Raw genomic sequence first — 136,768 nt, 5'->3', positions numbered from 1 at the left:
CACGCACTAATACTTATCACACCCACACCAGTAACGTTCCCTTGCCAACTACCCAATTTACAGCAGATATACCAACCTATATACATGTAGTAATTGAAAAAAAAAGAGTGGGGGAAACGACGTCGTTTTGAAGAGGGGAAAACGACGTCATTTTGCGGAAGTTGGTGGGATATAAATAGGGGATGGGAAAGGAAAGAAAGAGGGAAGAGAAGAAAAAAAAAAGAAAAAAAAAGAGAAAAACATAGAAGAAAGAGGGCGGGAAGGAGAAAAGAAGGTTCCAGAAATAGAGAGATGAGAGTCGAAGCGGAGAGAAGCGAGAAGGGAGAGAGAAGAAGACAGAGGACGGTGACAGTACGATCGGTAGGAGGAAGGAAGATGGAAATGGGAGCTACAGTAAAGTTTAAGTTTCATGTGTAGATTTGAGATTTGAATGCTGATGAGAAATCTGATTTGATTAGAGACATAAAGTTTATTTGTGAGTGCAAATAGAGGTGGCGGTATATTGAGGAGGCCGTTGAGGAAGTGAGTGTGCAGTATGAGTGAGGTATGTGAGAGAAAGCAGGTCCGCGTGAGCACCGAGGGAGGAGATAGATGGAAGAAGGCGGTGTGAGTGAGGTCAGAGAGAGAGGGAGGGATGCAGAGTGAGTGTGCAGTGTGAGCGAGGCATGTGAGAAAGAGCAGGTCCGTGCGAGCACCGCAGGAGGAGAGAGAGAAGGAGGAAAGCGGTGTGAGTGAGGTCCGAGAGAGAGGTAGGGATGCAGAGTGAGTGAAGTCCGTGAGGGAGAAGAATTACAGTGTGAGTGAGGTCCGTAAGGGAGAGGAGTGTGATTATTGGGGCTTTGCGAGATAAAGTAGGTTCGGGTGAGCACCGAGGGAGGAGAGATAAGGAGTAGGTGGGGTGAGTGAAGTCGGTAATGGAGTGAGTGTACAATGTGAATGAGGTCCGTGAGGGAAAGGAGTGGGATTGCTGGGGCTTTGTGAGAGAGAGTAGATTCGGGTGAGTACCGGGGGGGGGGGGGAAGAGAAGGAGTAGGCAGTGTGAGTGAAGTCTATGATGGAGAGGGAATGCAGTGTGAATGAGGTCGTGAGGGAGAGGAGTGTGGTTGTTGAGATTTGTGAGAGAGCAGATTTGTGTGAGTATGCTTGGAGGAGACCGCAGGAGAAAAGAGAAGGAGGAACGCGGTGTGAGTAGGAACACTTAGAGTATGCCGCGGGAAGAGGGAGATCGAGGAGCGGTGGGAGGATGTAATTAGTGTAAGAAGAATAAAGGAAAACGTGGTTGGGAGTAGAGGTATGCTGGGAAATTATAGAGTAAGAAAGGGAGACCTATGGAGTGTGCATGGTGGGAATTACATATAGGTTGCCGTAAATTAGTGGTTGGCAAGGAAAATTTACTGTTGTGTGTTTGTAAAATGTTACTGAGTACCCTGTAGGGCAATGTCGACATTGGTGGTCACGAATAGAGAGTAGGTTGGCCACCGATAGGGTGTTAGTCGGGAGATCTCGACTAACAGGGGGCTCGGTCGCCGATATTGGTGACGGGAGAGAATGATTACTGTGTGTGTGTGTGTGGCCCGTTAGGGGTCAAGAGGTGGATAATAGTCGTCGATGTTAGTGACGGGAGAGAATGATAACTATATGTGTGTGTGGCCCGTTAGGGGTCGATAGGTGGATAATGGTCGCCGGTGTTGGTGACGGGAGAGAATGATAACTATGTGTGTGTGGCCCGTTAGGGGTCGAGAGGTGGATAATGGTCGCCGATGTTGGTGATGGGAGAGAATGATAACGGTGTGTGTGTGTGGCCCGTTAGGGGTCGATAGGTGGATAATGGTCGCCGATGTTGGTGACGGGAGAAAATGATAACTGTGGGTGTGTGTGGCCCGTTAGGGGTCGGGAGGTAGATGATGGTCGCGGATGTTGGTGATGAGAGTAAATGATAATGGTGTGCGTGCGTGGCCTGGTAGGGGTCGAGAGGCGGATGATGGTCGCCGATTTTGGTGATGGGTGACAATGTTGGTACGCTTGGGGTGGCGTGGGGGACGGTCACCCTTGATAGGTATGATCGTTGAGATACCGGGGTAAGCTTTAGTCATGAGTAGTCTTATGGTGATAGTAAGGTAGGGTTTGGGTTAAGTAATGAATTACCGGTAGAAATATGGGGTTTTATATTATTGCATCTCATACCTGTAACTTAATTTTTACTATACTGAGTTATATGAATTCACTATTTATTATTCACAGATGATGTAGGAACGGAGTCCGGATTGAAGTTACTGGTATCCGAACCTAGTGTATAGAGCGACATGATAAAGATTTTTTTTTTTTTTTGCAGAATTGAGTGTGTAAAAGTTGATAGTAGTGTAGATAGTGTGTACGGTTGTACTTTATGCAATGTCTCGTACATGATTGTAGGTTTATCTTGATTTTGAATAAGAGATCATGATAGTGTTGCTATGTGCATGACTGATTTGATTATGGAATTAGTTTTTCTTAACTACGCCATTAGAAGTGAAAAGAGAAAAAAAAATAGGGAGTTACAATACAACCCCTACCCTCACACCACACAGCTACACCACTCATCCCCTCGCCCTACACTGCTACACCCACACACCTCTAGTTCGACACTTCAAACCCACGCTCTATGGCCTCTCTTTCCTCCCAAATTTTCTGCATCCACACACTACTTCCTCTCTCACACAAATCCACCTCACTCACAAAATCCCTTCCTCTCTCTCCCTCCACGGCCTACTCTAGATACTCCACTCTCAAATCCCGAAATCACCTCTCTCTCACGGACCTCACTCACACACCACATTCCTCACTCTTGCTCCTCCCGCAGACTTCTCCTTTCATACCTCCCCTAATACTCACACAGAATCCTCTATCCCACACGGACCTCCCTCACACACCACGTTCCTTCCTCTCTCTCCTCCTGCGGTCCCCTCCATAAACCTCCATTCATGCTCACACAAATCTCTTCCCTCTTACAATCCTCACTCACACGCTGCACACCTTCATTTTGCTCCTCCCGCAGCCTCCTCTATAAGCCTCTATTCATGCTCACACACGATCTCCTTCCTCTCACGAACCTCATTCCCACACCGCACTCCTTTTTTCTTCTTTCGCGGCCTAGCCTCCTCCATATGCCCCGCTCATACTCTCCCTCACGGACCTCCCTCACGAGCCACATTCCTTCTTCTTTCTCATTCCACGGCCTCCTCCACACACCTCCACTCTTACTCACATAAAATCCTTCACCTACGGTCAAAATTTCAAACTACATCAACCAACGCATGAAACTTAGAGTTTACTGTACCTCCCGTCTCCATTTTCCTCTTTCCCTTGGCTTGCTCTGTCACCGTACTCTGTCTCCTCCTCTCTCTCTCTCTTCTCGCTCCTCTCCGCCTCCCGTCTCCATTTTACTCCTTTCCTTGGCTTGCTCTGTCACCGTCCTCTGTCTCCTGCTCTCTCTCTATCTCTTCTCGCTCCTCTCCGCTCTGGCTTTTCTCTCTCTCTCTCTCGAACCTTCTCTTTCCCCTATCTCTTTTCTCTCTTTTCTTTCCTTTCCTCCTTTTTCTTCTTTTCTTTTTCTATTTTCTTTTCTTTCCGCCCTTTTTTTCTTTTCCTCTTTTCTCTTTTCTTTTCTTTTCTTTCCTCTCTTCCTGCCCGTCCATCTCAAAACGACATCGTTTTTTTTTTCAATTACTACATAATTAGATATAAATGAATTATACTTGAAACTAATAAAATATACGAATATCTTAATACGGTGATAATTTGATAAAAAATATATCATTTTTGTATATTTTATTAATTATATGACATACATATTAATACTAACATAATGTTTTTTTAAAAAATAATTTTAATATAAATTTTTAATGATTACACACAAAACGCACAATTTATGATTTGAATGTATAATATTATAATAATCACATTCATAATGTGTAATGCCCCGTTTTTTTTTTTTTTTTTTCTGTTGGGCATAATTAACAAACAACCAACTTTCATAACCAAACGGGCATGCACAAGGAAACAATAGCATAATCCCTCATTCAATGATCAAGACAATCCTACAACCATGTACAAGACACCTTATACCATCCAACCATACTCAAAATCTATGCTATCATCAATTCTACATATTCCATTCAGACAAAATAAAACGAAACTCCTCATCGTGTACTCTACACACTAGGATCGGAATCCAACGGCCTCGATCCGGACTCCGTCCCTACATCATCCATAAAAAGGAAAGAGTGAGTTCCTTTAACTCAGTACAGTAAAATTCAAAATACATGCGTGAAATGCAACAGTATAAATCCTATGCCTCTACCAATCATTCACTACTGAACTCAACACTTTCCTTCCGGCACTTACTATTCTACCTACTGAACACGCACACAAATCTCACTCATTTCCATTACCAACAGCGACCACCATCCGTCACCTATCGACCCCATATCAGGCCACACATGCACACTCCAATAATTCTCTCCCGTCACCACCTTCGGCGACCGTTAGCCATCCCCCGACCTATACCAGGCCACTCACACACACACACACACTATTTTCATTCACTTGCGTCGCCATCATCAGCGACCGTTAGCCATCTCTCGACCTATACCAGGCCACTCACACACACTCTGATCTTTCTCTCCCGTCACCACCATCGGCAACCGTTAGCCATCTCACGACCTATACCAGGCCACTCACACACACTCCGATCATTCTCTCCCGTCACCACCATCGGCAACCGTTAGCCATCTCACGACCTATACCAGGCCACTCAAACACACTCTGATCATTTTCTCCCGTCACCACCATCGGCGATCGTTAGCCATCTCACGACCTATACCAGGCCACTCATACACACACTGGTCCTTCTCTCCCATCACCGATATCGGCGACCACTAACCACCTCTCGACTTATACCAGGCCATGCACGCACACCTGCGACATATCCTAATTGCCCCCACTCACTCCGTCTCTCTTCCCCCAAGGTTCCAACTAACCAACTCCACTTCCCAAAGCGTCTCACTCCCCCGGTGGATCTCCCTCATCCGGTGGATCTTTCCCTTCTCTAACCTTCACTCCTCGCCCCTCCCTAACTCTCTCTCTCTGCTACAATCTCCTGCCACAACGTCGCGTCACACCATCCTTCTCACCTTACTCACCCCGCGGGTTCTTCCTCCCACCAGCGTTCCTCTACTGCCTTCCCCTATCTCTCCCTCGGCTACAACCACCCGCCACACCATCACATCACACCGTCCTTCTCGCCTCACTCACTCCACGGACTCATCCCTTCCCCTGCTTTTCCCCCACTGCCTCCACCTATCTCTCCCTCCGACTACGTCCTCACACCACAACGTCTCCTTATCTCCCTCTGAGTCGCTCACACCCCTCACTCACCCCCACACCGTTTCCCGTCTGTACAGTCACCTTCTCACTCTCTCCTCCCGCGATCCTCACGCGATTACCTCTTTCGTTTGCACCTCTCCTTTCTCTCTCATGGCCTCCACTCATTCCGCGCTCCTATCTCTCTCCCTTACCAGCACCGCCACCTTCTCCCTCTCTCCTCCGCGATCCTCCCTCGGTCCACTTTCTTTCCCCTGCCTCACTACACATTCTCACCCGTCCCTTCCGTACGTCACTACCTCCGTAACCCGTGACTACGCACGCTACACATCCAACCATTTCACACTCAAATCAACACATAAATTTAGAGTTCATTACCGTACCTCCCGTTCCATTTTTTTTCCTTGCGGCCGAATCTACTCTCACCGTCCGCGATCTCCTCTTCTCCCCGCTCCACTTCCCTCCTCTCTCCTTCTGGAACCTTCCTTCCTCTCCTCTTTCTCTCTCCCGCTCCACTTTTTCCCTCGTTTTCCTTCCTTTCCTCTTTCCTGCCTTCCCCCGCCTCCTACTTGAATCACCCTAGTTTTTTTTTTTTCTCAAAACGACGTTGTTTTCCTCCTTGCAAAACGACGTCGTTTTTTCCTTTCCAAAACGATGTCGTTTTCCCTTTCCTCTCTCCTTTTTTTTTTCTTTTCCCCGGTCATTACATAATGCATATGCCATTACTCAGAACGCAAAATCTATCATTATTTGAAATTAATAGTTATGCATATATATTCAACTAATTCACTGTTTTTATTGAAATTTTAATGTAACATGTGTTTTACATTATGTGAAAGTAAATATTTTTTTACCAATTATAATAATTTGAAATAGATTATCCGTAGCTTCTTGGATTCTACCAAGCAATGTTAAACATTTGATTTTATGTGTTTATTTTATTTCACATATTTTATATAGTTGTATGATTAAAATATTTAAAATATAATTTTGGTAAATGGATCCTTAAGGTTTAAAATTAATTTACAGAAAATAACAAATATAATATTATAATAAATAAATATCCTCGATGAATACATGAAAAAAAAAAGTACAAAATTAAATAAATTGTTTTAAATTTGATTAAAAAAAATCATTTAAATAATTTTAAAATCTAATTTTTTTTAAATAATAATTAACGCACAATTTAAAATTTAAATAATATATATTTAAAATTATTTAAAAGATATTATTAAACTGTGTGCATGGCGTACAGAGAGAGAGAGAGAGAGAGAGAGGGGGGGAGGGGCATCCGCAGAATCTATGAGATTCTAGAATGACTTTATTGAGAAAAAAAGGAAAAGACAAGGGCAAAAAGGTAAATATGTATCGGCGTATTGCGCAAGCTCTGGCGTTATAGTTGTGCTTTTTACGACTGTCGATTTACCAAATCAGCCTGACTGGCTGGTCCAAATCTAACCTCCCATTGCTGAAATTTCAGTTATTTTATTCAATTATTTATTATTATTATTTGAAAAACAATTATTACTTTTGGCTTATAGCTCTTAACGCGTGCACTGCGCGTCCACCCAACGGTCCATTTCATGGTAATTTATTATAATAAATTATATTTTATAAAAAAAAATATTATCTGATCAAAAGTACTGGAAGCCGTAAAATTTATTTATAAATGTATAATTATTTTAGCTTTAATATATAATTTATTAGAATATGGTAAATAATAATAATAATAATAATAATAACCCATATAGATTTAAAGTAATATATTATAAATTTTACTCATTTTAATATAATTTTTGAATATCTTGTTTTATATTTGAATCTTATACAAATTTTAGCATAAACCTAATTGTTAAAGTAATAATTGGATTCAAGCATTAGAATGGCTGGAGACGATTAAAGATAAGAGAATAGAGAAGGGAATTTATATAGCAAATTTATTTTTTAATTCCATATATAAAAATAGCATAAAATTTTAAAATAATAAGTTGGAAAAAACAAGAGTAATAATTAAACAAAAAGTCAGGGGAAGTAAAATTGATTTAACATTTACATGTTTTCTCCTCTCAATCACGGTTTGATATATATATATATATATTTAGCTTTATCGGTTTTATACATTTTACATATTTTTTCGATTGCAAAATTACCCTTTATAATATTTATCTATCTAATTATAACTAATTATATATAATAATTAATTTAATTATAAATTGATAAATTTTTTTATAATACTTAAATATTATAAATTTAAATATTATTAAAAATGTTTAATTTATATTTTTATAAATAAATTATTATTGATTTAAAATATTTAATTTAATTAAATTAAACAGTTATTTAATTAATATGTTAGTATTATTACTGTGATTAAATTGAGTTAAATTTAGTATATTTTTATATTAAAATAATATTTATAATTATTAAATTTATTTAATTAAATTATTATAAAAAATTAAAATTAAAATTTTGATTATTTTTTAATAAAAACATATCGTATTTTTGAAGACAACATAATCAAAACAATTAACAAATGCTTAATCGTGTTTTTAATTTTTATACGTTTTTACTTTTAGTTAAAAATGATTACTATTTCTCTAACCTATAAAATTTAGTAATTTTAATAGTAATTATGATGTAATTAGATTTTAAATAGGAACAAACTTCGACTACATTATTATTATTATTATTTTTAATTACTGTGAGATATATTTTAAACCCTAAGAACGGTGTCGTTTTTTGGTCGGAAAGTTCTCTTACGGGGATGAGGTTACCTAAGGCAGGTCACCGCTTCAGCAACCAATTGCTGGATTTTCTCGCGATAATTTCATTACCAAATAATAATAAGTTTCCTAGTTTATTTACCAGCCAAAAATACTTGATATTACCGTCAAAAAAAGGTCAGCTGTTTAAAAAAATTAAATTATAAAAAATAAAATTTACTGCAATTATTTTCTATTGTTATTTAAAAAAATTAAAAATTCAATATCTGCAATAATCATAGTGCCAAATCTTCTACATAAAATAATAATAATAATATAATTTTTAAAATATATAATATAAACTAAATTTATTATATTTTTTTCATTTTTAAATTTTCTTATCCCAATCCATAATAATTTAAAAAACCATAAATAATCTTTTAATTTAAAAAAAAAATACTCCGAAAATCAAAATACATTTTTTCTTTAATTAAATATTTTGGTGTAAGAATTATTTTATATATAATGTGAATAACAATATTGTATTTAATATTTTTTCGACTGACGAACCATAATTGCTTGCATGAAGTTCTTTTATCCTGTCCACTAACTATGACATTTATTAGTTGGTGTTGGCATGATTACGTATCTACTATAAAAAAATGTATATAATCACCCATTACATACTTGTTACGGAAATTAAATAATTAAAAAAAAAATTGTAAATAATAAATAAATATATACAAATTAATCATAATGAAAGTGCATGCATATAGAGTGATTACGAACAAAAAAAAATAAAATTATTTTAGTCATAATAATTTTATTTATAATAAGTTCCAGAAATGTAATGTAATGTAATTTTTAGTTTTTTTTTAAGACACAATATTATGTTATATTTTTAACTCGTAAATAATGTAATTAAAAGAATTAATTAAGAAATATAATAATTTCACTCGAATTTAGCTTAATTTATCATCATAATTCTAGTAAAATATTAATAAATTAAATCATAATTTTATTTAATTCAAATATTATAAGTTGGTAATCGTAAACTTATAATATATTAATAAAATAATTAATTTTATATTCTTAATGTATTTATGGTTTATAAAAAATTACATATGTGTGTACATATATTTACATATTTTTTTATTTAAATATATGAGAATAATTTTTTATAATAATATATTTATATAATAGTGAGTTTTACATTATTAATATGTACATAATTTATAAGATATGTATATATGTCTATATATTTTTCCAATAAATTTTATGCAAATGAGTTTTTTTTTTATTGAATAGTAAAAAATTGAAAAATGTGAAGAATTTTTAGATCAAACAAGGACGATAAATAATTAATAAGTTAACGTATTAAATAAATTTTATGATATAAACTCCCCGATATTTAATGAGAAAATAGGTAAGCATAATTATTAATTTAATAATTTTTTATAGCATTCAGATAAAAAATTACTACAATATTTTATTTTCTTTTTAATTAATTAATTAATAGAAACATATACATTAAAATAAGGTAATTTTAAATTTATTATAATCTCAAAATAAGAATGGATTAAAAATATTATATCATTATTAGAAAGAAAATTCTATACCAACCCAAATACATGCATGTGTTGAATGGAATGATTGGATACGGATTTCATATCCATTTTTTTTTTAAATTTCAATCCATGCAAGAAAAAATAAGAAGATATCTCAATAAATTTAATTGAACACATTGAATCCATATTTATACGCCATATATATATATATATGGCCAAAATTTAAGTAGATAATTAAAACTCCATATAAATATAGTACCCATTTAGGGAAAATAATCCATGAAGCCAAAATGGGAGGTGTTCGTTAAAATTGCCTAATTATTATTTCTATGTTAAGTAATTAAATTGACGGATTATTTATTTAAACGTAACATTTAGTTTGATTTTTTTTGAAAATAAAATGTAAATATAATTAAAATTTAAATAAATTAATATTTTAATTTTAAATTAATTTGTGTGTATTAAATAATTAAATAAATAACATAGGTTAAAAAAAATCACAGCAAATAAAATTGTTTTTATAAGTTCCCTCTATAAAATTGAAAGACGTACTGGGACCAATGAGAATAGTGGCATAATGTGTAAGGAGATGTGCAATTTTGACCTTGTAAACCTGACCAAGGGGTTATCCCCACGTGATTTCCACGTGACCGTTTCATATATATCCTTTTTTTATAAATTTTTTTAAAAAGGTTTAAATAGGAAAAATAAACGAGATATACATGCCAGGCCCATGATGGGTAAATATACACCTGTAACGGAATCTGAGTGGGCAAAGGATAACTAACCATTACGTGGCAGAATCATAGCCGTTGATGGAGAATGGCTACATCACGGGAGAAGCTTCCTGCGACTTTCCTATCGGAAAATACCGGAAATAAAACTTCTCGCGAATAGGTAAAATCTCACAAGTCTTGAGTCAGCTGTTTACTGCCTTATTCCCAATTTATCGCCTATAAAAGGAGAGGGCCCCACGTCTGGTAGCCACGCGGCAACTCGACGCTGATTAATAGTTTATCAAGGGAACCTCAGACTCAGCTTCCCAATACCATATTTTTTGAAAAAATGTTAAATTGTAAATTCCTTGTCTTATTTTTAATTTTATTATTAAGAAGTTTATTCGTAACTGTTACATTAAAAAAAATAAAAACGGAAAAAAAAAATTATATATATATGTTTTATTTTTTATTTTTTTACCAAATGAGAAATTAAAAAAAGATATTTCTTATGGCCCAAAGAAACGGGGCCCACGGCCCAACAGTAACCCTCGGTTTTTTTTATATAAATCGACCTCCTCCTCCATGCAATTCTCGCTCAGGTCACATCCGTTCTGCGCCTTCTTTTCAAGAAGAAGAAGAAGAAGAAGAAGGAGGAGATAACCCCTAAACCTAGCCCTATATTTTCTCTCGTTTTCTCTCCCTGATTTTTATTTTTTTTTGGCTCTTTCAAGGAAAATCCCATTCCCATCCAAAAACAATATTTCCTAGTTTTGTGTTTTTTGTGAACCAGATCTGCATGGTGTGGGTTGTTTTTGGGGCCGAAGCGTTGCGTTCCTAGAAACGTAGATTTCGTTCTGGTTAAACTGGTTTTGACTAACTTCTCCTGAAGGGTCGGTGTGGGGATTTCGGGGTTGATTTGGGTAAAGAGAGGGTGTTGGTGTGGTTGTAATAGGGCCTTTTACTGCTTCTTTTGAGGGGGTAGCCGGGGCTCCGGCCTCGGCGGGTTCTAAAGCCCCCACCTTTACAAAATTGAGGGACTAAAGAGCTTACAGTTTTTTTTTTTCTTCTTCTTCTTCTTCTTCTTCTTTTTCTTTTTTTTTTCTCCATAACCAAATTTTAATCCGTCGCAGAGAAGAGGATGCCGGCCCTGGTGTGCGGCGTAGATTCTGCCGTTCCTCCTGGCTACGTCTTTGCCGGGGATAGCTCCCTTCCTGCAGTCGTTTCCCCTCCGGCGCCCACCACCACCAACCTTCCGACCGCCGCCGCCGCCGCCACTGCGGCCGCCGGTGACCATACCAGTCAGTCCCGTTGGTCCCCCGCGCTATCTGCGGCGCTCTACAAGATCGATGGTTGGGGCGCGCCGTATTTCTCTGTCAATACCTCCGGCAATATCTCCGTTCGCCCACATGGTGCGGAAACTCTGCCGCACCAGGAGATTGACCTGCTCAAGATTGTGAAGAAAGTTTCGGATCCGAAATCGGTGGGCGGGCTAGGGTTGCAGCTCCCGCTTATCGTGCGACTGCCCGACGTGCTCAAGAACCGGCTCGAGTCCCTGCAGTCGGCTTTCGACTACGCGATTCAATCTCAAGGGTACGAGGCTCATTATCAAGGTGTTTATCCTGTGAAATGCAATCAGGACCGGTTCGTTGTGGAGGATATCGTGAGGTTTGGGACCCCATTCCGGTTTGGGTTGGAGGCCGGGTCAAAGCCCGAGCTCCTCCTTGCTATGAGCTGCTTGTGCAAAGGTAGCCCAGATGCTCTTCTTGTGTGTAATGGGTTCAAAGATGCAGAGTATATTTCGCTGGCTCTATTTGCGAGGAAGCTGTCGTTGAACACAGTGATTGTGCTTGAGCAAGAGGAAGAGATCGATTTGGTGATTGATTTGAGCACTAAGCTGTCGGTGAAACCAGTTATCGGTGTCCGAGCCAAACTGAGGACCAAGCACTCGGGTCATTTCGGTTCTACTTCCGGCGAGAAAGGGAAGTTCGGGTTGACCACGACCCAGATTCTTCGGGTCGTGGGGAAGCTAAAGCAAGCAGGGATGCTTGATTGCTTGCAACTTCTGCATTTTCATATCGGATCTCAGATCCCATCCACAACCCTGCTTGCGGATGGTGTTGGTGAGGCCTCCCAGATATACTGCGAGTTAACCCGTCTCGGTGCTCGCATGCAAGTCGTTGACATTGGTGGAGGTCTGGGTATCGATTATGATGGATCGAAATCGGCTGAGTCTGATGTCTCTGTTGCTTATAGTCTTGAGGAGTACGCCGCGGCTGTTGTTCGCACGGTTGCAGGTGTTTGTGACCGGAAATCTGTGAAGCATCCAGTGATTTGCAGCGAAAGTGGACGAGCAATTGTTTCCCATCACTCAGTTTTAATATTTGAGGCCATGTCAGTGAGCGTGCCTAGCGCGCCCGCAATGAATACTTTTCTCATGCAGTGTTTCTTTGACCGTTTTAAAGATGATGCTCGTGCAGCCTACCTGAATCTGGCCACTGCAGACGCGCGCGGTGATTATGATACTTGCTGGTTCTATGCTGATAAACTAAAGGAGAGATGCCTTGAAGACTTCAAGGAAGGTACTATATGCATTGAGCAATTGGCTGCAGTTGATGGGTTTTGTGAGTTGGTTTCTGAGTTGATAGGTGCTCCTGATCCAGTTCGTACCTATCACGTTAATCTATCGGTTTTCACTTCGATTCCTGATTTCTGGGGCATTGGCCAGCTTTTCCCGATTGTCCCTATTCATCGGCTAGATCAAAGGCCGGGAGTGAGAGGGGTTTTATCTGATTTAACTTGTGATAGTGATGGTAAGATTGAGAAGTTCATTGGTGGTGAGTCCAGTTTGCCTTTACATGAGCTGGAGGGCTGTGGCGGCAGTGGTGGTGATGGTGGGCGGTACCTTTTGGGGATGTTCTTGGGTGGGGCTTATGAGGAGGCCCTCGGTGGAGTCCACAACCTGTTTGGAGGCCCGAGCGTTGTCCAGGTTTTGCAAAGTGATGGCCCACATAGCTTTGCTGTGACCCGTGCCATGCCGGGGCCGACCTGTGCGGACGTCCTCCGGGTGATGCAGCACGAGCCCGAGCTCATGTTCGAGACCCTCAAGCACCGTGCTCTGGAGTATACTGGACAGAACAATCATGACAATGGTGATGGCATTAACGAAGATGGTCATGGCATCGCTAGTACCATTGCTCGTTCCTTCCACAACATGCCCTATCTGTTTTCATTGTCTTGTTCATTGACTGCAATCAATAACAGTGGTTTTTACTACTGCAATGAGGATGACTATAATGCTGCTGTGATTGAGTCTGGAGCTGGGGAGGATGAGCAGTGGTCTTATTGCTGTGCTTGAGTAAATCTCAGGTCTTTGCAGCATATGCCATTTTCCATTGCATTGTTAAGAATGGTTTGTCTGTCCTTTGAGGTTGTCTTTGTTACTTACAATTTTAGTTTAATTTTAGTATATCATTGTCGGCTTCATTTTTTGTTTGAATGTTGGTGAAGCGAAAGATGTAAGCCGGGCAGGGTCTTCTGCATAAGCAAGGCAGGGTCTTTTGCATTTGTTGCAATTGAGGGGATGTTGTGAACCGAATCCACCCTTTTGTAAATTCGGGATCTTATTCCCTCTGTTTCTATGTTCTTATTTAGAAGACTTCCCAGAGTTTTTTGTGTTTTTACCATTCTCTTTTTTCTCGTTCTTTGGAGCTATATATATATTTTTGCATGATCAGAAGTCTTTTGCTGGTGCACAGGCAAAGTTCATTTTTTTTGTGGGTTGTTCTGAATCGTGTGATTGCTTTATGAATTTTTAAACTATATTTGGTTTGTTGCTTTCTCTTTATTCAATTGTGATCCTGGTAGGGCCTTTTTGGGTTTGATTTTGGAGGTTGTCTTGGATTTGACCATGAAAGAAATGTAAATGGGACCAGTCTTTTCTGTGGAAAAGGTTAGATAAAAGAGATTTTGGAATCGTAGTTTTGTGGGGTCTCTTGTCTATTTGTCAATGGCTTCGCAGCTAAGCCTTCTCATTTGACGAGACTGTAGCATTTACTATGGGTTTTAACTATTATGTGGACAGTACATAATTAATCTTGCCATGGAGACTGGAATAATGGGTTTGCTTCTAATAGAGAGATCTCTCATAAAAGCATGGTTAGATGCGAACAATGGAATTCTTTCAATTAGGGGTCTTTTGTTGACCACAATTTTGGGGTGTGTTGGAGTGGGAGGGGGGGGTTGGTTTGGCATAGCTTGGCTTCTAAGATATCTTGCGGTCAAGATTGGATGCATCCCTGAAAGGGATATGAAACTTGTGAAGACTGGTTGTGAGACACAAATATTTGACAAAGCAATACTAAAAGATTATTACTTTAGTGTGGTCAACATAAGGGATCAGGATAACATGGGAGGCTGGATTCAATCTCTGGGTATCTTGCGATAAAAAGACACTTCGTGTAGGGATTTGAGCTGGAATCTGACCCCGTTGGGAACCATTTTTTCCTGGAATTTCTTTATGATTGTTTCGGAAATTTAAAGATGCTACTAAAGCACATGATACTGTTAGTATGTATTATTGTGGATGAGTTCATTGGTTTGAATTTGGTTTGACACCCAAAGTTTTGTATATGGAATATGTGGATAAATTTTCATGGAATAAATCCAAGATCCTCACCATTTTTGTTTAGAGATTCTATTGTATCAATTCTAAAGTTAAAGTTTTAAGCTTTCATAGTGACCCGCTCGTTTTTGCTTGAGCCTTGGATGTCCCTTCTGTTGGATTGACCTTTGTGTTGTTCCCCTTCTTGCTGAACATGCGTTGTGCTTTAACTATAAAAGTAGGAAAGTAATCTAATTTTCTGGAAGAATTTCTTTATCTATAAGCTGGTAAAATAATCTAATTTATCACAAGAATTTCTTTTAGGAGAGTAAAGTAATCTAATCTGTGCTTTCTTCTTTTTTGGTTGGTCCCTTTTGTTTTTCAAAATACTGCTACCATGGAACCTGAACCCCTATTTGGATTCTTTCGATGTTTGCCAGATCGACAGCGATCCTAGAAATCATACACTTGGAACTTAGACAAACAAGGGAAAAAACATAAACTAAATTTGAACATGGAAATCATGTGTTCTGCTCTATGGTAAGGTCTAGTGTTAGTGTTACAATACATCTTAACTTTTATATTCCTTTCCTCAGATGAGAGGAAGTTAGACTGTCGGTGGATCCATCATATTTTACAATTAACAGTTATAGCAAATGTTGATTAACCTACAATCTTGAAGATTTGTTGAAGATATATCTCTAAGGATATTATTAGCTGGATTCGGGTATTGTGATGATATATTTTACTTTATCTTACCTTCAATTTCTTCATATTTTACCCGTAATGTAAGGCATAATTTATGCTGAATGCTTGAAAAATTTTCTCCCTGAAAAGATATCTGAACATATTCACCAGCTTATTTCTATAGTCTTAAGGTGCTTCTGAATAGCTCCTAATTCATTCTTTCTGAAGTGAAATCCCTTGGTGGATGAACCTGTTAGATTAGTCATCTGCAGGTGTATTAAGAGATCATTATTTACTTTCTGCTTGATTTTTTTCTTGTGAGGTCGTCACTTTACTAACAATAACGCTAGCTGGAACATGAGTTCTTCGACCCAGAACTGTTTTAGTTTTCGAGCTCAAATAATTACCGCATGCAAGCTGTTGATTCTAGCTTAATCTGTGTTCTTCATATAAATTGTTCATCTATTAGTATTGGATTTTTCTTGAGGTGTTTTAGCATTAACTCCTTCAATAGGTGATTTTATCTCTTGTAACAACTACATCTAGAACATATTAGTGGTTCCTGCAACTTGTTTTCTAACATAGATGAGTGGCTATGCAGAGCACCACGTAAAAGGAGGATCATTCAACTATTTTTTCAGAGCCTGACTTGATATTTCTAGTGGAAATTGTCTTAAAATGATTCTTTTTTTTTTTGTCTGAAATTAGTCATGTGTAGCTTTGATGGTGGTCATGTGATCTTTATCAGTATGACCCATGTACAGCACTGTCTTCAAGATGCCGTTTTGGGATAGTTGAATGGTATTTGGTTCCAGCACTCATCCCCCCATCCATTATCTACTTGTAAAACGAGTTGAAGTGGGGTTAAATGGTGTTAACTGATTAATTAATGTAATTGTGGGTAATGAGATAAGAATGGTTTAGATTTTGAATTTGGCATTGTTTGCGAAGAGATTTTGAGAAGATCTCCATGATTTTACCTTGATTTTTGGTAGCTTGTCATGTCCCAAAATTTAATCTTTTTGTAATGATAGGAAGATAATATTTGCTAAAAGATCTTCTGGGTTGATGTTGTCATTTCCAGGATGATTCATCAATGCAAACTTGACAGCTGCTGGAGTGGCCCTCTTTAAAAATGGCAGTGGGCTGTGCAGAGAGGGGGGGGTAGTTAAGATTAACTGACAGTATCAATGATTAGCACGAGGATGGATCATGGGGAAATAGAGGGAGGTATTATCTATCTGCTCAGTTTTTCATCGATGATATTTTGCCTAAAATTGTAGGAAGAATCAACAATATTGCCTTCTCTTTTTTCAAACTGTGGGGCACCATGTCCTTTTCTCTTTTCTTTTTTTCTTTTCTTTCTTTTAGGAGCCCTCGGGACATCATGTTAATGCTCATCTAATCACTGTTGATTTTACCTAATTGTGATTCATTAGGCCTGTAAATCACTATTGCTGATATGTGAAGAACATCCATAATAATGTTGATTTCTCTTTGCCTCCCACCTTTTATCTTCTTCCTAATCCTATTGATTGGCTCAAAAAAGGGAACCAAGTTTTTTTTTTTTCTTTTAAAAATGTTTCTAGAGAAGAAAATGAGGTAAGAGCACCAGCGGCCAAGCAAACTCTTGGGTTCGGCTAGTTTTTTCTAACGAACCCTTAAAGGACTATTGTAAAGACTCGAACACAAGCCATTGAAGAATCCACATAGAGGAAGTACCGACTAACTTCAACCCAGTTGATTTTGTTGCAGCTAGTTTTTTGCCCACTGTGCAGTATTTGATCTGATCTATAACTATTGCCATTAATGTGAGCATGCTATTGGAAACTTACCATGTTGAAAAAATGGAACCTTTACCATTTGGGTACCATTTTAATGATTGGGGCATACAAAATTCAAATTGCGTACGAAGAAGGGTCTGTCCTTCGTGCTTGATTTTCGGCTTATCTTGCGAGAAAATTTAATTATCATGTAATTTGGATTGGATTGGATTGGATCGGATCAACCGAGCTGATTTTGTAGATGTCTGTGTTTTAGCTCCCTTGACAAATGTTTCTTCTTCTTGGCACAAGTTTGGTTGCAATTGATGTGGTGGTGTAAATGGTGTAAATGAAAAATGTGCTTCTTAAGTCCTTTTCATCTTCCTCCACCACTTGTTAAAAAGCCCATCTTTATTTTATGGCGCATGCTGTTTTCTGCGGTTCAGTTGCTTTTACTCCTCTCACAGACTACTACTACCTCCAACTACAATTTGCTCCTCTAATTTAATTTAACGAGCTTATGGTCTTACACTTGACTTTTGGATCAGACGATATTATCTTTCTACTTCCACAGATTTTCACAAATTAAAATGTTAAGAGGAAGACTAATATATATATATATATGTATGTATGTATGTATGTATATAATACTGTACTAATAACATACATAATATACCCTAAAAGTTGATCAATCTACCTCCCACCTTCAAATTGATTTTCCTTTAATCTTGGTAATTTCTATTCATATATATATATATATATATGTATATATTTCAAATTCATCCTTTTTTTTAACATCTTACAATCCCCAAAACAATTTATTACATTTTAAAAAAGGCCTTGTTGAAAGTATGGGCCAGAAAACGCCCGACCCATAAGTTTCAAAGGGCCCATTTGCAGTAGATACGAAAGTAACTTAAAAAGTATCTCACATACACGTGGCGGATTGCGACTTGGCGTGTTTGATACGCACCGTTTTGGGATCAAAACCAGAGTCGATTTCCTTTTTACGCAAGACAATCGTTTATTCATTTAGCTTTTCCCTGTAGGATTCTCAGTTTCACACTCTCGTCAAAACTCCAGGAGACCTTACCTTCCATCTCCCTCTTTGCCACATCCAGAAACCCCCAATTTTCTTGTTTCTTTGACGCAGAGGATCTTTCCTTCTCTTCATCTTGCCGCCGAGTGACTGACGCACACTTGCTCGCTCTCGTCTGTTTCGATTAGCTCAGTCCAGGGTTCCGCTACAGCTTCGCTCTTCTCTTCTCGGATTCTTTGCGGATTATACAGGTAAAAAGTTTGTTCGCTCTATTGAATACATTTATATGATCTTCCTGATGAAATGATCTTATCTAATTTGACTATTAATTTGCATTTGGATTTTATGCAGTTTAGGCGTATGTAAATATAATTTTTTGTCGTTAGTTGATGTAAATCGGTAATTGAATTCCTTGGTGTGTATTCGAGTTAGTCTTATTCCAATTTGTTTTTTCTTTTTTGGTTATCTGTCGATTTTCAACGTCGTATACTTCCCAGCCTGATATCTCTGTTCATCTAATTTTAGTAATGGAACATTTACATGAGTAGACTAATCTTGGCTCTGTTTACTTTTAATAGTTAATGTCCATGAAAATTGATCAAAATAATACATACCTTTTATTCATATTTATATTTTTGTCAATATTGCTGGTATAGATTTGAAGCTTAAAAACCACAAAATTGTTGTTAACATTATATTCTATTTATCCGTTTTATGTATTGTTAAGCCTTTTTCTCTGTTAATGGGACTGCAACAGTGCTTAATTCATCTCTCTCTCTCTCTCTCTCTCTCTCTCTCTCTCTCTCTCTCTCTTATAACTGAGATATATTGCAAATATATGAAACTTTTGTCCATTGATTATATATAGAACTCGTCTGAAGTTTAGTGTTTTAAGAATTTGGTAAACTTTAGGTTTTTTTTCCAAGGCGCTTCTCATATTCTGTAGTCAATGTGATGTCTGGTGACTTAGTTTTTTTAACTAAAGGATGATTTAAAGTTCTATGTTACTTGAGTTGTCTTTTTGTTCTTCTACAGAGACTTTCAGGGTTGATTGTCTACATCGTCTATTACTCACATTAAAAATGGTATGTCCATTATGTCTTTCTGCTAGATCATTTCATTTAATCAATGTTTTGGGATAATCAAGAGTATGCTTGTTGTATGGCTTACTTCTGCATTAGCATGTCTAGTTTTGATGTGTCCCCGTATTCTGAAAATATCTACCCTGTGCACTGCCCACTGCTCCCTGAGGACCAGGATGCATCTGGAATCTGAAAGCTCTACTTGATGATGAAGTCTATCAATCATGGGTTGGCTGGACCTCGATGATCTTATATTGAGGATATAATATAATTGACAGTCTAAACTAATGATCATTCCAGTTGCATTGCCATGAATGGTGCTGCTAGCAATGATACTTCTCTATAAATTTTGGTTAAAAGTAACTTATAATAAAGCATTCTGAGACAACACAGATTATGATGCTCAGTCATTATACCTTAATAGGGAACTGAGTAGTTTGTCATCATATCTTAACTTTACAATTTATTATTTAAAATAGCTTTTTTCACCAATTGGTGATCCAACCAAACATCTTTTGCTATGTTGGTGAACATAGGAATAAATTTAAGAAATAATACATTTTGCACATTTTTTGTGTAATCTGTTGCCTGTTTTTGTCATCCTAAACAGTTGCTCTTCTTCTTGTTGTTCTCAGTATCTATCAGAAAACTACCATTATATGATGTAACTAGCTATTAAGTTATCTATTTGTTGTGACATTTTCAGTTTTTTGACGGATTTGGATATAGCGGAACATCATTTGAGCAAAGCTATCGATGTTACCCGGCATCTTTTATTGAAAAGGTTAGTGAGGGGTTTATTGTGTGGTTAAGAAATGGTTTGTCGGGAAAAGTGTCATCCAGATGCTCGGTTATAGGTGATTTGATCTTGTGGTCATGTTTAGCCAACTGATCATATCTTGCCTGTTTGATAATATAATTATTAGCATCATCATATTTGATCTTGCAAAAATAAATATTTAAGCATATCCTTTTGTTATTACCTTCGTTATCTGATTCTATTTTTTTCATCCTGCAGCCACAAATTGAAAGTGGTGATAAAAGTAAGTCTTCACTCAGCAAACTTGTACATTTAGTCTTCAGATATCTTCTTGAACATCCTTTTAATGTTGCTTTATTTTTGGTATCTTTTCCCAGTCATAATGCCACCGTCAGCCCTTGATCGTCTCGGTTAGTTTCTGTGATCTAGTATCTGTTTAACTACTGCTTGAAATATATATTTTTTTTGAAAGAAAAGCTACTGCTTGAATTATTGTTGATGGTGTTTGAGTCATCAAATCAGATACAGAATACTAATTTACAAAATAATGCAGCATCTCTGCACATCGATTATCCAATGTTGTTTGAACTTCGGAATGCTGCTACTGAGCGGGTTTCTCATTGTGGTGTTCTGGAGTTCATTGCAGAAGAAGGCATGATCTATATGCCGTATTGGGTAGGTGGTTTTCTGTGGTTCTCCATGTATATTGTATGCTGTTATGTTGGTAAAGAGGTTTTAACTGTGAAAAAAGATTGATTTGATCTATTGAATTCTCTTATGGAACTGGTGTCGCTCAGATGATGGAGAACCTGCTTTTACAAGAAGGAGATATTGTGAGAGTGAAAAATGTGACTCTTCCAAAGGGAACCTATGTTAAATTACAACCCCACACAAAGGACTTCTTGGATATCTCTAATCCAAAAGCTATGTAAGTTCTATTCTAATGTTTAGTTTGTTTGGAGGCATGGAGATCCTTCCCCATCTGTTGATATCTGATGCTTTGGTCGGGAAGGCTCTTATTTTGAAGTGAATATTGTTGTCCCTTTATTAACTTGACATGATGTGCCTTGTAATATTACTCGCTGAGTTATTCCGGTGGCATGTTAAGAAGTTAATTCCACACATGGGGCCAACAACCAAACTGTTTGACTCTTCTTTGTGTGTGTGGAGGGGTTTGTGAGTGAAGTGGACAAGTTTTTATGAAGCTAAATTAGTGATCTGCTTGAGTTTCTGTGTATAAACTCTGTCCTTGACGCTTTTCCAATTGAAACAATTGTGCAATATGCCAATTTACCTCATGAACTATGTCTCACCATGATCTTTGCTGGGTTGGAAACTGATATCAATTCAAAATAAATCTTGATCTTTGCACTTTTATGGAGAGTGTCTGATTCACATCTTCATGCATTTGCACTTTTCCTTTTCTTCTCTTTATATGATAAGAAATTATTCTGCGTAATTATGTAGATATCGCTGCATATATATGCTAGTCAATGGTCTTTGATTTCATTGTACTTGTAATTCAGCTTGGAGACAACTCTGAGGAATTATTCTTGCTTAACTACTGGAGACAGCATAATGGTGGCTTACAACAACAAAAAGTATTACATAGATATTGTAGAGACAAAGCCTTCCCATGCAATTAGTATCATTGAGACAGACTGTGAGGTGGATTTTGCACCTCCTCTGGATTACAAAGAACCTGAAAAGCCTGTTCCATCTGTTCCTTCCAGCAAGGCACCAGCCCAAGGTGTGTATCTCAGTTTCTGGTCACGAGTTGCTTTTTGGAGAAGCTTGTTGCAGTTGTTCCTCTAGAAAAAGCCTTCCTCATATCTGGTTGAATGTTCTTTGCTTCTCAATAAACTAAATTCACATTTATCCAAGGAAAAAATTGTGGTCTTGCATATTTTCTTTGAAGAAACCAGTTGTTCCATGCATTTTATATTTTGTATCTTAACATTTGATTTGCGGAGGAATCTTTCTTTATAGTGCGCATATTTCTTTTTCCCGCACAACACATCTCTTGTTTGGGATGTTGGGTGGACGAAGGGTATAAGTGAGTGCTACTTTCATGTCAAATAGGTTTTCCTTTATAATTCATTCTAGGCAGGAGTTGCTCGTAATTTCATGGTAGGTTTGGAATTGCTTTTTCTTTTTCCTATTCATTTCTTGCTTACGTCATGCTTCTTGTTCTAGTTGAAGAGGATCCAGCACCGGCTGAACCAAAATTCAACCCTTTTACTGGAGTTGGGAGACGGCTGGATGGGAAACCTCTAAGTTATCAGCCCCCATCAGTTTCTTCCTTCCTTGCCAAAGACAAGCAACCCGACGCTGTGGCTCGTGGGAATAAGCAGCTGTCTGCTGGATCTGGTTCACAAACCACTAGTCACCAAACTTCAGGAAAGCTTGTGTTTGGTTCAAATGTTAGCCATCCTCGAACAGATAAACAGAAGGTACTCTTTGAAAAATGCCTCTAAACTTAAATATAATAGTCAAAGCCATCTTATTTTGATTTAGTACAAAAATACTGCTTTATTAATCTTTTGTCTATGTGTTAAAAAAGTTGATAATCTGATACTGGAATAGTACATTTAGGTATTTTTGCAATCATGTTTAAGTTAGGATCATGTTTTATTCCTATAGAATTATTTGCAACGATGCCTAAATTGGCTACAAGTGAAATATGAACAAGTTGATTATACACTCCTAACCAGTTGCTTGTAATTTCAAAATGGTCAGCAAGCTGGAAAAGAGACCAAACAAGAGCAGCAGCCGGAAAAGAAAGAAGAGCCAAAGTTCCAGCCTTTTTCCGGCAAAAAATACTCATTGAAGGGTTGAGGTAGAAAAGCAATGGCTTTTAACTTTTCTACTTTTGCCAGTCATCCACGGAGCGAAGGAGACTGCAGACTTATTATCGTTTAATCCAGGATGTTATATCATCAGAAAATGGAACTGTAGATTCTTATTTCGTAATTAAGAGGGGAAGAAAAGGTTAACAACTTAAATTTCATGTTTGTCCAGATTTAAATTCAGAAGAAAAAAATGAAAACACGTTTTTTTTTTCCTATATGACAACTCATGTTCATTTATAAACACCATTGAAGCTTGTGATTCTTTATATATAATATATTTAAATAGGTGACATACTGAAAATGTAAAGAAAAAGCATTTTGAAGTTGAAGCCGAGTAATGTAATATTTTTTTCTTAATAGTGTCCGCTCGTGATATACAATTTTGTGGTAGTATAGGTGCCAGATTAAATCATTATAATGTCCTCCAAACCTAGTCTTGGTTTCTAGTTTAGTTAAAATTTCGAGACTGCCTGCTTTAACTCGGTAGTTGGCATTTACCTCATGAAGTCTGTTAAAATTTAATTATAAAAGTATATTCTAAGAAACTCATCCCACCAAATATTGCCGTGCGTTGGCATTTTGTACAGCATTGAAGTTCTACATATCCATGGTTGCGGTGCATTTCATGTGAGAAACATATCAACACACAGCCACATAATTTATAAAAGAATTATTCACTAGTAAATAAGAAAGAAAAAAAGAAAGATAAGTAAGAGAAATACTGATCCATAATCTCAATATTGCTAGGTATATGTATAATCTCTCAGACTCTAGTGTCAGAAAATTCCCCGATTGATTAAAGAATGGATATTCAGTGTTGTCATCCACATATTCCTTAAGAAAGAATGGCTCTTAGTGCATCTTTCACGTAAGGGTACTTGAAGGGGAAACCCAACTCCTTGGCTCTTGCAGGTACTACTCTTTGCCCATCCAGAACCTGATCATCAGCTCAGATATATTTACTTCACCAATATGTGTATATTTGTATTTATATTTCAAGAAAAAAAGAAACAAGGGATAATGAAAATCATACCACGGAAGCACCTTCCCCTAAGACTGCTTTGAGAGCAAAGTCTGGTACAGGCAGCCATGAGGGCCTGCCCAATACTTTACCCAATTGTTCACACATCTCTGCTAATCGAACTGGGTTTGGTGCAGTTCCATTGATAACTCCTGAAAACGATGGGTATAATGAGTTCAAATATTTGTGTAGAACAATTCTTAAAAGCAATATAATGCAGTTAATGACTAAGAGAGGTAGCAATATACTACATGATGTAAGTATTTTCTCACTATTATTGGCAGGTTCATAAATGAATTCATAAATTTTACCCATCAATTTTCATTCAATAACAATACAAAAAAATACCACTTTAATATAAAGTCATTGCACATTATAATTTCTCGGCATTATAATGATCACAAGATTCACATTAGGAAGGATCAAAACATGTGATAAGTTTATAAACAATTGCCACGAGAAGTGAAGAGTGCAATACAGGAACCATCATTCATTTTATTTGATAAATATAAGCTTACCTTTGTAAGAAGGATTTGACAGTGCTTCATATATTAGGTTCACTATGTCATCCAGATGAATCCAAGAAAACCTACAGCGACAAGAACATCAATCTTGATATTATGGAGGGGAAAGAAATGAAGAGCTTTTGACATTCTTCAATTATTTTAGGACTTCTGGAGCATTTTCTTCGACAAATAATTGTAAAAGGAAAAGTAGAATGTCAAATACCATTGCCGTCCAGAGCCCAAAGGTCCACCCGCAAACATCATAAAAAGAGGAATCATCTTAGCTGCAAAGGCTCAAAGAATTAAAATTTCGTTTCTAATATCTGGAGCAAGTTATATTGAAGAGTTTATCATCACAGAGCTAAAATTGTATTTTTACTAATTACTTACAAAAATTAAAAGGTCTGTCTAATACAGTTTTAGTATTGTAAGCTAAGCACGATATTATGTTTCAAAAAACGTGTATGGACGTACATCATAAAGCACATTTCAAATATTTTGATGGCAGGCAAAACTTAAAACACTATTAGATTTGTTGTAGGATCTCTTGACTCTAGTTAGAAGTTGAGCCTGAGAATTGGTTAACACGCATGGCCCACAGGAGCAAATCTATTTGAAAAAGCTGAAAGATAAAATGTTTACATTGATAACTTCAACATTTGTGAATGTATAAAGAGAGGGAGAGCACATTGAGAGCTTAGTTTTACCTAAGGCACCGCCATCTTTACCAAGAACCACACCAATGCGGATAAGTGCTAATCTAACATCCTTATTGACTTTGAGAGCGGTTGCCTCCCATTCTCTACAAACCTGAAGAGGCACATTTTACCATGAAAAGCAAAAATACATGATTTCTGCTAATTCTGAAAGCAACTAAATTACATTTCATGAAACACAGACCAGTTTAGATAATAGCATATATAGCTCAGATAAACGATTTATGGCATGCCAAAGAGAAAAGGACTGGGGTTGGAAGGTGGAGGAAAAGTTACACAAATTCAGAAGCACTTATGTGCATGATTGAACACCATCTTGACATGTAAAATGGCTTTTTAACATGGGAAAGAACAAGTAATCTCTAACCTTTGTTAGAAAATTTTATTAGTCGAGAAGAACATGTTGTTTGTATAATGTTACTTTTCCCTGTCGCATTCTTTGAGACTATTTCTCAATAAATGAGAGCTTATAACATAACACACACACACACATGCTGAAGCGTGAATAAGAAATGTTCTTTGATATAGAAATATAACTAAACCCAATCAAATCAATTGTTCAGGTATATGGAATGGAAAATCAAACTATAGTAACCGGTGAAATCAAAATTATTTTTTCCTACCTCAGCCAAGTAATCATTCCCTGATGGACTGTTCTCATCGAATACCGCTGTTTCGCTACAGCCTGAGCATTTATAGGCAGCCAATGGACCAAAATAATTAAATAAACAGAATTTCTGAGAGAAGGAACATTAAATCCAAAGTTATTTAACGTATTTCCCTCAAAATCTCATTCAGGTAATCCAAATGAACTCAATTGGAACAATGTTCAGATTTGTCTTGAGTACAATCTATAAGCGTTATTACTCAGCACATTGTATTTATTCAGATAACTACTTTCTGGCCTTCCTTAATTAGTAACTAATAGTGCACACCTCCTCCAAACATAACAAGACAGAGTCAATTATATTTCCGTTTGCTAAAAAATAGACATGATAGATTTAATATGCTGTTACAGGATCCGGAATTCGGTGACAAGTCTTAATGCTTTGACGAATAGAACATAGCTTTTAGAGGTAAATTGAAACAACTAACATATGGAAAAAATGATACTATATGATGCAATAACATTATCTTCAGAGACTGCTCAATTTCTTGTTTCTTCATAATGCACAATTCTTGCTAGAATGAAGAACAAAGATGTAGTCTTTTAGAAACAAACCATAGAAACCAACAGCTGTTGCACTGACTAGAACAGCAGGCCGAGCACCTTCTGGTGAACTATTTATTAAATCTACAACCTTCAAATTCAAAATTGTTGAAAACAATGAGCTGAAAAGAAAATAAAGAGAAAATTTAAGCTATCATCTTCATGCTGTTAGCAACACTGTTATTGAGAAATCCCAACAGTTTCAGTATGTAGATAGTGGCAAAGAGAAAACAAATCAATAGACCTTCACCTTTGAGGTGGTCTTTATCCTGCTTTGCTTGATCTCCTTTTTGATCTGCAGCACATTTGAGGGGTTAACATTGATACCTGCTTTCTGGGTAGAATACCAATTCTGTAGTCTAATGTGAAAAAATATTGGCATGTTCACCCCATTACGAAGTTTGAAATATTTCTTCTTTTACAATGTAAAAACCTTCAAATTAGATTTTGAACTAACCTCAGAAGACCACCTTGTACTAATGGGCATTCCAGCCAAATTTACAACAGCATTCGAGCCCTGAATGCAATTTTTCCATTCTGGTTCCTCTGCAATTACAATTCCTGGAAAGTACTTGACTGATATGCCAAAGAGTAGTAGAAAATTAGGAGGGAAAAATAGTAGAGAAAAAGTAGGTAACCACAAAGTTAGAACATAACCATGAAAAATTGAAAATATAGGAGCTAAATCTGGAAAATATAACAGAATGCAATTAATAAATCTGCAGTGCCCCTATAAAACTTGTGTATGAGCAAAATAAATGCAACTACATTTAATTCATTGCAACGACTGACTGCTTGTCATATTTATCAATGATTTCCATTAATTTTGACAAAATGAAAGCAATTACCAGAAAGACAAATTACACATTACCTTCTTACCCGGAAATATTAACTCAGCTTTTGATCTAGAACGAGTCAAGACACGAACATAATGCTTATCTGCATTCAATGAAGAAGAACAAGCTTAGCTGAATGTGGAATTCACTGAATTTCTTCTAGATTAAGGATAAGAAAATGGATGGGCATGTCCAGGTGTTACAAAAAGAAAAAATAAGAAACTAATCAAAATAAATCGAATGAAATCTCCATAGTGATGCATCTTTCGTTCCAAGCTTAAAGATAAGTCCTCAAACTCTCGAACTATTGAGTCTTTTCTTAGCACATTTACAAGTTGACTATTAGTTGAGACATATGGAGTACAAATTAAATCACTATCACTCTATTATCTTAAATGTTTTTCTTTCTGGCATGCTGTACAGGATTGTGAACAATGTTAACAGCAGACTTGTTTTTATAAAATAATTTCTCATCGCTCTTATCATCCAATCTCTAAATTTTTCCAATATTATCCAAAGCGATAATAATTCACACACTCCTCGTATCATCACCCAAAACTCTGCCTTCACCCTCGATCTAGTGACTACATTTTGATTTTTACTCCTTATGCCACAAGATTGTTTACAAAGGAACTACAATAATCCGTAATAGACAATCAATCAACTGGTAGACTTGTATAATTTACATCAGTTTATGCTTCAAAGACTAGTCTGGTGTTCTGTTTGAACAAAATTCCTTTACCATGATTAGCCTTTAGGAAATTAAATATCCTGTCAACTGCATGAAGTTGAACCTCTGTTAGGCTATGCATAAATTGATTAATTATTCTTGCAGCATATACAATGTCTTGGTCTTGTATAAAGAAGACATATAAGTTCTCTTACCAGTCTGTAGGACGTCTCTCTGTTTACAGTTCGATCTTTATCTGCCTTTCTTTTCCCAGTTCTTGATTTTGCTTAATTTGTGCAGACTCAAGTTTACATGCTATTTTTTGGGTCTCTTTTTTAGGAAATTGATTACCTACTTCTGCTATAAAATAAAGATGTCTTCTCTTGAATGAATTACTTCAATTCATATAATGAACTACTTCAATGACATACTTCAATTACAAGCTAATTTTTCCTACATATTTTAAGATGAAAGGAAAAATTCCAAAAATACCATATTACAATGCATAGTTATCCTCAGTGAACTAAGAATAACTACAACAACAAAGGAGATCACATAAGAAGTATGTCCTATAAACAGACATACAATGTATTGAAGTTGCAATGATGTGAAGAAAACCTAACCTGCATGCAGTCTTTGTACCAGTCTTTTTCCTATAAAGCCAGTAGCTCCAGTTATTGATACAGTCATAAGATTTGTCTGCAAAATCATATGACTAGTCAATGAAATCTATCTTGAACCGAATAACTTCTGCACATTGATATTAGATTTTTATAATAGCAACTCCTAAATATATTTGAAAACAATCAGTAATTTGAATAGTTTGAACGTCGAGAGCTCAGGAAAACCAGACACAAGAAAACATGTTGAAGACGGTACCTTCTGCATTTGATCAGAACTACACCACACTCGGAATCTTTTGGCCTCAGCAATCTAAACAGCCACAAGAAATTTACATTCCCGTAGTATATAACATAAACACAGCATTTCTCATAAAAAAAAAAAATGCACATAATTACAGCAAGACACCCAATGAAGAGTGAACACCATACTCACAGTGAAAGATTGAGGCATGTGAAGAGAGGAGGAGATTGAGTGACTCCACGTGAGAGCAGTAGCTTTGCAAAGGAGCTCCATTATTTGGGGTTTTAATGGCGAGCTCCGTACTGAGAACTTCATTGCTCAAAACTGTTTCAGGTAATTATGGAAGTAGTCGTGAGGAAGTTGAAACTAATGGCGTGTCCGATTTGGAGCCACAGCAACCCAAACGTCAATATCCTTCACAGGGGACAGATTTGTTTTTCGATTAATCTTCAGCCGTTGGATCTTGGAAACTTTGAGGTAATAATACATATTCATAACTGGACCAAAGCAGACCCATTTCTAAAATATCCACATATTAGCCCGACCCAGTCCATTGTAAGCCGTCTCTGTTTTGAAAACGGGCCAAAATGGAGGCCCGTGTCTAAAAATATCCACGTATTAACCCAACCCATTCCATTATAAGCATCTATGTTTTGAAAATGGGCCAAAATGGAGACCCATTTCCAAAAATATCTACGGATTAGTCCGACCCAGTTCATGTAAATCGTATCTGTTTTAAAAATGGGCGAAAACATAGGCCCATTTTCAAAAAAAATCCACGATTAGCCTAACCCAGTCCATTGTAAGCCTTTTTTAGAAGATGGGCCACTATGAGGCCCATTTCCAACAAGTTCCACATATTAGTCCAACCTAGTCCATTATAAGCTATTTGTTTTGAAAATGGGCCACAATAAAGGCTCATTTCAAAAAAAATCTACGGATCAGTATGTAGTATGTTTTAAAATGGATCACCACAGAGGCCCATTTCTAAAAATATTTACAGATTAGCCTGACCCAGTCCATTATAAGCTATTTGTTTTGAAGATAGATCACAACGGAAGTCCATTTTCAAAAAATTCCATGGATTAGCCCAATCCAGTCCATAGGAAGCCCTTTTAGAAATGGGTGATCCATTTCTAAAACTATCCACATATTAGCTCGACCTAGTCCATTGTAAGCCGTCTCTGTTTTGAAAATGGGTCACAATGAAGGCTCATTTCTAGAAAACCTATGGATTAGCCCAACCCAGTTCATTGTAAGCAGTATATGTTTTGAAAATGGGTCACAACAGAGGCCAATTTCTAAAAAAAAAGTCCACGCAATAAACCGACCTAGTTCATTATAAGCTGTCTCTGCTTTGAAAATGGGCCATAATGGAAGCCCATTTAAAAAAAAATCCATGGATTCGCCTAACCCGGTCAATTGTAAGTTGTATATGTCGAAAAGGGGCCACAACGAAGGCCTGTTTCCAAAAAATCACGGATTAACCGTCTCTGCTTTGAAAATGAGCCACAATGGAGGCCTATTTATAGAAAACCCATGGATTAGCTCGACCCAGTCCATCGTAAGCAATATATGTTTTGAAAATGGGCCACAACAGAGGCCCATTTCCAAAAAAAGTCTACGCAATAAATTGACCCAGTTCATTATAAGCTGTCTCTGCTTTGAAAATGGGCCATAATGGAGGCCCATTTAAAAAAAATCCATGGATGTGCCTAACCCGGTCAATTGTAAGCTATATATATCGAAAATGGGCCACAACGAAGGCCCGTTTCCAAAAATTCATGAATTAGCTCTCTGTTTTGAAAATGGGCCACAATGGAGGCCCATTTATAGAAAACCCATGGATTAGCCCGACCCAATCCATTGTAAGCAATATATGTTTTGAAAATGGGCCACACCAGAGGCCCATTTCCAAAAACGTCCACGCACTAAACCGACCCAGTCCATTATAAGCTGTCTTTGCTTTGAAAATGGGCCATAATGGAGGCTCATTTAAAAAAATCCATGGATTCGCCTAACCCGGTCAATTGTAAGCTGTATATGTCGAAAATGGGCCACAACGAAGACCTGTTTCCAAAAATTCACGAATTAGCCCGACCCAATCCATTTACAAATGGGCCACAATGGAGGCCCATTTCCAAAAAATCCACGGATTAGCCAACGCAATCCATTTTATCCCATCTCTGTTTTGAAAATGGGCAAAAATCAAGGCCCATTTCAAAAAATATGCACGTATTAGCCCGACCCAGTCAATTGTAAGTCATCTCTGTTTGTACAATACGCGCAGTCACGGGTGCAGGAGGAGCAGAGTAGGGGTGTGTAGCGTGTTATGGCGATGATACAGTGGTGCGGTGCCATAGCGAGGCGGGTGATGACGACGCCGCGGCCGGCGTTACCTTCTGCATCAGCATCATCGACGATGGTGCTGTGCGGGCGCGGGGACAAGAAGACGAAGAAAGGGAAGAGATTCAAAGGGTCATACGGCAACGCGAGGCCCAAGAAGGAGAAGAAGATAGAGCGAATCAAGGACAGGGTGGAAGTCCCCAGGTCCACCCCTTGGCCGCTCCCTTTCAAGTTGATCTGATTTAATCTTTCCTCCATTGAAATACCTTAGGAACTACCATGTCATGATAACCTCTAGTTCATTCAGAGTTTGTTTTTTTGAAAAATGTTTGGTGATGATGGTATGTGACTGGAAGCTGTAAATTTCCTATAAAATCAATGGATTTAACGTCAGCTTTTTGTTTATATTTGTTCAAGTAATGTTTTGATTCATTTCTTAAAATGGATTATCGGTTTTTTGTGGTCTTTCTTCAGTTTTAGATTTAGGGTTTTTGTTAAGTTATGAGATGCATGATTTATTTCAAGTTATTATCGGTTATTTATTGAAATATGTTAAAAGCACTAGCTTTTTTGCAGTAAGAGAAGAGAAGGGTGCCTTAATGTTGCCGTAATGAACATGTCAAACTTAAATAGGTCTCTGAACAGAATATAGGACCCCCAGCAATTTTCAGGTAAAATTTACAGCTTTTTCTATCCCAACTTGTGCTTAAGCAACTTAGACCATGAGAGAGTAAGCTGTTTCTAGGATGCGGATCTGAATTAAGGATCATTTCAGATGAGGATGTGAGGTTGTCAACTGGCAAGATTGGCTGAATGAATCTTGGAATGTAAAATTAATGGGTTAACTTCTTTTATGGTGAGTATACTAGATGGAGAATAGATGGGAAAACATGAAGACATTTTTGTCTTCCACTTGTTCATGCTATAAACATAGTGAAAACTGGTCTATCTTCCCAAGGGGATTGTACTCTTGGGCTTGAAATTGCTATGTAGTTAAAGATAGATGGAGACTTTATATCCTATGATTTAAACTTGAATTAAGTAGGAGAGAAATTGTAGTTCGTTATTAATAATACAGTCCAAAGTGTTTAGACTTGTATAGTACAGTTGCTGCCTTAGAGCATCTAGCAGATATACTTTTCCTTTGACTAGTAGTCGAGGAAATTTTGTGAATGGAGAAGAGGAGGATAGTTGGATATGTTAAAAATAGATATCAAATACAAGTCCTGCTGCAGTTTTTCGATAGTAATGACCAAGTGTTGTGGCCAATGAAGGTCTTCAGAACAGTTGAGACACAAAATACATGATGGGAGAAGCATTTACTGTTTAAGTTGTTTTCACTGCATGATAGCTCTCGAAATTCCAGATGAGTTTTCTTTGAAGTTAAGAGGGAGAAGATGAGAAACTGGAAGAGGCAAATTCTCCTATGATCTTTTTTTTTCCCGGAAGAAATTCTTCTATGATTGTAACATCCCCTGCCAACAATTTTTGACAGATGGCAGTAATACTAGTTGAAACTTTTGGAATCTGCACTGCGGCCTTGAATAGTGCCCTCTCCCTTTTTCTCTTTCTCCGACATGTCCCAGCAAATCCATTGCTAGCTCCTAGATGATGGCTAGTCCATTTAGAAAATAGATGAAACTGAAGATAACTGCAAAAACTCTAATGACATTGCTAGAAGATTGTATTTGTTATTTCTTCTAGGTTCAGTTGCCAACCTAGATCCAGTGTAAATCACCCACAATAACATTTGTGTTGTTATTCTTGCGAGGGATGAGATTTGAGTTTGGAAGGATATTAGGGGAGGAAAAAAACATATGATTCTCATTCCCCTTGTTATCTTTTGGGTAATGTGAAAAAGGAGAACTTTTAAGGAGTTGGAAGAGGGCTTTGATAGGGTTAAAGATAAATGGTTTCAGACTTTGGATCTTTTGATTATGGGTCATTTTACTACACAATGGAGGATTTTGAGGATCTTATTGATATTTTGATTGAGATATAAATATTTTGTTATGAATAGGTTGGCACTCCCTTGGTGTTTGTGAATGAATGAATCACACCATACTTTTTATCTTAAAAAAAATATAGCATTGGATCACTATCATAAAGCCATCAGCATTCACTTTACTCTTCGCCTTCCTCTTCTTTACTGCTTCAGTGTTCACTGAAAATGAGGACTTCACTGAGCAAAATTTAGGAAGAAATAATGAAAGTTTAGGAAGAAAGAGAAAAGAAAAGAAACACATGATCAAATGGATCCCAAAAAAGAAAATATAATAGAATCTCTGTTGACTCTATGATTAGATATGGACTTCATGGATTAGTTACTGCTATATAGAAGAAATGAAGAATAGATTGTTTGTTTTACTTGTTGGAGTCCTTTGTTAAAAAAATATTTTGTATATAAATTAAGTTAAAAGGCATTAGGGTGAAATGTATTTTATGCAATTTAATTGATTTTTTTTAAATAAAAAGTGTGAAAATATTGTATTAATAGGGTATCAAGAGGTATCATTCATGTATAAAAGAATTAGAGTATTAATGACATTCGCAAAATTCACATTATTGATAATGACATGAACTAATAAGATGGTCTCAAAAAATTGTATCCATCTATCTCTAATGCTATATGAATAAGTAATCTTACCCTAAAAAATTCTTAAATTTTGTTCTTTTCAGATAACTTAAAAAACAGTTAATAAAATAATATTTATGATATTTCTTTTTACATATAACTCTTAAGTCCACATTTCGTCGTAAATTGAACTCGCCACGACCTAATAGATTCCCAATAAATCATAAATCATACACTATAGGTCATGAGTCATAGGGCATCGAAGCAGTAGATGATTACAAGGCTCCTCAGCCATTAGATACATGTAACACCCATCGACAAGAATCTGTTCTTTAACTTTAAGTTTATCAATTGTGAGAATCTTCTCCCAGCGGACTTCTCAAGCAAAGAATGCAACCCTCGGAGGGACCTTAGTTTTCCATATCTGTTTGTAAGAAAAGTTTCGATAAACTATTGTAGGATCTTTCATTAAGAAATTGTAATAGGGTCTTACAAAAAATCTCTCATACTTCTCTAAATTCTAAACAAATTTGTCAGGAGTTAGTGAGATTTGTTGTGATGATAAAATTTTAAGAATTTCTATATAATTACTAAATTTTCGGTCATTTAAGTTTCTTACAATGAACTAATTTACATTATCATTCGACCATTGATATGCATCTTTAATGAGTATGTTCTTGAATTGAGCGATAGTAAAAATTTTTGAAAAACAATTTTTGAGATTGCTCCCCTCCATCCACTAATCAATCCAAAATTTGATCTTATTACTTCTTCCCAATTTTTATTGTGAGCATAAACTGAACTGAGGCCATCGAGTTAAGATTTTCTATCATAAGCCTTTGCTATGCGGGTATGCAGTTTAATTGATTGTTTTTCTTTTTCTATCTAAAAAAAAAAAATCTATATATATAAAATATTCAATAAAATAAATATTCAATCATTAGTAATTTTTTAATTAGTAATTTTATATCGTAATTATTAATTTTTTTTCCGTGAAAAATAAAAATTATTAAATTACTGTTAAATGATTATTTGAATATACGGGTAACTCTCGAGTCATTATCGAAAATCTAGGGATAAACTGTAAGAAGAAAAAGAATAAAAGATGTCACTCTTGAGTGAAGACACAGGACGACAAAATTATATCACATGATGGCGTCTATGCTGGGTTCATCCGAAGGGTGTTTTTATTATTTGTAAATCTACTGTCATAGAATAAAACACATTGGACTAATCAGACTGATATGTTATTTTTTCTTTCAAACGAAGAATTAGACTTGTAAAAGTACAGTTTCTTTCTCCACATCAATAAATACTGCACAAGCTCTTAAGGATCGAATGGACTTTTATCTGCAACTGGTAAATACTGTTTCAATTATTTTAATTTTTTATTAAAATGTTCTTACTTCTTTTGTTTTAATCAGGCCTGGTAGCCTAAACTGATACAACCCACCCGGGTCTGCATAACAGGGTCCAGAACTAGACAAGTATGGACCGACCTACTCCTTTGCCCGCCCACCCCATTTGACTCCTACACCCGCATTTCTGGCCGAAATGTTTGGTGTTATTTGAGTGCTACCGTGCAACTTGATGCCTCAGAAATTTCCTGAAGTTTTGTAGTAATTTAATGATTCTACAAAGTAGTTTCTTAACATTGTGCAAGTAGTTATATAAGTATACAACGTTCGGTGAGTATCACATATAATTACTTAATTACTGCAAAAGTATCAAACAAAAAATTTATTACAATAGAACTTTCCATTTTATTGTAAGGATATAGAACAGGTGAAGTCAGCCTCCCGGCTGCCTCTAGCAAGGAGAATGAAATAGGTTTCCAAACAAGTTAAAAGAGGACGAACAAATTTTTGTTCATTATTAACTCAGTCAGGTAAGGTGTCTGTCTTATCAACAAATGTTTGGTAAATTCACCAGAGAAAGATCAAGATCCAAACGACATAAGACAGAAATTGGAAGCAACAGACCATCTGATAATGTTATAAAGGCAATCAGTTGCCACTCCTAAATAACACAAAACAAGATGCCAGCTGTAATTGTTTTCTCCCAAGCCATGGCCATTGATAAACTTCAATCTGCATGAACAGAGAGACAAGGTTCCAGTGTCAACGAAGGAGCCAAAGAGAGAAAGACACAGAGAGGAGAGACTACGACTTATTGAATCTCGAGGTCACAGCACTTAGCACTACCCTGGAGATCACAGGAGGTTGAATAGAAACCCTAGTCTTCATTTCCAGCCACTTTGATGAAAGTGGAACTTAAAAACAATTTTGGTAAATGGCAAACTAGAGGGATAAAAAAGACAATCATTTCAACAAGCTTTCCTTTGCTATGAAAGGAAAAACTTACATGGACAAAATATGCAAACACAACATACAAGTGTGTGGATATGAATGTGTGTATAATTGTGGATAGCCCAATATATTTTTGGTTAGAGGCCCAACACACGCAAAGAAATTAACAAGAAGCTCACACCAACACTCACTCAAATGCAAACCAAGAATGGTCATAATGACAACCTTATTCTTGCCTTGGAAAATGTGGGGTTTAATCATTATCTTCCCGACCATAATTGTATACTATCTCAATCTGCATCGAAAAAAGATAATATTCCAGGGTCAAATACCAGAAGATAGAACAGAAAGCTCAATCTAGCATCCATTAAGCAGAATATCTACCAATGCCAAGACCAAGGCATAATTTAAGAAGCACCAGGAGAACATAAAGAAGCAAACAACCAAAAGAAAAGCAATTAGTAGACGGTTAAATGTCTACTTTTGTTTGTTTCCCTTAGCTTTCTGCTAGTGTTATGCATCTAATCTTCCACCTTTCAGGTAGTCTCTTAGATCAAACTTTCGGCGATCAATAGTTCCAGACACACAAGACAGTTCAGCAAAGGAAACAACTAATGGGAGATTGTAGCTAAATCCAAAAAAACTTTGTAATCATATACAGTACTCTTGGAATTCAAAATATATATTTATATAGGGCAATTCACTTAATGAAACAAAAACTTACTGGGAGATTGTAGCTAAATTCTAAAGAGCCCTACTAATTATATACATATATGACGGGATAGTTAGTGTCTTGTTAATTACAAGTTAATTGAATTTGAAAAATCAAATTATAGTGGAAAGCAAAGGAAGAGCAAAAAATGACAGAAGAGCCTAGCTCACGAATATCACTACTAACAAATTTCTATACCTTTTGAATGAAGCCAAGTAGATAAACACACTTATAAAGTTATCAGTGAACCATAAGTGCATCCTAGGCTCACAGATAATAAGCAATGTGCTTAATAGAACAGTCATTCTACCATGAAAGAAAATTAGCCTCGAACTCAATAAAGAAACTAGTTCCAACTCCGAAGTCCTATGTTGGTACAAAAAAATGGGCACGATAAATGCATTGTTTGTCTCTTATTTTGAGATAAATGCCAAGTATAATGCTCAATAGCATGTCTAAATTCAAAAGATGGACAACAATAAATATAGATCATGCATAGTGAGTATATAATTGACTGATTACAAAGGTAAAGTCACAAAAAGAAACTACGAGCAGAAGAAATATAAACCAAATAATGAAATAGTAAATTACCCCAGCAGGTGGAGTTGGATTTCGAGTGAACTTGCTACCACCAGGAGCCCAAGGAACTGTACATTAAAATATTAGTGAGATTCAAACTGCAAGGATGGAATGAAAACCCAGAAGAAAAAGAGTGAAAAGGAGAAACACTATTTTCATAATCCAATACAATGAAATCACGCAAAGAACCTAAGTCCACATGGAAGCCACATGTAAAACACAGTTTAAACAATATGCCAGGATCTATAAACCACAAACCTACTAGAATGGAAAATTCCTGGCTCTGATAACACAGATAATGGAGTTCAAAATTTTTTCTGCATATTTTATGTCAATATTTCTTTCCCAAACTAGTAACCTCAAAATAAGGCAATCATAGGAAATCTGACGTCTAAAAAAGCATCTATGCCTTGACAATTTCCTAGATCTATGATGGTACTTACCAATATAAGGATCAGGATGCCGCCACTTATTATAGCTTGCTTCCCCTTCCACTATAAGTCTATCAATTGTGTCAAGATCCTCCTGCAAACCCACGAAATGAAGCCTCAGGATAAGGGCAACAATGAGAGGGAGGAATAATAAGTGCACAGTGGTGATATCAAACTCAAAAGATCATCGGTCATTGCCATGTCTGGCATTGCAGCTATGAAAATTATCATCCAAACAGTCTTCCGAGCCTACATCTTTTGTACATGGGTTGCACCCCCTTGGTGCTTTGTTAATATATCTATACTTTTGTTTCCAAAAAAAAGTAAATCCTGATAGTTCAATATGCAGGTCTTGGTGCTCTATTCTTTCCTAAAGAGTAAGAAGTCAACCTTGACATGTTAATACAAAGGGAATGAATCTCACTTCTTCAACAAAAACTTTCCAGCAAGAAACAACATGAATGCATCAAATGATGAAACAAATTCACATAGCATTTTTAGGTTGGTTTATGATACTAAACAGACAATTTGCCTGACTCAGAACTTAAACATTCAGGCATTTTCAAGTTCAACCAAAGTATCGGAAAAACCAGAGGCTAGGCATAGAAAAACCAGATTCAATACACCAATCTTCCCTAAACCTTTACACCCAGCAAAGATCCAACCACTAAGAGCTAAACTTCCCTAGAACATAAAAAAACATTCCAATTTCCTTCACACCCATATACTTAATTTGATAACATGATCGAGAAACATTCATTATTTAATACGAAACTCACAGATTCTAGCAGTTCATACTAATTTCCGATTCGATTTACAAAATTCCTAGTAAATTAGACATTGCTACGTATACTTTGTGATAATTCCAGAAAATCACAAAAAGTAGAGAAAGGAGATGACGAACCACATGCTTGTTGGCATCGAACTTCTCACGCAGGTCCGAAGCCTGGAACATAAAATTATTCAGAAAACAAATTAAAAGGGAAAAAATTGCTCAAAGCACTTAGTAAATTAGGAGATGAACTCGAATGTAGTTGAGAGAAAATAATGTCTGTGTCGATAAAAAAAAAAAAAAAAACGATAAGATCAATTTATGTATGTGCGCTTAAAGAGTGCGAGAGGATACATCTTTATAGAAGAGGTGGCGATGGACAGCCCAGTTGAGAGTGTCCTTGAGGGCACGGCGGTAGAGAATCCGAACCCTCTCCTTCTGCGCTGCCCTTCGAGCTACGTACGCCGCTGTTGATACTCCGCTCATTTTCCTCGTTCTCCAGTCTCAGCTTCCGGTTCTCTCTTTCTCTATTTTACGTGCTATTTGACGATGATGCAGTCACTAAAACGACAACGTTTTTGAAAGCATAACTTCTTTTTCACTATGCCTATTTTCACCTGCCAATTAATTGCAGTATATATATAAAATTCAGAATCACTAACTTTTTATTAATATATATATATATATATATATTGAGCAACCTTAATCATGTGTTAAAAATTCTTATATTTTATTTAAATATTACGATTTTAAAATTTAGTGAATACAAAGAAGAAATCAGCCTATAATATTAAATTATTTTGAATATTTAATTAAATATATTTTGATGCGTAATTGTTTTCAACAAAATCAATCACAACTCATTATATATATAAATATTTGAGAAATCACTGCATTACCTTGTCATAACAGGAGTTATATCATGGTACCTCCAAAGCAACATGTATAAAGAAACCGTCTGCCATTTTGTAATAATTTGATAAAATTGCTTACAGACATGTTAAGATGAAGTATCCATATAATACACACATGAATTATCATTAAAAGAATCTACTAACTCAAAAATCACTTTGGTTGAGTCACTCAGTACCTTGAAGGTGGAGGAGTTTCAATACTCTGACAAATTTCGTCAAATATATATAATCTCAGAAACTTCCCTGAGAGGGAAATCATTGCAGACCAACAGATAAACTGGGTTTCAAATCCCAGAAATCAAAAACCTAAAACTGAAGATTCACACAACTAGGAACATGAAAACCCAGCCATTGGTTAATCTGAATTCAACATTATTAAAATTTAGCATTTTCATTTCTCACCCGAGTTATACAAACGATGTATCAGAAAGCCATGTTACCAAAACCCGTTACATGTGATTTTGGTTGCCTAAATCAATCAATACACAATCCAAGAAACAGATATCCGTAGGTCATCTAATGAACTAAATAGCAAAAACATCAGATTAACTTCAGCTCCTAGGCACCAGGCTAAAAGATTTACGCAACAAACAGAATGATTACTAGAAAATCTGCCACGATTTCTAGCATGAAAAGAATGCTATTTGCCTATATAATCAACAAATAGAATCCTTGCCGCATGTGTTTTGCGTGTGTTATGAGCATGAGCAAAGCTTAGAAAAGAGATGCCATGCTATTTTTCCAACCGAAGGATCTCCGCCTTGTACATGGCGGGGTGAAGCTAAGCCCAAACATCTCCTTAAGAGTCTCTCCTTGCTCCAAAAACTTGATCAGCTTAGCAACAATGGCAGCACTCTCTATTACGTGATTCATGTCCTTTGTGCTGCTCCATATAAGATTCATCAGTTGTAGTCTCCTGCGCTTTGAATCTAAACCAATACCCCACTTCTCATAAAGTTTCCTTCTTTCTCCTTCCGAAAACCTTTTGCGCAAAAGCTTACTTAGCATCAGTCTTTCACGGTGAAGCGCCCTCAAGCTACATAACCAGACAAAAAGATCAGCACAAGTTGAAAAGTAAAATATAGGGAGAGGAAAAAGAAAGAAAGTACCTTGAAGACAATGTGAGAGTTCTACCATGTTCGACAGCCTGATTTCCACGAGAGAAGTTTTCTTTTAGGTAGGAAAGTCTTCTTACCTCTACCTCCATATATATGGAATCTGTTGGATCACCTTTAAAGAGCAAAAAGAAATAGGTTCTGTGCACCAAAGAAACGTTGCATGTTTGCCAAAGTTCAAGTATTGCTTGCTGTTGCCTCTCAAAATCCTGTGGCCAATTTGCAGGAGATTCAAATGCCTCAGTCATTGCATCCAAGCCTACATCTTTTACACTCTTTTTGGACCCGTTTGCTCTTTGTCCTGGCTCCTGAGCCTGACATGTCCAAAGCCAACCGAAAATAAATTCATGAGATAATGACATAAGGAGATAAATTCATGAGATATGGACGTAACAAACACAACTAAATTCCTGCAACCTTAAAATATGAGTATCTCTACCTGCCCATGATGTTTGGCCATTTCCTTTAGCCCTGCAACAAAAGTATGGATGCTAGTAATATCCTCATCTGCAGAAGTTTTGATGTCTGTGGATGCACTCTCAAGAGAAGACCGAGAATTATTTCTTGACAGCTTGCCAACGTCAACAGCATATGTAAATGGAGACAACTTCCTTCGGACACTTTCAGGTCTTCCAGGAAAGTTTTTCTCAGAACCATTTGGAGGGGTCCCTGAGCCAGTCATGAGATTTGCTCTGCAACTAATGCTTCTGGTTAACTTTAAACTTCTAGAACTTGACAGGTCAGGGCCTAATTCCTGGGGAGATGATTTATCAGGGTAAGGACTCATCAGAGAGTCAATAGTCTTTTGTACATGGTGGAGGCTCTGCTCTAATGCACCAAATGTAAACCCATTTTGACTCACTTCTCTCTCTCTGTTAATGGGCCTTGACATTGTTTCCTGTCCTACAGCTCCATCAACATCCCCAGATGGTGTCAAAGCCAACATTCCTTCACCTTGACCATTTGAAAGGAGACGAGATTCAACATTATTGTCCCTTCTTGACTCTTCCATCTCAATGCATTGAACTTCCTTGCAATATTCATCAGGATCTTCTGAAGTTTTCATTGTATCCTCCTTCAGATTTGGGACAAAATCAGATTTTAGAAGCTTATTTCCAATTGACAGAGGTGATGAGGTGCCATCAGACATATAGTCTTCATGGTTCTCCTGAAGCTTGTAGTAGGAATCCTCACAATTACTTCCACTCTCTGTATCATAATAATTTCTTTTTAAGTTCTTCCCACCCATGCTGAGATGATGAGAATCCTCCATGGCTGAGATTTCTGATAAACATTCATCTTCCCAAGTACCCCCCTTTTTATTAGGATGCTGGCTGACACCAGACTGATCAAAGGAAGGAAACAATGAGTCAAGACTAGAAGGGAAAACGGCTCCTGGTGGCAGTTAACTTTAATGACAAGTTTGGTACTTGTGCAATACATCAAATTCTGTGTGTGCGTATGTAACTAAAATACAACTATTTTAACTAAGCACTGGCACATACCCACTCTTTCGAATTTTGATCATAACCAACCATTTTTAGCAAATCCTCCACCCGTGATTGAGCAAGATCCCTTTGCTTGCTCAATTCTCTTATCTCCTTCTCCATCTGCAAGATTCAAAAGCAAATAATCAATATCAGCTGACGGGCCATGAATTAGCTCCATGTACATTTTGTTGGGCTTACTTCCATAGAATTTAGGAATCAGCTAAAATTCATGTTGCACAGCCCTGAAACCCTAATGGCAGGAATACAAATACTGGCTACTTGGGATAAAACTCCTGAAAGCTATAACACAAATGAAATTCCTGCACTGTGATTGAAATGCCCTAGGATGAGACAATTGTTGCTATCAGTGCATTATTCTGTGAAAAGGAAAAACATTGGACAGAGATTCTAATGAATAATGCTGTGAAAATAGTCAGATGTCACTGCAGAAAAGTAAAACAATGAACGCTAAACTCTTGGTACCTAATATTTCTACCAACAAAATATTCTAAGCTTCCTCTTGGTGTATGCATTTCAGATGCAGGCGCATTATATGCAAGTTTTGGAGTTTGTCTGCACCATATTCAGGTATATCGCCAGATTTTGCTGTGTTTTTTTGTAATGTCACAAATTCATAGTCTTTTATTGAAATTTTCTTGTCGGCTCATTAAGATTGAGGAATTTTTTTAATTAGGATTTGAACTTGAATGCAACCCCCAAGTATGCTTATTTTACAGCACAGTGCATTTTCAGCAATGATGAGGCCAGCTAAAGGGAAAAAAATCCATGTCAAAACAAGTTTAAAGACAGTTTGGAGAGTAAATAGCAACCTTTTGTATCTGAATATCTTTCTTTCTTAGTAATGCTGGATAGTCACAAGTCGACGAAGCAGGAGTAGGACTTCTCAGCTCACTTTCCAGTCTAGCCAACTCTCTTTGCAAATGCTTAACCAAAGCCTTATCAGACATTACTACATTAACCTGTGCTTTTGTAGTAACTTCTTTTGCACAACAAGCAAACAAAAGAGTGTTCCTGGTTTGCTCAACATGGCTTCTAGCAGGGCTCAAAGTGCAAACAATAGCAGTTCTAGCATTGCCACCCAAGCAAGGCTGCAGTATCCGTGTCAACTTAGAATCTCTGTAATTAATGTGCCCATTTCTTCCCTTACTGCACTCATCATAATTCCATATCAAAGAGTTAAAAGAAAATCATATTAATCCTCTCTATTGCATATAATTTCAATAAGTACATAAAAGAAGAAAATCACAATCTTCTGTTCTAAGTGACATTCTTTGAAAAAAAGCTGGGAAAATAATTTCAAATTCCAGTGGCAGTTCTTTCGCATATTAATGACCTGGATGCACTGCATAGTCCAATATGTTCTTTTTTAATTTAAGATGCATGGTCTGCATTTAAAAAGAAATACAAAGCTAGCAGAAGAATCAACATGAAAGTATACATCTTCTGAAGATGTTTTTGGATGTGGAAGTTTGAAAATGTACATCGTGGGCGAAATTCTTCAAACAGTCTTGTTGATTATCTAAGCCATTATCAAATATAGCAGATGTTTCTCAGAAAGTAATATTTTGATGCATCACAACTTAGCTAGTCGAATAAACCCTCGAAGTACTACACTTGTTTAGCTACTATAGACAGCTAGGTCTCAGTCAACTGCTGAAACTGAAAAAGATAACATTGTGAAGAGATGAGAAAACATGTCAACCTAAGCTTACGAATAACAGTTCCTAGCGTCAGTAAGCTGCGGTTTATGTGGCAGCCTTCTTTCAGTCTTGTTCCAGCTGATAAGGCCTGTGATGCACGCTCACTTCCCGCCAGATCAATGAAATTCTGCACATAAACATCAACATAAACAGTTAATTGCTTCACCATAAGTTGATGAAATCACAAGATCCAAGACTAGATATTCGCCCATACCACACTGGCTACTAGGGTGGTTGAATTTTCTTTACCCAAGAACTCGCGAGCAGAACTTTCAATTGTCTACAACAGTTAATGTCCAAATAGGAGGTAAGTAAACAATGAATGGATCCTGTTAACAATGTATTACTTGACCCAAATATGCAAAAGAGGAATGAGGCTCACCAATTTAATAATTTGATGAGACCTAGAGCTTCTTTCATTTAAAGAGGTCTCCCCTATCCGTCTTTGTGCTGCAGTGATATAAAGATAACATAAAAATATAAGACCATCCAATAATAAAAAGAACAACATAAAAATACAAGACCATTCAGTAATGACTTCATCGATTGTGTTACCTTCACAAATGGAAAGGAGCTCTTTTAAGTGGCTCCAGTCCCTGAGAGTTTCCTCTGTGATCTTTTCAACAATAGTTCCTTTCTGATTAAAACAAGAATTCATTAGAACAGTATCCATACTCATAAAATGCAACTTTAAGGACAGTGGCATTCACCTCTGGATCATCTCGCAGCCTCAGTTGTGCATCATCTGAGGTAAGTAAATCTCTAATAGCTTCATTATAGATCTCGATAGCTGAAAACTTCAAAACAAAAGCTCTTTCTTCGTGCTGCAACATGAAAACTCAATTTAACATGATTTCTGCTAAAACTATTAAGAAATTTAGAAATCAAAATGGTAAGAAAAGAAATTATGTAAAATATATTACCCGGTGTATATAGTCAAATATATCTGCCACAGTGTATTCAGCAATTCCAGTCATGGTGTATGTCTTTCCACTGCTTGTTTGCCCATATGCAAAAATACTAGCTGAGAAAATGAAATGCAATAGATGAGAACCATTCTCTCGTCAAATATATATAGAATGAAAAAAAATTTCATTTTAGCAAAACAAAATATTAACGTGATACTCACAGTTGATACCACTGACAACTGAAAGAGCAATTGCCTTTGCTCCTTCCTCGTACACTTGCTTTGTGGAGCAATCACCACGAAATACTCTGTCTACCACCAGAAGAAGAGACCAAAGACAAACAGTAAAATAAATAAGAATAAAACTTTGAAGAACAATTTTCTTCTGGATGGGACAGGCAACTTCTATTAATATAAGCACCAAGACTGAAGGAGGCACCACCTATATATAATATTGATTCTTTACAAATCAAAAACCAAAGATATAGGCAACTTCTATTAATATGATCCTTGCGCATTCACCCAAAATTTAAAAAAAAAAAGTTTTATTCCAAAAACCAGGCTAGAAGCCGCGTATCTTTAATCTACGCAAAGCAACCTCCACCCTACAAGCTTTTTTATGTTTCTTTTCCATTATACTAAAAGATTGTCAGAGGGATGGGACATTTAATTAATAGTTCGATTTAGGACCTCATTAACTTAAAAGACTGAAAGTAAATTGAACCATCAAATATAGTTTTGCGGAAAACTGCCCATTTGAAGTAACTTACAAAATCAAACTCCCAGGCTCAGAATATAAGATACAATCAAGTACACATGCAGATAAATCAGTCACAAAACCCCGTATGCAGATAAATCAATCATAATTCATAACCCAAGAATCTGATTAGCGATCATAATGAAGAAAATCAAAAGCTCTCTTTGGCTATTTACTCTCGTTGAGTCTTTATTCTTTTCTGACGGAATTTAAGAACCGCCTAAAAATCAACTTAACCCCGTCAAATTTTTCTAGAAATAAGACTAGGTACATGTTAGACAATGATCTGAGATCAAATTCCGTACCAGATGAGCAGAAAAAAGAAATAAGAATATTTGCTTACCGAATGAATAGGTGGATGGAAACAATGATCCTTCCCGCAGTGTGTTCCGATATAAGATGGTAGTATCATTGATGCATTCCCAGTCTGCCACTTCATTGGCTGTGATCTCTTTCTCACTCAATGGCCTCAACCTCACTAAAACCAGAATCTTCTCTTCCCGCGTATTTGCCACTTGCATCTTCTCCAACTTCCTGAGCTCTTCCCCATTGATAGCACCCATTATTCACACACACACAACACCACTTTTGTTCTCAACCCTACCACCAAGTAATCAGAAGAATCCCATAATGCACAAATTCACCGAGGGGAAAATGAAACTCAAGGAGTCAAATAATCACAGTCATCTCGCTTTCCAACAAAGCGAGGCAGTATATATGTTAAAAAGCAAGGTCGTTACACTTGCCAGAAATATTGTGGCCCGCCTAGTCCTTCACTGCCACAGTATCTGCTACAACAAGCTAAGCATGGTTATTATCCAAGCAACCCAATGACCTAGTAACCACTAATCAGATAGGTAATCAGAGGTTAACTCTGTAACAACAAGCTAAATCATACATCCAAATCAACTAACCGAAAATTGAAAAGAAAATGTAACAAAAGATTACCGAAAATAATTAAATTAATTACGGGTAATTGGATTGAAAAGCCCCCATCCACTCTCTGGTCTGAAGCTTTCTTTTTATTTCTTTTTTAAAAAATGGAGAAAATAAAATTGAAAATCAAGCTTAATTTCTTCAAAAACGATCAACTGCAATGTAAGGACAGATAACTTTCCGTAGTGGTGCCCAACTATGCTTGAAGACGAAGTAACAAAACCTTATTTAACCTTTCAATGGAAAAACAAAGGTACATGGTCCCCTGCAAGCCAACCCATCTCTCTTTCTCTCTCTCTCCACGATAAAGGGGGTGTGAGGGATGTGGTGTCTGTGATTGTGTCTGCAACAAATGCGTGTGTATGTACATGCATCAAAACAAATCTCTACGGAATTTTTTTTACGCTCGGATACAAGTTTTTACCTGGTAATTCATTGTCGTTTTCAAGAGACGGTTAGCGAAACTCAGTTTTAGTAATGTAGGTCAGATAAGCCACTGGCTTTGCAGAAAGCGTTTGCCTATGGTTTCTTCCTCGAGAACGCCGTCGTTTGAACGTTCAACCTTCACTTGCTGTAATTTTGGTCTGAATCTGCATCTCTGTCGTTCTCCAGTTCTGCAACAAAAAAACCATAAACTCCACAATTAAAAAGCGCAGTTACGCCAGCACTAACCTTGCATTTAATGCCTTGTGTAGTTCTCCAAAACCTCCCGAATTTCGCGGATTTAAACGTTAGAGGCAAAAAACTAATTTTAAAAATGAAAAGAATCCCGACGGTTAATTTCTCAGCTAAGCAAAAATTTTCCGGGGACACCAAACAAACAGATCCATTTGTCAAATTATTCCTCGATCAATCCACCAAATCCAATAAAATGCAGCTCTTATACCAAAATATTCTCACTTCGTTTTCAAGAGAATCACAAAACCAGGAAAAGAAAGTTAAAAAAGAAGAGCTGATTTTTAACTGAACTGAACTAAGCGAGCTTGCTGTGGACTGAACCGAAGCGTGACTTGGAAAGAGCAAAATGCAAGAAGAAAACGCAAAACCAAGGGGTGCTAATCCTTTATGCGTCGAATAAAGTTCGAAATGGAGGACAGAGAAGGGAATCGTAAGTGAAAAGTCGAGGGTAAAACCGGTAGAAACGAGAAGAAAAAGTGAACCGGAAGCATACCCGAGATTGATGGAACAGTAAACAATCATCCAACAAGAGAGAAAAAAACAGAAGCAGAGAGAGAGAAATGGAGTCTGGTTTCTTTCTCTTGCTTAACTTCTCTCTGTCAAGGGACCAGTAGCGCGTTGTCTGCAGCCTGCAAATCAGACGCTGCGTCAACGTCTTTGAAGTTTCGATCCCTCTGTCCATTCTCTCTCTCTCCTCTCTCTCTCTCTCTCTCTCTCTCTCTCTCTCTCTCTCTCTCTCTCTCTCTCTCCCCTCTTGCGCTGTGGGTAGGTTGTTAGTAAATGACTTTTTTGCCCTTGCATTTGTTCTGAAATTCTGAAAAGAAGCCGCGTGAAGCAAAAAGATTCGAGGACTTTTGGTGTCAGTTTCTGACGCGCCACGTGGATTTCCTTTCCGTACCAAATCTCCGAATTTTCTTTTAATTTTTGGTAGAGCAATAATAATTTTTCTAATTTTCTATTTTATTAATTATAAATTTTCTATTTTAGTAATCATTATCTTTAATTTATCGAGAAAAAAATAATCATGCCTCTGTTTTACCTTTCTAAGTAACATCGTCACCGGTTTTAGTTTAGCCTTATCCATTTCATTTTATTTTTCTAATTTTTCATAATAATATAAATAAAATTTAATTTAATATAATTTAATTTTTCACCCTCATCCATTAAATTCTTTAATTTTTTTTTTTAAATAGTTAAAATAAATTATATTAAAATAATAAAATCTTACAATAAATAAGGACGGCTTTGAATTAATTAATAGGTTAAGTTTTATCATTCAAATTATTTTTTATTTCCATAATTAAAGTTGATACGATGTTTAATTAGTCATTAGCTTCCAATCTAGGAAACTAAACGTCAATTAGATAAGTTTTTTAAACACTTAAATAATAAAATTTATTATATTTATGAAATTACGTATTAAACATTTTTGGCATAACATCAAATTTTAATTATAGTTAGTCAAAAAGTAAACTATATTATATTATATATATTATTAAAATTAATTATTATAAGCTTTAAAATAAATTTTAGAAACCAAACTCACTTATTACGAAAATAAGCATACTAAAAGTATTTTCAAAGCATTTAATGTTTGATTAAAGAATAACACAGCGAATTCTTGGTACGAACGGTGTTGATGGAGAAACCATTGAAAACATAATTTTCATTAATTAAAAAAACAAAATAAATTACAATGGAAATAAAATAATAATAAATTATTATTATTCTTGGCTCCGTGGATCACGGATCACCTTTCAGTTGTGGCAGTAAGAGAAAGAAAGCTGAAGATGAGAAGCGGGCCCACGAAAGGAGTTAGTCGGTTGGGTTGACCACCACCATGAATAATTATTAAATTAGTTACTTTTATTTTTAAATTTAATTTATTTATTTTAAACGTTTAATTCTTTATTTTTAATAAACATTTTTAAAATAAGTATGTTATATTTAAGTATTTTAATTATTAATAATATTACGTATATTTTTTATTGTTGTTAATTGTAATTATACACAGTAAAACTATAATTTACACGATATTATGTTTAATTTTATACGTCGATTATTAAAATAAAAATGTACAATTATTTATTAATTAATTAAATTATTGCTCGTCTCATTTTTTCTTAATAAAACAATCAATCATATGAGACAAAAATTTTAGGTACCATGATTTTCCTTTTAACCAAACCTTAACATCACTTATTTGTCACATCCATGGATTTTTCTTCCTAAGTAATTACTAAAATTTCTTGAAGTGAATTTTTTATTTTTTTTAATAACTTTTAGTATAAACTAATCTTGACAATAATTTTTTTATAATACATAGTAATTGATATTCACTCGTAAGTGCTATACAATATGAGAAAATAAAAAAAAATTAAATTTTGAATCGAGTGAGATTAAAATTTTCGAATTTAATTATTCTATTATTTTTTTTTGTTGCATAAATCATTCAAATTTTACAAATTTGTACCAAAATATAATTTATATGTTATATAAAAAAAATAACTATATATATTATGAAAAATTGGATAACATTATAGTATCAGACGATCTAAATGCCACTAATTTTCAAAATTTCAAGTCAGATCATATTATTAATATTTGATTATGTAAGGCGCCATAATCAAATATTTTTACGACATTTAATTATAACGTCATAATATTATAAAATTTAAAGTTAAAAGTATTACGAATCTAATAATTTTTTATATATAAATTACTGATTCTCAAGCATTGAGATTTAAATTATTAACAATATATTACTTAAATTTTTTCATAAAATTCAATAATCATAAAATTTATCACTAAATAAATAAATAAAAACTTCGTATTGAAAGAATTTGTACATACATACATAATAAATACAGGTAGATAGAGAGAGGTCAGAGGGAGAATATTATTTTTCTGGTCATATGATTGTATAAGGTTGCACGCGTAGCTTGTTATTAGTTGGGTCCATCATATTTTTCTGATGATAATTTGAAATCATGACAATTGCATTGTCTAAGTATACTATAAATAAATACAAACATAGATATGTATATATATATATACAATTAATCAATTGATTTTTTGTTTGCGTGTATTATAAAGAATATAAAGAAAAATAAATTAATGTCATATATGGTCAGTAGTTATGTATTATTGTTTATATTAAAATATATGACGTTAATGTATACACCTTCCATATCTTAGTCAACTAATATTTTTATTCGATAATGTGACAATTTATGTGTGTATAATTAAAATTAAAATAATTGGTACTTTTAATTTTTTTTTTCGTGTCTAATTCTTTTATTTTATATAATAATATATTTATTACCTATTTGTTATCAGATAAATTTATTAATATTATAAAAAAATATGTCATTATACATGTAAGATTAATAAAATGTTTTTATTTATAAAAAAACATAACTTTATCACCAGTGAAATATTTATGATGTAACATTATATATATAGTTAACTTATATTATACACAAATATTTATATTATATAGTATAACTTTAATATATATATATATATATGCGTGTGTGTATATCGTAATATACAAAAGTTAAGCTCACCCACCAAAACTCATGTTGGGAAGAGTTGAGCCCATTGCCCACTTGACAAGTAAGGGTTTCAGCAGTTGAAGTGCAAGCCACCGCGTCGACAAGCGCGTCGACGTTTAAAATCAGTTAAATGTTTTTTTTAAATAGAAAATCAATTTTAAATTCACCGGAATGCGAAGAGCGGAACAGATCACAACATGAACAGCTCAGCATGTAAAAAATTGATTTTCACCGTGGTATTATACCCGCTGTTTTTAGTGAACATGTTTTTTTCACCGTTGGATAAGAAATAAGCTAAATGGTAAAGGTTCCAAGATTTCAATCCAAAGGTTAACATTTCGGGCTCAGAAAGTTTTGGGTCAGAGCGAGTGCAGCAAATCATCTCTCTAAATACTGAGCGTCTGTAGCGAGTAGTTATGATTTACGTACCGCACCGAGTTGTCATGGAGCGTTCCTTTCTTCTCTTCGGCTTCGTCTTCCCTGGCTGAAAGAACACTGGAGAAAGAGGTCCAGTTGTTTCAATCCATCAGGACCATCGCCAATATAATTTAACGCCCTCCATAAATTCCTTTCTTAATCCTCTCCTTCGATCCGTAATCTCCCTGACGATCCTCTTACTTAATCTCATTAACTGATTGTTTGATCGCATGTTTATTTATGTATGTTCGTATCTCTGTCGATTGCTTCTTGCTCCCGGAATCTTCTACTAGTAATTGATTAGCTCCTTGGCTCTGGCGAGGAGCGATGTATTTTTTGCAGAGAAAAAAGTAATGCGCAGAAGAAGAAGACAAGGACGAAGACGAAGAAAATAAGAGGAAGCGGAGCGAGATAGCATAAGAAAAGGAAGAAGAAAACGAAATGCGAACTATCTGCGATGCGTGCGAAAGCGCCGCTGCAGTTGTCTTCTGCGCCGCAGACGAGGCCGCTCTTTGCAGTTCCTGCGACGAAAAAGTACATACTCCCATCTATAACATATATATGTACTATATATTTTTGTATTTTTAAATATTTATGTACATGTTTTAGATTGTTTGTATTTGTTTGGTTTGATGGAGCCAAGTTTTTGTTGTCTGGATGAAGAAATTAATTGAAGGAGTCAGATTTAACAAAAAGATAAATGGAATAGCTATGAACTGATTCTATTTTAATTCTATAATGTTGAGCTACAAACGGAGTACGGTAGGAGATTGATAATTTATAGAGAATACAAATATCGTGAGTATTTGTATTTTTTAAATATTCAAGACAAAGATGTTATGTTATCATTTAATCTAAATAGCACGCAAATAAAGCTTTGTGTCATTTTGCAATTTGAACACAGGTCCTAGTATCAATTTATTGAGTGGTGACAATGTTTATCGATCACTGTTATACTTGAATATTTATTTGAGAAATGGGTATGAAAGCATTTCATGTAGATAATTTGGAGGTACGAGCACTATTACCAGGATTGAGGAAAACCCTGGAATCAGGATTTGGGATCTTGTTATTCTGAAAGTGCTCCATTTGCGATCCAGTTTACACAATGTGGCAAGCTGAACTCGCTGGTGCGTAGGAAGAAGATCACAAAATTTTAACATCCATGAAAGAAACAAAACAAAAATTAGAGGTTTTTTTCCTTTGTATATTATGTGGAAACCAATGATAGAGTAATGAGAATCAGGATTTATTGAATATTTGAGTTTTTTCGTTTTTTTTTTAGTTATCCTATTGTTTTTCGTTGACCATTTTATAGAAGCACATACATATATTATACTTACAAATATGTGATCCTAATAAATACTCCAAAATTGGGTACTGCATACAGTTGCTGGATAGCTGCTAAAAGCCACCTCATACTCAAAATAAAAAACTCTACAAACCTACTCTCATATGTTATACCAAAAATGACAAACTATGTACCTATTGCTGTACCCATACTATGTAAAAGGAATTTTGGTCCATATAATTTTGGGTAGGTAGGAATGACATAAAACCTCTCATTTGTTGAACAAGTAGGATTTAGGACAGAAACATGATGGTGTGTAAAAGACTAGATGAAAAGCTCATGGTAGGATAGGGGTGCTTTAAATATGTGTCTTTAGTAGAAGGTAATTGACAGGTAAGCTTAAATTTTGTATCAAACTTTTTCAGAAAAGTTATAATCTTAGCAGATAACAATTATGATAGTAAACAAAATTGCTAGGTAGCCACAACGACTTTAATCTGGATTTTGCTTACCTGTAAGTTGTTGCATTTTTCCTTTGCTGTTTTCAGGTTCATATGTGTAACAAGCTAGCTAGTCGGCATGTCAGGGTCAAGCTAGCAGACCCTAGTGATGTCCCACGTTGTGATATATGTGAAAATGCACCTGGTATGAAGTGTTATTATTACATTTCTTTTTCTTTTCGGGTGAGAAATTTCATTTTGAACTGCTGTAATAGTGAAGTTTGCTGCTTCCCTTTGGGAACATGTATGTAGCTTTCTTTTACTGTGAGGTAGACGGTAGTTCCCTTTGCTTGCAATGCGATATGGTTGTACATGTTGGTGGAAAAAGAACCCATGGGAGATATCTCCTATTGAGGCAGAGAGTTGAGGTTTGTGTCTCTGCACTGGGCAGGTTTTGCGTCTGTTCTCCAGAAGTCCTTCCACGATTACTTTTCCCATTTGGTGTACTTTTCGTGTAGCTTCTAGATAAAGCTGGTCATCTGGAGGAACTGGGGCCAAAATCCCTTGATCAGAATGAAGCAACAAGGGACCAAAGGGAGCCACCGAAACTAACAGCGAGAGAAAATCACCAGAATCACCAATTATCTTCTGTTCCTGTGCTGGGAGATAATGTTAATACTGATGCTGATGCAGATGGAAAGGTGGACAATAAGTTGATTGATTTAAATGAAAAACCCCAACGAGTGCTTGGGCAGGCTTCAACTAATGGGGTACGGTTCTCTCAGTCCATCTTATTATTGAGTATGGTATCTTTTTGCATTTTTCTTCCTCATTTTCATCGTAAGATCTGTAGTTCATCGCCCTATCATAAACACACATTCTGGCCATTTCTAACAGTGTGTGGATGTAATTAATGGAAATAATCATGAAGCTGCAAGCGTGGTTCCTGTTGGATCATTCAAAAGGGAGCTAGACAAGTGAGCAGGTACAACCTTACCATCTTTGTTCATATTTTACATCTTCATTTGTTTTATGTGAGTCGACTACGCATCAACTTTGGGACAGTATGTTATCTCTGTCTTGCATTCTTGGTACTATCCCCTACATATATTGCATGGAGGGTGCTATTTTATCTGCCTTTTTAAATGCTAAGGAGCCCATGTAAATGGTTTTTATTTCAGATTTATATGATGATTTGAATTAAAGGCAATGGTGGTGTGGAAAACAGGCCAGGATTTATCTCTAATTGTCCAAAGACCAACAACAGTTGTACAATTCCATTGTTTTTTAGGTGTACAATTATTATTGCTTTTTAGGTTCAATAATCTGCTTGTCATTTTTATTGAATAGGTGACGATTTCTGTCCTGAAAACCATTTGATAATCTTTGCCAGGAAATACTTTATCATGTTAATGTATTGATGATAGACTTGAATCTGTGCTGTGACTTGATCCTGTGATTTTACTGTGTCACAGACAAATTAGTTACGTTTTGGTGAATTAAGTGACCGTAATTTGAATGAGGACTATTCAAGCAGGTAGGGTATATTATATATGAATTCCATGAATCAGCATATTAAAGCAACAGCTAAAATATGTGTCATCATGTGGCTCCTTGCAACTATCAGTATGCAGCTTCAGATACCTTTGCTTTTGATCAACTGTTACTGGAGAGAGAAAAACATAAGAAAAAAAAGTTCTATAAAAAGCAAAACATTTGACTCACTTTTTTTGTATGGATCAATTGGTTGCTATCCTATATGGAACTAGAAATTTGTGAAGGCAAAGTGAAAAGAAAAGTTCATACCGTTTGTTAATTGTAACTACTTGTGGTTTGCTTGTGGAGGAGTTAGATTTTCATATTTGATATAACACATAGAATAAAGAAAAACAGACTTGTGCAAGTATTGGTATTGTTGTGATTATTTCATCGGTATGCCTCTGCATTTTGTGGGTGCCAATCTATGATACTAGCATGTGGGATGTGAAAACCGAGGTGGATAAGGTTAATATGAATTTTTGAAAATGAGTGTCTGCTTTCGTTTCTCTGCCTTTGGTCATGAATTTCATCCCATACCTGAGGTTGTGGTTGAACTTTGAAGGAACGAGGATGTTAGCCAGGAGTAGTTGATTCCTTCTTTCCTTCTTCCTACTCCTTCTAGCTGGATATGATAATATTTTATCTATGCTTATAGACTAAGAGTAGGGAAAAGAGAATGCCAATTTGGTTTATGGAGCCAAGAAGTTGCCAGATATCCGGTTATTATTATCTTTGTGGTTGGAATGTATGAAGGAAACGCCATATTTTCGTGATTTTAGTCAGCTCTTTGGTTTCACATATTGTTGCTGATGCATTGATTGCTCCAATTTAGTAATCAGTATCTAGATTTATTTTCCCTGCACTCAAGAGGGGATTTTTGGGATTCCTATGGTCATTGAGTCTAATTATCCAACTGAAAGAAAAAGAAAGTGTAACTGCAGTTTAATTATCCAAATAGTCTTTATCAGGAAATTAGAATCATATGGTTATTCAATTCATAATTCTGAGTTTAATATGTATTTGTTTTTGCTTGTCTTTTTATCCCTGAGATGACAACTTTCTTTGTCAAAAACTCTTCATCATTATAAATGGAGAGTAATGTATGTACTTTGCTGCCTTTTTGCCCGTGGCTGCAGATGCTCATGGACAAGTTTTCCTTGGCCCAGCTTCTTGACCAAATTAAAGGCTCCTCTCTAAGGGTCTATTCTTCCCTCATTCTCGGCCAAGTTGGAATAGATGGAAACAATTTAGCTTTATACCAAACCAATATTCGTTATCCAGAATTATTACAGAGTTCTTGGTAGTTAGCTAACTTCCAGTTGATACTTTCTGCATTTTCCACGTGGAAGTCCAACAAGATTCTGATGAAGTTTTTGTATATTCATTTGAGAGAAACTTCCACCCTAACCTAACCAAATCCTCATTCTGGGTCTTCTCCTCAATGAGACAGGAAACCTGAAAATGTTGGAGGTTACTCCTTCCATAACTTTGTTGCTTAAGAGGTAAGGGCTTATAGCTGCTTCTATTGTTTTTCTTTTTAATATTTCTTCCAGTTTTGTCCTTTACATGGAGGATAAAGGGAGGTAAGAAGATGATGACAAGTGATAAGAGTGATGGTCCTCTTTGGTGGTTTGAGTGTCCGTGCAAAGCGATAGGTGCCAACTCGAACTCATGGGAGCCTTATCGCTTGTGAGATTGAGTGAGAACTACCATGTCTAATTGGCAAGTAAATTCAGATCAAATATGCACTTGATGACAAAACCTACTGATTCTTGTGGAGAAAGAGATTGGAGACTCAGTTTACCTCTCTGGTAATTCTGTTAGTCGCATCTGTAAATAATGCTTCTTAAATTTCTAACTTGTTCTCTTGAAGTTTATTGTTCAGCAACTTGAACATTATGGGCTTCTGGTACTTGTCTGTTCAATTGTTATGCATGAGAAAATCTAGGAAACCATGTGATTATATGAATCCTAACCTTATGACCTTACTTCAAGGTGCAATTAGTCCAAGCATTTTATTGGATGTTAACATTTATGTAGACGCCTAACTAATCTCAACAAGAAGCAAGCTTATTAAGTGGCCAAAAGTACATGTACCAGTGAACAAAAAATAGTTTCCGTGGCTATAAAGCCCTCTAATGCATCGAGTGAAATCTATAGTTCTGGTATAGATGGTTCAGTACGTGTAGCCTTTGACGAGTGTCTGGAGAGTTCTTGCATCAAAGCATCCTGAGCTGCCTTCCCCGGTCTTCAAGCAAGTGTTCTGTAGATTTCTTGCATAAGAGAATGGCACGTGCCATGAATTGGAGTTTGGTCCGTGGTATTCAAGTTCAGAGTTGCTTCAACCTCAGATTGTCCACCAGACAGGAACTGCCCAACATGAAAATTTGGCATAATAAAAAACTTGGGCAATGGAAACAAATTATTGCATCTGCAGAATCTCTAATATTACATGTAAAAGTCTTATCTAAAGAGCTTATGCTAATGAAAATAGCTTTTGACATATAAATAGTAATGAAACTCAGCCATGATTATGAGGAGATTCTCCAGGCGAGGAGCTTGAGGGTGTACTTAACAACTTGCTCAGACTGGCCTTTTCTTTGCTCATCACCAGGAATGACCATTGTGAATCTCAACATTATGTGAAATAATTTGAATATATATAAAGTTGCAGGGATCCAAATGAGTTTTTGAGGAAGACGTAAAAGCCTAAATAAGATACCTTTCGACATTATTTGTATAACTTTTTACCGTAATAAACTATTTACTTCATGATTTTGAATCACAATTACCGAAGAAAGCCGACCCTTATCCTTGTAACTTCATCAATATATAAATAAAATATTCTTTTATACCACTACTTGGAAGAAAAAAAAACAATCCACTTAACTTCAGATGAAATATCCATAACACCTGTTACTGCTAGAACCAGAAAATTAAGACCACTACATACCAAACAATTCCATTCAAGTTTTGTTTAAGGAGAGATCTCCGACAGCAGCAATTAAATCATCAAGTGAGCCATCTTTCGAAGATAATATATTATCAGAAGACAGTGGCATGAACTGGAAAACTTGTTCTCCAAACTCGTCTTCCTCAGCCGGAATGCCCAAATCCCAGACCCTAAAAATATCAGCAATAGATGGCTCCATCAACTCGGCTGGAATATTGGTGATATCTGCTGAATCATTAGCTTCAAGCACTCTCTGGTAGTCACCATTTGACAGAATATCATCTTGTAGAGAAGTCTTTAAGGGATTCCTCTTAGAACCTTTTAATAGCCCAGCAATGATTTTCCTATTGATAGGTGAATCATCATTCTCTGATTCTGATTCTTCAAAAGTGGAATGATTGTCATTAGTTTGTTCGGGGATCCATGCAGCTTCTACCTCATCATTGGAAGCTAGTCTCTCCATATCACTTCCTCCAACAAAATCAACAGTTGTAGCTGTAGAAGAGACAAGTGAATGAGGCTCATCATCTAGGATTTCCATCAAGGCATCTCTCAGATGGCTCCAGTTACTATCCAAATATTCCGGATCCTTAATCAGGCAAGAATCAGCCCAAGCTATGTCCTCGGGAGAAACATTATCCTCACTTTGTCTGAACCCCAAAGATTCAAAAAGTCTAGATATGGAGCCTTCTTCTGAGTTGTCTCTTGAAGCCATTGCTGCATATTTTGCAAACCTTGTTTCAAGTTAGTCCAAAACATAGGTGTACAATCTAGCTAAAAAAAATTCCAAAGCTGTTCTTAATATGTTGCAGATTTAGGTTCCTGAGATAACATCTTTTAAATAAGAGAAAAGACAGAAAGCTAGAAGGTAGAGAGACTACTCCCATCTCGTATTTTCAGCATATTTAAGAATTCCAACATTTGACAATAAGAAGACACCAAAAATTAGATAACCAATACCTTACATACAGGCTAACAACTTATAAGGTGTTGTTGGGGGGGGGGCTGGGAGAGAGGAGGGGAAGAAGTGCCTGAAACTCATGATGCTCTCAGTACTCAATTTCAAGGAAAAATAAATCTACTAACTTTCATCATATGATCGTACTGAAGAGATTAAAATCCATAGGATCATGACCTAGTAGAACCATCCTCACTCAATTTAGCTAAAGCACATCCTGGTGTTGCTATTTAATGCAGAGAGAGTGTTTGAGATTGCACCTAAAACTGCTTTAAGCACCCTTTGAGCACCTCTTCTCCAATATTTCATTTGGTAACACAAAAAGTAAGATACTTATTAAGTTCTTAAAAGTCACTTTAGAAAAGTAGAAAATGAACATTCCAATTCCAACTCTTGTATCTTCTTATTTTCTTATCTAACTAATTTACTTTATTATTCTCTTCATATCTTCTAAAAATTAACAATTACACATAGAACAATATAAGTAATAAATGTACAGATATAATTTAAATATATGCAGCAAATATAATTTCTATTAGTTTTTTAATTAAAGAATATGTGCTTATTTTCTTGTATAAGTATTTTATTTGAATATGTAGTAATTTATTTTTGAAAATTTATCTGTAATTTAAAGCAGCTGACTGCGTAAAGCGCATTTCTTCCTATCACATCCCAACAAATACCCTCTAAGGTTACATCTAGAACAAGTCATAGGAGATCAATATTTTTATCATTCTCATATTAATTAAATCATCTCCTAGTTAATTAGTTATAAATTTACAAACAAATCCCACAAATTTCTTGCTCCAAACATAGCGTGAAAAGGAAAAGCATTTGAGGCAGCACCATCAACACTTGAACAAAGAACATGTCACATTTAATTGAAGAACAAGTTCCTAGGACTATTTTCAGCAACATCAAAGTTCTCATTATAACTCAAAACAGGATGGAAGTGCATACCTCCTATTCAGGAAAATAAAATAAGAAAAAGTGTGCAATTTGCATTCAGGATCTATTAAGTTCAATTCTTGTTCAAATTCTCATGATACTCCTCCATTAGGTGCTACATTATCCTTCATGTGTGAAGTAAATTGGATCAGATTTTCCATGTCTAAACAACTTCCATGTATCAAAATTAGAGTTAAAGTTAAGTAAAGAAGATTGTGTAAAATTTTAAACATAAAGTTCTGAGATTAATTGGGTGCATAATACCAATCAAGTCTTGCAGAAAAAAATCTGCAACGCGGTGCGAATTCGACTAGAGCCCTGCCGACTCTACTTAATGGAGGCGCAGAAGTTGCCTTCTTTGGGAAGCAAAAGATGAGAGCTTAGGGTACTTGGTAGAAGAGGGAAGTTGAAGTCGTCGATGAGAGAAGAGAAGAGGGGAGAGTTTTAGGGGATGCAGTTTTTTTGGCAAGAACATAGAAAAACACATAAAAGCACAATTACAATAATCGATGGAGTACTGAAACATTCATGAGAAAAAAACCTAACGATGCAGAAAAGGAGAACGAAAGTTAAACCATATTTACAAGCCAATCACAGCTATATCAAAGGGAAAAAAAAAAATTGGGAGAAAGCTATATGTGTCTTTGTGTATAATCAAAAGAGATTAAAATAAAAGAAAATCTTACCCACCAAAATTGGAAAACCCTAATTTCCAAAAAGAGCTGAGAAGCATCAGAGTCGGAGCTTCTTCGCCGTTTGGAAGTAAGAAGACCTGATAAGAGATTCTTAGCGTATCATTAATTTGACTTAGAAACAGCCAGTACGACGACGGAAGAGAGCTATATGCTTCTTTGTGTATAATAAAGAGAGATTACAATAAAAGAAAATTTTACCCACCAAAATTGGAAAACCCTAATTTCGCAAAGAGCTGAGAGATCGCAGAGTCGGAGCTCGTTCGCCGTGCGGAAGGAAGAAGATTCTGATAAGAGATTGGTAACGTATCATTTTTTGAATTAGAAACAGTCAGTACGACGACGTTTGGTTAAGAAATGGAAAAGGAAAATTTTTCCTTGTCAGGATTTGAACCCGGGTTCCTCGGGTGAGAGCCGAGTAATCTAATCAACGGTTGTGATTTTCAGCATATCCTTTTAATTTTTTTTTTTTATCTCGCCTAATATTTTCATGTTCAGATTCTGTATTTTAACAAAAAATACATTATTCATATCTAAATAATACATATGGCGACATATCATACATTTTAATTTTTGTCTTATTCCGTTCCTCGCTTATTTGTTCATATCTAAATCCGTACTTTAATAATTATCCATCTTCTAATTAACAAAAAAAAAAAAAGAGAGTCATTGATTAAGAAAGCAAAGACCTGTGGCAAAGGACTATGGACATACGGTGCCGGAGCTCATGAGACCAATAAATATGGTGGTTGATATATATCTATATATATATGTGTGTGTGTGTGTGTGTGTATATGTATAAGTATGTGTGTGGTCTGTAGTTGAGGGCAAAATATGGTGGGTGGAACATAATAATCAGTGCCCGTCTGCTAAAAATTAAAAGGAAAGCCTATCTGGTTCAATGGAGTCCTCATGTAATAAGCAGCTTATCTATATAACCACCTCTACACTGCTCACTTTAAAATACTTTATTATTATTGGGAGAAATTTTAAATTCTGACGTCAAACCCTTTCCCCAGTTTGGTGGGTTATAGATTATTAGTTAACGAACTGCACTTAAAACATGTTGTAGAAAGAAAAAAGAAAATGTATGCTCAAAAAATTAATAAAAGAGCTGTTGATTTCATTTCATGTATGAAAAAAAGTCAAAGACATGTTTGGTGAGATTTCTACATCTCAGAAGCACCTCTCTTTTGTTTTTTTTCTTTTTTTTCTCTGATCACATTGAGTTCTTGTGATTAAATTACCTAAAAACCCAATTAAGCCTCTTCCCTCTCAGGCTTCACTTCACCTTAAGATGAGAGACTACTTTTTTCTAAACTTCAAGCTTACAAGGGAAAGTATTGAAACTATGCACAAAATGGGCTTATAGAGTTTTCTGCATTTGCTAATAGGGATTAGCTGCAAAATAAGCCAGCACTCCAACAAACGGTGCATTAATATATGTTGTTGGCTCTGATTTTCTATAATCAGCTCTGTCATCGTTGTAACTATCATCTTCACCTGGTCCACCCACCACAGCTCCAACTAAAACGTTAGGGTTGGGGTTGGTTGAATTAAAATAAACCGAACCCTCTTTACATGCTATGAATTGAGTATGGTCCTTGATGGAAGGCAAGGACGAGCCACGATGATGAATTCGTTGAGGATACTTGTTACCATAACCTACCATGTAGGATAATCCCATTGGATTATCTCCTAGTATGTAATCAACTTGTTTTTTCGCTTGTTGGCGAAGTGTATCTGGAGAGACAAAGAGGTTGCCACAGTTGACGGATTGAGATGTTCGAGATAAATAGCTTGCGTATACGAGCAAGAGGAATGAAATTGTTGTTGCGTGTTGCAAATTGCTGCCTCCCGGCCTATATATTAGTCCGCCAGGAGTGAACTCTATATGGGAAGATGATGATTCTGGTATTAGAGTACACATAAAGCTATCAGCTGATGCTTTGTATGACTCTAGTGAGTACATATTCCCTTCCATCACTTCCTGCACGAGAGTACATAAGAAAAAAAAAAAAAAAAATTAGATCTCATTTAGTTTTAATTCAAATAGATGAATACTTTTAAGTAATGAAAAATGAATATTCGATGTATAATGTGTGTGTGTGTGTGTGTATATTGACTGACCTTGGAAACAAGAACGTTTAGGCCAGCATGCTTGTTGTCCCAGCCAAATTCATTGGTGTTATCATCAGCACCAAGTGTTTTGCCATTGCTTTCTATGTAAGTAAGGTATGTATTATCTTCAGACGCCCTCCTCAGCCATGCTGCTCCCCAAAGCAACTCATCCTGCAACCACTCAAAATTACTTTATTTATCTAATCAAATTTACTTTGATTATTTAAAAGAAGCTATTCTAGTGCAAAAATAAGTTGTTAATGGAAGAAATGCTCTTATTTGCTTTAAGAAAGAGAAAGTATCGGAAGTTATTGTTGAAAATAATGGCAGGAAAGAAAGAGAGTTTAAACTTTCACGTGATGGAAATTAAGGGAGACAAGAAGTACAAGATGGGCATGTATAATTAGCCTGACATGTCCAAAATTGTAATGGCAAAGGGCATATAGAAATTAAACCCTTTTGATAAATGACAAGATTTGCAAATAGTCTTCTACATGTGTGTGTGGTGTATATATATATATGTTAAAAACCAAAACACCATGGATTTATGTAAATAAAATGTTAGTTTGCTCTTAGAAAAATAAAAAATACATGTGACTTACTTGATACCCGTCAAAATCACAGTAAAAAGGGCAGGCACCGTCTCTAATGTTGGCATTATCACTGTAAGCTCCTCTGTAATTGTCTGCAAATTGAAAAGCATTCCTAGCATTTCTCAACAAAGTCTCGGAGTATCCAGGATCCGATGACCGGAACGCCATCGAGGATGCTGCCAGCGCGGCTGCTGTCTCGCCAGCTACGTCTGATGCCGGGTTTGGTGCGTCCACGGCGTAGACAGTTCTCGCGGTGTCCATGTCCTCCGGCCTCTCCCAACAATTGTGATCGATAATTGGATCACCCACCTACAAAACATGACATTACAAATATATATACATATTAATTTAATATTGAAAAAACTTTAATACATCCATTATCAATGTCTTCTTGTACTACTTAGGTGAAGAGTTAAGGATAAGCATATCATAATCAAATGAATTAAGGAATATCCATTCACGTGCATCTATCTATCCAAGTAATGATGAAACTATATTAGTTATTAGACATATCCTATCAGTAGGGAACAATATACACACATGTATATATATATTTACAATTCACCCATTTTTTGAGGAGGAAAATGGACCACCAAAATCTAGTCCTATAACTTCAGGTTAAATCTTCCACACAATTTCGTACACATATATATATTGATAACCATTTTTAATTTTCAGTTACTTAATTAGGTTAGTAATAAATTTCCATTATTGTCATAGTTCGAGGACAGTTCTGGTACTCCATAATTTCACGGGTGCTCGTACAACTTTTATTTACAGAAAAAATTTATTATAATTCCAATTTGATTTTTCTATTTCGTTAATGAGATAATTATTACGTCATTAGGTTATTATTAAAAAAATCAAGAATTAATGTCTCAATAACCTTTTATATATATATTTTTTTAAAAAAAATATTTCTTAACAATTAAATTTTTTAATTAAAATAATTACAACATATTAAGAAAAACTTTTATAAATTTAAATTGACCACCCGTAATTACTTACGTTAATGCAGGATAAATGAAATTAAAAAGTTGTTTTATGAAAAAAAAAATAAATTTAAAAAATCGTGAAATTCACCTTCTCGTATCCCGAGAAGCTATAAAAAATGTAATATTTTTCTGACCTTTAGATTTCCAGTAGAAAACGAAGTGTTTGATAACTTCACAAAACGACACCGTTGAAGGCGACGAAGTCATCGGTCACAAACTTGTCCATTTGGTTAGTTCAACTAAATGCCACAATAAGAAAAAAAAAAACCTCGTCGTCATCGCCACCTTAAATCCTTAATTAAAACTCTGCTTAATAAATTTACCTGCACAAAAATACGATTCGGCTGCGAAACCGTCTTGAGCAGATAATCAGTCGACCAGCGAATCGCAACGAGCGCGTTTCTCAGTTCGGCCGGCGGCATGAGATCGCCGAACTCGATCACGCTCCAGGCCAGCATTGTAGTGGTGAAGGCCATAGGAAAGCCGAACTTCACGTTGTCACCAGCGTCGTAGTAGCCGCCGGTCAAATCGGTTTTGTAAGTCCAGCCGTCGCTCAGGCCGGAGTTGGCTCGCCACGAGAGCCGCTGATTCTGCGGCAGAAATCCGGAACGCTGTCCTTCGAAGAACAGAATCGATTTCGCCAGCGCGTCATTGTAATCGTGGCCGCTCGCTCGAACCGGAATCAAACCAGTCGAATCAACAAGCAACAAAATGGCGAGGCCGGAATTAATGAGAAGAAGGAGAGGAGGAGGGAGCTTCATTCCTTTGTTCGGCTCTATCTGGTTTGATGAGTTTTGGGAGTACGTTTGGGGCGGGGGGGGGGGGTTTTATAGTGTTGGCGGGTTATGGTTGGAAATGTGTGAGTGAGTGAGTGTCACGGGAGGAGAAAAGAAGAAGAAGAAGGAGAAGAGAGTGTGGCGAGTGCCGACAGAGGGGTGGAGTTGTGTGGTGTGTCAGTTAACTCACGTGTATTATTCACGAATGTGAGTGAACAATACAAAAGGTAAATAACAGAGAAGAGAGAGAGAAAATTATTTTCGGAAATTCGATATTTTTTATTTATTACTTGAAATTTATGAAATTAATTTATGTATTTTTTTATACAATTATATAATTTGTATGTATTGTTATGCCATGATCATGGTAATTATTTTATGAAACTTAAATTTACAGTAAGTTGTGCATAAAAAAAAAAACAAAATTATAACATCATGATTCTTATGAGAGTACATTTATTATAAGACAATAATTTCTTTATAAAAATATAAATTTATTTTCCAAAATTTACCATTTTTTTCCTAAAATTCTTTAAGTTATAATTTAATTTTTAAAATTCTATATTTATTTAAAAAATTTATGAACCATATTATAACAAGTGTTAAATTTAATGAATTAATTTAGTAATTTAACCCTCTTTTATTAACTTATATAGATATACATTAACCAAGTTATTAATGCAAAATAATATATGATGTCGTAATTAACCATCTACTTAATTATACATCAAGTCAAGGTTATTACTTAAAAGTTATTGTTATGAAGCCTTAAGCCACAAAAACGTGTTATGAGCTTGATTTATTTCCTTTCGGAGTTTGATGGCTGGAAAAAAAATTATGGAATTAAATATTTTTTGTTTCCTATATATCAATGTTTTAATTTTATATATTTAAGTTTGATTATATTTTAATAAAAAAATATTTATATTATATTATATTACCCCATCTTATTTAGGGTATCTAAAATGTTCGACGTGGCTAAAATTTCCAAACACATGTAGATCATTAATAAAATATTATATAATAATACATATACATTATACATAATAAAAATATTTATTATTTAGCATTCTATTATTCTATACACATGTTTACTTGGACAAATATTTATCAATATGAATCATACTCTTATCATTACAAATAATAACTATATTATATTAAATATACTAATTATTTTTTGATAAAAATTATACACATCATTTAACAATAATCATGATATAATTTGTTAAATATAAATTTATCAAAATATGCCTAATTTTAATAATTATCAATATGTTTGGTTAAAATGGGAATTAAATATATATTTTATTTAAATTTGGAAATAACAAGTGGCTGTTGCTAGATGACTTAATTCGTTGAAATTAAATGTTTTATATGTGGATTAAAATAATTGATTTGGTGAAATTATAAACTTTTGCCTCTACCTAACTAATTAATATTTGCCTAATTATTCTATTATTATTGACACATTTTGGTAGGGGAATTAAAATATTTTTTTTTTTAAATATAAGTTTCTCATTTTGTGTCATATTAACATTTGCTTTTATGTAATTTGGTATAAAGTGTAACTTGGAGATATTTATTGTAGATATTAGTTTGTGTATTCCCCAAATGAAATTATATTTTATTTAATTAATAATTGTCATAAAAAATATATATTTATATATATGTTGTATCATAATTGGATTGTTGGTCGTTATTTTTATTTTAATTAATTATAATTAATTTGGACCAAATTCAACTTTGAGATATTTGATAAAAATTTAGTAATAAGAGAATGTTTCTCAATAATAACATATTTATACAAATTGAATTATGCAAGTGTATATTTAAGATTATAAAGGAGGTGATATAGTAAGTTTCTTTTTTTTATATGTGAAATTACGAACATTTGCCTTTATAACATATTAAAATTGGCCTAATCCCGTCATTATTTATATCTTGTGGTATAAAATGATATAGATTTTTATTTTAACTACATGAGTTAAAATGTTTTAAAAAATATCATAATATATGTCATATTTTAGTTATCCATACAATAATTTTGACTCAGCATATGAAAATAATTTTTAATTTTTTATTAAAATTAAAATTTTATTCAATATTAAATGTTGTATTATCGTATATATAATATATGGTATAAATATTAACTTAAAAATAATGTAATTAAATTTATATTTTTAATTTATGATTTGAATTTAAAATAAAATAAATTCCAGTATTAATTTAAATCTTCAATATTTTAGCTATTAATAACGTAGCTAATTTTATATAGAAAATAAAAATTTTAACATAATGTTTAATAAAATAAATACAAACTTCTATATTAAAAAAATAAGTATATATTTTATTTAATTTAGAAATTAAAAATTTTAAGTATTAAATAGTTGAAATATATACTTTTTAAGAAACACGAATAAGACATGACACAAGAACGGTTTAGTGGAACGTACGAGCACAGTGAGCGCGTGGGGTCGGAGTATTGGATGGACCGCCGTTACTGCTGTTTTTAACAGCCAATGGATGGGCGGATGCAGCCAAATCCCCGATAGAAGGGGAGAATCACCTGGACAAAAAAGGAAACTAAAAAGGGCGGTGCTCTGCTTCTTCTTTCCTTTTCTTTTTTTTTTTTTAAAGTGAAATAATAAATAGGATGTAAATTTAAATGAAAATATTATTTAAATTATAAATAAAATAATATATATGTATATGTATATAATGGATAAAAATGACTTGAGAAATAAGGCAGGAAGGAAGCAACTTGGGCAATACAACATAAATCCAGTATGCAATAATATTCTTGCTTACTTTTTCAGGCAGCCCTCTGCCAATTGCCATGTTTCTCTTTTTCGTCACCTTGCCTTTTCTTTCAAGTAAACCATATGCTCTAAAAAAAAACTGTTGCATACAGTTAAACCTCTTTTTTCATCATAACCCACATATATATATACTCTAAATTTATATTCACACGACTCCCTTTGCCCAAGTTGCTTATATATATATATATATAAATGTATATATAAATGACAGAGATATACAAATTGAAGTGCAAGTATTGGCATATAATTTGTACACAAACTTAGGCTTAGTTATTTAAAATAAAATGGAAATTTAATACAATGTCATGCTGCATGAATCATTTTATTATAATCAGAAGTTGGTGTTGCAAATTGATAGAAAAGGTTCTTCCCCTTTCTCTATTTACTGCGTTTTGTTTATTTATTTAATGTCTCAACTTGTCGTTTCATTCTCTAGATCCACGTCTTGAGAATTGTGAGCATGGGGAATAATGGGTGACGCCATTGATTTCATGTTTGTATAATTTTGTCATCCAAATCTAAGATGGATGAGTCTGTTAGATTATGCTTTTTGTGTCATAGTTTAGATAAATAAAAAATAAAAAATAAATTTAGATTTACCGATCTACCAATTCATTATTTATTTATTTTAAAAATCGACTCGTTTTTATATTTCAACGAAATCAATATCTGTTTACGGTATAAAATGAAATGAGAAACTAATAAAATATGTATAACTAAAATATTTACTATATGATTATATGATTTAAAGATTCCATTAGTATTAGAAAAAATCAATTCAATACATTTTTTTATATATTTATATGTATTATATTAGATTTGAATAAGATTTCAGATCAATCTATATTGATTGACTGTATCTATTATGTCATTACTAATAAGTATTATTATTTTTTAATTATGGATTTTTTAAATTATTTATACAGAAAATCCAAATTCATTTTTTTTCATGATAATTCGATAAAACTAATAAAAAAAAGTTAAGTAATCTTGTGTTAATTGTTTTCTAAATAGAACTTTTATTCTTCAATAAATAAATTAATTAATCAAATTTTTGAGAGGCTTCGATGAGTGTTTATTTAGAAGTTAAATTTTCATTTATCCAAATTTTTAAATAAGATATTTATTATTTTTTATTCTCAGTTTTATAAAAATAATTAGTAAAATAAAAAATATAATAAAATAATATAAATGACACTATGGTTCAGTTCGAAATTAAATGCAACAAATAAAAATAAAATATAATTTTATCTTTTATTATTTTTTAATTAATAAAATAAAAATTTTGATCCATTTTAGTTTCAACTGGATCGAGAAGCACCGGTTCAGTCCGGTCCAAAGGAAATTAAACAATCCGGTTTATGTCTGGACCTCATCTTTATTTGGTCGTTCGTTCAGTTTGGATCAATGTGTTTCAGTTCTAGATTTCAATGGAAATTCTTCTCAATACGGGCTTTTCTCCAAGGCCCAATGAGAACGAAGGTTTAAATAATAAAAATTTCAATGGCGTCGGCCCAAAAAAGCCTGCAATAAATATATGGTCAGAGCCTACAACAAACCTGACCTTCGTTACTGCGAGTCATACCAATATTCTCCATTAGCGGCTGCTGTCTTCTTCCCCAAATCGTATTTTCACATCCTGTTCTTTCCGGTCCGTAAATCATCATTTTTTGTTCGACTTCATTTTTGTTTTATTGGCTTCAACAGCTGAAACGACGTTTTTGACTAGGCAGGAGATACTTTAGCGAACTCAATTAAATCAGGTTTTCCCTTTTGCAGCTTTAGATTTGATCTTGTTTGTCTTCTCGATTCGTCTTTTTTAGGTTTAGGTTTAACGGTAGAATTTTTTTGGGAGTTTCTTCTTCGAAGTTTCGTTTTTGGTCGTGTAATTTTTGTGTGTTTTACCTGCTTATTTCAATATGCTTGGTTGCATGAATTGCATTTCCAGATCGGCCATGTAAAATTGTCAAGGGAACTTCTCTCCTGTTTCATGTTGGTTCTCATTCTCCTTTATACCTGTCGACTTGAACTCTTGCACTACTATTTTTCCCGTTTTCTCGAGATATAACCATGCCGTCTAGGTTTATGGTGGTTAAGCATGGAATAGATTTGATTTGTTACATATACGAAACAACATTAGACTATGTATTTTGGCGATAAAATGGTATATATTACAAGTCATATGGTAAAAATCATATTTCTTCGGAGTGTGTGCGGGGCTTTCATGTTAGTTCAACCAGGAGAATGGAATCTGGAAACAGTTGGTGGTAAACAATCATATGAACATTTGGCTTCGTTAAAAAGTTTGTGATTGAATTTTCTTTAAGTCGTTAACCAAGCTTGGAAAATTGTGGTGTGCTCTGGTGTTTGCGGTGGCGCACATGATGTTGTTGTGATTGATGATCAGCACACAGGAACAGGTACGTCTTAATATATCATTTTGGGGTGGGGAGGCAATTGCAAACAAAAGTGTAAAAGATATTTCAGATGCATGGCTGTCATGAGCTTGGATTTCTCTGGCAGCCTGGTTATAGTTTTTTAAATTTCTCTCAGTTGTGTTCTCGTGAGAGTTTCTAGATAGAAAAAATCTAAAGAGGCAGAAGGAGATATTTTAGAGGGAGAGAAAGGTGGCGACAAAATATGGAAGATTCTTAAAGTGGGAACTGGGCATCTTTTGAAAGCGTGACCATCATCATTTGGGTTGGTGGGTGGCCGATGCAAATCTTTTATTGCATATAAAATACATCAAAATATATTTTTAGATGCATCAAAAAGCATTTATTCTTCTTTCCAGTCACCTGGAGTTTTTCAAATTCATAATTCATGCCACTTTCGTACTTTTAGTCGTTTGAGAGCCTCTACAAGATAACTGAAGAGTATTTTCCTGTAGCTGAGCATTTTCTAATGGCAACATGTAGCCGGATTTTCTTATCCATCTTTCTTCCTCATTCCCTGTTCTAATTTGAAATATCCTCTTTTCTATAAAAATTAAGTTCTTTTGTAATTGAGGGGAGTTGAATTTCTGTCAGTCAAAAGAGTATATTTCTCTTTTTTTTTTTTTAAAGTATTGCTGGATTCTAACTGACGATATCTTTTCATCCAGTGTGGATGGCATGTTGAGAACTTGGAGATTGCATGATAATCTGGGCTTTGTGCTGTATTGGGGACAATTTTTTAAGTGAGATGCATGAAATTCTAAGAGGGCTGTTGTTGGGGGATTGGGTTGTCAACTTCTTGGTGATGAGTAAAGTGATTTGTTGTTGATCTAGGAGGGGTTTCTTGTTGAATGTTGTAATTTTGCTGTTGGGATTTGGTGTTTTGTTTTGGAGGAGATAGTAGGGAGTTTGATTTGGTATCATGGATGATCATGGATGTCTGGTTGTAATGTGGACAGGAAGGAAGCAGCTGCGGTGGTGTGTTTCTATTAGTGGTGGTGGTGGTTGTTTGTTTGCTGATTGGTGGTGTTGGTGTTAAGAAGGGTAAGTTGAAAATGAGTTCGGACAGCAGGAGCCGTAGCAGAAGCAGGAGCAGGAGCCCTATGGGTCGCAAGATCCGTTCTGACCGCTTTTCTTATCGTGATGCACCTTACAGGAGAGATTCACGTCGGGGTTTCAGGTTTTGATTTTCAGTCATTTCAACTTTACTTCTTTTCTTTCCTAGGGAATTAAAATATTTTCCACAATAAGTTGTCTTTCCACACTATTTGAACCGAGATTTATACTTCGAACATAGTTGTAATCGAGTTAGTTTTTTCCCTTCGGATATTCCACTTCATAAAATTTCCATCTACTTCGGGTGATGAAATTCCTGGTAATTGTATTTTATGGCACTAAATGTTACCATTTTCTCATATAGTGTTTAAAAGACATCTTATTTAAAATGAAGAGTTGTCTCTTCTTAGAGTGAAGTTATTTGCTCAAATTTTCAGAATTCTATTTACTAAGCTGGAGCTTATATTGCTTTAGAAAATCAGAATAATAATTGTTTAATCTTACATGTCACTATCATGTAGTGTTCTTGATAATACATTGTCAGTTTTTCTCCCTTCTTTTGTATTTTCGATCCGTGAAATTTCTGCCTATTTGGGGGAATGAAGTTCGTTGTGATTGTATTTTTATTGTGCCAAATATTACCATTGTGTTGTATAGTTTTCAAAAGACATCTTAAAACGAAGAGTTGTCAATTCTTAGAAGGAAGTTCTTTTTCCAAGTTTATGGTATTCTGTTGCATTATGTTGGAGCTTTTATTACTTAAAAAAATCAAAGTAGTAATTTTTTGTTCTTTCTCGTCATTGACATGTCGTGTTCTTGAATCTTCATCAGACATGATCATTTCTTTTTTTATTACTTTTATGGCTAGCTATTTTTCTGGGTTTTTTTTATGATTCTATGTGGGATATTTTATTTTCTCCATTCATTTCAAGAAAGAGTAACGGTTAGATTTTCATAATTCATAGAATCTGACATTCTTAGAAGCTCCTAGAACAAGTGGTTCTGCTTTTGCATTATATATGCCTATTATCCTGAAACTGCTAGAATTGAAAAGGTGCAGATCTCCTAGAACTCTTGATACTTAGCTTTAGAGCATTGCATTGTTTAGATCCTTAAATTATGGATGTGGTGAAGACTAAAAGATTGAAACTGGATACTTGTCCCTACTAGAATCGATGATGTTTTCTTTAGTTTTATTTTTTCCTTGAAGCAGCTTGAAATAACTTAGGCAGGGCGAAGACAAAAGTTTGACCAACATGCAGGAAAACTGTGTTCATGCTTCTTTTTTTTCCCTTGTAGTTTCTGAGTTTATATTACTCTCCAGTACAATAACTACTTTTGCAAATCTTTCTTCCTTTTCTTCATTGTGGCAGTTGCATGAAGGATTTAATTGTGGTTTTGGATTTTTTTGGGGAAGGAATTTACTAAAAATAAATTGATTACTTTTAAAAGAATATTTTGTCTCCTCAAGGCCAAGGGTTAGAATTGCTTTTGAAGCACAATTCAATCAAAAAGTTTTAGGATAACTTTCTAACACCAAATAAGTACTACTTGTGGTGGATTGAGACAGGATTTTAGGGTCTGAATGCGTGGGGAAGGTTATCCAGGGTTTTGAAAATTTAAGAACTAATATAATTGTAGTTTAATGTTGAAGAAGTGGTTTGAATGGACAACTACCTGCTGGAGGTTTCCATCAGCAATAAGGATGGAGCATGAACATATAGAATGTTGAAATATAGTTTTAAGTATTTGGCATTATCTCCAGTAGAGGACTACTGAAATTTGGATAAGAAGTTCTACTGTTGAGCATAAATGATTTGCTGGTTAGCTAATGTTGGAGGCTTGCTAAGGCAGATCCTATAAAGTTTTTTGTTTGCCATGTCAAGCAAAGAAGTTTGGAGTAAGGAAGTGTTTTTGGCTTAAACATGCATTGTTTGCACGTTTTCAAAATTTGTTTTCCTTGTCTGAGGACTCATATGTTTGCTGCCTGGATTCTGAAGAGTTTCCACAGAACTCTTGTGTGGCTTATCATTTTTGCTCATCATTAACTGTGTTTAACTCTTGTTCCCAGTCAAAACAATCTATGCAAGAATTGTAAACGGCCAGGGCATTATGCTAGAGAGTGTCCTAACGTGGCAATATGTCACAACTGTGGCCTTCCCGGGTAAGAAGTCTTGTTTTCTTGTTATATAAGTTTTGTAAATTGGTGTCTGATATACATTTTATCATCATTTACTAATGGCAACTTGTTATTCTTGCGCAGTTCCACAAGTTTTTAATCCACTATTTTTCCCTTCAGTTTGTGCTGTGTTGCAATATCTTGGTTATTGAACTTCAGTATGGGATGTATATATGTTGATATTCATGTAGGGTTGAGTATTCTTCTTCTTCTAGGCTAATGCCTAATAAGTGATTTTTAATAATAAGCAAAATGCTTTTCTCCCTTTCTGGTGGGTTTAAGCTCCAATTTCTGTAGCTAAACCTTTATTCCATCCATTATTTTGAAATTATCCTTCTTTCTTTCTGCCTCAATCCATATTAAAGCATCTCATGCCTTCAATTCTTACACGATGTCAGTTGCCCAGTGTTAGATTGTAATGACTGCCGCCACTCCTGGCCTTGTTGTGATAGTTTTTGATGGGGTGTTGTTTGTTACAATCGTAGTTAGAATGTTACCCACAGCATTTCAACCATTTAACCGCCTTTATGTCTCTCCACCTCTGTTGAGAACCTCCAATTAACCGCCTTGATGTCTCTCCACCTCTGTTGAGAACCTCCAATTCCAGGATTATTGGTTTGCTGCCATTCATTTGTTGATCTTGTTCCCCATGCAGCACTTCCTCCATCTCCAGCTAGTCATTACCTTTATCATATTAATTAGTGTCGTCACTTCTCCCCAAATCAATTCCATTTAAGGAAAAACAAAAAACATGTAAATTTTATATAGAACCCATCAATGTGCATGAACTAGTATAGTTTTCGAGTGCAATCTTGTGATGCAAGGATTATAAGTGTTAGGAACTTAAAGGAAATGGATATATCTTTTCTTGTTTTTTGAGAAGAGAAAATGGATTCTGTTAGCTGCAAAACGTACATTATATGAAATAATAACTTCATAGTAGGGTAGTGATGGGAGTGAACGATATAAATTTTCCCTTTTCTTTATTTTTTTCTTTCATTTATAGATGTTTGTAATGCTTTAGATCTGAATTTTGTGACAATGTGTTGAAATGTTTGAGCAGGCATATTGCGGCAGAATGCACAACAAAATCATTGTGTTGGAACTGTCGGGAGCCCGGGCACATGGCCAGCAACTGTTCGAATGAAGGCATCTGTCACACCTGTGGCAAGGCAGGACATCGGGCCAGAGATTGCACAGCTCCACCACTTCCACCTGGGGACTTGAGGCTGTGCAACAACTGCTACAAGCAAGGACATATTGCAGCTGACTGCACAAATGATAAAGCGTGCAACAACTGTCGGAAAACAGGTCATCTGGCACGTGAATGTACCAATGATCCAGTTTGCAACTTGTGCAATGTAGCTGGGCACGTAGCTAGACAGTGCCCAAAAGCCAACATCCTGGGAGATCGTGGTGGTGGTGGTGGTGGTGGTGGTGGTATTCGGGGTGGCGGTGGTTACCGTGACCACCGGGACATTGTTTGCAGGAACTGCCAGCAGTTGGGTCATATGAGTAGGGACTGCATGGGTCCCTTGATGATCTGCCGCAACTGTGGAGGCCGGGGACACTTTGCTTATGAGTGTCCTTCGGGAAGGCTCATGGACCACTATCCGCGGAGGTATTGATGGATGTGGGAGAGGAAGTGTGACTTGCAATCTGTGTCAGTGTTGTGTTTGTGTCCGCAGTTTGCTCCTTTGGTTTCTTTAAATGAAATTGGTAGAACATTTTGGACCTAATAGGATATGGGGTGTGGGATTTATGCAATAGGGACTTAGTTGAAGACATTTTCAAGGTGCTTTTATCACTTAGTAATCCTGTCTCTACTTTTGCTTGTGTTTGTAATAACGTACCTATCATTATTAGTTAATAGAAACTTGGGGTTGATTTGGTTTTCACTTGGTGGTCATTAAATTTGTGAGTTCTTAATTGGATAAACAGTTGGTGCTGGAATAATGTTGCAGGTCTTCGGGCTTTGATTTGATTGGGGCTGGGGCTGGGGCTGGGGCTAAGCAAACTTTGTTTGACTTGGTTTAGTCCGACCCATTTACCGAGATAGATTAGAGTCTGGATATGTAGTTTATGCAAAAACTTGGGCTAGCCTAATGCCTGGTGAATAACCTGGCTTGAATTGCATCTCCAGTGTGTGGATGTAAATAGAGTTAAATGCTAAATCAAATAAGTATATATATATTTGAACTATAGTTTTGCTCAATCTAAGAAATTACATTAGTTATTTCAACTTGAAAAGGGTTGTTGGTATCAACCATTTCTTTAGGGTAATCAATCAAATTATTACACAGAAATTAACTATAAAAATTGAACGGAGGACACCTCTAATTCTGAATTAATGGTTTGTGTTTAACAAAATAATAAATATTTAGCTCAAAAAAGTTAAAGGAGGCATTTAATTTTGGTGGACGAGTAATAGGATTCAACCTAAAGAGAATTAAATTATTAACTATCTATTTAAATATTGATTAGTCTTAAGATAAATTTATTTAATTTTATAAAATATATTCACACAAACTATCTATAATGTAATGATTGTGACCAAATTTTGTCATTAAATAATGCTACTATTATTATTATTATTTTAATATTCAATCACTGCATCTTTTTGGATTTAAATAATCTAAAGATTATATTTTGGTCTCTTAAGTATGGGATTTTGCTCATAGATTTTTATTCTGTACTAAAATTTTAAGGTAAATACAATTTAAAGGATAAAAGTTTTAAATGATTAATTATTTTAACTATAAAGCAGATATTTTTCTGCTAACGGAGAGACTCATTCCTGAAATTAGATAATTGGACAAGAAAAATAACATTTATACTTTTTTTTTTTTTTTTGACCTTTTTGTTAAAAGAAAAGTCTGGCAGATTCTTTTTCAATAAATCAGACGGTGAGGAACGTCTCAACTCCGTATCAAACTTCACACGGGCGTTCGTGTGAAGCTGCACCACTCACCACCGGATAATAACCAATTAGTGGGTTCCACAGAGGTCGGGGGCCGAAAGAGTCATTTCGCCACCTACTCTGGACCAAAAGGTCTTTTAACAGTACACATAACTCCAGGGAACCTCTCCCTAGGTTGAGTCATGAGTGTTTTTCCTCTCTGCGAACTCTCTCCCCACCCCCCTCCTTTCCCTCTTTCGCTCCGTTTAAGATTCATTCATTTCACCCACGAATAAAATTAACAACTGCAAAATTTTATGTGAGAACTCAAAACCCTAACAAGGTTTCCAATCCCTAGGGTTTTCTCTGAATTTCAGTCACGATAAATCATTTAAATGGATAAAAACGCCGAGGAAGAAGAAGCTTTGGATGGCCACTCATTTCAACTCGACAATAACTCCGCAGCAACGGTAACAGTGGGCTTGGAGGAAGCGTATCAAGATGGGGGGCCCCAATGTGTGCTCGAGTCCACATCCGAGTTGGATGAATTGCGACAGGGTAGAAGTGAAATCGAGACACAGGAGACACAGGAGGTGGCGGTTGCTGGGGGAGAGGGTTTGATAGACCAGGAACGTGATTCCCCGGTCGAGTTGGGGGAGCCGGGATTCGGTGGAGGCGATGGCGAGTCGCGAGTATCGTCAACATCGGTGGTGGTCGAGGAGGGGAGTTTGGCTGGCAGACAGCAGGAGAAGGATGGTGAGAAGAAGGTGATTGTTGACGGTGATGAGTCCCTGGGACCACCAGTACCCGCAGCACAAATGTTTTCTGGAGAAGAGGAGGCTGAAATTGCGAGGGATGGAGAGAAGAGAGAGGATGTCTATGGTGAGAATGGTCTGATCGATAGGGAGGATGACCTGACGCAAGATATGGAGGCCGTGGACCCGGCAGTGGTCGATGTGGCGAAAGAAACTACGGCGGAGGTTAGGGAAATGGCTGAAGTGGCGGAAGATAGGGGAATTGCGGAGGAAAAAAATGTTGCAGACGGAGTAGTAATACCTCCTGAAGAGAAAGAGGATAGTGATGAGCTGAAGGAAAGGGAAATTGGAGATAAGGACGCGACTGACATGGTGGAGGAAAGCGGTGTTCCGAGCGAGAAAGAGGTTGTTGACATGGCAGAGCGGTCGGAGTTGGCTGGCGTGGGAGATGGAGAGGAGATTATGGAGGGAACGGTAATCCCTCCTGAAGAGAAAGAGGATACTGATGAGCTAAAGGAGAAGGAAATTGAAGATAAGGATGCGACTGATATGGTGGAGGAAAACGGTGTTCCGAGTGAGAAAGAGGTTGTTGGCATGGCAGAGCAGGCGGAGTTGGCTGGCGTGGGAGATGGAGTGGAGATTATGGAGGGAACGGTAATCACTGTTGAAGAGAAAGAGGAGACTGATAAGCTGAAGGCGAGGGAAATTGAAGATAAGGAGGCGACTGATATGGTGGATGAAAATGGTGTTCCGAGCGAGAAAGAGGTTGTTGACGCGGCAGAGCAGGCGGACATGGCTGTTACGGCAGATAGAGGGGAGATGATGGAGGAAACGGAGAAGTCAGAGGAGACAGGAATGCCTAAAAGGATAGAAACATCGGAAATGGGAAGCGCGGATGTTGAAACAGAAGAGGAAGCACATATGGAAGGAACGGCAGTGATGACTGACAGGGTAGATGCAATAGAAACGCAAGAAGAAACAGATATGGTTGATGAGGTGGAGAGAACAGAAACGCAGGAGGAGACTGCTCTAGCTGACATAGATGAGGGAATAGAGACAGCAGAGGAGATGGACGAGACAGAGAACATGGAGGTACAGGAGGAGTTCATGATTACTGATGCGGCAGATACAATTGAGACAGTTGGCGAAGAGGAGGGAGCAGAGGGAATGGAGGAGGTGGATGAAGCAAGTAAGACCATTGGTGGAAAAAGGAAGCGTGGGAAGAATGTGAGAGCGTCAGCAATTAGAGGAGCCACAAGGAAAAAGGTAGAGGAGGATGTTTGTTTCATTTGCTTTGATGGGGGTGACCTTTTCCTCTGTGACCGCAGGTAAACTGTTCATCAGTAAAACATTGTCATTTTCAGCGTCTGCTTATTCGTGAATAACTTTGTTGTCTGGTTGTTTCCTTTGCAGGGGATGTCCAAAGGCTTACCATCCTGCATGTGTTGGTCGGGATGAGGCATTCTTTCGAGCTAGGGGTAAATGGAACTGTGGTAAGTTTATGTACCAGTTATTTGTATCCGAAATTACATCCAGTTCAGTTATTCATGATTCCAAGTCCTTTCATCATCTGTTGCTAATATTATTTATCATATATTCTTCTTATGGATGTGATGTTTCTGGTTCTGATTTTTGCCTTTCGATTTGTTATGCACTATGTTGTGTGAGATACTCTGTATTCAGGAACATGTCACTTTTTCCAAATGCATCATCTTCTGGATGATGAGAGATATGAACTGTCAATAATAGTTTTTACTTGTAGCAGCTCTTTCATTCTAGCATCATGGAATGGGAGACTGATGTAAATGCTACTAGGTAAATGAAATGATGTAAAGATTCATTTGCTTGTTTTGTTTGCACAAATGTCATGTACATAATATCTGGAGCAGAATTGTGTTCAGAGGAAATGACTAGAAAGAATTCTCAAATTTTAACAGCAAGTGCTCGTATTGGTCAAGTTGGTCTACTGCACATTGTTTGAAGTACAATCTTTTCTTCTAAAGGCTATTAGTTTCAAAGGCAACCTTTATTTCTGGAAATTATTAGCATTCCACTGGAAAGAGTACTTGCTAGCCTGGAAAAAAAGATCCATAAGATATTCAAACTCCAATGGCATAATCCATGGGCGGCTCTCTATTGTTTGTATTTTTTCTGACAATTTTCTAATTGTTGGCAACATTAGAATAACAGGCCTTATTGGTAACTATTTTGTTATTAGTCAAAGGACATGCTACCTTAAATTTGTAGTGTTGGTGAACCACAGTGCTTAATATTTTGTGATTAAATTTATTTTGGTTTCATCTCACAGTGAAGGTGTCTTCCTCTTGTTCAAATCAATTTGTACTAGCATAAACTGTCAAGTTAATTCATGTTTATGTGGTCATTTTTATTCCCTTCATGTTGCGTGCAGTTTGTCTTTGTGCTTCTGTTCTTAGGGATACACATGCTCCTTCTTGCCTTATTTTATATTGTATCTGCATCATGATACACTTGGAATATTTCCTTTGAACTCCGTGTCCTGTGTGGTTTGATCTTTCTTTTTCTTATGTTGAAGTTCTAACTCTTGAATATGGCCTCTTGTGTTTGTTGTCTCAATCTAATGCAAGTAATGCTATTTTCATGACTTAGGTTGGCATCTATGTAGCAAATGTGAGAAGAATGCACACTACATGTGTTACACATGTACATTTTCATTGTGCAAAGGATGTATCAAAGATGCTGTCATCTTATGTGTCAGGGGCAACAAGGGTTTCTGTGAGACATGCTTGGATACAGTCATGATGATTGAAAAGAATGAGCAGGAAAAGAAAGAAACGGTATTTTTACCATTCTGATCTAATGTTTTATGCTGTCTTGGATATCTTTGTTTTGTGCTTTGACTGCTGCTCATTTTCAAGGCTCTGGAGAATGGGATATCAATGCAAAGTCCAAGGGCTGTATCATCATGGTTAAACCAAAAGCTTTTGATGCCTTATAGTTGTTAGCTTTAAGCCGTATCAAGTCCTTTCTTCATCCTTTGTAGCCCTGATAAACAAATTTGACTTGGTGCAATAGCCGGATTCAGTTACCTGAATTTATTTTTTGGTTAATGGTTTTCTTTTCCTTGAGATTTTCTTTTCTGACGTGACTTGTTTTACTTGGTTTTGTTCTTTTTCAGGCACAGGTAGATTTTGATGACAAAAGTAGCTGGGAATATCTTTTTAAGGACTACTGGATTGATCTAAAAGCAAGAGAATCAATTAACTTAGAGGAACTGTCTCAGGCTAAAAACCCTTGGAAAGGATCTGAATTACGTGCTAATAAGCATGAATGGGCTGAAGATGATGACACTGCCAATGATGGAGGATCATGTTCAGACAGCTCATCTAGAAATGCGGAAAAAACTATCTCGAAAGGAAGAAAGACCAGGAGAGGTTTGAGGTCTGATGCCCGGGAGGGGAGTGCACCAAGCAGAGCTACAACTGTTCTTAAAGGGGTTCCTAAAGGTGAAAAGGTGGAGTGGGCCTCTAAAGAATTACTGGAGGTTGTGATGCATATGAGAAATGGTGATAAATCTTTTCTACCCCAGTCAGAAGTACATAATCTCTTATTGGAGTACATAAAAAAGTATAACCTTCGTGATCCTCGCCGCAAAAGTCAAGTTATTTGTGATTCTAGGCTTCAAACTTTGTTTGGGAAACCTCATGTGGGGCATTTTGAGATGTTAAATCTTCTTGATTCTCACTTTCTTGTAAAGGAGGATTCTCAAGCCGATGAACTTCAAGAGAGTGTAGTTGACACTGAAGCTAATCATTTAGAGGCCGACGACAGCCCTGATGCTCTAGTGAAGAGGGGAAAAGACAAGAAACGTAAAACACGTAAAAAGAGTGATGATAGAGGTCGTCAATCTAATTTAGATGATTATGCAGCTATTGACAATCACAATATTAATTTGATTTACTTGCGGCGCAATCTGGTGGAGGAACTAATCGAAGATATTGAGACATTTCATGACAAAGTTGTTGGCTCTTTTGTGAGAATAAGAATATCTGGCAGCAGTCAAAAGCAGGATTTATATAGGCTGGTCCAAGTTGTTGGTAATATCATATGATAACCTTATCTTCTTTACTATTTTTTTTTCGGTTCTCTTCCATTCTCTTCCATTTCGGTGCAAGGAAGGAAGATAATTTTTAAGATTGTTAAGTTTGTTCTTTCTCCTTTTAATGTGCAGGCACGAGCAAAGCTACACAGCCATATAAAGTGGGCAAAAAAACAACTGATTTTCTGCTTGAAATTTTAAACTTAAACAAGACAGAGGTGATATCGATTGATATAATCTCAAATCAAGAGTTCACTGAGGTGATTACTAATAGAATGATTAGTGCCCTATCTTGTGCCTTTTGCGTTTCCTATTTTGATTTGAGATTTGAGGTAGAAAGTTCTTTTTCAGTTCGAATTTGAAATAAAGGTGTAGAAAAGATTAGTGATATTTAAATCTATATTTTTTATAAGAAAACAATTCTATGGGTGTTTGGGTGGGATGATTTTGTGAAGGTTTTTGATGTTTTAACTAATATATAAATACTTTGTACAGGGCCAACACTCCCTTGGTGTCTTACACTTAATACACATTAATACACATTAATACACATTAATACACATTCTTTTTATCTCAAAGAAAATATAAGAAAACAATTCTATGGTAATTGGCACTTTATTAGGCTACTGAGAAAGTACACATCTTCTCACCACACTTTTCTAAGAGCCTTTTCACCCAATTGGCCAGGCTTTAATAGCATGCTTTTGAGTACGGATATTACTTTAAAATAATATTTTGAAACTTTTTAACAGATTAAATAATCCAAACTGCCAATTTTATATTTTTTTATTTGCAAAACAAAGTGAATGATATTCATCAGTCACATTTTATGGAAATTTATGACTGGCTTTTTTTAAGAACTTATTGGACAATGTGTCTATTTGTGCTCTATGTAATTCCCATTTATCATTAAGGATGTTTTTTTTCTGATATATCAGGATGAATGTAAACGTCTTCGCCAGAGCATAAAGTGTGGACTTATAAACAGATTGACTGTGGTAATGCTATGCTTTATTGACATTTTATTTTCCTTCAAGTCTTGATTTCCTTCTTCCTTTCTGTCCACTCGTTCTTAAGATGTATTGGTTTCATGCAGGGTGACATTCAGGAAAAGGCCATATCAATCCAGGAAGTAAGAGTCAAAGATGTAAGTTTCTTGCTTGTGCTCTATGGGTAGTGACTGATATGGGAGGAAAATTGAAGATTCATAAAAACATTATGATTTTTTGTTTATTATAGCTCATTCCTAATACTTTTAGGAACATCCAACTTTCATTCTGTGGGGAACGCTTAGTTTCGCGTTCAAAGAATATGCTATGCAGTATTAACTGCTTTTTCAAGAACCATGATTGATATTACTTAAGAATACCTTATCCTCTCTTCTTGTGTTCTCTTCTTTCTTGATAGAATCTTCTTTCGTTGTGCAATATGCTATGATATTTTCTGATAACTATGAATGACATTGAAGAAGCATATTCTTACATGTATTTTGCACATGGTGATAATGGTTTATTTGTTTCTTTTGTTTTTGAAAAAAATTATATATTATGTTTAAGTGCACGAAAGCAAACTCGTGGACAAAGAGTTTATATATCTAATAAACTATCTATTAGGTTCCCTAAATCCTCACAAGAATAAGTAGGATGGCCTTTAATCAAACAGCTTAGGATTTGGAACCATGAGACCTTAGATCTATCAAAATTCAACTCACCTCCGTCAAAAAGCTCTTCTGTTTCTTCCCTTCCAAAAGACCTAAAAGGTAGCCAATGGAATAAACCTTGAAGATCATTTATCTTGTGCATTCCACTACTAGCCTGGATCTTCTCCCTTACTGAATCTGCTGTTTCCCAACTTATCCCCAGAAAACTGTAGGCTAAGGTTCACAGACAATATGCAAACCAGGCACCACGAGAATATGGTTGCGCGATTTTGCATCCTTTTTAAACAAGAAACATCCATTTACCAAGATTCTTTCCGTCCTTACCAATTAAACCAGTGTTAAAATACATTCTCTCTGCACTTCCGAAGAAAAAAAATGCCAATCTACACAATGCATTAACCTTCAAAATCTTTGTAGAAGATGATGCCCAAAGACTTAATGGAGAAAGCCCCTTAGAGTTTAGCACAAAACTAGAACATCCTCGGCCTCATTGGGAACGCACTTGGAAAGGGCCAGGAGAAGCGATTCATATTTCATTAATCTCCCAATTGTTGAGATTCCTTTCTCCACCATCCATGTTCCATTCCCCTGCAATCGCCAGAAAGGTTCCTTGACTATGACCTTCTTATTTCGAGCTACTTCTTAGCTTTCTATTTCCGCATTATTTTTCCATTTAATTGCAATACTTCTGAATTTGACATTGTGAATGCATATCTTTTACCTGTATTGATTGTTTTAATGGGAACAATGGCATAAGAGAATCAGTTACATATCAGATGTCTATGGTTTGCAGCAGTTCAATACCCATGTTTTCTTCCCTCATATACTGAGTTCTTTTCTTTGCTGATGCAGTGGTTGGAAACAGAGATAATGCGACTTAGTCATCTTCGTGATCGAGCAAGTGAAAAAGGTCGTAGAAAGGAATATCCTTTGTACTTGAAGTTCATAATTATCATATATAACATAATTGCTATTACTATCATCAAATCATTGTTATGTTTTTCACATAGTTTGGATTCTCATCATCAACTGCTTATGCTGGATTCAATTATCTCAGATTTAGTATGTTGTGGATTATGTACAACTGGTAGCATTGTGAATTATTCTTATATAACTATCTAATATCGGTTACTCTGTTTTTTCATGCATTAACTTAGCTATAGTGTTCCAAGGACAATACCAGTGTACTTAGATTTAAGCTTTTAATGATTGTTTGGTGTTGTTACTATGGAACTGTTTGAGTAATCTGAGTTGAGACATGTCCAAGTGATTGTAAGTTTTTATAATTTGAGATCAATCCCTCTTTTTTTATGATTGTCCAGCTGTCATAACCTATCTGGATATATATCTGTGTGTGTTATGCCTCAGTCAGTAAGCCAGGGCCTGCACTAGAAGTGGCATTTCCCTTAACTCCCTTGCCGATCTTTTGGGTTATCTACAGAGAGAGAGAAATAAGAGAGCTTTTGATAACCTATCCTCATACTTTTCTGATATTAGCTTCTCAAAAAAAATATATTTTCTGATGTAGAGATCGTTGATTTAGGATCTTTAACAAAGGCAAGCACATTCATGATGGGACCGATGTTGTAGGTTTTACTTCTGTCTTTATTAAGTTATTTTGGGCTCCACCTCGTGGTGCAGCACTAATGTTAGTTTTTTTTTTTATCTCAGAAAAAAACAATCTAAGCTAATTCGACAACAAAAATAAGACAAGAATTTACCAAGTAAAAGGGTCTCAGGGTACCTAACTCTAGGAGCAGGAAGGATTCTTTTCAATGAGTCCCAACAATAGGTGGTCAGTGCTGAAAATTAAGCAAGAAAGCTCAAAGTTTACTGCAGGATTATACTGTAAATAGATCCTTGAGTAGATCCATTTCCATGATTATATCATACTGTGATCTAGTCATTTGGTCCATTTCGTGGTGAAACCATGTAACGAGCTTGAAGCTTGCTTTTCTGATTTTTGACCTTGACAGCCTACAGTTGGAACTTGTTAGAGAGAACCTTGGATCTCCTAGGGTTAGTTATTTCACAACCCCTTTTCTTTTCTTGGTAGATTCTTGGTTAATTTTTATTGATAAATTGCTTTCATTTATATGAAAAACAATTTCACTGGTTTCTTAATTCTAAGTATCTTTAGTTCATCCTGTTAACCCTCATTAACTTTAGACAGTTCCTATTATGCCATATTCCAAACTTCTAACTTCAAGGATCTTTAGCAATCCATAACACTAATTAATGTAAAATAATGTGTTTTAATTAGGTCAGAAGTTTGGAAAGAAAAGCATAAAACCTGAACCAAAGTTTCTATCACAAAAAATAAATGAATCCTAAACCAAAATAGATTTCACGCCTAGGGAGAAAAGCTGCTTGATTTTTCCTCTTGTGGGAGTTGAACTACTGTCTTACCCTGCAGTGCTACTTACAAAGACAGTTCCTTTTTTTCCTTATTTTGGGCATGATTATTTTTTTGAGATAAAAGTAAGAAGATATATTAAAGAGCCGCCAAGGGGGCAAACCCGTGTACAAAAGAAATTTACAGGTCAGTAAGAGTATTTACAATATAACCAAGATCATCAAAAGAGACAAGGTTATGACCAAGAACAATAGAACCAAAAAAGTGCAACAACTTGTCCTCGATAGAAGTAATGTTAGCTCTGTTTTCAAAAGTTCTGTAGTTTCTTTCCTTCCAAATGATCCAGAGGATAGTAAGAGGAATAATTTTGTGCCATCTGTTGATAAAATTGATGCCTTCCCCGGCAAGTAACTCTTTTCCAGAGCCAGCGATAACCCAGGAAAAACCAATCAGCTTGTAAATCATAGACTACAGATTATAGGAGGCGGGGCACCAGAGGAGAAGATAGTTACAAGATTCAGCATTCTGCTTGCACGTAACACATCAGTTAGCCAGAACAAAGCCCCTTTTCATGAGGTTATCAAATGTAAGAATGGCACCCATTGCAGCTTCCCAAGCAAAGATAGAAATCTTGGGTGGGGCGAGCGAGTTCCAAATAATTTTATGAGGACATAATGTTTTGCCCTTTTTCTGATTAGTGCTTGTTCACAAGCACAAGAAGGTGTGCTAATTGATCTTCCAAATCTTAGGGCTCCATGTTGTTTTCCCCCCAAGCCGTCTATCCAAAATAACCTATTGCATTCATGTTCGGATGACACAGGGTTCATCACAATTGTAAAGCAACCCTTTTATACCTCTCTCCAACCCCACCTTACTCAACTATTTAAGGAGAGGTGGCCTTAAAGAACTACTTGAAACGTTCTTTTCAAGAGTATAACTTCTTCTTGCCATTCATAAAATGTTGCCAAGTTTATGGTAGTAATGAGATTCAGAGGGTGCTGAAGCTGAATGTCTACAGCAAGCTTGTCAGCCACCAAGGAAGATCCTGTAATTCCTTTTGTAGTATAATGGCATGGGAACGGGCAGTGAGCTGCTCAAATAATCAGTTAGTCGACTCTGCAAGCTTATTGCTATGAACAGGAGGCCAAAATGTAAATTGCACTGAATTTTTTGTCTTCCCAGCTAACATAAGGTTTATTGCGAATTTAAGGAGCCAAAGCTATGTGTATCCTTCCGAGGGAAAGACAGGCAAGCCCTACCTTGTTTTCTGTTTGTGCAGAAAAACTGTTTGCATCATCCAACAAGCCCAATGTATCTGTGTCACCATCAACTGCAGAAATGAATTTAGCAAATTCTGACTAGGCCTCTGACAGCTATGGCATATGGGTTCCAGTGGTTCATGGTGATTGCTGCTTCCATCAGTGATGCTAGTCCACTCCACCATGGCTGCCAAGTGGCCCTCGGAGAGGCTTAAGTTGCAATTTCAACTTATGTCGTCTCTCCTCCATTCAAACTTGATCTTCTCAGTAAAGCTTGAAGAAAGCCTCAAACCGCCGCAATAAGTTTTTCTTGTTACTTATTACCTTATGCTCTTATAACGTTATGATAAGGTGCAGATAATCCTTCGACCTCCTAGAAAGTACCCAAATACCATTTTTTTTTTCTTGATAAGTTCTTGGCACTTTTGTCAATAAATTAGCTTAGACTTTTAGATGATCCTCTTACTGGCTGGAAAAGTCCTGTTCTTACCGGCTTATAATGTTGCTACGGACTAATCTTGATGGTACTTAATTGCATCTCCTCAAACCATGGGCAACTCTACTATTTGTGTCTTTACATGTTGTTTCCATGTTTAAGTTGGAAGCATGTTTATCAGGAGGAAAGATAGCAATCTGATGTTAAAAAAAAATTATGAAAGATTCAAATCTGACATTAAGTCTTGTTCTCAGATTTTTTATGTTACTCTAACAATTTGGAACCTGTTGTAGAAGTGTTCCTTAAAAGTTTACTTTTTGCCAGAAAGTTTATTAAGTTGGAGGAGATTCACAAATGCACACACATACACGTCTTTGCATACTTGTAAACCTTAGGGTTGCTGTCTTAATATTGTTTTCTTAGTTTAATATCTTTTTCTTGTAACATTATGTATTGAAAGAAGCTGTTCAATTCTTTTGGAAATTTGAACTTGGTCTTACAATTAGTATCTACTCTGTCTATGTCTATTTCTCAAATGGTTAAAAGTTACCATTCTGATAAGACAAGTTTTAGTACTATAACCTTTCTATAGTTTATTTCTCTCATCCTTGTGCAGTGAAGTTGCAGTTATGCCTGACTATGTTTCTCGGATGAACTCTTACGTTTATATTTTACCTGTGTGGTCTAGCCAAACTGATATATATTTTTCTTTTCCAAATTGGATTTTATTTCTAAGTTCTCTTTTTCTTTCTTTAGTTATATTCAGCTAAAAGGTATATTCTACTAATGATAGATCTCTTTATGATTTTTTTCCGTAGCATGATGAGTCATTATTTGAGGATTGACAGTGATTAAGTAGCTTGGTCTAGTGCAACAAATCTCCATTGTTGTCATTTTGTCCATGAAGCACAGGGCCCAAGTAATGCTATCTAACTGAGAATGAAATTCCATTAATCAAATGATGATAAATGTTTTTGGCTATCAGCTGCAGTAGATTTATCAATTATGCGCTTGCCTGCAAATACATGTACATTGTTCATGCAGTAGTAATTGACACCTCCATGGAAGTAGTTATAAAGTAGTCCTTGACTTTGTTAACGCTCAGAGAATGTGTTGAGAAACTACAGCTTCTAAAGTCACCAGATGAACGCCGACGTAGACTAGAGGAAATTCCAGAAATACATGCTGACCCCAACATGGATCCCAATTATGAGTCTGAAGAAGAAGATGAAGCAGATGATAAGAAACAAGGTTACCTTCGTATTCTTATGATTCTTGTGAAATTTCATGCATTTTCGGATTTTTTTTTCCCTTTTTTTTGTAAATGTTGTTTGTCATATCTGCTGACATCTAAAAGTTGCATCATTCTTGGTGCATGCAGATAGCTTCATGCGGCCAAGGGGTAGTGGCTTAAGCAGGAGAGGACGAGAGCCAGTTTCTCCCCGTAGGGGAGGTTTTAGTGCCAGTAATTCATGGAGTGGAACAAGGAATTATTCAAATATGAATCGAGAATTAAGCAGAAATATGTCCAGTAAAGGCTTCCCAAACAAGATAGATGATGCTATTGGATCTGGTGAGATAGTTGATGAAAATTTGTGGAATTTAGGGAGGGACAAAGAGACACAGCAATCAATCAATTGGCAGAAACCAAAGTCTACTTCCATTTCAGAATCTGGTTCTGGGAGTATCCATGCTGTTGTAGTGTCGGAGCCATCATCTAAGTTGGTATCAGAAATTTCATCAGCTCCTGCCTCTGCTGGGGTTTCACAGCCTGCTGCTCAAATAAGTGAAACGGAGAAAATGTGGTATTACCAGGATCCATCTGGAAAAGTTCAAGGACCATTTTCAATGGTGCAGCTACGTAAATGGAGTAACACTGGATATTTCCCTACTGATTTAAAAATTTGGAAGACTGCTGAGAAGCAAGATGACTCAATACTTCTGACTGATGCATTGGCTGGGAAGTTTCAGAAAGATCCTCTCGGGGCTTGCAGCTTTACGAAGGCTCAAATTACTTCTCATTCTGGTATGCCACATGGAGCTGCCGTTCAGCAAGGGGTAGAAGGTTCAGGTGGAGAGAGATTGAAGTTTGATCAAACTCGTGCACCTTGGAATCCACAAGGCAACCTGGTTTCTTCAAGCCAACCTATGCTAGAAAGCTGGAAATCTCAACCTGAAATGAGTTCTTCCACAGGCAGTGCTGCACCTTTGTCACTTGAAATTTTTGAAATTCCCAAGTACTCCCAAGAACCTTGGAGTTCTGAGACAAACCTACCTTCACCTACTCCAAATCAAACTACTGCTCCAACAAAGAGGCGAACATTTGAGAGCAGATGGTCGCCTACTCCTGCTCAGCCATCTGCTTCCCTGCCAGTAGCTAGTCATTTCCCTGGAGGAGGAGGGTCTCAGGCACCTGCTGTAGTTTCAGAAAGTGGCCAGTTGACCCATTCATCTACTCCACAATCATCACTAAAAGTAGGCGGAGGTGTAAATGGTTCTAGTTCATCCCATGGTGCGAGTCCAGCTCCTAATAATATGCTTTTGAGCCCCACAGCCCCACAAGCACATTCTCAACCTGCGATGACAGGTGAGTCACAAGGAGTACAGGCTAATCCCCACCGGCTTCCAGTGCTTGATTCCCCTGGTGCCTTAACCAATCCTTCTGGTTCTGTTCCAAGAGTGGAAGTTACTGCTTTGCCCCCAACACCCACAAGTGGATCTCAGCACTGGGGAAATGCTTCTTCTCTGCCAGCCCAACCTCCTGCTTATGGTCACTGGGTCAATGCTTCCTCGTCTAGTCAGAATTCTGCTTCAACCTTTAGCACAGTAAATCCTGCTGTGGTCTTCCCTTCTCAGAGCCAACCGGGGTTTCCACCATCTGATTCTTGGAGGCTTCCAGTTCCAAGTCAATCAACTGTTCAGGCTCCTGTACCACTGCCAAACTTACCTTGGGGTGTAGGTATTACAGACAACCAAAGTAATGTACCAAGGCAAGGACCAGAGAACCAAAATAGTGGTTGGGGGCCAATGCCTGGAAATCCAAACATTAGCTGGGGACCAATACCAACGAATACAAACATGAATTGGGGACCTTCTGGTCCAGGGCCATCACAAGGAAACCCGAATTCTGGATGGGTTGCACCTATCCAAGGGCAAGCACATGGAAATGCAAATCCAGGTTGGGCGGTGCCAGGCCAAGGGCAAAACTCTGGAAATGCAATTGCTGGCTGGATGCCACCAGGTCAAGGCCCAGCTCATATTAATGGCAATCCGGGTTGGGTTGGCCCTGGTCAAGGGGCAACTCCTGGGAATGCAAATCCTGGTTGGGCTCCACAATCAGGGAATCAGGGTTTGAGGGGAAATGAACAGAATCAAAATGGAGACAGGCTCTCGAATCAAAGAGATAGGGGATCCCAGGCTGGTGATTCCAGTCATGATGGAGGTAAACCTTGGAATAGACAGTCTTCGTTTGGAAGCGGAGGTGGAGGTGGTGGTGGCAGCGGAGGTTCTTCTAGGCCTCCTTTCAAAGGACATAGAGTGTGCAAGTACTACCGGGAGACAGGGCATTGCAAGAAAGGAGCATCATGCGACTTTCCCCACACTTAGAAGTTTTGCAAATCTCATAGCAACACAGGGTTAGTTATATCTGTATAGTAATTTTAATTTTAAGGAATTATTATGGGCGTTTTCAAATTTATTTATCTATCCGTGCATTACATGAATTAACTTTGCATTTTAGCATTTCTTGTTTCCCATTTTTTGATTAGCTGTAGTGAGTGAAATGATTCCCTCATTTTCTTCTCAACACAGTTTATGGAAAAGGTGTAGATCAGGATGGTTTTAACTTCTGGAACCGGCACTAATTATTGTGAACATCAATTTTCTTCCTTTTACCCTCAATAATGGATATTTACTCCCCTACTTCTCAGATTGTATACACTGATGGTTGATATTCCCGGAATGTTTAATTGGTTATTGTTGCTGCCCTCCCGTAGGCCTCAACCGGGTGTAAGATTAGCTAGTTACCATTTTCTCCCATTTTTCTTTTTTGCAGAATGATCTCCTACTTTGTTCAATAATTTAAGGGTAAAATATGGTAATTTTATTTTCTGTGTTTTGATTTTACTATAGGTAAGATCTTTTCTTTTTGCAACTTTCTGTCACCATATTATATGTTATTTTCTGAAGTAATATGTCTTGTATGTTCTATTTATTCTCCTGAAATGTTTGTTGCTCTACTCTTGAGTTTCTGTGTTAGGGTTTAAAAACACAGATACATACAAATATTTTAAAAAAACTAACTAGTTCGCAACCCAAAATCACAGTCTTTAATTGTCATTAAAAAAAAAAAAAATTAATACAGTGTTCAGTTGCAATGAGGTTAAAACTAGAGATACGGCTGCAATTTGTCCGGAGATTCATTATTTTCTCATTGAGATATTCTAACTTTAAAAACCAGCCTGCACCGATCTGACTGAACCCTAATCCCACTTTCCCTGTTTGGTTTTTGATCGCATCGACTGCTGACCGCCATTAATTCCATACAACAGTAGGGAGATTTATGCGGAAATTTCTTGGAAGGCGCGGTTCATACTGACTCTTGATTATAATGGCAGGAGAGAATATTCAATTAACGTGACCTGGTAAAGGAACATGCCAACATGATATCTCTTTAAAAAAGTTGATATAATGTTTTGTAACCACGTGCTCGTGATATTTTTAACTGATTCAACCGGGATCGATTAATGAACTACTAATTAAATTTTAAAATGGGTATCTTAAATTAATTTAACCAAAGATTAAAAAATTAATCAACTAATTGAATTAACGCAATTAGGGCAGTTTGAAACAAGGATGTCAATTATCTTTTCAAAAAAAGCAATGGTAGTTCTGCAGGTACCAATAAAAATATAATTCGAGATGTATGCAGTCAGGAGTTTATGAATACTGTTACTACTGGGGAGTTCAGCAAAAACTTTTTCTTCTGGTAGAATCCAACTCCAATTAAAAAATTTAGGAGATGTTTTGAAATTTTATTTGAGAATTAACCATTTCTATCCCATTTTAAATGGGTATTTATTATCAACATTTATATGCAATATTTAAAATTTTATTTTTAGAGTACTATTCGTAAAAAAAAAAATAAAAGTTAATTTGGTAAACAATAAAAATTACAAGTAAAAGCACATATTAGCTTTGCTTTGTCCTTTAACTGTTCTTTGATATAAAAAAAAAAATTATTGACTAAAATACATTTCATCTTTGTATTATTTATTTTTGTTTTGATTTCGTGATAAATTAGTTCGAATGTTTTAAAAAAATATTTAAATTAATATATTTTTAACAATAATAATTAACATGGTTGAAGATCGCAACAATGTGTCGCGGTTTGGATATTTAATAGTATTAACTTGATCAATTTTTTTTTATGTTATATGCTATTTGTTGTATGATGCAATATTTAACGAGTTAAGTATTTTAAATAATGTTTAAATTAATTTAAAAAATAAGAAAATAAAAATATTTATTTATTCTTCGAAACATTTTCTCTTCTTTTCCTTCTTCCCAAACACAAAAAAAAAAATGTCTAGTAATATGATCTTTAAATGTGTTCGTTGTTAGTTAGATTAATTTAAATATTTTTTTTTCAAAGAGATAAACATTAATTTAATAAAAACAAATAATATAAAAATTAAAAATATATATAAGATTTATCAGTTGATAAATATGTTAGTGTCTAATTTTTATTTATCTTGATTAAGTCAAAATTCATTCAAATCTTACTTAAATATAAATCTTAATCTAATTTCAGTTCAAGCCCAGCAAAAACCCACCAAATGAAAATGGAATAACAAAATGGCGAAATGAAAAGCACGATAGTTGGTAATGGCTGTCCAATTAACATTGTTGCAATTAGATAGCTCGCCGAGCCCACCGACTTTCGGTTCTATTTGTGTTTTCTTCACAGGCCATTAGACCGCTTCTCCATCTTCTCCGGCATCGAGCCGCCATTGTTTTTCTCTGTTTACCCTATTGCAACTCCTCCCATCCCTCCAGTGCCAGTTTCAGCTTCGCTTCGTATCGCTAGTTCAGGACGCGGTTGGCACGCACCTAGTTGTGTCGCTCCTCGGATTCGCTTCTCCTTGTAATCTCGGAGGCTTCTACAGGGTGAAGTGTGAAGTTTACTTTTTCTCGTTTTTGTTTTATGATTACTTGGCATGCTTCTCCATTTTGTTCCCTATTGCTGATTTTTTCACATGCTAATGTTAATTGCTGGCTGTTTGAGATCTTTTTTTTATATGGTAGCCTTTTCTTTTATACGGATTAGATTGTGTTTTTTCGGTGTAACTCGATTATTCTAATATTATTTGTTAGTATTCTGTTTTGTTTTAGCTGTTGTTTCTGTTTGTATGAACTTTGATGTTAATTCTATTTGATCTTGAGAAGAGGAATGTTGGCTGTTTGAGGGAATAGCCTGTTAAGCCTTTTGGTTGATCTCGAAAAGTTATTGTGTAATCTCTCTTTTACTGGACCAATATAAATGGTTTTGATGTTAGTTCTGGTTTAAATGTTAATTCCTTGAAACTTTTAGGGCTGGAATTTCCGTCTAAAAGGAGTTCGGGTTACATCTAGTTGAATTTTCTTCAACTTCATGTCCTAATTTTCAAATTAATCTTAAATATGGAAAACTAGAATATAATCGTGTTTGGTGTCTGAGTTACAGCCATCCTCACTTTGAATTTGTGATGCTAAAAATACCTTGAAAGTTAGATATTAATTTTTATTGCCAAGAAATTCAAGGTGTGGTAGTGATAAGTTAAACACAATAAATTGTAAGGACCTAAGAACCTAGTTGATATTTTGACTAAAGTATACTTACTTTTGTACACGGTTTATATCTCCTTGATGCTTTTATAGTATATTATACTCATTAGAAAAAAAGTTAAACACAATAAATTATGTTCTAGATTTTTAACATACAGACTAGTAAAAAAAATTGAAGTTTGGAATTGAGTAATAGTTGAGATATTATTGCACCAAATGCAATAATCAATGGAGAACAGGTGAAAAAGCTGCCAAACCTCTTTAGCAGGGAGCTTTTGTTGCCAGCCTTTAGACAATATGGTCATATATCTACGCTAGTAGCTACATATGTAGGAATTACTAGATTCAAATTGCACAATAGAAAACTAACTCACGTTAAATTAGTTGGTTAAGATCCCTCCCTCTTTATCAGGAGAGTGCATGTTCTGCTCTTGCTTAGTGTCTTAAGGGGCTAACCAGAAAAAAAAAGTTGCAAAATAGGGTTTTCAAGAAGCATAGGAGCATAGACACATTTTTTACCAATTGTTATTATTACCATTCGTGAATTCTCTGAGTCCTTACTCGAATCAACTCTGTGAACAAAAGAAATCTTCCTGTATTCTCTTTCTTTGCTGTAGCACTTACTTAGCTGTTCTTGTGTGTTGGTAATCACACAGTTCTTGAAATTCAAAGGGAGGTTTCCATGGCTGCCTGTAAGCATGTGATTCAGTTAGGGGCCAGATCGAGGATTGACTTCACTAAATCTGATGCAATTTTGGGTTCGCTGTGGCCTAGATTTGAGTGTAGGCATTCTTCACAGCTGGTTAAACCTAATGGAAAGCATGCATTCCTCGTAGATACATTGGCTTTGGTAAGAAATTTTCTTTCTAACTTCAACCTCTAATTGGTTTGCTGGATAAAATCATGAGTCAAGGCACCAAGAGGATTTTTAAACTTTATGTTCTCTTAGGGGAAAAAAGACTCCAGCATTATCAGCTTATATAGACTACTAGATAAAAAAAAATCATGTATAGATTGCATTTGTTTTCGTTTTTTTCCAGAAACTTATTAGCAAAATGGATTTTTTCCCCTAAGAACTTAATTTGTTTCTGTTTGGATGATTTGAAATTGTTTTCTCCGAAGGTGAGGGGTATGGAAGCTCAAGGGGTGCCGACAAAACAAGCAGAGGCCATAACAGCAGCTATAACTGAAGTATTACATGATAGCTTAGAGAATATCTCCCATTCTTTTGTTTCGAAGCCAGAAATGCAGAAAGTAACATCTTCAACCTTTGTTTCATTTTATTCTTTCTTTTGCTTTAATAGTTGTTAAATGTGTTATTTTGAGTGTTAATAAATAGGAGAAAATATGTTTCCTTACGTACTCATTTGGTTTATCACTTATTTATTTATTATCTTTTTGGTTTGTGCATGATTGTTGTCATGAAGATTGAGATGATTCAGGAATCAAATTTATCAAAATTCAAATCTGAAGTACAGAGTTCCCAGGTACTAATTAGTTTTGCACTAAATTTCTGTTTGGTGGTTTTGAATTTGAAAATAATTTTTCAACTTACAATATCAAGTATCAGCAACAACTGCAACTTATTAGAATCACGTGTTTCTTAACTTCTATGACAACTATTTATTTATGCAGATCAAAAGAATCCTTTAGAATTTTTGCTAAATGAGAGGGAAGAGTGTTTTGACTGGTGGGTTGAATATATAGTCCTAGTAGAGTTAGAGAAATTCATTGAGCTACGTATATCGGCGTGCAAAATAATATACTGCTGATGGTGAGGGAGTAAGTAGGAGCTGGTCAGTGTAGGAAATTTGGTCTATTGCGAAGTAACAGCTCTGCTCACGTTTGAACTAAGGTTATACTTATGGAAACTCAGTCGTGAGACATCTTATCTCTTATATTTGACTACCCTTAGTATCAACTACTGTATGCACCAAACTCCTGAACCCCAGCAGAAGACTTCTACTCAACCAAAAATAATTAACTGAAAGAGTGTTCTTCGGTTTTGTGGAAAGGTTGAAACCATTTTAGGGCATTTGTTCTCCTTTTGATAGAATATAAGATTATTGTTTAGCTCATTCTCTTCTGGGTGGAGAAGATTTGGGGAATCTTATATATATGCATATATACACACCAATTTCTGCTTGACTGGCAACTTTGGCCTTGTCAATGAATTCTTTTTTTCTTAATTTTTTTAAATAGCTGAAAAAAGCACACGACTAAATATAATAGGTCATTGCATCATTACCAAGAAATGGACGTTATTTTGCATGGAGATAATCCTTCTGCAAGTACTCCAATTGATTATTTTTTTCTTTTATTTGGCTGTACTAGTTACTCATCCTTGTTAGGTATCACTATATATGGAAGAATAGAGATTATGATTTTTGTTAATTTTTATTGCAGTTTTGTAATTGTTGCTGTCAACGTAAGTTTTCAGCAGTAAAAATTTCCTTTTCACTTAACATTTCACCTTTAACAACAGATAACAACAAATCAAAATTTAAATTGCTGGAATAATGTGGACTATTATTTTGGCTTAGTTAATTACAGGTTCAACAGTAAAATGGCTTCCATGCTGAGCTTATATCATAGATGACCCTGTTTCAGTGAAGCAACTATACTGGGTGGCAATTTGTATAATGTTAGAAGTATGGTGGGGTAAACTATTACCTATTAGCTGATAGAGTAGAAAAGAATCTTTTGCACGTTCATTTGACTCTTATATTGATTCTATTAAGTTGAAGTTCATCAATAAGCTTGCACATAGTTTTCATGAACTTTTGTAGTTAGATGTTATTAACTAAGTTCACAATGTTAACAAGAAACTACAAGTCATTTTTTGTCCTGTGATATTGGTACATAATACCATATTGGCTGAACATAGCATTTCAATGAAAAATAATACAACTGCCATTATTAGGAATTCTGTGTGATTATGTCACCATGTAGGTGTCTCTGTATGTTGTGGATTAGTTTTATTGACTCATGTAAAGTATCATGCTTTTTCATGTCCCCTTATATGGTTTGCTCAATCAAATAAAGAATCTTTTCCTTTATGGCCTCTTTAAGGTTGACATGTGGGTTTCTTATCTGAATAGAGTGTCTAAAAGACGGATTATTTATTTAAATGATTGTGAACAGTTTTGAAGGGTCAATTCTATGTGAAGGCACATTAGCCTTGTTAAAACATTAGAAAAAAACACTAATTTGGCAAACGGATGGTGGTTCTAGAACAGATTTTTTGTTAGAGACAGTAAAGACGAGGAACTGGGTTTTCTAATATTCTGAAATCTCTAAGAGCAAGTATTTCCACATCAACATGCTCTAGTGAATTGCCATGTTAATAGAGTATTGTTATTAGTTTTCGGTTAACCAAAAAAAATAAGAAAGAAAGAAAGAAAGAAAAAGAACAGTAGAAGCTTGTTGTCTGCATTAGTCATCAAATTATTAGCCTTCAAATCTTTCCATGTTGACTATTTTGTTGTTGAAGGCATAATTTGCCTTAGTTTCAAGTAAAATGGACCAATGCTGTTATGATTTTGCATATACACTTCTCATAACTGTGATCAAACAAAGCTGGTGATTGTTATTGATTGAAATAATCAAATCTAGGGTTTCATCTTATATTATCATTGATGCCATATTTGCAGCTCCTTATAAATTCTGTAGTTTATTCTAAACTACTGAGATTGATTTGGTAATCTACTTAAATTGGTTACTGAGAGAGTAGATTAACTACTTCTCTAATTGCATCATTTGTGGATCTTATGGTCCTCTATGCATTTGAATTTCTGTTTTTGTTTTTCTCACATAGCTTAGTGCAACTAGTTACTAATGAGGTATTAAGATTGGGGTTGAGTTTAGGTAAATACCCCTCTCCTTGGAAAACAAAAAGAGAACCCCAAATTGTTACCTGGGCTTGTTTCATTTTGTCTCAAATAATGTTTTGTACAATATTTTATACCCAACTATCAGCAGTTGATACTGATTCTTTCAGGAGCATCATTTTTCTATACTGCAACGTGAAACAGAAAAATTACGAAGTGATATTGAGAAAATGCGCAGTGAATTAAGGTCCGTTCCGTGTGGTTTCTAACTTGTCACATGATGTTTAGATGCCTTGACGTTCTCATGTTGAGACCATTTATTTCTGTAAGGCAGGTATGAAATAGACAAGGTCACTGCTGGACAACGATTGGATTTAAATCTCGAGAAGGGGTAAGGAAAATCAATTTATGCTTATCCACGACATTCCCTTGCTTAATTACATAAATCTGGTTTGCCTTATACGTGCTGAAATTTCTTATGCTCTTTAATATGTTGAAGGCGCATACGAGATGAACTAGCTAATCAGAATGCGGAAACCACTAACCTTACGAATAAGCTTGATCGGGTGAGTTCTGAAGATTTAGTTTGAGATATGCCCATCTTCTTCTATGTTGACCATAATCCTAACATTAACTTGGATTTTTTATTTCTTAAAATGCAGGAAATCCATGCATTAAGAGCGCAATTGGAAGCAGCAAAATACGACGTTATCAAATACTGCATAGGTACCCTTGTTTCGATATCTGCTGCAGGACTTGCTGTCGTCCGGATTTTGATGTAGATGTTACATTTCAGCCGCAATGATTGATGATACACGTATATTTCTTTTTCTCTGTCAAAAAAAATCTTTAACTACCATTCTTTTTCCTGATTATCAAAAAGGGAAAAATAGAATCTCCACATTATGACTGTAAGATTGCATTCTTTTGGGGCCTTAGAATGGGTTCAAATCATGTACGTGGGAACACAAGTTCTCTTTTATTTTTCATCTGATGCAATTCTGATTCACTTGGAAACTGTTTGGCGGTGACATCCTGGAGAGGCAAAATAGGGCCTTGTTTGGGACAAATGAATCTCTCTGTCTATGGAATTTACTTAGAAATTTACATTACTTAAATGGAATTTGTTTAGTAACTCAATTTTTATGATATTTTGTTAGAAATTGAATTTTGAAACGAATTCAGAGAAACAAATTTACCTTGCCTAAAATCATAAGAACGAGATGTAAATTGGGAGGAGGATGCATGAGATAAATCTGTATTTAGGACCCTTAGCCATCCCATTTTGTTAGTTGCTGACTTGGTTTTTTGCCTTACGTCTCTCTTTGATTTAATGAGAAAATATTTGCATTTCTTCAAAAATAAGCCCATCAGGAATTTTTCTGCATGTTAATAAAAATATTACAGAAATATTTAATTTAAAATTCAACACAAAATTTCAATCTATCATTGGGTTTATGGTGGGTATCTTTCTCTTTTGATTAGAGGTTATGGGATTGTGCATTTTCATCTGTCCTTTAATCAGATGTGATAGATACTTAGAATGAAAATATTTTTGTTTTTGCTTTATTTGTATCATATTTTTATTTATTTTTCTTAGGATTGCGATTTGAATCAAATTCATAAATATATATATATATATATATAAATATACAAGAATTTTGTAGAAAATAATTTGTATACGTATTCACTTTTTTCTAAGTGAAATATATATTTATTTTTATTCTTCTCAACTACCAAACATTTCTCTGTATAAATAAATATAGAGATTATAAATAACGTTTTTGAATTACGAAACCGAGTTTACAACTCAGATGATTTAGTTGATTCTCTCGTTCATATGAGAAAAATTAATCCATGACCATTATAGTGTCTACAAACCCAAACAGAAAGCAGTGCGCTCTCTCGCTCCATTTACACACTCCATTCGCACACCACCTATATTAACGGACAACTCAGTCGATAACTCGGCACTGCGACGAGTCGAACCGCTCGAGGCGCAGTGAGTCCAAAAACATCATCCATGTTCAACTCACTCGGCTTCATTCCATCAGGCAACTCCCAGTTGAAGCAGTGAAGCAGATGGGCCACCGTCAAATCCACCGCGTACAACCCGAGTTGCATTCCCGGGCACGACCTACGACCGGACCCGAACGGTATGAACTCAAAATTTGTCCCTTTGAAATCCGGTGCACCTTCCTCCAAGAATCGGGTCGGCCTGAAATCATCCGGGTCAACCCACGACGACCTGTCTCGCCCGACAGCCCACGCATTGATCATGACTCGTGATCCGGATGGAATCCTGTACCCGGAAACCACAGTGTCCTGAGCAGTCTCGTGGAGGAAGAGAGGGATTGGTGGGTGGAGCCTCAGGGTTTCCTTGATGACGCACTTGAGGAAAGTTAGCTTCTCGAAATCGGATTCCTGGACGACCCGGTTCAGGCCAACGACGTCGGCGAGTTCCTGCTGGACTCTCTTGAGATCCTCTGGGCTCTTCATCAGCTCCGCTAGCGCCCATTCTATTGCAGACGCCACCGTTTCAGTTCCACCAAACATTACGTCCTGTTTCAGAATACATTAAGATCATGATGACAAAGCATCCAGCATGGTTGCATGGCCCATGCAATCCCACATGCAGAGCATTCTGTTTATAGATATATATATATATAGGTGTGTTTTATATGTGTTATATATGTAATAATGAAAGAAAGGGGAATGATTAATTCTGACCATGATGATGGCTTTGATGTGATCTCTAGTGAGTTTAATGACGGATTGGGATTCATCAAAATCTTCTTTTGAAGCATCTTCACTGTAAAACGCCATTAACTCATCCACCATATCTGTGTCTGCATCACCTTCATCATCTATCTTCTTCTTCTTCTCCACGTGTTCATCAATGATTTTATCAATGAACCCATCAAGCGAGCCTCGAGCTCTAACAAGCCTCTTATTAAACTCCTGTGAATGAATCCAACCCAACCAAGGAACAAAATCAGCAATGTTGAAAGCCCCAAAAAGCTTCGAAAATTCCTGCAAGATCTTCATGAATTCATCTTGTCCTTCATTTGAAAACGACCCAAAAGCTGCTCTATACGTTATACTCCTCGTTAAAGCAAAAACCATTTCTCCAAGATTAACCGGCGAACCGGTTTTCTTCTCCAACGCTCGAACAATTGAGTCGACTTCCTCTCGGACCGACGCCCAGGACTCAGCTCGTTTCCTACTGAACAATTTCATGACGCAGATCTTGCGCATTTGCCGCCAAAACGGACCGTAGTTGGCGAAGGCCATATCGGCTCGATCATATGACAAGTAGTTTATTGCAACGTTTGCTGGGCGGTTACAGAAGACAATGTCTTGAACCTGCAACACCTCTCTAACCATCTCCGGCGTCGAAACTCCCACGATGTGAAGCCGACCCATACGGAGGTGGACTAGGCCGCCGTACTTTTTCCCCAACTCGGTTAATCCATGGTGAGTCAGCTGGTTCATCATGGTCATGTTGCCGATGATTGGATAGCCCTTTGGGCCTGGTGGGTAGGGCAGTTTCCGTGAAGATTTCAGTAAGAAAATTACTATGAGACCCAAGAGAGGAAGAAGAAAGAAAATCATGGGTGAAGTTTGCAGGGATTGCTGCCATGACTCCATTGTTGAAGTGCTTGAATATTCTCTTCTTGTTCTTGTCTGTAAGGCTGATAAGAATTTACAGCTACAAGAGATCCTCTCCATTTTGTTCTTATAGAGGAATTGATTGATCTTGGAAAAGATCTGTGCAAAAACATTAAAAGTTATTACTAGTGCCCTTTTGGAAATTTTGTTCCTTAATTTAGAGATCCATTTAATCTGTTAATGCAGCAATCTTGGAGAATCATTCGTTACCAATACATATATGGTTAAGTCGGATAATCATTTTGTGCGTGGTCATGTGGATATATTGTACTTGTATATGTATGATTATATTACACACGTGCTAACTTATCTCTGATGGGTAAAAGTTCAAAGTATATATTAATGAAGAATATCCAGAAAACTAGGTAAGGTATTAAACACAGATTTATTTGCAGATATACAAAACATTTGTAAGTAAATTATTATGTTAATTATGACGTTTAAATAATATTATTAACTATAATGATGTTGTACAAAAATGTCATGAAGAATATTGTATATATCTAGAAATATGGTATTGTTTCAAACGAATTAAATGAGATCAAATTTCTTAATTTATAATTAATATAGCTCTTTGAAATACATAAATGAAATTCAACTTTTTAATTACTACTCTGTAAAATTTGTTATCAAATAAAGAATTATATAATATTTTTTACTTAATTTCTGAAAACAACCAGATTGAATTATGTACTATTATTATATGCTTCAAATATTAAATAAAAATTAAAATAATATTCTTTAAATTGCGTGAATATGTACCCTATATAAATTATAGCGGTTACGAATTTTTTTTTAAGTAAATTTTTATATAACTGGTAATGAAATAATACGATTCATAACAAAAATAATTCAAAATTCACAATTTTTTATAAAATAAGATATGCATTAATTATTTAGTTAAATTAATTGGATATATTCAAAATATTTATAAATTTCCTTTTTTAAAATCACAAAATTTTTAATAATTTTTATGAAATCATTTTTAGAAAATAAAAATCTTTTTTTAAAAAAATTATGTTTTGTCAATAATTTAAATAAATACAAAATTAAAAATTTACATTATTATTTATTAAACAAATATATTTTATGCATTATTCCTTAAAAACAGTTACGGAAATATTAACTGACACACACAGATCGTGTGCCCCAATAAACACGCTCCAACAACACCCTCATATTAGCTCCACTCCTACTAGGGACAACTCAGACGATAACTCGGTACGGCCACGAGTTGACTCGCTCTGGGCGCAGTGAGTCCAAAAACGTCATCCATGTTCAGCTCACTCGGCTTCTGTCCGTCAGGTAACTCCCAGTTGAAGCAGTGAAGAAGATGCGCCACCGTTAAATCCAACGCGTACAACCCGAGTTGCATTCCGGGGCACGACCTCCGACCCGAACCGAACGGTATGAACTGAAAATTTGACCCTTTGAAATCTGGTGCACCTTCCTCCAAGAACCGGCTCGGCCGGAAAACGTCCGGGTCAACCCACGCAGACCCGTCTCGCCCGATTGCCCACACGTTTATCATGATCCGTGACCCGGACGGAATCTTGTATCCGGAAACCACAGAGTCCTTGGAGGTCTCGTGGAGGAGAAGAGGGATAGGTGGGTGCAGCCTCAAGGTCTCCTTCAGAACGCATTTGAGAAAAGTTAGCTTCTCCATGTCGGATTCCTGGACCGCCCGGTTCAGGCCAACGACGTCGGCGAGTTCCCGCTGGACTCTCTTCAGATCTTCTGGGCTTTTTATCAGCTCCGATAGCGTCCATTCTATTGCAGACGCCACCGTTTCAGTTCCTCCGAACATCACGTCCTGTTTCAGATTACGTTAAATGTTAGATGCATGGCTCATGCAGTGATGTATATGATTATATACGTGATGAATTCTTACCATGATAATGCCTTTGATGTTATCTCTAGTGAGTTTAATGGCGAATTGGGATTCATCAAACTGGCCTTTCTGAGCATCTTCGCTGTAAAAAGCCACTAACTCATCCACCATATCTGTATCTCCTTCCTCTTCATCAAAACCCTTGGCCACCATCATCTTCTTCTTCTCGATATGTTCATCGATGATGTTATCAATGAACCCATCAAGCAAGCTTCGAGCTCTGACAAGTCTCTTATTAAATTCCTGAGAATGAACCCAACCCAACCAAGGAACAAAATCAGAAATGTCAAGAGCCCCTAAAAGCTTCGAAAATTCCTGCAAGATCTTCATGAATTCATCCTGTCCTTCCTTGGAAACCGACCCAAAAGCCGCCCTGTAAGTTATACTTCTCGTCAAAGCAAAAATCATTTCTCCTAGATTAACCGCCGAACCGGTTTTCTCCTTGACCGCTCGAACCATCGAGTCAACTTCCTCCCGAACCGAAGCCCATGACTCGGTCCGTTTCCGGCTAAAAACTTTCACGACACAAATCTTGCGCATTTGACGCCAAAATGGACCGTAATTAGCAAAGGCCATATCGGCCCGGTCATATGTCAAGTAGCTTATTGCAACATTAGCGGGCCTGTTTGAGAACACAATGTCTTGGGCCTGCAACACCTCTCTCGCCATCTCCGGCGTCGAAACTCCGATAATGTGAAGCAAACCCATTCGGAGATGAAATAATCCTCCGTATTTTTTTCCCAATTGGGCTAAGCCACGATGAGTTAATTGATCAATCATCGCCATGTTGCCGATGATAGGTAACCCCCTTGGGCCCGGTGGGTAGGGTAGTTTCCTGCGGAAGGACGATAAAAAAAATACAAGAGCCAGGAGAGGAAGAAGAAAGAAAAGTACTGAAGATGAAGGTTGTGGAGATTGCAAGGAAACCATTGTTGTTGATTGTTTCCAATTTGCTTGTACTGGGTGTTGTATTTTCGAAATGGCTTAATTTGTGTGGTAGAGAAGAGCATACATATATATATATATATATATAAGACGTACATGGTAATTTATTTAATGCATAAAATTTAATTAGATTATGTGAAATTTAATGAGTAAGTAATCAATGAACTTTGGAATTTTCTTCCTCCATTTAGGGTGTTGTTCAATTATTTATTGCTGTGAGTATTGCACCTAGCTGGAGGACCTTCTTTTACTGTTTCATGAAATACAGGGAACAATCCAAATTTATTATTTATTTTGATAAGCGTTACCTGAGATGGAATGGAGGGCCAAGTTGTCCAAATTCCAAACTTTATAAGAGTTGGTGGTTGGATATGTAACTACCGCTTACATCTATATTTCGATATCTAATTAAAATTTCGATTTCGAATTAAGATTTTTTTTAGTTCAAATATAAAGACGTAAAAAAAAAATCGATTCGTCTTAATTCTATCAATAAGTTTATTTAGACCGAAAATTCAAAGGGTCAAAAATAAAAAACAAATTTTATTTTTAATTAATTTTTCTATAATTTTTAATTAACAAATAAAAAAAAGTAGGTTTGCATATTAATCAAAAATTAAAATGTAACGGTTTCGGAAATTCAAAAAAAAATATATAATCATTTAAATGTGGAAGCGAAATGAAAGGTTAAGATTTACATCTCTTACACAATGACTTAAAAGTACTAAACAAATATTACAGAATGAATCATCTGAAAGAAACACGAGAAATACGAAAGATAATGAAAAATAGAAAGTATATAGTATCTACTTACAATCTTCTTGCGGATCGGGCTCTGCAACCAGGTTCTCTTGATCTGAAATGGTTAGATAAGGGATGAGCTACACTAGCTCAGTAAGGATATCACACTATATCACCAGCACAGAAGCAAAGGTTGTTAGAAAATCAAAACAACTAATGGAATACTAAATTTAGCAAATTCGTTTATCAATCGTAAAATTATTTACCGTTCACTTACCATTGTGGAAATTTATGAAAATAACATATAGAGACAATAATATTATACAGATCATAAATTCATGCACAATCAACAACATAAAACATATCATAAATTCATATTCATTAATAATAAACTAAATCATAACCGTTTCTCGTTTCACCAGCCTACTAGTATCTATGTGGATCCATAGGGGTGTCCCCGCTACACATGAACCCTTTTCCTTAACAATCTTAATTACAAAGTCGTTCTCATACTCCGTCTGGTATGAGGGTGAAGCGGGCCGTCCCCATACCCCATCCAGTATAAGCGCCAAATGACCAAGTCTTCATACTCCGTCCGGTATGAGACAATGTTCACGGTAGGGTTCCTTATGAACCCGGTCCGTCCACCATCTCTCAAGATATCTAGTTAAGCTGTCGTCTCATCTGTTTATTTGATCACACCCCTTTCCTGTTTTCCCTTAGTCCCCGTTACCAGATCAAACATAATCACATAAACAAATAAACATGCATCCGGTAATGCAATCATATCTTAAATCCCAAAATCAAATAGTGGTCAAGTAAGACAGTAATACATGCATTTAAACTATAAAATAGATAAATAAAATACTATTATACTTTAAAACTGTAAAATAAATCAACATGGAACAATATCCGATTCGGCTCCATTAACAATTCGTAATTAATTATGCACATCTATTTAATTTGTACAAAATACCGTACCATTATTTATTCAAATTTTAATTCTATGATAAAAAATAGGGTGATGGGTCATTACTTGATTTGACGCTGAAAAGCTAAATAGTTTACTGCGCCTAGGCTGGTCCCTAGGTTCTCTGAATTTTTTTTGAAAATTGAAACGCGCTTATGGTACCTACAAATGTCCTAAATAAATCAAAAAATCAATCTCAGGACCTACTCGGCCAATTTCAGAAATCCAGCACAGCGGCTCTGCCATGCTCCAGCAACGGCGCTGCCACCTGCGGCGGCGGTCCGCCTCAAGTCAACCGTTTTCGGCCGAATTCGGTTGATTTTACATCGAATCCTGTGATCACAAACGCTAAAGGGTCTCGGTGGGCCGAAAAAATAGAAAAAAATCGAAACTCACCGCGGCGGGGCTCTTCGGTGCGGCAGCTCCTTTGGCTCACGTTGCTGTTGGGTGTTTCACTTCAGTCAACCTGTAGAGAGAAAAACAGTGATCACAACGGTGAAAAAATTACACGAAACGGGAATCGGAAAGGGCCTCATCGGAAGCAGTTTGTGAAATTCCCCGCGGCGGTTCCGTCGAGCTTCGACAGTATTTTTCGGCCAATTGACCAGTTCTTTCACTTCGATTTGGTCATGGGTGGGTTCAAAATTGAATTTCGTGCAAAAATAAAATTTTTTTACCTTTTTTGGCAATCAGAAAAGGTTCCGGTGCGGCGGCAGGTGGCGGCGGTCGGCTCCCCGGTGGCTGGGTTGTTTTCTCCGACGAGGGGTTCTGGCGGCTAGGGTTAGGGTTTAAGTGTGGATGGGGTTATTTATACTCATCCGCTTTTGATATGAGTCGTCTATCGCTTTTGATATGGACCGTCCGATCGCGATTAAATAAGGAGTGAATCTGGACCGTTCATCGTGATTCAATCTTGGCCGTCCGTGCGCGCAGGAACGGACATCAGCCGTTCAATCGCGCGCACGCGGATCGCCCACGTGGTTTCCCGCGTCAGCGCCTCTGCCACTTGGCGCGTTCTGGTTGGTCGGGGCTGCTGACCGGGCATTTAACGTGGCACAATTTTTTTAAATTACGTTTACACCCATCAGTTTCTGATTTTTCTTTCAAAAATATCCCAATAATCTAAATTTTCACTCATTTTTTTCAAAATTATTTTTAATTTAATCCTTAATAAATTTTTACCCATTTTTTTACTAAAATAAAATAAATTAATAAATAATTATATTTATAAAAATAATAATAATAATAACTTAAATTTTTGTTGGGTGTTACAACTGATCCAATTTTTGGCATAGACATTTATCAATTCTCGATTTGGTCTAATATGGTTAAGTTCAGCTCTAAATCAATAAGCACCTCTAATCACTAGCACATAATTTTTTTTTATGTAGAAAAATTATTTTTTGTACGACAGTAGTATTTTATTTAATAATAATCATAACGAATATCCAATCAACACGTGTCAAATGATAATTATTAAAGAAAATAACTACTAATTTTTCTGCATCGATTGAATATATATAATTAGTATAATCATATTAAATTTACTTATTCTATTTGTTATTAAACTTCTAAAATATATTATATACAAGAATTTTATCATTAAAAAAATTATGTTTGTTGAAAAATTTTAAAAATATTTTTTTAAAAAAAATATATAATACACAAAAATTATATTTTTAAAAAAATCCTAACTTTCCTTATTAATTAATCCCTACAAAATGGTGCTCAAAAGGCATTAATAAATACGATTGTTATGAAATTAGTGTTCCTTGTCTATGAACTTCTAAAGACCACGTTTAATTCAAATTAAAATTAAATTCCTTTTAATTTTAAATTTTTGTTTTTAATTCTTATTTTTTCATCAATACATAATTCTTATGTATTTTTATTTTAAATACATACGAAAATTTCATGAAGTGAAAAAATAAAAAAAAAAACCAAAAATTAAAAAAATAAAAATTACCCAAGCAAGGATGAAATTCACTTTACTGAAATTTCAATTTTCAATTTTCAATTTTCAAATAGTTGGTTCCGAGGTACGTGTCACGGAACGAACATTTGTTTGTAGTGATAATTTCCCCATACACTTTTTCCTTTTACTGTCTAAAAATTTACCCTATTTGATATATGTTTAAAATATTTGGAATTGGATGTAATTTATAGGAGAGTTTTAACCCTCTCAAATAATTCAATAATTTTCAACTAATTAACTTTATGCCAACCTTTACCCCTTCATAAAATTATGCTATATATACATATATATATATATATAAGATGATTAAGTCATATGTACATACATAACACATACAAACTATATGAAATGATTGAGGAGGTTAACCTATAAAAAGGGTAAAATAAATAGAATGTTATTATTTAATGATTAATTAATGAGGAGAAAGTTTTTAATCATATTTGGTTTGTGTATTTTAAATCTTTTTCAGCATATATTGATATGTTATTCCTCTGTTAATTGACAAGTCTATATAATATATAAGTATATATACATATATATATATTTAATGTATATCATATTTAATATATTTAAAAATTAATAAAATTACTAAATACTAAGCAATATAGTAAAATAAAATGATTCTATTACTAGACACCATTGTAATAGTAAGGGATATGTTTAGCACAACATCAATATTTCTTAATGCACTCTCGATTAAGCTCTACCTTGTTTTTAATGGGCTCGGGCTTCCAGGGGGTCATGGCTCGTTACCTATTCCACCAATAATCTTTGTTTTATGTATATATATATATACAGATTTGTATATTCCCTTCCATTGAAAACAAATTATAAGTGGGTGTGTGTGTATATATATATATGTCATGTTTTTGTTTTTTGCTGGGAAGAAAATAAGGAGGATCTATTGACCTTCAGTTGGATAGTTAACGTGTCATTTTTTGTGTGAGGAGATTTTCTGTAGTAGTTCAACTTTTGCAGGTGGGTGATATTATTGTTCACCCATATTTTTTGTTTTCTGACAATCACCCATATAATTTTTATGCAAATTAAAATAAGGGTACTCCATATTTTGGTATAATTATAGATTGATTTATTATTTTTCAAAGAGTAATAATACAAGTCACTTTCTTATTTTAATGCTGTATAAATTTTGGAATGAAAAAAAAAACCACATCATAAGTACTCATGTTCTAACACGTACTCTTGAAATTGTGGTGCTTTTTTTTGTTTAAGTTTTTAAAATTATTCATTGTTAATAAACCAAATTGTAATTATACTCAAAACATTAAGGAACCTTAAAATTAATTGCAAACTTTTTGACGAATTTATTTCTTTAATATAATTACTAAAAAAGAATCATTAAACATAAAATTGTAAAAGAAAATAAGTTCAAACTTACTGCATTAATTATAGGTTTGAAATTAATCTAAGGTCAATTTAAAAATATATATATATATATTGGGTTAGCTCAAACGTTGTAATATTAATCTTTTTTTTAAAATAAAAAAAAAAGATAAATATTAAAATTCTATTGATCGAGCGTGACGAGTATCTTTCTACTCAAGTAAGGAAATCATAAAATTAGATTGTAACGACCGAATTTGAGATTTAGATTTAGGATAATCAAATTACATTAATAACAAATTTAGAAAATTTAAATTTAAATTTAAATTTTTTCTTAGAAATTTTGAAGAAATATGCATTTCGAGTGTATTTGAAAATAATTTTCAAAAGTTATAACCAAATTGAAAATAATCTGCGTGTTAATAGATCCAACAACTCAGATTTATTCCCGCGCGCATGAATGACCAAGATCATTTCTCCTTCAGGCACGATCGAATGGTCCTGATTGCATTCGATCGTGCGGTCCTAATTTATTTCTATAATAAGATGGATCTAACGGTTGAGATTAGGTCACGCCTCTTCGAACAAATGACCCAGATCGAAAGTGGATCGGTATTTAAATCGCTCCGCCCAGACCCCCAAAAACCCTAGCCACCAACGGGGAATCAGAGAAGAAGAAGAGGGGCGGCTGGAAGCGACCCAATTGTTGAAGAAGAAGACAGGCTGTCGTCATCGCCGCACCAAAGTCTGTTACCGACGCCGGAATGTGAGTTTTTTTTTTTCTCTTTCGATTCATGTTTCAATTCTAAGCCACCTCAAACTCATATCGACGCCAAAAAATCAAAGGAGAAGTCGGAAACAGAGGACAGAGCTCAGCCAAGCCGCTGCACCCACAACCCTTCCAGTAAACCCAAATCACCTTCCCGTTCCCTTTTATTTTTTGACTACTGGATTCCTGACTTGTTTCTGGTGCAGGGCAATCGAAGAAAAACCCCAACCGTGAGGGAAGGACGGCGGAGTTGCTGCACCGGAAACCCCACTCGCCAGTAAGTCTCAATTTTTTTCCTTTTTTCTGCCAACAAAGACCACCTAACCTCGAGTTTTACAGGTTTTCGCACAGGACCAACCAAAACCAGTCAGACCAAGAGGAGGCATTGTCGTAGGTAGCGACGCCGTAGTGTTGGAACCCTAAACCAGCCCAGGAAAATTTTAAACCCTTTTTTGACCATTTTTCGGGTATTTTTAGGATATTTGACACATGTTTTTGATTTTTGTAACAAAAATTAAAGAAATCTGGGAACCGATAACTGCTAAAAAGTGTAGTAAAAAATGTAGTATTTCGAACACTGACCTGAGGTAAGAATCTCTCATCTTTTCTCCCATTACAGTTAATTAAGGTTTAATAAATAATAAATGATGAATTTGTAAATATTGACAACCCTTAATTAATTAAATATAGGTCACTGATGGAGTCTGTAACTGGTCAGTATGTAATTACTTATTTTATCTGTACTGCTTATTTATTGCTAGGTTGTTTTGTTTGCTTACCACATGCACTTTAATTCATTAGTTTAATTGTCTTCTCGTTTATTAGTTTACTTAATTGTTTTATCTCTATTAATTGATTGGTTTAAAATAAATGTCCTGATTATGCTTTCTTTAATTATTAAGTATTAAATTATATTGTTTATTAATTTATCGTTCTAATTTCCTGTACTCATGGAATGAGATTGTTGTAAATATTGGTGGCTAAACATTGATATGGATATGTATGTGTTAGTTAACCAATAGGCTTACCAAGTGTCATGAGAAAAGGTGTACGGATCCGGTACATAGGACAACCCTACCGTGGACGTTATCTCAGTCGAACAGAGTTGAGAAGTCTTATACCGAAAGGGGTTGGGAAGTATTTTGTTCACACTCATACCAGACAGAGTATTGATGCGGTGGTACATTTGGTGTCCATTACCAGACGGGTTATGAGGACAACCGATTGATTAATAGAATGGTTATTGGGTCCACGTGTAGTAAGAACTCCTATGGGCCCCCAACGGCACCGATAAGTAAGTAAGAAATTATAAGTTTGATTATTATTGGTCTTTTAGAATGTATAATGTATTGCTATCTTAATTTTTTTCTTCCTAGGTGATATTTGAGAATTTAAATGGTGAGTCTGAAATTAATATTTTTAAATTAAACGAATTTACCTAAAAAGAAAAATAAGTCAATTGGTTATTTTCTAATTTTTACTAAAATTCGATTTTCTGTATCGATTGTAAAGTATTGATATTTTTACTAGGATAGTGTAGTTCATCCCATTTTATTAATAATTTCATATCAAGATAAGCAAGATCGGGATCCTAATCAGTAAGAAAGCTAGCAATTAAAGGTTGTCTCTCGTTTCCTACCAGTTGCGCAGCGGAGGTCGACCTTATATGTTTCTAGTTACACTTTTCATTATGTTATTTTAATTTCCTTCATTGGATATTTCTGTAATTATATTGAGCATTCTGATTGAACTGTGCAAGAATTTTCCGTAATCATATTGGGCTGGGTCAGTGGTCAACTGCGATATACTCTTCTTATATTATTTTTGGGTATGGGAACACTTGATTTTTCATGCATATGTGAGCTCTTTTCTAATTCACTTAAATGTTTTTTTTTAAAATTTAAAAGCAAATAACACAATCACTTCAACTCTCCTCTTTTCTTTTTCCTACTACCATTGATTTTGATATTCCTTAATGTGTGTATATATACACTATACACACACACACACATTATAACATCAACATATATAGTCCACAAATAGTGGGTGTAAAGACCCTGTTGAGTCTTGACCACTTGGCTCCTTGGACAGGGCACTTGATATTGGATTGGAGGGCAGGGCAGGACAGCCATTAACATTATTGCCCATTAACAAATACCTACTTACAGATATTTCAATTTCACCCACTTGCCCATTGCCGATACACATCATCTCCTACCCCACTCCACCCATGATTTTGTTGGTTCATGAATCAAACCCATCACAATTTTATTGCCTTCTTAAATTTCCTACCCAAATTCACTTCCCTATTTTTATATTTAATTTATTATATCGTACCCCCCACATAATAAAATTATTGTAATTTTTTGCTTACTTTTGTGATTAGATTTGTTAGGTATGTTTGTATAAAATTAAAAAAAGATTATAAAATATTCAAATTAGATTTTATATATTGAATTTTGAAATATCTCTATTGCATTATTTTTCCTTTCCTAATTTCTATAAAATAAGCTTACCAATTTTGACTATTTCCACTTGTAATTTTCTCCATGTCACTCTCTCTCAACCATTTTGGACATTTCAATTTTAAAATTTTCAAAATTTATACATCACCCCATACAAAGTAAAAGCAGCCTCAAATTTCTAAAAATTTATATTTCTTTTTTCTCCTTGGACCTACAAATAAATTGAACAAAAACAAACCCTAAAATTAAAAATAAAATAGAAAAATTCAACAACTAAACTATTATAATCCAGCTGTAACCCCCTACTATCTAAACAACTAGCTTTCGGAATCAATACAACCGTGTACCAAACAAAGCCGAATAATGACGGTCCAAACCGGCCTGAACCGTCGGTTCATCCAAAAACCCCAACGCCGGCACCTTAAAACCTTCAAAAACTCTGCACCGCTGACGTCAACTTTGGAGGCTCCGGTCCGGCGAGTTCTTTCCTCCTCCTTAACTCCAGCACCTTTCGGTGACTGTTTGAGTGAGTATGGACGGAGAACGTCGGGCTGCACGCCGGCCGGTATTCCGGGAAGAGCCGGCCGGACTTGTACCTAACCCCACAAGCATTACAGAGGGTTTTGGCACCAAGCGGACCGGCTCTCCACTGTGGGGTCTTCTGAACCTGGCAATGACTGCATCTTCTCTGAAACGGGCTCCCGCCCGTTAACCCACCGGGTTGACCTGCTGCTTTCTTCTTCGGTCTCTTCTCAGCCGGTTGTCCCTCTGTTCTTTGTATGACGGAGTTGAAACCAGATGTTGAACAGGAAGATGAGGATGTGGTTGATAGCTCCGTGGATGAAAGTGAGCCGAGAGGCCAGACTCTACCAGTGTTTTCGGGTCGGGTCCTCTTGCTTCTTGCTTTGACCGGAACAGGCAAAGCAAAAACTGAAGTCTTCACCAGCAGCGGTCCGACCGGGTCACACCGGCGTTTTCCCTTGTTCTCTGATTTTACCTTCCCGGCGGGGAATAATAGGGATAGGTCCGATAAAGAATCGTCCACAAAGTGAGAAACCCATTCAAGCCCTGCAATATCATCGTCCTGCAAACACCAGAAATGGCTTCTTTTCATTTTCGGAATAAAATTAACACAAGACCATAAAAAAAAAAAAAAAACTTTTAAAAAATAAATATTAATTTTCTTGTGGGAGAAAAATAAGATGAAAGGAATCTAGCTATACCGGTACAGCGAGTTCGCTTGTGAGGAAAGAATCAGAAGAATGACTGCAAGAGTTGGAGTTATTATCATCTTGAGAAGAAGAAACAGAGAGCCGGTCTTTTTCTTCTTCTTCTTCTTCTTCTTCTTCTTCCTCTTCCTCTTCTTCCAAAAAACACCCATCTCCAAATTCCCCGTTAGAGAAATCAAGGAAGCATTCTACGGGGAAATCTTCACCTGAAGAAACACCGTTTGCTCCATTAAAGCACCATATGTCATCAACAGCACCTTGTTGGGTCGATTTCATGGCAAGCTCCCCTCGTAAACTTGGCTTCAAAGCTGTCGCCTCCACGCACTTCATTTCTGCAACTCAAAATTCTCAAGTTCTTCAGTCACTGAAAAACCATATGTAATATATTCCTCAGTCCCCACCTCTAACCCGACGTTTCCCAGAAAAAACCCACAAATTGTTTCAACAAAAAATCAAATTTCATGAGCACATAAAAGCCTATATGTATATCTACGTAACTGGTTTACCTGGTTGAACTTTGAAGAGAATAAGAAAACTGGTAACTGTGGATAGGTACAGAGTTGGTTGAAGCAATGAAATGAAAAGAAAACTGGCGGAGACTGCAGAATTTTAATGGGTTTATCTTTTAATTTATCTGAACCAATTTTTACTTTTTATTTTATTTTTTTTATTGAAATATTTACATATATATTTGGTGAACCATAATAATATATATGATTTTATTGGTCACGTTAAAAGAAGCTGACTATTCTCTTCTGGGTTTAGTTGGCCTTTCCTCTGTTTGGACCATAAACCATTATTTTTCCACCTAGATTTTTCACTCTTGACTTATCATGCTTTTGTTTGGCCCATTCCAATAATGCACCCCATAAAGAACTCTAAAATCACCCACCATTCATCTTCTTTTCGTCACCCCCCCCATCGTTCGCCATCCGCTTGTTAGAAAAAAAAGAATCGAGACCCACCTGGGTAATCCACGGTTTATGATTGGACTGTGACCGGAGAAAAATAACAGTTGAGAAAGCTAATAAAGGAACCACCCCCAACGAAGCAGCCATGATTTTGTGTTTCTTCATGCCTCCCTTTTTTTTTAAATAAAAAAAAAAAAAAAAAATTTCTCGTTTTTCAAATCAGCCCCTGAAGTTTCGTGTATTTATGATTACGAGGAAAGGGGTTGCTTTGTGTCGCTTTTTGCCGCGTTAATCTCGGCTACTTTTCGGGTTGATTTCGCGTGGCTCTTCTCCCGCTCGTTGTTTTCTAATTTTAGTGCTTTGACCACCAAGCGCCATCAACAAGTTTCGAAAGAATCCAACGGGTATAATTCAATGTGTGCTTAATTCAACGGTCCAAATTATAGAGTGAAAGTCACGCGTTCGTTTGCGTTTACGTTTCGATTTACTTTTCAACAAACAATTATAGATTTTTTTAAAAACGTAATATAAGCACGTCTAATATGATTATAGTTAATTGAAAATGTAAAAAGATTAAAAAAAAAAAACTGAAAATTACGGTTAATCAATTATTAATTTGATTAACTAAATCTTAATTAAAAAATATTTAAAATGGTTCTTTAAGTGCAACATGTAAGTCCACAACATGCAAAGCGTGTAGATGCTGAAAAGCACAAATGGCATATATTCCTTTCTCTTTTTTCTTTTTTTTTTTTTTTTTTAGTAGTATAATTTAATTGAGAGCAAAAAAGAAAAAAAGCAGATTTTGATTTATAAGCAAAAGTGCATTTTATATTTTTTTAAATATTTTAGGCCCAAGTTGTGAAAATGTATTCATAAATTTTTTAATTTTAATATAAATTATTTATTTTTAAATAAATCAGCCAAAAAAATTAAATTTTATATTTCAACGTTTGTTTTCTAAACTAGTGTAGTTATACATATATGTGATTTGAGCATAAGTATCTCTTTTATCTCTATATATATACTTTTAGTTTTGCTCGATCTGTAATATTATACCTAGTCAACATGTTAATGAACTGCATTATCTTTAATCCCTAAAATAACAAACGAATACCATTAAATGGTACACTCTAAAGCAATAAAACTATATAATTAAGTTATATTAATACAGCTGTAATAGCTTACATCTGTGAGGGAGGGTGAGATGAACGATTAGGATGAGGTGGGCAAAATCAACGGTTGTGATCTAGAGTTGGGATAGGTATAAAAAGGGGGAGTTGGGCAGAGAGAGGGAGGGAGGGAGGAGAAGAACGAAAAGAAAGGGAAAACAAAGAGTCCGGGAGTGAGAGAGGGAGACGATTGTGAGAGAGGCAATAATCGGAGACGAGTGCGGAAGGAGAACTGCTCGAAAGTTTAGAAAGAAGGTGAGATTGTGGTAGTTTTGGGAGACAGAGAAGGAGGAAAGCAAGAGGTAAGAGAAATTTGGAATTTTTAAACTAATTTAGGGCAAACCTATATGAGATTGTGTACATGGATTAATAAAGTGTTCCTCGTTAAGGAGATGGAAATCGAGGCGCGGTATTAGCTGAAGAAGTGCAAGAGTAGCCGAGTTCTTAGAAATGAGAGGGATGAAGCTGTAGAGAGGAGTGTATGTAACACCCGGGCCCAAAAAATTAGCCCGGGATAATTTTACAGATTATGGAAAATATATATAAATAATTAAAAATTTTATTTTATTTTAATTTGATTGAATTTTTGAGAAAAAAATGAATTATGGACGAAATTGAAAATAATTTTAGGAAAAATGCGTGAAAATTTAAGTTCAGGGGGTGTTTTTGAAAGAAAAATTAAAAATAAGATGTCAACATGCAAATAGAAAAAGTTATGTCACATAAGACCACTCAGTCAACAGTCTCGACGAACCAGAGCATGCCGCGTGGCAAGGCACACTAACGTCGGTGCCACATAGGAGGCCACGCTAGCAATCCGCATGCCCCCCTACAGACGACCCATGATCGATCATGCGAGCGTAGACAACCTAGATCCGTTTCCTATTTAGACGCGATCGGACGGTTGAGATTAATCGCGATCAACGGTTCAGATTTGTTTTCTTCTTAGGCGCGATCGGACGGACGAGATCGACCACGATGGATGATCCAGATTAATGCAGAATGGTTATAAATACTTCGCATCACACAGCAACCTAAATCCTAGCCGTCAGCCCTTGCCGGAGAAGGAGGCCGACCGCCGATTGTCGTCACACCGGAGCCACCACCGATCGCCAAAAAAGGTAAAATTTCCTCCTACCCGCTTGGAATTCTATTCTGAGTACTCTTATGGCCAAATTTGAGTAAGAAGAACAGCAGATAAACAAGAAACCATGGACAAAGTCTGACAGAGCCGCTACAGCTAAAACCCCAAAACCCCTTCGATGAGCCCTTTCCGATTCTTGTTGCACGTGATTTTAAGATCATTGTACTCACCGTCCTTTTCTGTGCAAGGTAGCCGAAGAAAAAACCTCAACTGCGAAGGAGGACCGACGGAGCTGCCGCACCCAGAGGTTCCCCCATTGGTAGGTTCGATTTTTATTTTTATTTTACGACCAACGAAAGCCTCTAACGTGTTTTTCTGTAGGAATACGGTCAAAACTAGTCAAAACTGACCAAAATCGACTAGAGGTAAACCACCTCCTTAGCCGGCAGAGCCAACGCCAAAACACGGCGGCATCGCCGTGCTGAAACCCCAAAAATTGGCTAGAATAAGTTTTAGACACCGATTTTAGATTTTTGTGGTATTTTTAAGTGTGTGATGAGTGTTTTGAATTTTATATAAAAAATTCTAGGAACTTAGTACTCGTTAGGAGGTATAGTAGACAGCTTGACATCTCGAAATGCCAATCCCAGTAAGGATTCCTCATCCTATTCTCCGTTATGGTAAATTAAGGCTTAACGATATATAATTATGAATTTTATGGACCTTTGAAAAATCCTAAAAATAATTACAGGTCACTAGTGGATCCGGATATGGTTAGTTTACAACTGTCTTGATTTCCTGTTTATTTTCATGTACTATCCTACTTGCTTGATTTTTATATAGTACATGTTCTTAATTTATAGCTTCAATGGTTTTATTGACTTATCTGGTTATTTTTGTTATATACCATCAGCATGAATGTATTTTAATTGATATGTGAATGTGATATGAGATATTGATATGCGTTGTTAGTTATTTATTGATGAAAATGTTTATGTGAAAGACTTACTGGGTACTTAGGAAAAAGGCAGGCAGGCCTAGTATCATTTATTCGGAACTTACCGTAACGAGTTTTCCAAAAAAACCTATGAAAATTCATATCCATATCACTATTCACTTTCACACATAAGAAAACAAGAAATAATAACTTTATATCATTACCTGCTTACTGGTACCCCAGTGGGTCCATAGGGGTGTCCCCTTTACTCATGAACTCAATAACCAATTTTAACAATTAACTGACCATCTACTCCAGTAATGAGCGCCAGACATTCCATAGTATGAGATGAATTATATCTCCCAAATCTTTCATGGTAAGGGACTTCTCAGCCCCGTTCGATTGAGATAACGTTTACAATAGAATTTTTTATGTACCAGGTTCGTCTGCCTTTTTCCTGGGTACCCAATAGGTCTTTCACATACAAATTTTTATCAATAAACAACCAACAACGCATACCAATATCTCATATCACATTCACAGATCAATTGAACTACATTCATGCTGACAATATATAACCAAAATAAGCAGATAAGTTAATAAAACTATTGAAGCTATAAATTAAGAACATGTACTATACAAAAATCAAGTAAGTAGGACAATATAGGAAATCAAGACGATTGTGAATTAATCAGTTCCGACTCTACTAGTGACCTATAATTATTTTTAGCATTTTTTAAATTTTTAAAAAATATAAAATTATACATCATTAAGTCTCAGTTTATCGTAATGGAGAATAGGGTGAGGGATCCTTACCCAGATCGGCGTTTTGAGATATCGAGCTGTCTACTATACCTCCTAACAGGCACCGGGTACCCTGAATTTTTTCTGTAAAATTCAAAACACTCATCACACACCTAAAAATACTCAAAAAATTCAAAATTAGTGTCTAAAACTCATTCCAGCCCATTTTTAGAGTTCCGGCACGACGGTGACGTCATGCTTCGGAGCTGGCTCTGCCGCCCACGGCGGCGGTTCACCTCGGCCTAGTCGATTTTGATTGGTTTTGGCCGTATTCCTATAGAAAAATACGTTAAGGGCCTCGATTAACCAAAAAATCTCAAAAACAAAAACTGAACTTACCAGCGGGGGAACCTCCAGGTGCAGTGGCTTCACCGGTCCTCTTTCGCAGTTGAGGTTCTTTCTTCGGTTACCTTGCATAGAAAAAGACATTGAGCACAATGATCAAAAAATTACGTGCAAGAGAATTGAAAAGGGGCTCATCGGAGGAGTTTTGAGGTTTTAGCTGCGGCGGCTCCGCCAGACTTTACTTGCAGTTTCTGGATCACTCGTCGTTTCTCTTGCTCCGATTTGGCAACAGGGGTACTCAGAATCGAATCCTGAGTGGGTAGGGGAAAATTTTACTTTTTTTGACAGTCGGCGGTGGCTCTGGCATGGCGGTAATTTGAAGTTAGCCTTATTTTCCCGCGTCTGGTTCTTCTTCTCCAGTGGGGGCTGGTAGCTAGGGTTTAGGTTCCCGTGTGATGTAAAGTATTTATAACCATTCTGCGTTAATTTGAACCGTCAATTACGATCGATTTCGTCCGTCAGTCGTATCACCCTAGACTAGGTGTGCAAACTTTATTTCCTTCAAATGCTGAAAGTGCTCTGGGAGATACTCTGTAATGAAGGCTTATAAGAAATTATTTCCAGGTGACTCAAATGGGCAGGGTGGCCTACTCCAACTGTCACCGTTGACCTACTTCACCTACGGGCATATAGGTGGTAAGTACAACCTTCTATTCGAGAATCACTTTAAGAATTGTGAAGGTCTTCTCTGTCTCTACTAACTAATACTCGTCATATTCGAAGAAAGATACCTCTGCAAAAGTATATGAGTTTAATCTTTTATACCTTTCGATGTAGCCTGAGTCCGTCATGAATGGAGTTAGAACCCGTCAAAGAGGGACTAGATTATGCTGGAGAAGGACTGGGTGGTCCCATGGCAACACTTGATTGTATGGTGCAAGTACTGGATTGTACTGTGGCGACAGTGGAGGGTCAGGTAATTCCCTCCTCTCTTCCCAGGCCTGCTAGGCAAAGATAAGTTTTTCCAACATCTCGAAGGATTGATCGACATCCTCTCTTCATATCCTTGTACCTTTACTTCACAATAAATTTTTGAACGACATATTGTGTTTGGTATTTTTAAGTCTTTGTGTAATGAATAGTTTCGAGGAACCCGGCTCTAGTACCCACTATAAAGATCCGGAACTTAAAGAGAAATAAATTCATAAATTTAATGCGGAAGCGATTAATAGAGTTAAGATTTACATTCCTGAAGCGATTGATAGAGTTAAGGTTTACATTCCTGAAGCGATTGATAGAGTTAAGGTTTACATTCCTTATATAATAATTTAAAATGTTCAATAAGACTAGGGGAATGTCTCTTTTAAAATATAAACAGAAATTAAAGAAATAAAATAAAAAATGAATAACTAAACATTATATGATAACCTTCACTAGCACTTGAAGGGAGTCTGGATAATAAACTAGTTATACCCCTCTTGCTAATCAAGATCTAAATTTTAGTCCTCTTGATATAAAATAGTTAATGAATAGGTGAACTATACTATCCTAGTAAAAATATCACGCTAATCACATATATGAAAAATAAAAATTAGTAAAAATCAAAAAACAACTAATGAAACACTTAATTTTAGTAAATTCATTTAATATAATGAAGATCGTTTATTCCGAACTTACCGTAATAAGTTTTTCAAAACGACCTATGAAGACCCATATCTATATCACTCTTCACTTTCACACATAAGAGAACAAAAAGCAATAACTTTTCTTCCTTACTTGCTTACTAGTACACTTGGGAGTCTATAGGGGTGTCTTTCTTACTCGTGAACCCAATAACCAATTTTAACAATTAACCGACTGTCCCCGTACCTCATTTGGTAATGGGCAACAAACATTCAATCGCTTCGATACTCCGTCCGGATGAGGGTGAATCATATCTTCCAAATTATTTTCGATAAGAGATTTTCTAGCCCCGTCCAACTGAGATAACATTCACGGTAGGGTTTAAATAAATTTATTCAAATTAATTGCTCTATTAGTTTTTTTATGATTTTTATCAATCTTTAGTTTTTCGTATCTATGATTAGCGCAATATTCTTATTGGACTAATGTAGCTCACCCTTTCATTAACTATTTTAGATCAAGAGGACCAAAATCCAGATTCTGATCAATAAGAGGATTGTGAGTAGTTCATTATTCAAATTTCCTTCAAGTGCTAATGAAGTTTGTCATAGGATGTTTAATTATTCATTTTTTGTTTTATTTCTTTAATTTTTATTTATCTTTTAGAATGAACATTCTCGTAGTCCTATTGGGTATTCTAAATTATTTTGTAAGAAATATAAACCCTAACTCTATTAATTGCTTCTATATTAAATTTATGAATTTATTTTTCTTTAAGTTTCAGGTCTTTATAGTGTACGTTTGGGCAGTCGGTTGTGTGAGGGAAAGGAGTGAACGGGAGGTGTCGTGATGACGGGAATGGAGCTTATGGATGATGAGTTGTTTATAACCCAAGGGGAGGTAACTGTGAGAATGGGATGCATTGTTGTATAAGCATAAGTATACGGGTGATCGGTGGCGAGTATAGGTTTAGTGGTAGGTGTGTAGGGCTACTTGCCTAGGGCGACACCTTCTGTTGTGCAGGGATGGTGGCTCGCGGGCCGTATGTGTGAAGTTGTAGGTGGAGTGAGGTTTAGATGATACAGTGGGGACATTGGGCACTCAGTGGTGTGTGTATGTATAGGTATTTAGGTGTGGGAGGCCTCTTGGCCGGTGTTTGTGGATTCTGGTATACTGGTATAGAAATCAGTGGCACGCTGTGTGTGCGTGTGTGTGAGTTGTGTGTAAGGCCTTTGTCCAATGCTTGCAAACATGAATGTTCTAATATGATGAGTAGTGGCATGTTGTATTTATGGCCACTCAATGGTCGATATGGCACTCCCCCGGTCAAGTGTGTGGGACGTCATTTGGCTTACGTTGGTGGAGTTTGGTGGGGCCAATCAGTGGTAGTTATCGCGGGAATAACAGTGTGTATTTGACGTTGTGGTGCAGTAGTGCACGGGGCCATATAACGATCGATATAAGGATTGTGTTTGCTGTTGGGGCAGGGCCTCAGGAGGCAGCGAGGGTGTGCGTGTGTGGTCTTGATAGACCAGTGTTTGTTGAAAGGGTATATGGGAGTGGTATAGGGACCTATCGAAATGGTATCGAGTTGGTAAAGTGCTGTGGTTAAAACAAAAGGGGTAGAGTGCGGGTCCGTTATGTAGTTGGGAGAACGAAGAGCTAATGTTAAGGAGTTAGGTGGGATTAGGAGGGAGTAGCGTTGTTATTTAATAATTATCAAGGGAGGAAAATCAAATGATAAAAATAAGGGAAATGATAGTAAGGAGGGAGGTCATTTAATTGTCATTCATTAGTTTTAGTTTCAATTTTCATCTTATTGGGTTATGCATACTCATTACTCTCATTTCATATGCTTTGATGTGGGAACCAAAAATGGGGAGCTTAGCAATGGAGCACCATACTTCAGAGTAGCAAGATGTTATCAATCATGATACAACATAGTAGTACCTTACAGTATTAGAATAGTGTTGAAACTTCTATGTGTAGGGTGATAGTTGAATAATTTTTTAATTATGAAGTTATTCATTGTACGGTAACGAAATTCTTTTTGAACTAATGGATATGTGTGATTTTGTTGGAGAATTATAAATATCTTATTTAAAAGTGAAAGAATTAATAGTGTATAATCCTATAGTAGAAATCGTTTAGGGGTGTCACAATAGCTATTATATGACAATCATCACTGTACATTAAATAATTATGTATAATTACACAATTTGCAAACTATAATAGTCCAAAACTATATTTAGCCTTTGTCGTATGGTCAAAATGCTTAAAATAACTTCAACCCTAAATGATAAGTTACTACGATATTTAATGAGTTTGTCTCTCATTTCCCTTCTTTAGGCATCCAAAAAATACACTGTCAATATTATAGGTTTAGTTTTAGTTAAACTAACTAATTTATCACACATTAACTCACTCATAATAAGTTTAAACGCATATTGTATTTTGATCATACGACAAGGATTAATTCTTGTATTTTGACTATAAACATTTTTTTTTACCTCATTTCTCATATTTTATTGACTTAAAGCTTAAACGATATATTTTACTTTGTATTTCACACGTTTCCTTACCATGCAAGTATTTGAAAATGAAAATGATTCAAGGTCCTCAAAATGATATAAAGTGTGTATTTATTTATAGAAATATGTAAAATATGTGTTATATAAAATTATCAAATACAAATAAAGTATTTTCTAATTATCAATCTTTGTCATTATCTTCGTCGCTATTTTTTTTTTATTGTTAACTAATTTTTGTAGTTTTATAAATAAAACATCTAAAAAATTAAAAATAGAAGTTAAAAAATATTTTTACGTATCAAGCATATTAATTATATATACCGTAAAAATTAACTCAAAATACTCTTACTTTTAAGTAAATAAGCAATTCCAATTTACTAATGCAAGTTCGTTAATTCCTATAAATAAAATTTGGAGAGTCTTTATCTAATTTTTTTTAACATAATTGTAAAATTTAAACATATATAATAATTATTATTCCAAGCTTAAATGTACATAATGATTAAATTACAATGTCATCGAGAAAAAGGTATTCAAAAGAGCACCATTCAAGTCTAATTTATACAAGACTAACTCGAGCATTTTAAATTTGATCATGTAATTACATCGAATTTTATATAAGAAGAACCTTCTATAATAATAAATGAAGTATAAGATATTTTTCTTGATGCATACTTTACAAGCTAGCTACTATATATATATATATATACATAAAACTCTCAAATCTCGATAAAAATATTAATTAGAGATAAATTCTTACGCTACGTTTGGAAACAAATTTCTATTATAAAATTTATTTAAGATTCATATTAATCTTAATTACGAACTTAAGCAATTTTTATATATTATAATTAAAATAAAGATAATACAACTAAATCTTAGCAATAATAAAGAAGTAATCATCCATCGCATTGTGTCGCATGCCACTTGAAATCAGCAAACCTGGACCAATCAGCGTCGGCCACGTAGTTACGTACTCATTTCAGCAAGAAATTAAAAATTAGCCGGCCGCGGACGAAGTTAGGACGAGAAAATAGCATTGAGAGAAGTGCCACGTGGCACTGGATACGACATTTACATGGCCCATGCCGTTTTATATATTATCTCAGACGGTGGCTGTTCACAAAACGACAGCCCATGATTCTGTGCAGTCACGTGCATGGCAATGTCCCCATGTTTATCACTTCAAACAAATCATGTGCGCGCTCGCTTGTCAACGTTGATAGCATGAGGATTCCATGCATGAACATTCCCCACTGCTTCGTAGATTTGCTAACTACTAAAGTTTCAAACTGCGCCTAATTAAATAAATAGATGATAATAATAATAATAAAATTATTCAAAATTCACTTTAATTGAATTTATTTTTTAAAAAATAATATAATCAGAAAAGTAATTTCCAAAAAATCACTTTACAATTAAAATTAGTGAATTTAAGCTTGGTTTATAATTTTTTTGAATAAATTAAAAAAAAAAAATAAGGTTGAGATAATTTATTTGAATTTAAATTATTAAAAAATTAATTTTAAATTCAATTTAATTATTTTAAAGTAATTTATTGGACGTTGATCGAGTCATTATCAAATAATATAATTATTTAAAGCACATGCTTTCACGGAATTTATGTGATTTACAATTTATTATAAGCAAGTACAATATATTTCCACAGTGAACTGAAATCACATGACCTATTAGGATATACATACATATATACACACACACACACACAGTGTCATTTTCAAACAAACCATTGACTATTACTGTCAAATTCCACGGGAATACTATTTCTATTCATTTTTAAAATAATTAATATTTTAATTTATTTAAATTTTAACAAATTTTATTAAAAAATTATAACTGATTAAAAAATATATTTAAAATAAAAATATAATTTGTTAATAGTATCAAATCAGTCTTGCCTGATTAATATAAAAATAATAATGGTAAATATAGTTTTATTTAATTATTTACATAAACTGTTGTGTCTGACTTTTAAAAATCAACTAATTCCATTTTCTGATAATTGTTTGAAGTGACCAATTCCAGAACTAATTAACTAAATTTATTTGACTGGTAAGTTACCAAAATCTTCAAATATTTCTGCAGGCTACACTACTTTGCGTGCATATATTCAATTTGACTAAATTAATTTCTTTTTTTTTTTAATAAAAAAAATGTTTATTGTGGTTTATATTATTTATTTTCATATTTTTTAAATTCAAAAAAAATTTAAAAAATGGAGTTACTGTTTTCAATTATATATCTAATTTAAATTCATGATTTTTTATTTTTTATTTTTAAAAAAACAAAATTTTAAGACGTAATAATTTGGAGAGAAAATTACAGATTGCCAAACATTTTAAAAATTGGGGGACCTACCAGCAAATATGAAATGACTTGACTTCCCTCTTGGTAAATTTCCTCTTGTTCTATCATATGATTAAATTAGGTTTTCAACACTTGATCATGTTAGATGTCTGATAAGCAAAGTCTACACAGATCACAACACCAGGATATGGACACTTTCACTCAAGCATCATACATATAGCCAACCTGCCTTCCACTGTTTTCTTTTATAGCTTCTCAAATTCAAAGTCAATACCCACTAAATGCTTTATCCCACTTAAAAAGTATGAGGTACATATATATAATATATAGAGGACTGTATAGAATATCTATCAAACTAAAAAATATGTTGATTCGTTCATCCTAAATGATAGTTACAATCTATATAAATGAGATTCGTGACTTATTATCTTCGTAAATGATAGATAAAGTTTTTATATATATATGAGATTTATAATCTATCAGATTCTTAAATCATATATAATTCACGTTAAATAAAATTTTAATAAAAAATATATACTGAATTTATTTAACCGACTTTAATAGCAGCAACCAACTATTTTTTTTTCCTTTGGAGATAATCGGAAAGTACGTTGATCAAGCACTTCTCTACGGTGAGTTATGAAGAAAGCAAAGTAGACAGGAATGATGAATACTTCGATGCTTAAATTATTGGTATAAAAAGATAATGTTTGCGGGATTTAAATCAAGTATCCGAGTAAGAATAGTGAATTACAGTCCTAACTATTAAAGGAATCCTCACCACATGAACGCCATCTTCCCAAATCAGATATCCAAATGAGTATCTTCCTTGAACTCTAAGCTGGGAAATGAAGGTTACCTTAAACTTCTGCTTCTTCGTTGTAGAATTGAATGACAAAATCGAGGGCTCTATGGTCACAAATGACCCAGCGGGAGCTTCAATAAGAGATCTATAAACAGAGTTTACCGGACCAACATTTGTTACCGTTCTTGATACAGTCACCTTATGCTTAAGTTCAGGAATGGTGATAGAAGGCAGATTCAGATTCATAAGGAACTTGGTGGATGCGTGGCATGATGTCCTTATCTTGGTCATCAAGCTAATTGCAGTGTTGTTATACCCTAATGAGCAAAGAAATCGGATATAATCTGCAACGTTGGCATCGTATACAAGACCAGGATCCATGGCTTTGTTAGGATTAACGTGACCAGCTCCGTAGTCAAATGGGTCGGCCTTCTTATGAGGAGCTCCTTCAGCTATAATGCTTTGACCATATTCATCAGTTACAGACGCTGAAATAAGCCAGAAATGAAATCAGCTGATTTGATTATCAACCAAGTTATGGGAGAAACCAAACTGCAATGAGGTTTTTATGTTTCTCAATTGTCACCTGTTGTGACCAGCGCAGACTTGATTGCTGCAGGGCTCCAAGTCGGGTGGACAGCTCTGAGAAGAGCCACAACACCAGATATATGTGGACAAGCCATTGATGTTCCAGATTCAAGTTTGAAGTTGAGTGGAGGTAATTTGTTTTGATTATTTCCGGGTGACTCAAGAGAAGAAGCAGGGGACCAGGAGGCCAAGATGTTAACACCAGGAGCAGCAATATCCGGCTGCATTGCACATTAAAGTTCATAAATCAAAAGATTACGTCACCAATTGCTTACTAAAATCGGGGTGAATACCTTTAACACAGAAGGCTGCATTGCACATTAAGGTTCATAAATTAAAAAATTACAGCACCAATTGCTTCTAAAAGTGGGACGAATACCTTTAATACAGAAGGAGAGAGCGAACTGGGTCCTCGGGAAGAAAAATATGCTACTTCCGGGGCTATTTGTTGTCCAATTGTTGTTTTTGTATGGTTAAATTTTACCATAGGAGCCCTACTTAACAAAATAATCGAATGTAATAATTCATCATGACCAAAGCTTAAGCTAATACTAAAGGGTTAATTTATATTATTTACACTTCAACAAATCCACTACCATGCAGCCTGCTAGGTTGAACATATAGATCAAATACAGGCCATAAGATTATAAGTATCAGTCATAATATTAAAATTTTTGTTCATGGTAAACCCTATGTTTCAAGAATCTGAAGCTTCTTTATAAGTAGATTCAGAAGATTACCTGCTCGATTCTATGTAATTAAGAATGGATGTCCCAACTGTTAAGTCCACAAAGACGGAGGGGATACCCCGGGGATAAGTAACATCCTTAGTTGGAGACTGTGCAAAGATGACACCAGAACCCAGTGCATTTCGTACACTTATTCCAGCAATTGTAGCTGACCTTTGTGACCGAGATTGGAAACACAGAACAACTTTTCCTCTAGCTAAAGTGGGATTCAGGGTTCCCAAATCGCAACTTCTGTAAAAAGTTGATAATGTGAAAATGAGCATGCATGCTATCGCATGGTCTTTGCATCAATAACAGTTAGTGGCTGACCTTGCACTGTCTTCATCTGCATCGGCGGCTGCAATTTCATCTCCTGGAACAATAGGTTGAAACTCACTGGCCTTCTTCCTTGTATAAAAAGCCTGACCCTGTTCAAAAAAATAAAAGTACTTCTATACTATACAGTAGAGAGTAATGCATTTAGATGTTGATTGAATCCAATTCTAGTATGAAGCAAATAGGTTCTCAATATCTTGAAAGTAAGAACATGTTTAAACACCACATAGAAGAGTAATAATGGCCCCAGTCTTATCAAATGGCTTATTGAGCAGCAAACTTGAAATGTAATGCTTTGCAGAATTTGACTTGTACGATTATCCCAATAGAAATAACCTTAGGCAATCATTTGTAACTCAAAATCTCTTATTCAACTTAATAGAAAGCACATAGTGTCACATGGAAAACATTTCAGAAATTTATCATGATGAGAAAAGAAATAGGATTACCACAAGAGTTTGATTGTTTCCTAAGGTAATGACAGTTGGGAAAGCTCTATCGATAGTGCTTGCTGCCACATCAAGAATCCATGGAGCAGTATTTATAACAGTTTGAGGATAAGGACCGGCATTACCACCAGAGCATACGACAGATATTCCTCTAGCTATCGCATGGAAAGAACCAATAGCTAAAGCATCGTCAACATAAGAAGGAAGTGGAGGTGGTGAGCCAAGAGATACTGAAATAACATCCACACCATCAGATATTGCATCATCAAATGCAGCAAGAAGATCAGCTGAGCTACAGCCACCCGTAGCCCAACAAACTTTATACATGGCTATCCTAGCCAATGGAGCACCCCCTCTTGCCAATCCTTGAGCTAGCCCAATTGAGTTTGCATTTTTCACTAAAGCACCAGCTGCAGTTGATGATGTATGAGTCCCATGCCCTACAGCATCTCGTGGAGATAGGAATTCAACCTCATCACTAGTATTTAGCTTTCCATATTCTGCTTCGTATCCTTTGATGTACCATCGTGCCCCAATAAGTTTCCTGTAAGGTAGCCCGCATCAAATGCTACTTCATTCTTAAATTTCGCTACATTGAGATAATAGCAGTCAGGAAAAAACATCTTTATACTCATTTGAATATGTTACAGAAAATCAAGTTTTACTTTTAAATGCACCTTCCCTGAATTCGCTATTCTATCATAGCAGAATTATAGTGTATTGCATAGTATAGAACTTCAAAACTTTGAAGTGAAATTAAGTTCTCTAGTAAACACTAAATGACAGAAAACTTAGCAGCTAAAGAGTATCCAGAATTGAAATCACAATGACTGTGAAAATGGAATTCTAACAGCTCTCGAGTCATTGATGGAATATAACTCAAATCAAATCCAGCAGCAACACCCATATTTTTTTTAACCCAGACAACAAAATAATGTGAACATTTTCATTTAGTAGCACCCATAGGGACTAACAGAAGCAAGACCAAAGTAAACTTAATCATGTAATCCAGTCGGGACACTACAATTGAATTTACAGTCCAAAATCAGTTCTCAGTTAATATTATGGGTACAGCCGTAGGATATTGGTCTATTACGAAAGGATTCAGAGGAGCCCGATAAAGGGATAAAGGAGAAAATAATGGCAAACCTGTTGCAGTTTGATTGATTAAACATTTCTCCTTCCTGGCATATACCGTTCCAATGTGATGGAACCTCATCCATACCTTCATCTTTGAAGCTTTCAGATTCTGGCCATATGCCTGGACAACAAAATGTAACAAAGAGGTTCATTAAAGTCAAGTTTATTAAAAGAATACAGTTGATTAGAATTCACTAGACAGTAAGTTAATGACATATCTTTCACTGACCAGTATCCATGACACCAATGATAGATCCAATGCCAGAATGACTTTTTGAAAGAATCCCATCCACCATCTGAGGTTTTACTTTCAAGAAATCCCAACTTCTAGTTGTGTGTAAACTAAGGATTCTATTGGGAACAACCCGGACAACTCCATGGTAACCTGCATTCATACACCAGCAAACATGGTCAAAAGATTTGTTGGAACACATGAATGAAACTAGAAAATTAGAGTTTATATTTCACCAACATTATAACACCTGCTATTAGTTTGGCTTGAGAATGAGTCAAGACTGCAGCAAACCCGGAAAATCCATGCTTGTAACTGTATAGAATCGATGTCTTGGCAGCTTCTTTGCTGTCAAGAAAAGATTTCAGGCTGTTACTTCCCTTGCAATAGCTAAAAGTTGCTACAAACATTATAATTCCCCACCTTATGTTGAAACTAATAAAGAAAAATGGAGTGACACTCAGATTTAAATACTAAAGTGCTGGCTCTAATAGTATATTAAATAAGAGAGTTGAATCAATTTCCTCAAATGTTTAAACTGATGGAAAATAACTCAATATATTACACTACCAATGCATAAATAATAGATTTTGTCTTCTTCAATCTGGTTAAGCTTTTCAGAGTAGTGGTCATAGCTTATTAAATAACATGGTCCCAGAGCGTAAAAGTTCTAAGGTTTGAATACTCAAAGCCTTTTAATTAAATTTGTTGTTAACATGGCAATAAATGATAGAATCCAAGAGTTTGAACATTCAAGGCCTCCCAATTTCTAATCCATTTAATCCTACAAGACTGGATGTAAATTAATTACTCCCACTTCTCAGTCACGGACATTTTCAACAGCTCTACATACCCAAAACTGAATATACAGGAAAAAAAGATTATTAACACCAAACATATGAATTAGTGCAGAGACAGAAAAGAGCAGGACCAGACCTTCCAAGAACATCACTGAGAATCCCATGGTGCAAGTCTTGAACCAGCTCAGGCTCATCATAGGCTCTCTCCCCCATATACACAATGTGAACCTGGCAAGAACAAGAAGAGGACCCAGAACCCCCCCACCCCCAAAAAACAAACAAAAACAAACCCATGTAAAAAAGCCAGCAAACAGAAACTCCCGAAACCAAAGAAAACAAAATCGAAGAAAAAAGACCCACATTGGTAGAAGCAAAAGCTAGAAGATAAAGAGACTGTAGCAAAGTAAAAAGGAGAAGAATCACGGCGGCACGTATCCGAGAAACACTAGCAATGGCAGCCATTGAAGATAGTTCAGACAACAGAAAAATTAGGGAGATAAGAGGACCATAAATACAGTTCTTGCTTCTACAATTTCAGCGACGAATGATGATCACGAACACTAGAAATCGTCACTGTATGTTTTTGTGCAAGTGTGGGGGGACCAGGGGGCGTACCTGCTCCACTTATATGAAGTTGTACAAATAGAGTGTGGTGTTTTACAGGTGAAAAGGGACTGGGTTGGTGCACCCATATTGGATGTGGTACGTAAGGCCGTGTTTGGGTTGTTTGAATGGAAAATAAACAGTCAGCTAGTTGTGACTGGGAGAAAACTGGATTTTTTTGGATGTTTGGATATGGAGAGAGAGAGAGAGAGAGAGAGAGAGTAATTGATTGATTGGGTAGAGAGTGATTGATTGATTGGGTGTTTGTCTTTTCGTGGGGAGAAGAATACTTGAGAGGGAAGTTGACTTTGACTTTCTTGTAAAATGGGGGACAATACGTGTTGAGATCACTTCTCTTCCATAATAGAATAATAATATAATTATTAATATAGTACTAATAATATAATTATTAATGGCAATACCTTACAATAATATTAACAATATGTTTTTTTATATCATTGTTATAATGGTCTTAACGACTGAAATATTTATATTTTTCTTTTTAAAAAAATTACAAATTCAAATATTATTGAAGATATAAAATTGATTAATTTATTTAATGTAGTATAAACTAATAATGATGAAATTAATGAACCATTATATACCTAAGTTCAAGAAAATTATTTTGTGGGGATTAAATTAAAAATTTATATTTAATCTAAATTAAATACTTTATTATTCATTTTTTAACAAGTGATTACACAAGTATATAAAATCAGTTTAATTACAAACCAAATAAATAAATAAATAAATAAATATTGTGGACGTACTAAATAATTAAAATTTATGAATTGAAATAAAATTATTGTATAAATTTAAATCTATAATTATTAAAATTAAAATTATTCGTGACTTAGATCATAAAAATTTTGCACACTTTTTAAATAATGTCAATTAACTATCATTCTCTAATTTTTGTAGCTAAGCTTATAACACTCTAATTTATTTATTGGCATAATAAATTAAAATAAAATCTAAAAAAATGAGAGTATAATTTACCTTTTGGAAAAATAAAATATCCCATTATTTAAATTAGCTATTAAAATATTTTTGAGTTAATTTTATGTGTACCAACAATATTTTTTTTTATAGTATAATAAAATATAAAATTATTTATTTAAATTTATAAATAAATCCATAAAATATAATTTAATACTAAAAGCTTAAATTTTAAGCTATATGTAGACTTTTGATTACATGAAAGACTATGAACTAAACCTTGGAGATTGAATATCATAATTATTGTTGTTGACTTACAAACTCAAATGATGAAGTCTTACCTCCAAAGTCCAATATTGACTTGCACTTCAAATTATCAACAAGTTTGTTTTTCACCATTTGATTATTTCCCATGTTAATGCTTTACTTGTAATTTTATAAACCTAAGATTAAATTTTAAATATAGTTCTCATATAATAACAACAAATAAATTTTTTATAATAAAAATAAATAAAATTATATTATTTATTATTTATAAGTTATTAATTTGTTTGTACAATAAATAATATATATTTTTTAAAATAATTAATAAATATTTTACTACTTAATTGTATAATTATTATGAACGATATTTTATACGTAAATTTATTTAAATTGATATGTTGGAGCAAAATGAAATATATTTTTTTCTTTGTTAAAGTGCGAGTTTGGATGAGATCATATTTGAATTTGTGAAAAAAGAGAAGTGGGTTGCGTCAGATTCATGTTTGATATTTCAAGACGGTATAAAATTAAGTCGCTGTGTTTATATATTTTCTAATTTTGTAATATTACAAGTATTAATAAATATAATATATTGTATTAATAAATATAAATATATTTATATCATTATGTATTGATAACATTTACCTTAAATTACCTATGGTATCATCTCTAATAAGAGTAAATGTAATACCCTTAATTAATTTTTAAAAAAAATTAAAATTAACGTATAAAATTTAATTTTTTAATTTATGAATTTTTATTTAATATAAAAGTTATGAAAAAAAAATAGGTGGATGATGAAATTGAAAATAATTTTGGTATAAAATGGTGAATATTTGGGTTCTCGAGATGTTTTTGAAAGAAAAATAAAAAATTGAGGGTCAAAACGTACTTTAAAAAAATGTGCTACGTATGACTGCCCAGTCAGCATGCTCGACGAGCCGGAGTGCGCTGCGTGGCAAGGCACGCTGACGAAGTACCATGCGGGAGGCCACACTGGCGATCCGCGTGCCTGCGATCGGACGTCCCAGATTTGTTCTTGTACGCGTGGACGGTCCAGATCCTTTATCTCCTCAGGCGCGATCAGACGGTCGCAATTAAACGCGATAAATAGTTTAGATTCATTTCTTCTTTAAATACGATCGTACGGTACATATCAAATCACGATGAACGATGCATATTCATTTCCTATTTAAACATAATCGAACGGTACAGATCAAATATGATGGACGGTCTAGATTAAAAGGAGACGGATATAAATACCTTATTTCACACCAAACCCTAACCCTAGTTGTCAGCCCTCCCTCCCCCCCAGCTGAAGAAGAAGAACCAGTCACTGGGAAGGGAGCCGACCGTTGTTGTGCCGAAGCCACTCCGACTTCTAAAGAAGGTGAAAATTCTCTCAATCGCTCGAAATTTGATTTTGAACACATCTATAGCCAAATCAGAGCAAAAGGACCGGTGGATGGGCTGGGAACTGCGGGTAAAATCCGACGGCACTACCGCAGGAAAAATAAAAAATTGTATTCAATGAGACTCTTCCCGATTCCCGTTTCGTGTAATTTTTCTACCATTGTATTCATCATTTTGTTTCCTATAGGTTGACTGAAGAAAAATGACAAAACACGAGTGTGAGCCAGCGGAGCTGCCATATCGGAAACCCTGCCACCGGTAAGCCTCTATTTTTCGATTTTTTTGGGTCAACCGAGGTCCCTTAATGTGTTTTCTTGCAAGGATGAGTACAAAACTGGCTGAAAACGGCCAGTACAAGGCAAACTGCTACCGGGACGGTGATGCCATTGCCGGAGTACGGTGGCGGCGCTGTGCCAAAATCTTAAAATTGGCCGAAAAGGGTTTCTAACACCGATTTTAGATTTTTTTAGGGTATTTATAGGTATTTGGAGCGTGTTTTAATCTCCAAAGAAAAATTCAAAGAACTTGGGGACCGCCAGTAGGCGCAGCTGAAAGCTTAGCGTTTCGAACATCGATTCGAATAAGAATCTCTCACCCTATTCCTTGTTATGGAATTGAAGTTTACTTATAAATAATGTAGCGCCCGGACCGAGGAAAAAAAAAGGGCCACGTCGGCAGCCACGTCAGCAGGCCCGGTCAGCAGTCCCAGCCAACCGGGGCCTGCCACGTGGCAAGACCACGTCGCTCCTGAACGGGCCACGTTGGCGATCCGCGTGGGCGCGATCGGACGGCCCAGATCAATCGTGCGATCGGACGGCCCAGATTTAATCGCACGGACGGCCCAGATTTAATCAAAAACGGACGGCCCAGATTAAAACAAAATGGACGGCTGAGATCAAAGGGCAAGGGGTTATAAATAGAACCCCCACACCAGACCACAAACCCTAGCCGCCTGCCGCTCGCCGGAGAAGACGAACCAGAGGCCGACCGCCGCCACCCGCTGCCGCACCGGGGAAATTTTCGACCGCCGATCGAGGTAAATTTCATACCCCCGACTCGTTTTTCTACGCTGATTCCTCCTATGGCCAAATCGAAGCCAAAATCCCGGCCAAACGGCCGGAATACGCGGCCGAAGACCAGCGGCGCCGCCGCGCCCCCTCTCAGTTTTTGCCTCCGACGAGGCCCTTCCCGGCCTCCGTTTGATGCAATTTTTATATCACCGTGATCACCATTCTTTTCTCTACAGGTTGACCAGAGCCGAATCACCAAAACACGAATCTCGCCGGAGAGCCGCCACACCCGAGAGCGCCGCCGCCGGTAAGCTCCGTTTTTCCGTGATTTTTTGGCCCCCCGAGGGCCCTAGGGTTGTTTTCTCACAGGGACCGATGCGAGTGTGGCCGAATTCGGCCGAAAACGGCCGAAAACAGCCAACTCGAGGCGACTCGCCGCCGCCAGCGGCGGAGCCGTCGCCGGAGCACGGCGGAGCCGCCGTGCCGGAGTTGCGATTTGGGCCGAAAGAGGCCCCGGGCCTAATTTGGGTTTTTTTTTGGAACACGTGCAGGTACCGTTAGTGTGTTTCAGTTCCCCGGGAAAAATTCAGGGAAAATTAGGGACGGCCTGTAAGCGCACTGTGAATCGTATTCGGATCCTGAAAACAAGTAAGGACCCCTCACCCTATTTCCTATCACGGTATTAAAGTTCAAAATGATAAAACGGTATCTCTTGAATTAACGCATGTGTGAAATTGCTTAAGGTTGCTAATGGAGCCCGAGTCTAGTGTGATTGATGATTTACTGTTATTTGGCCTGTTTTACAGCTTTAAATGCATTATGAGGTTTGATGTGTTCATTTTATAGTTTCGAGTGCATATAATACTGTTTTATTAATTATGGGTTGAAAGACTGAAGAACTGATACTGTATGTTGTCTGTTTGGCATGAATTACGATTTGCTTGTTTAAATATGAATTGATGATGCTTATTGAGGAAAAGGGAAATGAAAGATTATGTGAATGGAAATTGTATAATGTGTTCAGCCTGACTAGATATCCTGGGAGATGGTGGACGGACCGGGTTCGTAGGGAACCCTACCGGGATTGTGGTCTCCCATACCGGACGGGGTATGGAGATCTTATGGGTTTTGGCGCCCATACCGGACGGGGTATGGGGACGGCCCGTTTCACCCTCATACCGGACGGGGTATTGAGGTTTATGGTTTTGGCGCCCATACCGGACGGGGTATGGGGACGGCCCGTTTCACCCTCATACCGGACGGGGTATTGAGGTTTATGGTTTTGGCGCCCATACCAGACGGGGTATGGGGACGGCCCTGGAAACTGATTATGAATGTTAAAGGTTAACGGGTAGCGGGACCCCTATGGACCCCCATAGATACTAGTAGGCTGGTAAATGAGAAAATGATATGTTGTATAATGATTGAATTACAAAAGGTGTGATAAGTGCTATGTTTTACAGCTTATATTATTCCATGATTGTGATAATGTTATTGTTTTCTTATATTGTTTCATGAATTCCACCGAGGTAAGTGGATGGTAAAGGTTTTATCATAAATAAAACGAGTTTGTTATAAATCATGCTCCATTGGTCTTTTGTGTTTTTCTACCCACCTTTACCTCCGTGACGGTGAGATATCGTGATGTCATTACTGGGCTAGTGTAGCTCATTCCTTATTTAACCATTTCAGATCAGGAAGACATGGTTCCCGAGCCCGTTCCGCAGGAGGACGACGAAGGGGATGCCTAGAGACTCTGTAGTCATACTCATAGTTTTATTTTCGAGTCTCTCTCTTAGTTAGTTTAATCTTTTATATTTTAAGTATGTTTTTTGTTTCCGTGTAAGGGATGTTAAACGAAATTTTGATCTCGCTTCCGCATTTAATATTTATAATATAATTTCCATTTTGAATCACCGGGGCTGTTACAAATAATGTGGTATTTTGTACAATTTAGAAAATCTCGATAATTAATCACAGGTTATTAATGGAGGTAGAACTGGTTATTATTCACTTTTAATCCTGTTTGATTGATTTTATTGTTTTAAATGCATAATATTACATTGGAATTGGTATGATAATTCATTTGTGCTTTCTTTATGCATGTATTGCTTGTTTTGCGTGATTTATAGTTAAATTATGAAACTGAAAATTAAATATAAACAGAAAATTGTTTGACTAAGTGAGTGAATGAATGATAGCCTCACTGGATATCCTGAGAGATGGTGGACGAACCAGGTACATAAGGAACCCTACCGTGAACGTTATCTCATACCAGATAGGGTATGGAAGATTGGTATTTTGGCGCTCATACCGGACGGGGTATGAGGGTGGGCTGTTTCACCCTCATACTGCGAGGTATTGAGGGATAATATTTCTTGCGCTCATACAGGACGGGGTATGGAGACAACTGTTTCACCCTCGTGTCGGACAGGGTATTGAGTTATAGTAGTTTTGGCGCTCACAACAGACAAGGTATGGAGATGGCCGGCTAATTGAAAATGTTGAATAAGTATTCACGCGTAGTGGAAACATCTCTATAGACCCTTATGGATACAGTAGATAGATAAAAAGATAAAGTTATTATTCTGGTTAATTGAATATGAGATTATGATGTTATTTATGCTATTACCTCTATAGATCAGTTTTGAAAATTTCGTTACGGTAAGTGTACAATAAATGATTTTACTTATGATAAATGAATTTACTTAAAATAAGAG

At 35.8% G+C, this 136,768-nt stretch overlaps 16 protein-coding genes and 1 long non-coding RNA gene across 38 annotated transcripts; 7 read left to right on the top strand and 10 right to left on the bottom strand.

Moving 5' to 3' along the window:
- Nucleotides 1-10,930: 10,930 nt before the first annotated feature.
- On the top strand, nucleotides 10,931-14,030 carry ADC2 (arginine decarboxylase 2). Its single transcript, XM_022033576.2, has one exon. It carries the CDS (start codon nucleotides 11,489-11,491, stop codon nucleotides 13,703-13,705), a length of 2,217 nt encoding a protein of 738 aa, XP_021889268.1. The 5' UTR covers nucleotides 10,931-11,488; the 3' UTR covers nucleotides 13,706-14,030.
- A 4,390-nt stretch (nucleotides 14,031-18,420) lies between these two features.
- Nucleotides 18,421-23,348, top strand: UFD1 (ubiquitin fusion degradation 1). Its single transcript, XM_022033632.2, has 10 exons — nucleotides 18,421-18,690; nucleotides 19,475-19,524; nucleotides 20,228-20,305; nucleotides 20,540-20,564; nucleotides 20,659-20,691; nucleotides 20,835-20,956; nucleotides 21,079-21,209; nucleotides 21,808-22,031; nucleotides 22,478-22,734; nucleotides 23,021-23,348. The coding sequence occupies exons 2-10, from the start codon at nucleotides 19,522-19,524 to the stop codon at nucleotides 23,117-23,119; spliced, it is 972 nt and encodes a 323-aa protein (XP_021889324.1). The 5' UTR covers nucleotides 18,421-18,690; nucleotides 19,475-19,521; the 3' UTR covers nucleotides 23,120-23,348.
- A 296-nt stretch (nucleotides 23,349-23,644) lies between these two features.
- On the bottom strand, nucleotides 23,645-29,334 carry SULA (NAD(P)-binding Rossmann-fold superfamily protein). Its single transcript, XM_022033630.2, has 13 exons — nucleotides 29,149-29,334; nucleotides 28,972-29,025; nucleotides 28,716-28,791; nucleotides 27,466-27,525; nucleotides 27,044-27,162; nucleotides 26,837-26,881; nucleotides 26,599-26,677; nucleotides 26,000-26,061; nucleotides 25,368-25,470; nucleotides 24,884-24,944; nucleotides 24,673-24,743; nucleotides 24,167-24,306; nucleotides 23,645-24,070 (listed from the first exon to the last, which is right to left on the bottom strand). Exons 1-13 carry the CDS (start codon nucleotides 29,269-29,271, stop codon nucleotides 23,969-23,971), a joined length of 1,095 nt encoding a protein of 364 aa, XP_021889322.1. The 5' UTR covers nucleotides 29,272-29,334; the 3' UTR covers nucleotides 23,645-23,968.
- Nucleotides 29,335-31,214: 1,880 nt separating this feature from the next.
- Nucleotides 31,215-31,707, top strand: LOC110808210 (30S ribosomal protein S31). Its single transcript, XM_022033622.2, has one exon. The coding sequence runs from the start codon at nucleotides 31,289-31,291 to the stop codon at nucleotides 31,541-31,543; it is 255 nt and encodes an 84-aa protein (XP_021889314.1). The 5' UTR covers nucleotides 31,215-31,288; the 3' UTR covers nucleotides 31,544-31,707.
- A 4,019-nt stretch (nucleotides 31,708-35,726) lies between these two features.
- On the bottom strand, nucleotides 35,727-39,222 carry CIB22 (LYR family of Fe/S cluster biogenesis protein). 2 transcript variants are annotated; one of them, XM_088222314.1, is made up of 6 exons: nucleotides 39,035-39,222; nucleotides 38,813-38,854; nucleotides 37,921-38,002; nucleotides 37,490-37,545; nucleotides 36,423-36,481; nucleotides 35,727-35,967 (listed from the first exon to the last, which is right to left on the bottom strand). In XM_088222314.1, the coding sequence occupies exons 1-5, from the start codon at nucleotides 39,164-39,166 to the stop codon at nucleotides 36,440-36,442; spliced, it is 354 nt and encodes a 117-aa protein (XP_088078440.1). In that variant the 5' UTR covers nucleotides 39,167-39,222; the 3' UTR covers nucleotides 35,727-35,967; nucleotides 36,423-36,439. The 2 variants fall into 2 exon arrangements, with proteins under 2 accessions (XP_088078440.1, XP_021889247.2); XM_022033555.2 differs by having other exon boundaries at nucleotides 36,412-36,481; nucleotides 39,035-39,220.
- A 744-nt stretch (nucleotides 39,223-39,966) lies between these two features.
- On the bottom strand, nucleotides 39,967-47,851 carry LOC110808182 (ATP binding microtubule motor family protein). 6 transcript variants are annotated; one of them, XM_088222324.1, is made up of 15 exons: nucleotides 47,692-47,851; nucleotides 46,945-47,134; nucleotides 45,928-46,372; nucleotides 45,050-45,139; nucleotides 44,844-44,944; nucleotides 44,631-44,744; nucleotides 44,476-44,557; nucleotides 44,303-44,370; nucleotides 44,135-44,200; nucleotides 43,923-44,047; nucleotides 43,030-43,366; nucleotides 42,215-42,319; nucleotides 41,149-42,054; nucleotides 40,704-41,023; nucleotides 39,967-40,630 (listed from the first exon to the last, which is right to left on the bottom strand). In XM_088222324.1, the coding sequence occupies exons 3-15, from the start codon at nucleotides 46,145-46,147 to the stop codon at nucleotides 40,309-40,311; spliced, it is 2,856 nt and encodes a 951-aa protein (XP_088078450.1). In that variant the 5' UTR covers nucleotides 46,148-46,372; nucleotides 46,945-47,134; nucleotides 47,692-47,851; the 3' UTR covers nucleotides 39,967-40,308. The 6 variants fall into 6 exon arrangements, with proteins under 6 accessions (XP_088078450.1, XP_088078453.1, XP_088078451.1 ...); XM_088222327.1 differs by lacking the exon at nucleotides 47,692-47,851 and having other exon boundaries at nucleotides 45,928-46,184; nucleotides 46,331-46,372; nucleotides 46,945-47,662; XM_088222325.1 differs by lacking the exon at nucleotides 47,692-47,851 and adding an exon at nucleotides 47,485-47,662.
- Nucleotides 47,852-51,171: 3,320 nt separating this feature from the next.
- On the top strand, nucleotides 51,172-56,813 carry LOC110808192 (B-box zinc finger protein 19). Of its 4 annotated transcripts, none has more exons than XM_088223087.1 (7): nucleotides 51,172-51,348; nucleotides 51,515-51,706; nucleotides 53,012-53,108; nucleotides 53,216-53,331; nucleotides 53,422-53,673; nucleotides 53,801-53,888; nucleotides 55,579-56,813. In XM_088223087.1, the coding sequence occupies exons 2-6, from the start codon at nucleotides 51,614-51,616 to the stop codon at nucleotides 53,882-53,884; spliced, it is 642 nt and encodes a 213-aa protein (XP_088079213.1). In that variant the 5' UTR covers nucleotides 51,172-51,348; nucleotides 51,515-51,613; the 3' UTR covers nucleotides 53,885-53,888; nucleotides 55,579-56,813. The 4 variants fall into 4 exon arrangements, with proteins under 4 accessions (XP_088079213.1, XP_021889287.1, XP_021889286.1 ...); XM_022033595.2 differs by lacking the exon at nucleotides 55,579-56,813 and adding an exon at nucleotides 54,085-54,339 and having other exon boundaries at nucleotides 51,172-51,414; nucleotides 51,498-51,706; XM_022033594.2 differs by lacking the exon at nucleotides 55,579-56,813 and adding an exon at nucleotides 54,085-54,339 and having other exon boundaries at nucleotides 51,173-51,348.
- LOC110808191 (uncharacterized) lies at nucleotides 56,492-60,356 on the bottom strand. 4 transcript variants are annotated; one of them, XM_022033589.2, is made up of 4 exons: nucleotides 60,199-60,356; nucleotides 59,992-60,073; nucleotides 57,396-58,112; nucleotides 56,492-56,812 (listed from the first exon to the last, which is right to left on the bottom strand). In XM_022033589.2, exons 2-3 carry the CDS (start codon nucleotides 60,032-60,034, stop codon nucleotides 57,409-57,411), a joined length of 747 nt encoding a protein of 248 aa, XP_021889281.1. In that variant the 5' UTR covers nucleotides 60,035-60,073; nucleotides 60,199-60,356; the 3' UTR covers nucleotides 56,492-56,812; nucleotides 57,396-57,408. The 4 variants fall into 4 exon arrangements, with proteins under 4 accessions (XP_021889281.1, XP_021889283.1, XP_021889280.1 ...); XM_022033591.2 differs by having other exon boundaries at nucleotides 59,988-60,073; nucleotides 60,199-60,298; XM_022033588.2 differs by lacking the exon at nucleotides 56,492-56,812 and having other exon boundaries at nucleotides 57,251-58,112.
- Nucleotides 59,130-59,981, bottom strand: LOC148253213 (uncharacterized). The gene is made up of 2 exons (XR_015821711.1): nucleotides 59,566-59,981; nucleotides 59,130-59,426 (listed from the first exon to the last, which is right to left on the bottom strand). It is a non-coding gene; the product is annotated as an uncharacterized LOC148253213 (long non-coding RNA).
- Nucleotides 60,357-61,095: 739 nt separating the features above from the next.
- LOC110808165 (endoglucanase 24-like) lies at nucleotides 61,096-64,521 on the bottom strand. The gene is made up of 4 exons (XM_022033554.2): nucleotides 64,026-64,521; nucleotides 62,717-63,016; nucleotides 62,124-62,285; nucleotides 61,096-61,983 (listed from the first exon to the last, which is right to left on the bottom strand). Exons 1-4 carry the CDS (start codon nucleotides 64,461-64,463, stop codon nucleotides 61,381-61,383), a joined length of 1,503 nt encoding a protein of 500 aa, XP_021889246.1. The 5' UTR covers nucleotides 64,464-64,521; the 3' UTR covers nucleotides 61,096-61,380.
- Nucleotides 64,522-68,846: 4,325 nt separating this feature from the next.
- Nucleotides 68,847-74,865, top strand: LOC110808179 (zinc knuckle (CCHC-type) family protein). 5 transcript variants are annotated; one of them, XM_022033574.2, is made up of 4 exons: nucleotides 68,847-69,060; nucleotides 70,692-70,912; nucleotides 72,860-72,952; nucleotides 74,031-74,865. In XM_022033574.2, exons 2-4 carry the CDS (start codon nucleotides 70,788-70,790, stop codon nucleotides 74,593-74,595), a joined length of 783 nt encoding a protein of 260 aa, XP_021889266.1. In that variant the 5' UTR covers nucleotides 68,847-69,060; nucleotides 70,692-70,787; the 3' UTR covers nucleotides 74,596-74,865. The 5 variants fall into 5 exon arrangements, with proteins under 5 accessions (XP_021889266.1, XP_021889267.1, XP_088079211.1 ...); XM_022033575.2 differs by having other exon boundaries at nucleotides 70,401-70,912; XM_088223085.1 differs by having other exon boundaries at nucleotides 68,851-68,948.
- Nucleotides 74,866-76,059: 1,194 nt separating this feature from the next.
- NERD (GW repeat- and PHD finger-containing protein NERD) lies at nucleotides 76,060-90,331 on the top strand. 2 transcript variants are annotated; one of them, XM_088206647.1, is made up of 11 exons: nucleotides 76,060-77,949; nucleotides 78,035-78,114; nucleotides 79,250-79,437; nucleotides 79,779-80,697; nucleotides 80,832-80,959; nucleotides 81,638-81,697; nucleotides 81,796-81,846; nucleotides 83,212-83,282; nucleotides 87,510-87,661; nucleotides 87,792-90,045; nucleotides 90,221-90,331. In XM_088206647.1, the coding sequence occupies exons 1-10, from the start codon at nucleotides 76,262-76,264 to the stop codon at nucleotides 90,014-90,016; spliced, it is 5,562 nt and encodes a 1,853-aa protein (XP_088062773.1). In that variant the 5' UTR covers nucleotides 76,060-76,261; the 3' UTR covers nucleotides 90,017-90,045; nucleotides 90,221-90,331. The 2 variants fall into 2 exon arrangements, with proteins under 2 accessions (XP_088062773.1, XP_021889296.2); XM_022033604.2 differs by having other exon boundaries at nucleotides 87,792-90,331.
- Nucleotides 90,332-92,234: 1,903 nt separating this feature from the next.
- LOC110808222 (coiled-coil 90B-like protein (DUF1640)) lies at nucleotides 92,235-98,082 on the top strand. Of its 2 annotated transcripts, none has more exons than XM_088222965.1 (8): nucleotides 92,235-92,585; nucleotides 93,892-94,085; nucleotides 94,358-94,489; nucleotides 94,663-94,722; nucleotides 97,236-97,312; nucleotides 97,400-97,456; nucleotides 97,565-97,631; nucleotides 97,728-98,082. In XM_088222965.1, exons 2-8 carry the CDS (start codon nucleotides 93,918-93,920, stop codon nucleotides 97,845-97,847), a joined length of 681 nt encoding a protein of 226 aa, XP_088079091.1. In that variant the 5' UTR covers nucleotides 92,235-92,585; nucleotides 93,892-93,917; the 3' UTR covers nucleotides 97,848-98,082. The 2 variants fall into 2 exon arrangements, with proteins under 2 accessions (XP_088079091.1, XP_088079090.1); XM_088222964.1 differs by having other exon boundaries at nucleotides 92,237-92,578.
- Nucleotides 98,083-98,844: 762 nt separating this feature from the next.
- Nucleotides 98,845-100,936, bottom strand: LOC110808221 (cytochrome P450 84A1-like). Its single transcript, XM_088223519.1, has 2 exons — nucleotides 99,796-100,936; nucleotides 98,845-99,627 (listed from the first exon to the last, which is right to left on the bottom strand). The coding sequence occupies exons 1-2, from the start codon at nucleotides 100,795-100,797 to the stop codon at nucleotides 99,004-99,006; spliced, it is 1,626 nt and encodes a 541-aa protein (XP_088079645.1). The 5' UTR covers nucleotides 100,798-100,936; the 3' UTR covers nucleotides 98,845-99,003.
- An 857-nt stretch (nucleotides 100,937-101,793) lies between these two features.
- On the bottom strand, nucleotides 101,794-103,614 carry LOC110808199 (cytochrome P450 84A1-like). Its single transcript, XM_022033605.2, has 2 exons — nucleotides 102,629-103,614; nucleotides 101,794-102,550 (listed from the first exon to the last, which is right to left on the bottom strand). Exons 1-2 carry the CDS (start codon nucleotides 103,556-103,558, stop codon nucleotides 101,933-101,935), a joined length of 1,548 nt encoding a protein of 515 aa, XP_021889297.2. The 5' UTR covers nucleotides 103,559-103,614; the 3' UTR covers nucleotides 101,794-101,932.
- An 8,382-nt stretch (nucleotides 103,615-111,996) lies between these two features.
- On the bottom strand, nucleotides 111,997-113,732 carry LOC110808200 (GATA transcription factor 5-like). Of its 2 annotated transcripts, none has more exons than XM_088222653.1 (3): nucleotides 113,573-113,732; nucleotides 113,061-113,398; nucleotides 111,997-112,921 (listed from the first exon to the last, which is right to left on the bottom strand). In XM_088222653.1, the coding sequence occupies exons 2-3, from the start codon at nucleotides 113,394-113,396 to the stop codon at nucleotides 112,268-112,270; spliced, it is 990 nt and encodes a 329-aa protein (XP_088078779.1). In that variant the 5' UTR covers nucleotides 113,397-113,398; nucleotides 113,573-113,732; the 3' UTR covers nucleotides 111,997-112,267. The 2 variants fall into 2 exon arrangements, with proteins under 2 accessions (XP_088078779.1, XP_088078780.1); XM_088222654.1 differs by having other exon boundaries at nucleotides 113,061-113,430; nucleotides 113,573-113,731.
- Nucleotides 113,733-125,405: 11,673 nt separating this feature from the next.
- Nucleotides 125,406-130,623, bottom strand: LOC110810381 (subtilisin-like protease SBT3.9). Of its 3 annotated transcripts, XM_022036545.2 has the most exons (11): nucleotides 130,180-130,620; nucleotides 129,956-130,047; nucleotides 129,270-129,367; nucleotides 129,017-129,172; nucleotides 128,797-128,908; nucleotides 127,648-128,191; nucleotides 127,193-127,290; nucleotides 126,875-127,114; nucleotides 126,514-126,628; nucleotides 126,133-126,355; nucleotides 125,406-126,034 (listed from the first exon to the last, which is right to left on the bottom strand). In XM_022036545.2, the coding sequence occupies exons 1-11, from the start codon at nucleotides 130,279-130,281 to the stop codon at nucleotides 125,466-125,468; spliced, it is 2,349 nt and encodes a 782-aa protein (XP_021892237.1). In that variant the 5' UTR covers nucleotides 130,282-130,620; the 3' UTR covers nucleotides 125,406-125,465. The 3 variants fall into 3 exon arrangements, with proteins under 3 accessions (XP_021892237.1, XP_021892245.1, XP_088079430.1); XM_088223304.1 differs by lacking the exon at nucleotides 126,514-126,628 and having other exon boundaries at nucleotides 125,892-126,034; nucleotides 130,180-130,623; XM_022036553.2 differs by lacking the exons at nucleotides 129,956-130,047; nucleotides 130,180-130,620 and having other exon boundaries at nucleotides 129,260-129,373.
- Nucleotides 130,624-136,768: the final 6,145 nt, after the last annotated feature.

Source organism: Carica papaya, chromosome 6 (assembly GCF_054855325.1).
Source record: "Carica papaya isolate Zhongbai chromosome 6, ASM5485532v1, whole genome shotgun sequence".
NCBI classification, from domain to species: domain Eukaryota; kingdom Viridiplantae; phylum Streptophyta; class Magnoliopsida; order Brassicales; family Caricaceae; genus Carica; species Carica papaya.
The sequence above is the reverse complement of the archived record's forward strand: the minus strand, read 5'-3'. Positions and strand labels throughout refer to the sequence as shown.

Excerpts from the sequence above, each read along its gene's own strand:
- ADC2 (XM_022033576.2), top strand. The coding sequence starts at position 11,489 with ATGCCGGCCCTGGTGTGCGGCGTAGATTCTGCCGTTCCTCCTGGCTAC.
- UFD1 (XM_022033632.2), top strand. Across the intron at positions 20,306-20,539 it reads CGGCATCTTTTATTGAAAAG|CCACAAATTGAAAGTGGTGA; the intron begins GTTAGTGAGGGG and ends TTCATCCTGCAG. Across the intron at positions 21,210-21,807 it reads ATCTCTAATCCAAAAGCTAT|CTTGGAGACAACTCTGAGGA; the intron begins GTAAGTTCTATT and ends CTTGTAATTCAG.
- SULA (XM_022033630.2), bottom strand. The coding sequence starts at position 29,271 with ATGAAGTTCTCAGTACGGAGCTCGCCATTAAAACCCCAAATAATGGAG. Across the intron at positions 24,744-24,883 it reads TTGGGCTCTGGACGGCAATG|GTTTTCTTGGATTCATCTGG; the intron begins GTATTTGACATT and ends TTGTCGCTGTAG. Across the intron at positions 24,307-24,672 it reads GTCAAATCCTTCTTACAAAG|GAGTTATCAATGGAACTGCA; the intron begins GTAAGCTTATAT and ends CATCGTTTTCAG.
- LOC110808210 (XM_022033622.2), top strand. The coding sequence starts at position 31,289 with ATGGCGATGATACAGTGGTGCGGTGCCATAGCGAGGCGGGTGATGACG.
- CIB22 (XM_088222314.1), bottom strand. The coding sequence starts at position 39,166 with ATGAGCGGAGTATCAACAGCGGCGTACGTAGCTCGAAGGGCAGCGCAG. Across the intron at positions 38,855-39,034 it reads GCCACCTCTTCTATAAAGAT|GCTTCGGACCTGCGTGAGAA; the intron begins GTATCCTCTCGC and ends TTTATGTTCCAG. Across the intron at positions 38,003-38,812 it reads TCGATGCCAACAAGCATGTG|GAGGATCTTGACACAATTGA; the intron begins GTTCGTCATCTC and ends GTGGGTTTGCAG.
- LOC110808182 (XM_088222324.1), bottom strand. The coding sequence starts at position 46,147 with ATGGGTGCTATCAATGGGGAAGAGCTCAGGAAGTTGGAGAAGATGCAA. Across the intron at positions 44,945-45,049 it reads AGTTGTCAGTGGTATCAACT|CTAGTATTTTTGCATATGGG; the intron begins GTGAGTATCACG and ends TCATTTTCTCAG. Across the intron at positions 41,024-41,148 it reads TGGCCAAACATCATGGGCAG|GCTCAGGAGCCAGGACAAAG; the intron begins GTAGAGATACTC and ends TGGACATGTCAG.
- LOC110808192 (XM_088223087.1), top strand. The coding sequence starts at position 51,614 with ATGCGAACTATCTGCGATGCGTGCGAAAGCGCCGCTGCAGTTGTCTTC. Across the intron at positions 51,707-53,011 it reads GCAGTTCCTGCGACGAAAAA|GTTCATATGTGTAACAAGCT; the intron begins GTACATACTCCC and ends TGCTGTTTTCAG. Across the intron at positions 53,332-53,421 it reads TATTGAGGCAGAGAGTTGAG|CTTCTAGATAAAGCTGGTCA; the intron begins GTTTGTGTCTCT and ends CTTTTCGTGTAG.
- LOC110808191 (XM_022033589.2), bottom strand. The coding sequence starts at position 60,034 with ATGCTTCTCAGCTCTTTTTGGAAATTAGGGTTTTCCAATTTTG. Across the intron at positions 58,113-59,991 it reads ATTAGGGTTTTCCAATTTTG|CAATGGCTTCAAGAGACAAC; the intron begins GTGGGTAAGATT and ends CAAAATATGCAG.
- LOC110808165 (XM_022033554.2), bottom strand. The coding sequence starts at position 64,463 with ATGAAGCTCCCTCCTCCTCTCCTTCTTCTCATTAATTCCGGCCTCGCC. Across the intron at positions 63,017-64,025 it reads CGAATCGTATTTTTGTGCAG|GTGGGTGATCCAATTATCGA; the intron begins GTAAATTTATTA and ends CATGTTTTGTAG. Across the intron at positions 61,984-62,123 it reads TAAACGTTCTTGTTTCCAAG|GAAGTGATGGAAGGGAATAT; the intron begins GTCAGTCAATAT and ends ACTCTCGTGCAG.
- LOC110808179 (XM_022033572.2), top strand. The coding sequence starts at position 69,697 with ATGATCAGCACACAGGAACAG. Across the intron at positions 69,718-70,691 it reads TGATCAGCACACAGGAACAG|GAAGGAAGCAGCTGCGGTGG; the intron begins GTACGTCTTAAT and ends TAATGTGGACAG. Across the intron at positions 72,953-74,030 it reads CACAACTGTGGCCTTCCCGG|GCATATTGCGGCAGAATGCA; the intron begins GTAAGAAGTCTT and ends ATGTTTGAGCAG.
- NERD (XM_088206647.1), top strand. The coding sequence starts at position 76,262 with ATGGATAAAAACGCCGAGGAAGAAGAAGCTTTGGATGGCCACTCATTT. Across the intron at positions 77,950-78,034 it reads CTTTTCCTCTGTGACCGCAG|GGGATGTCCAAAGGCTTACC; the intron begins GTAAACTGTTCA and ends TTTCCTTTGCAG. Across the intron at positions 81,847-83,211 it reads AGGAAGTAAGAGTCAAAGAT|TGGTTGGAAACAGAGATAAT; the intron begins GTAAGTTTCTTG and ends TTGCTGATGCAG.
- LOC110808222 (XM_088222965.1), top strand. The coding sequence starts at position 93,918 with ATGGCTGCCTGTAAGCATGTGATTCAGTTAGGGGCCAGATCGAGGATT. Across the intron at positions 94,490-94,662 it reads CGAAGCCAGAAATGCAGAAA|ATTGAGATGATTCAGGAATC; the intron begins GTAACATCTTCA and ends GTTGTCATGAAG. Across the intron at positions 97,313-97,399 it reads AAAATGCGCAGTGAATTAAG|GTATGAAATAGACAAGGTCA; the intron begins GTCCGTTCCGTG and ends TCTGTAAGGCAG.
- LOC110808221 (XM_088223519.1), bottom strand. The coding sequence starts at position 100,797 with ATGGAGAGGATCTCTTGTAGCTGTAAATTCTTATCAGCCTTACAGACA. Across the intron at positions 99,628-99,795 it reads ACATCAAAGCCATCATCATG|GACGTAATGTTTGGTGGAAC; the intron begins GTCAGAATTAAT and ends ATTCTGAAACAG.
- LOC110808199 (XM_022033605.2), bottom strand. The coding sequence starts at position 103,558 with ATGGTTTCCTTGCAATCTCCACAACCTTCATCTTCAGTACTTTTCTTT. Across the intron at positions 102,551-102,628 it reads ACATCAAAGGCATTATCATG|GACGTGATGTTCGGAGGAAC; the intron begins GTAAGAATTCAT and ends AATCTGAAACAG.
- LOC110808200 (XM_088222653.1), bottom strand. The coding sequence starts at position 113,396 with ATGAAGTGCGTGGAGGCGACAGCTTTGAAGCCAAGTTTACGAGGGGAG. Across the intron at positions 112,922-113,060 it reads CAAGCGAACTCGCTGTACCG|GACGATGATATTGCAGGGCT; the intron begins GTATAGCTAGAT and ends TGGTGTTTGCAG.
- LOC110810381 (XM_022036545.2), bottom strand. The coding sequence starts at position 130,281 with ATGGCTGCCATTGCTAGTGTTTCTCGGATACGTGCCGCCGTGATTCTT. Across the intron at positions 127,115-127,192 it reads GCAGATGAAGACAGTGCAAG|AAGTTGCGATTTGGGAACCC; the intron begins GTCAGCCACTAA and ends AACTTTTTACAG. Across the intron at positions 126,356-126,513 it reads TCTCTCCTTCTGTATTAAAG|CCGGATATTGCTGCTCCTGG; the intron begins GTATTCGTCCCA and ends TGTGCAATGCAG.